The 144,179-nt window shown below is 35.0% G+C and overlaps 2 protein-coding genes across 2 annotated transcripts; both read right to left on the bottom strand.

The window, feature by feature from the left end:
- Positions 1 to 21,716: 21,716 nt before the first annotated feature.
- LOC149415703 (uncharacterized) lies at positions 21,717 to 61,472 on the bottom strand. The gene is made up of 4 exons (XM_089642422.1): positions 61,421 to 61,472; positions 45,930 to 46,046; positions 27,734 to 27,896; positions 21,717 to 21,804 (listed from the first exon to the last, which is right to left on the bottom strand). Exons 1-4 carry the CDS (start codon positions 61,470 to 61,472, stop codon positions 21,717 to 21,719), a joined length of 420 nt encoding a protein of 139 aa, XP_089498548.1.
- An 8,170-nt stretch (positions 61,473 to 69,642) lies between these two features.
- On the bottom strand, positions 69,643 to 137,078 carry LOC149415702 (uncharacterized). The gene is made up of 5 exons (XM_089642421.1): positions 136,943 to 137,078; positions 103,221 to 103,392; positions 83,187 to 83,389; positions 82,551 to 82,691; positions 69,643 to 69,758 (listed from the first exon to the last, which is right to left on the bottom strand). The coding sequence occupies exons 1-5, from the start codon at positions 137,010 to 137,012 to the stop codon at positions 69,643 to 69,645; spliced, it is 702 nt and encodes a 233-aa protein (XP_089498547.1). The 5' UTR covers positions 137,013 to 137,078.
- Positions 137,079 to 144,179: the final 7,101 nt, after the last annotated feature.

The following is a 144,179-nucleotide window of genomic DNA, read 5'->3' as shown; positions in this document are numbered from 1 at the left end:
GGGTTCGGACATTAAAATTATTTTTTTCAGGGTCTATGAAACCCAAAGGGTTGAAATTTTGGAATCGTGCCCTTAAGCAAAATCAGTAAAAAAATAAGCAAAAAGCAGCATTTCTGATAAAATCGTCATTCCTATGGGCATTATTGCAAGACTTGGGTTAGAATTTTAAAAGGAATTTTTTAGGGTTTATGGTACCAAATTGCTTGAAATTTTGGAATCGTGCTCTTAAGCGAAACAACGTCCCAACCTTATTTTCCTATCCGAAACTAAGATAGCCAGGCCGCCAGACTCCTCCTATCTGGACTGCCCGGGCTTTACCCTTGCAAGCAAGTTCCGACTCAAAGGAGGAGTCTGCCTCTATAGTCGAGCAGAAATCAAACTCCAGATTCGACGTCATGTGGGTGCGCGTCAATCTTGCCAGTATGGCAAGATTCTACGCATGTCTATACCGCTCACCGAAGCACAGCGAATCAGATACTTCCGAACTCTTCAAACATTTGAGCGATACTATTGATGATCTCTTGCCCCGCTACCCTTCGGCCGAGTTGATTGTTCTGGGGGACTTCAATGTTCATAACGAACCATAGTTGAAGTTCTCAGGCCCAACGGACTCGGCTGGCCGACAGGCGGAATCTTTTTCCATTTGCTACGGATTAGAGCAACTGGTTCAGGAGCCTACAAGAGTTTCTGATGTCCAGACTCACCGCTCCAATCTGTTAGACCTATTCTTAACTACTGTGCCACACGGTTATAAGATTGACGTCACAGCGCCTTTGGGATCATCCGACCACTGCCTAGTGACGACATCAATCCCCGTTAACCTCAGACCAACCAATGAGAGGCTGAGGAAAAAAGTGTGGCAAAAGTTTAGCACCATAGGTCAGCAGATTGGTTCGGTATGCGGGACCATTTCAACGCTTTTCCGTGGTCAGCTGTTTGTTTTCGGACTTCGGACCCTTCAAGATGTGCCCAGGAGATTGTTGAAGTCATCAAATCGGCGATGGATGGCTTCATACAATCGACTACTAAAGAAACTGGTGTAGGCTCAAAGCCGTGGTTCAGTCGACAATGCTCCGAAGCAGTTCGACGAAAAAACGCGGCTTACCGAGCCTTCAACACATCTCGAGCCCCCGAAAGCAGATCAGCATACAACAAATCGGCAAAGGAATGCAAGAGAATCATTAATAGGTCATAATTCGAACACGACCTGCAGATCAGCAAAAAGCTGGCTGCCTGCCCACATGGCAGCAGAGCATTCTGGTCGCTTGCGGCTCAATAGGTCGGAATTTTTGCAAACCCAGTTTGCCACCTCTTACCAGACCTGACGGCTCACTAGCAAACACCGCCACCGAAAAGGCTAACCTATTAGGGAATATGTTTGCGGAAAACTCGACCCTTGACGACGGAGGTGCTGTTCCGCCGTCGGTTCCTCACTGCGGCTTCTATATGAAAAAGCTGAGGATCCGGCATCGGGATGTACTCCACGTTATACGGGGGCTCGATGTTAACAAAGCTTGTGGACCTGATGGAATACCTGCCCTGGTATTGCAGAGGTGTGCTGCGGAAATAGTTCCAGTTTTGACAAAGCTCTTCAAAATGTCCCTGAAGTTTGGCACTGTGCCCTTTTTTTGGAAAAAAGAGGTCATTCACCCTATTTCCAAGAAAGGTGACCGCTCCAACTCGGCCAACAACCCACCCATAGCGATCACATCAGTTCTGTCCAAAGTTATGGAACGTGTGATCAACGACAAACTGCTCACATACCTCGAGAAGAACAAAATTATCAACGACCTTCAATACGGATTCTGGCGGAACCGCTCTCGCGTCTCGCGTGACGCATGTTTGGGGGCGGTGTCTGGAACGTAACGGTGAGACCCAAACGGTCGCACTAGACATATCCAAGGCCTTTGAACGGGTCTGGCACCGAGGACTTGTCAACAAATTGCCTTCTTACGGACTTCCCGCATCCCTGTGTACGTGGATTGCTGACTTTTTAAGGGATAGGTCGATTCAGGCGGTTGCTGACGGTTTCACCTCTTCCTCACACTCTATAAATGCTGGCGTCCCACAGGGATCGGTTCTGTCTCCGACTTTGTTTTTGTTGCACATCAATGACCTTTTGACATGTGCACCGATTCATTGTTACGCGGATGACAGTTCAGTTCATCATAGCTTTTTGTTTGACAAGCCCCCAAAGGGCACACAAACTCCAACGGCTCGGAGGGCTTTGAAGCAGAGAATGGACGGTTATCTCGAGAGTATTTCCTTCTGGGGTAAAAATAATCTCGTCGAATTTAATGTTTCAAAGACCCAATCCTGTCTGATATAAAAGGGATCCAAATGATAATCTTGTCTACTTCAACGGAAGCAATCTTCCGAACAGGCCTTCCATTGATATGCTAGGTGTAAATTTAAAAAAGACAATTTTAAAAAAAAAATTGTAGAAATTAACAAAGAAATCACGATCTACACCTATACAAAAACCTACAGTCCGCCTCGGAACAGGAATACCTAGTGAGGAGGACTGCGAATAATATACTTAACTTTGTAATTATAATTGTCGTTAATAAAAAATAAAAAATTAAAAGAAATTTAAGTGACCAGCTCAGGTACGGGGGGTCCATCGAAGCTAGAGTAAAGTTGGCCTCTCAGAAGCTGGGCGTACTGTACATGGCCCGCAGATACTTTAATAGTACACAACTGCTGACCCTGTACAAATCGCAAGTGCGCCCTACTGTCGGATTTGACCAGAGTCCGGAGCCCCAAAATACCTGAAAAAAACCCGTGACTCTGTGCAGAAACCGTTTGATAGATTCCCCAATCTTAACAAACGGACCGCAATTTTTAGAGCACAGGCGTCAGGCAGGTATGCTGTCCTTGTTCTATCGGTATTACAATGGAAGATGCTCTGAGGAACTAGCGTCAATGATCCCTTCGGCACCGGTGCGTAGTTGGGGTACACGCCAAACGCGCGCCCAACATTTGTACACGGTTGACATTTGTCACATGAGAACGGGTCGCTTCTACGATTCGTTCTTAAGTTCAACAGCTCGGCTGTGGATCGAGCTGCCGGCCTCTGTGTTTCCTCCCTCCTACAACATGGGACTCTTCAAGACCCATGTTAACTCCTTCCTCTCCACAAAAAGACCCTCAACATAGCATCCCCAAAGATGACTTAGGCCCTGAAAATTATTTTCTTCAGGGCCTCCTGTGTGGAGTTAATATAAAAAAAAGCAAAATCAATCAAAAAATTAGCAAAAATTAGAATTTCTGAAAAAATCATCATTCTTATTGGCACTTTTGAGATACTTGGGTTCGGACATTAAAATGATTTTTTTCAGGGTTTTTGGTACCAAATGGGCTGAAAGTTTGGAATCGTGATAAGAATCATGGTCCAGAGCGAAATTGGATGAAACGATTAATTTTGTCGTATTATTTGAATTTCCATTTATAATTTAAATATATTTTATTTTTATATAAGTTTAATAGATTTATTGAACTACAAGCGGTACAAAGCACTACAGGAGTTCAATAAATCTATCTCTGTAAAAATAGATAGATAACATACATAATTCTATTTGAATAATACAAAATACAGACATTTTTATATCTTAATACAGACATCACGGGCCGAAACTATAACAATCTGTTAAATCTCTAGTTTAAACTGTAGTTGTAAGTGATATTATAACAGAAATGGGTAAGTACCCACTCGGTTGATAAACATGTAGTTTTAAGTCACTATTTAAACGTTTGAGTTGTAAATCACTAGATATTAATGGTTATTATAAGCCACTAGCAATCAAACTTAGTAATAAGTTATAATTCTATGTGACAGGAATAGATTAAATGCATACATTAAGTTGTTAAGCGCCCTTGAGGTGATTTTCTCACGAAAACGGCGCTATACAAATAATCAAATGATTCGTATTATTATAAAGCAGAAATTTAATACAGAATAATAAATAATATTAATTATTATTTTTTTGGTAAACTAATGTTTAAGACAAGATTTTTTATGCATAGCACAAAGACAAAAAACTGTGCATAAAAAATCTTGTCTTAAACATTAGTTTACCAAAAAAATAATAAATGAAGAGTAGTCACCGAACCTCGGTAGTGTACTAGTTGCAGTCGTGTTTACTTCCAGTGCTCTGTGTTTGACGGCTTACTGACGGCGGCGCGGCGTACAGATAAGATTTATTTATTGTTACCTTTTCGTATTCATTATTTTTGTTTCTATTATTGGTTTGCGACGAAGTTGCGTGTATTATTTCTATCATTTATTATTTCTTAAATAGTATTTATTGTTTAATTTTTTTTATTAATTTGTTGAAATCGAGGAGGATGAAAATTGACCTCCTGACCCCGAGTCCATTTCTAATATTGCAGACGTCTACGATTCTGATGATTCCCAAGCTTCTGTAACCATTCCTTCCCGAAAACGACGACCTCCGCTTTGCCTTAATGTACCTCCTAAAATTAAATCTCTTTCACAAACAAACGAATCCCCAATCTCTCATGGAAGTTATAATGATTCCATTCCTACAGAAGCAAAAGCCATTGAGCTTATGTATTCTATTTCATCTTCAGCTCCATTTATGGTTAATGTCCAAAGGACTGAACAGGGGAAAATAATTCATCCCCTGGATTTTGGTAAATTTATTTTTAGCTCAAAACTCAATAACCTCGGTATTATAAATGGATCAATAAAACCGGAAGGTCGATACAAACTATCCATAGAATTTAAATCCGCCACATTAGCTGATGATTTTGTTAAAAAAATAGGTTCTCTTTCAAATAATAAATTTAAATCTTTCATACCTACTTTCAATTTAACCAGAATGGGCAGAGTAAGAGGTATCCCAACCGATCTATCAGAAACAGAAATAGTAGACGCTCTTAATGACTTATAACCCAATCCGTTGTTATCACTTTTGAAGGTCAAACATTACCATCTCGTGTATTTATTTATTAAAACGCTCTTCCCGTTGAAGTATACAGATTCCCGACGATCCAATATTTCAACTGTTGCCGTTTTGGCCATTCAAAACCTATTTGTCGTTCCCCTCCTCGTTGCTTCCATTGCGGAGAGGATCATCCCTTTGAACAGTGTCAAAATACAACGAATAACCCTATTTGTATTAATTGTAAGGGCAACCATACTGCTGTTAGTGTGGCCTGTCCAGAGTTATCTAGACAGAGAAATATCAAACAGTCAATGGCTGCAGACAACATTTCCTACTTTCAGGCTTCTAAATTATTCTCTCCTACGAAAAAATCTTTTGCAGAGATAACGTCTAACGCTTCTATCTTTCATTTTTCTTCCCCTAAATCCCCTCTATCATCTTCCCACAAAGAAACAATTTTCAAACCGATAAAATCTAATCCAAAATTTATTCCTTCTTTCGATAAAAAACTACATGATCTTTTACCTAACCCGAATGGGAATAATAAATCCCAGGCTCCCAATGGGACTGCCTTAAAAAACTGTTCCACTTCCGATATCTTACCTAAAGTCATGATTGAAAATTCTTCTTTTATTCAAACTTTAATTACCCTATTAATTACGATCCTTTCAAATAACAATAAAGTACCGTTCAACGCTGCCGATTATATGAAATCTTTACTCTCTAGCCTTCCCGATGTATCCGCAACTGAGCAAAATACTTCAATGGAATAGTAGAAGTCTATTCGCCAACAAAATTAATCTTGTACAGTTACTTGATGAACATAATATTTCAGTTGCTGCCATCTCCGAAACGTGGTTAAAACCCTCATACCAATTTAAGTTTCTTGGATATCATTGTCTAAGACATGATAGACTGGATGGCAAAGGTGGCACTGCTCTTATTATACATAATTCTATCCCTTTTAAACAAATTATTTTCAACACTCTCCCCAATAATTTTCAGATAGTAGCAGCTGTTGTATCTGATATTACATTACTATCAATATATATCCCTCCCTCTACAATTTTTGTTGAAAACGAATGGTCAACATTTATATCCCAGATTCGTCCCCCGTATATGATACTTGGGGACTTCAATGCTCATTCTCCTTCTTGGGGCAGTGAGTTAACAAACCTTTCTGGCCATAATCTATTAGAATTTATGGATACCTTTAATTTATGTATTCTAAATGATGGATCTCCAACTCGTTTCACTGCCCCTATGTTGATCGGAAAAGTGCAGTCGATTTATCTCTTTGCTCATCTTCGGTGATTCCCATATGTTCTTGGAACATTCTTAAAGATCCACTTTCCAGTGACCATTTTCCTATAATAATTACCTTCCACCATCTATCTTCCACGCATTCCTTTTCGATAAACAATAGTTTTAAATTTAAAACGAAAGACGCGAATTGGAGAAATTTTTCTTCAGAATTAGACTCCATTGTTCAAGCATATAAGTCTTCCCTTGTCAACACTAATTTACAATGTGAATTATTTCCTAACATGATAATAAAAGCTGCAGAAAAAAAACTTAAAAAACGTAATGTAAACATTAAGATAAAACATTCCACCCCATGGTGGGATGAAGAATGCACTAGTGTCGTTAAATCCAAAAGAGAAGCAATTTTCATTTTCCGTAAATGTATGTCTTTCGAAAATTACCTTTCTGTGAAACGCGCCCAGGCCGAAGCGAAACGCGTTTTGAAAAACAAAAAGCGGTCTGGATGGCGAAAATTCTGTGAACGCTTGTCTCCTGAATCTCCCCAGTCATCCGTATGGTCCAACTTAAAAAAATTCAGTTCGTCATATACTCCCCAGCGTTCCAAACATATTCCAGAAGAAATTATTATAGGTTTTGCTGATAAGATAGCTCCTCCGTCAGTTGCCAGATGTGAGGAAATGCCTTCCTTTATTTCTTATCCATCTCACTCTAGCTGGCTGGACTCTTCTTTCTCAGTAAGTGAATTAAATCGAGTAATCAATTCCCTTCCAGACTTTTCTGCTGGCTCTGATGGAATCTTATATAGTTTCATTAAAGCATTCTCAGATATGTTGGTTGAATATTTTTTATCCCTAATTAATTACATGTTCGAAACAGGATTTATACCGGAAGTCTGGAAAGTTCAAAAAATCCTTCCGATTTTAAAACCAGGCAAAAATCCATCTGAAATCTCATCCTATCGTCCTATTGCTCTTTCGTCATGTTTAATGAAAGTAGCAGAACACTTGATAAAGAACAGATTGGAATGGTTTGTTGAAAATAACAGAATTATCTCTCCTAATCAATATGGCTTCCGGAAAAAGAAATCAACCATAGATAATTTAAGTGTGTTATTTATTTATTTATTTATTTATTTATTTACGGACAAATAGTCCATTAACAACATATTAATTACACGAATAAGTTTTATAAACAGAGATGACAGTGAAAGGAGAGCATATATAAATGAGGAGCGAAGACAATAACAATGACAATAATAATATAAAAGTAAGAATGGGAGATAATAATAAGTCAAAGCATGAAGATGGTTCAAAGGGCATTAGAAATTAGACATTGCGTATTGACTGTCGAAACTCATTTAGGCATATACCACAAAATTCAATGCTTTGACTTGACAGTGAGTTGACAAGTCTCGACATTCTGGACAAAGGAGAATGGTATCCATAATTGGTAGAATGTTGATTGACGAACAGCAATTCATTATTTCGGAGTCTACGGGAAGGGATGTTGAATTGGATAAGTTGCAACAAAGCAGGTGAGTCTGTAATACCATTGATAATCTTGAATATGCAAATCAGATCAGTGTCCCTTCTACGTTTCTCCAAAGAAGAAATGTTTAAAGTTTGTTCAACTTCATCATATGAATACTCTCCTCTTTCAAGACCCAACCTCCAAGCGATTCCTCGTAGGAAGCGATGTTGTACGGATTCTATGTGACAGATGTGGACAGCATAGAAAGGAGACCAAATAACACTAGCGTATTCAAGGTGAGGGCGAACTAACGAGCAGTAAAGAGTTTTAAGGGTACTTATATGTTTAAAGTCAGAAGTTATTCTATGAACGAAGCCAAGTAGTTTAAGTGATTTGTTAACAATGTTGTTAATGTGCTCACGGAAAGAAAGTTTGCAGTCTAGAGTATATCTATATATCTATAACAGACATCCGTATATCTCAGTCCCTTAATTCTTGCACTCTGGCCACATTTCTTGATCTTTCGTCAGCTTACGACGATGTATTAATTGACATTTTGAAAGAAAAATTAATTAAAATAAAAATTCCCTTAAAACTAGTTCAATTTATTTTAATTTACTAACAGACAGATCAATTATTATCCACTTTTCCTCAAAAACGATAAATCGCAAACTATGGAAGGGGTTACCTCAGGGGTCCGTAATCAGTCCATTATTATTTAATATATATATATAAGTGATTTAGACAATGTAATTCCTTCATCTATCAAGCGACTTTATTTTGCTGATGATTTCCTTATACATTTATCACACAAAAATCTATCGCGCGCTGCGAAGGAATTGAATTTGGCTTTACATAATATTAAAGTTTGGTTGTTGACTAATGGGATGAATTTAGCTACGTCTAAAACCAAAGTAGTGGCTTTAACGCGCAAAAGAAAAATACTCCCCTTTTCTGTCTGCTTTGATAATGTCCCTCTTCAAATCGTTAAGCAAATTAAATTTCTTGGACTACTTTTGGATCATAAACTTTCCTGGCTCCCGCATATTCAGAACATTTCGGCTAAGTGTGAAAAGGGGCTAAATATTATGCGAGCTGTTTCCAGAGTGTGGTGGGGATCTCATCCTACTACTCTTAAATTAATGTATGGTGCTCTAGTGCGAAGCCATTTGGATTATGGAACATTTCTTTTCGATCCTCTTCCTAAATATTTGGACAAAAAACTTGAAAGAATTCAGTCGAAAGCGCTCAGAATAATTATTGGAGCGATGAAATCTTCTCCAATTAATTCTCTCCAGGTAGAATGTGTTGATCCCCCCTTAATTTTGAGGAGACAATTCCTGGCTGATAAATATATAATAATAATTTCCTTGTGATTTGAATGACAGTCAATTAAAACACAATTGAGTTTCTCTGTAATGAAAGAAGAGGTTTATTTTGTTAATCTCACAAGAGTTACATACAGAAAAGCATTCAGTAACAAAACATTACCTGTAATGAAAGAAACGACATTTAATGTTATTAATTTTATGTCAATTCCTTAATCACAATCACGATAAATTACAAATAAAATTTCCATCAATCTGTCATGTCACAACCCATAGATTATTTTTACTATGTCACCATAGATTACGAAATATCGAGTCGACTGTGTAGGTACTGTGGCGCACATCCAGCCAGTGACAGTCCACGACACACTTAAATAAAATTATATTTTTCTTTACATCTCCCCCCCTAGGGAAGACAATAAACCCCAACCTATTAAGTATCCTCTTTTTGGTTCATTAATGCAGGAACTGGAGTTAACTTTGAGATGTGGAAAAAATTTGATTCTGATTTTTGTCGACCAGTGTTTATCTTGTAAATTGAGTTTGATAATTTTTCTATAATTTTGTAGGGTCCGATTCTCAATTCGTCTAGCTTCTTCCTATTAAGTTTGTTTCCATTCTCCACAAAAACAATATCACCAACGTTGAAGTTGAAGTGTCTCCTGCTTTTTTCGTAAATTATCTTGTTGTAATTATGTGACTTCATAGTATTTTCCAGAGCTTTTTTCCTGTCTTGCATCAAATTGATGTCGGTCTTCTTAAGTTTTAACTCATTTGGCAAAATCTTAACATCTGTGCCGTTAAGTAGATACTGTGGCGCATATCCTGTGACAGTGTGCTCCGTTTCATTATAGATTTTTACACAATTATGTGCTATAGTTGTCCAAGCTACTTTTGAGTCATTTTCGTTAATTTTGCATCTAATTTTATTGACCAGTGTTTGGTTCAATCTTTCATTTAATCCATTTGAGAAAGGTGAGTTTACTGCAGTAAAAATTATTGGAATATTTTTTTCATCCAAAAATTTTTTGAATTCTCTAGAATTGAGAATCGGACCCTACAAAATTATAGAAAAATTATCAAACTCAATTTACAAGATAAACACTGGTCGACAAAAATCAGAATCAAATTTTTTCCACATCTCAAAGTTAACTCCAGTTCCTGCATTAATGAACCAAAAAGAGGATACTTAATAGGTTGGGGTTTATTGTCTTCCCTAGGGGGGGAGATGTAAAGAAAAATATAATTTTCTTTAAGTGTGTCGTGGACTGTCACTGGCTGGATGTGCGCCACAGTACCTACACAGTCGACTCGATATTTCGTAATCTATGGTGACATAGTAAAAATAATCTATGGGTTGTGACATGACAGATTGATGGAAATTTTATTTGTAATTTATCGTGATTGTGATTAAGGAATTGACATAAAATTAATAACATTAAATGTCGTTTTATAATGATAATTTCCTTGTGATTTGAATGACAGTCAATTAAAACACAATTGAGTTTCTCTGTAATGAAAGAAGAGGTTTATTTTGTTAATCTCACAAGAGTTACATACAGAAAAGCATTCAGTAACAAAACATTACCTGTAATGAAAGAAACGACATTTAATGTTATTAATTTTATGTCAATTCCTTAATCACAATCACGATAAATTACAAATAAAATTTCCATCAATCTGTCATGTCACAACCCATAGATTATTTTTACTATGTCACCATAGATTACGAAATATCGAGTCGACTGTGTAGGTACTGTGGCGCACATCCAGCCAGTGACAGTCCACGACACACTTAAATAAAATTATATTTTTCTTTACAAATATATTTTTAAATCTTTTTCTGTATCGCGTCACCTTTTAGAACAAATCCTTGATTATTTGTTCAATAACTTAAATAACGAAAAAAGATCTACAGATAAAAATCGACTTCCTCTCCTTCTAAAAAGTTTTCTTTCATTCAAATCTCTGTCCTCTTCCCTCCAAAATCTACAAAAAGATCCTATCCTTCCTATTTTCATTATCCCATTTGATTCTATCAATTATATCCCCAACGTTATAACTTCAGACTTCCGAACTGATATTTTAACCTCATCTAAGCAAAATGTTGAGGAAAAATTTAAAAACATTACATCTTCTAAGTTTCCAGAATTTTCACTCATTTACACAGATGGTTCTAAGTCTGATAACAAATATTGTGGAGCTGCGGTATACATTCCCGAATTCGATTTAGATTTGTCTTATAAATTGCCTAAAGAAATTTCTATATTTACTGCAGAATGCTTCGCAATTGAACAAGCTTTGAGTCAAATCCAGCTTTTCAATATTCGACGAGCCTTACTGTGCATTGACTCACTAAGCGCAGTGTTGAAAATTTCCTCAAATATCCGTAAACCAGAAGACTATATTATTTATAATATCAGAAACACCCTTAAATCTTTAAATGAATTAAATTTCGAGACAATATTGGTTTGGGTCCCTGGCCATTTGGGAATTGAGGGTAACGAGAAAGCCGATTCTCTAGCTAAACTTGGAACAATTTCTGGCTCTAATCCTTTAGATTTTAGAATTCCTATCTCTGACGTCATCCCAATTCTTAAATCCAACATGATTCGCTCCTGGGAAGAAAATTGGACTAATACGAAAACCCGAACTGGTGCTTTTTATGTTGGAATACAAAATCATATACCAAGTAAACCTTGGTTCCACGGCAAGAAAAAATCCAAAAGATTTATTTCCTGTATCTCGAGAATGAGAATTGGTCATTGCTCCGTTGCATCCCATTTGTTTAAAATCCGGGTCCTAGATAGTCCACTCTGCCAGTGCGGCATGGAAAATGAGACTCTTGATCATGTTTTCTTTAATTGTAAAAATCATTCATCTTTCAAAGGCATTTATCGTTTACTTATAAAAATCACCCACCAATCTCCCCTTAGTATTACTTATTTACTTTCTCTCAACAATTCTCGCATTTTCTCAATTCTATACAAGTTCATAGACTTGAATGACTTCAATATTTGAGATTTCCTATTCCCGTATAGATTTCCCATAAAATTATAACCATCTCCCCTAACTTTAACGGCACATAGCACTCTTTTTAGGGTGAATTGCCTAATACAAAAAAAAAATAATAATAATAAATCATATTTGACAAGTTCTAGTATCTTCACCAAAAAATGTAGACAATTTGTCTCGACGCCATCTAGTGTGAGAGTTAGCACTTACAATGCCTTTCTCATATAAAATAAAGTTGGTTGTTTTCAAGTGAAAAAATGTAACAAGCAGTATTGTTGAATGAAACACTAGTATATATTGAATTATTTCGCGGATAAGAGATAAGCCGCCATAGCTCAGTGGTCAGAGCTGTCGACCGGAAATCGAAAGGACACGGGTTCAAGTCCCGTTGGCGTCATGTATCTTTTATCAGGAGATTTTTCAATGTGGATGAGTTCATCCCCCCATCATCACTGTGTTTGTGGCAACATGAACCAAACAGCCGAACACATCATAGTCCGTCATTATCTCACAATCATCACGACGGATGCACGAGAGGAAATATTGGCAGGTCTAAAAGTGGTCTAAGACCAGCATAGAACGCAGATCTCATTTTGAAGAGGAGAACTTTGAGTGCCTGAAGAAGTTTACGAGTCGCTGATAGATTAAAATCATCTGGAGTTTCAGATGCCAGGTGTGATTAGTCTTGACGTCCACGGCTACTCTTCTCACATCTCTACTTTTAACTGCGCTAAGATTACTTTGTCTTTACAATCTTATTTCTATGTTACTGTAATCACAATAATTTTTTCTCTCCCTTTTTACATTTTGTCCAGCAACTTTTCTTGCACAAATTTCTGCTGAGCATTTTTATTATGTTACTCATTTATCAACAGTTTCCTGTAAACGATCCGGAATCGATGGTCGCGATGGAACCATCATTCAATGCGTCACAATTATGACCTGCGAATTTTTATTTAAAAAAAATAAATATATAAATATTTCTTCTTTATTTTGATATTGTATTTCTTTTTATCTCATTCTGCATCCCTACTGGGTGACGAAAACGGAACTGTACCTGATCTTGTATTGTCTGTTTCTCTTCATATGTGGGTGGGATAAATCCCGTCCCCATATATACACTTGATTGTGTCTTTTGGTATTGGTGTACTGGTTGTATATAACCAAGAGACAAAAACATTGGAATCGCATTAACATGCCACCCCAATGACATGCCCGGCCCTGAGAAATGGCCGAGGGAACTTGATGACCTTCCACCCTGCTTCTCAAGACCCAACGCTGACTTAGTCCCTCGGGTCTTCAAGTACTGCCCCTGCCCTAATCACTCTTTAAGGCACAGTCGAGACTCGTTTGCGGTAAGGCCAATCGCCATGCGCATTCTCATTGGAACTGTCTGGTGGACGCACTCTTCGGTCCTTCTTTTCTTTTGCCTTATTCACGTATTGTGTTCACTTATTTTTTAAATACTTACACATTGCGTGTACACAATCACGTCTCTAATATTTTGGTAGAAGACCTCTGCATCAAGATGGAGCTTGTCCTTTGTGTATTTTTTAATCTAATTTTGTCTTACTAACTGTATGTATATATTAAGTACTTGAATACTTCTTCCTAATACCGTATACAGGGACATGGACAAGAAGGTATAAATTCAATTTCAGATATCATACAGATTTTTAACCAAATGTAGCTTATCTTCTACTACCACCACAATAAGCTGAAAATGTTGCTTGTATTGTAATGGAGGACTTAGCCAGTGGAGGAATTGAACACTCTACGCCTGGGCGGGACCCAAACATAATGCCAATTCAGCCACTGACTGGTGGCTAGTTAATAATAAAATATATTTAAAGATAGTCCTGTCAACCTCCGCTGAAACTGTTTTCTCTTCCTTTTACCTACCCTTCCTATGATAATTTGGTGTTATCGTTTCTTTGTGTATCTCTTTCTATTATTTACTTATATATTTTTTTTTTTATAGTGAATACCTCACAAGAGTCCCAACTGCTCCCGTCTGGAGCCAGTGAGACTATGGCATCCCCGATTGGGGGATGTTGTGAGGCTGAAGGTAAGTGGGGAAGGGAAAGAGGAAGGTGGGGAAGTACCTAGCTATTCAGATCTAGTCACTAAACACGGCTAAAGCCATTTGGAGCAACGTTTCAATTCTGAATGGTGGTCTTACACCAGGGCGATACTGGTAGTATCTTCCACTCTGGAACGTGCCGCAAATATACTATATATTATTTTTATTAATTAATTGTGAAATAACACAAATTAATCAAATAAAATTTATTTGAGCACGCCGGGTTCGAACCCGCGACCTTCGGAATGGTAGTCCAATGCGTTACCACTGGACTATGCCGGCCGTCATAGTCCATTATACATGTATGTATGTATGTAATTATGATTATTTAATAATACATATGCCCTGATGAAGCTTGAGAAGAGTGAAACAACCTTTGGCTGTCATTTATTAATTCAATATCACAAAGTGTGTTTTATTTTTTTGGTTTTTGTAAATTCCAACCAAGCATGTGTACAGTTTTTAACAATAAGCGAAAGGAAACATTTGTAAATAAAACCATTTTTGAATGCAGTATATTTGATACAGTGTTTATTTGGCAATCTGTTTACAGAGGGATTACATTAATTTAATTGTTGGGAGCACAACAATATTTTAATTACAATGCCTTTATTTAACTTTAATCCAACTTTAACTCTCGAATATAAATGATCAACATCTTCATAAATTTGATAAATTACACCATAATAATTTCTTTGAATACTAACTTACGTACGTCACGTACATCACAATAATCAAATAATACCTACAGACATTGATTTTTATATTATGGACTATAATATTAATGTGGTATACAGAAAAAGGTTTTACAGTAAATAGTTACAATTGCCAGAAGCACATTTTATATTAACCAGTAAGCAAAGACCTATTTAAAACAAAAAGGGGAGATACTTTGTTAGTATTTCTTTATTAAATTACATATTAATTATTTTAATTATGTATTCAATTCGAATCAAGAAAACGCAACCAAAATGGTTTTTTATGTATTATCGAAGGATACATGTGGATAAATAAAGCTTCCAGTGGAATAGGTCGGAGAGATTGTTTGTTGAAGTTGAAGGGATTGCGAATTGAAAATAGGTAATTGTTGGATAATATACAGGAGATGAGCGCTATTATCTTTAGAAGAGAAGAGTTAAGAAAATCAATGGAACAAGAATGTTTGTATATACGCTACAGTAAAGTTAACTTAATAATTTTTTAAATAAATTTTACAAGTTTCAAATATATTAAATGACAAAATTTTACCATCCAGCCACAATGATAATATATAGAAAAATGTGCAATACAAAATACTGTTTAAAACATAACACAATTTACAGAAAAGTAAGTAATTTATTTTCATAAGAAAATTTGTGTAAAAATTAAAAATTTAAAAATTTAAAAAAATTTACATTTAAAACATTATTAATAAATATAAAATGTGTTGCAGCAATCCTTTATGTAAATAATTGAATACACTTTTTTTAATTGGCAATAAATTATTGTTGTTTTATTAGATAGTTTTAATACTTCGGCTAGAGTAAAAGATAAAAAGTGGAGCAAAAATAAGGTTAATTTTTAAAATGAAATTCGTAATTTGAAAACAACATATATCACAGAGTATAATAATTTATCATTGTAATATCATAGAGTTTACTTCCGTGGCAACAGTATCTTTTCCGTAATTACATTTTTTTCGTAGAGGCTAGCGAAATCTAACAGAAAAATAATAATTTGTGGATCAAAGCATTCAAAGGCTTTTTCTGTTGTTATTTCTATATGTTTTCAAAAAGCTCACATAAATCGTACCTGGTAATTTCTGAGTAACTAAATCTAACAAAATCTATACGTAGCGCCCAATATTCAAAATAAGGGTTGGGGGGAAATTCACAGAAAATTCGTAATGTAAAAAAACACACCCAGTTATGAGAAGTAGACTACACGCATAGAGAATATAATACATCAAAGACTTCACGTAGCGTTCACCGGTACAGAGAAAACTAAATTACTAAAATCGTTTAATTAGTTTCATTAAATATGCAAAGTTTAGAGAAAAGTTTTTTTTCCAGTCAGTTTTCCTTTAAAATTATGTTAGTTTTAAAAACCTTTCGAAGTGCATTACGTTTTAATGACAAATAGTGGTTTAATAACAATATTGATTACTTTAAATCTAATAGGTGGTCTGAATTTATTTGTCTTGCCTTGTCTTTGAATTACAATTATTGAAAGTCATTTGAAATTTAATAAAGTTGTCCCAGAGAGAGAGGTAATCGACGATCTCGTACTTTTCCTTCTCACATGTCACGTATGAAAACGTTTTCGTTCGTCTTCTTTGACAGAAGATACTAGAACGATTGCGCCACGTACGACCTCTCTCTGGGAGTACTATATGCTTAACAATGCCTACCAATAGTTTAAACTAATGTATGAGTGGGTGTACTTGAGATGCACAAAATTTTCTAATGATATAAAATACGGACATTTCTGATGGAATATCCTCAGTTAATTGGCTATTCCACCCCACATTTGACTAAACTGTTGAGTAACGATTCGTCAAGTAACTTTGATCAAATGGTCGTAAAAACATATATTTAGTTGGCGGGTAGTGTTATTCTTCAGCGGTGGTGAAAAAGATACGAGGAGTGGTGCTAATTGGCACTTTACTCAGAGTTGGCCTGAAACTCATTTTATAATAAAAATCCCAAAAATCGACTCCAAACATGACGTTTCAAATTAACGTTTTGTCAAAATAATATCCACGAGAAACATTTTTTTGGAAATATTTTTTTGTTTGTTTATTCATTTCAAATTATAGAGAGAAGGAAGGTAAATTCAAATACTAATTTTGTTTAAATAGGCAAATTTAAAAATCATATGGTTGATTGGAGTCGACTTCAGACTTTTCGGAAGAGATGAGATGTTGAATGGAGGGGATGCAATTTTAGATAAGGCTTGATAGAAGAGAGGATATTTCAAGGAGAGGGACAACCAAGAAATAGGTGATCTAAAGTTTCTTCTTCTAGACCACAGAATTTATTATCTGGGGAATCAAGCATGTTAATTTTATAAAGGTGAGAAGGAACGGAACAATTTCGAATTAAGAAACATAATAATGAGAAAATTAAATTGCTCGATTTTATTAGTATGTTTTAATAACTCTTTTTTCGTTTGAATTTTCCGGTAGAAGAATAACAGCATTAAGTGTCTATACAAATGCAGGGGAACACTCCCCTCCATTACACAGTGAAAAGAATATTGACAAAACATAATGTTTTCTGAGGTTTCCACCCTTCGTCAGCAAAATTTTCATCATGCGTATCGAGGGAAGGAGGGTACTGTAGTCGAAACACTGAATGGAACATCAAAAGAAGTGTATTTTATACCGATTAGATATTGATTGTCGCCAAATCTATAAGGTATTTCGACTCTTAGGCCTTAGACATGCCAATTTGGGAGGCGGTTTTTAACAATTTGAGAAGAACTCTTTGAGGCCTCTCTTCTAAGAGATGTAACAACATCAAATTTGATTAAAGCTTAGATTGATTTAAAATATTGTTTCAAAAATATACATCATGTATTTAGAAATTCATGATATATTTAAATTAAATTTTCTTATGCGCTGTAGATCTAAAATTATGTATTTATAGATATGGCATATTGCCATAACACGGGCGCATTCTGAATCGAAACGAAAGCATTTCCATATTATTCACACAAAGTAAGATCGAATTGAGCTTACTTTGGGTACACAGGCACGCCCTTAACACATTTCTATCAGATTTTCCCTTCAGTGAATCGGAATAACCCCGTTTAGTGCCGAGGGGAGATTTTAGCAGCGTAAGAAAGGTTGGCTATCACCAAACGGGTAATTATCGGATGTGTCCATCGCAATAACTTTCCGTCGTTATTGTAAAGTTAACAATTTAGCCGCTAATTTTAGCCCACGGAGAAAGCGAATGAAAGATATAACATCCAGCTCTTTTAACTAACAATAATTAACAAGATAGTTTGAGAGGTGTATCGTTATGATTTCCTTTAAATATTTTACTTTTAAAACCTATTTCTTTTGTAAATCGATCTTTTAAATAAAACTTATATATTGGAATTAATACATTGTGTATTTTCTTTGTAGGAAACATAATATATATTTGATTAAAAAAAAATTTGAGATACGTTTCGACATAATAGCTTTAGTAATTTTATTTAAATAAAGAGGTTGGATAAGTACCTACAAAGAAGCGAAACATGGACTTGGTCTCCTGCAAAATTGGCTTAATAGAAACTCCCTCACGCTTAATGTCAATAAAACAAAATATCTGACATTTTCTGTAACAGCCAGATGATGACTTAACTCTCAAATTACATACATGCCAAGGAATCTATCAAGGTTTATCATGCCTCTTTTCCACTATGGCACGCACCAAAAGCATCAAATATCTTGGAATTGAAATCAATTAAAATCTCTGATAGAACTCACGAATTGACGTGATTACAAATAAACTCACCAGGTACATATTCTTGTTTAGAAATATCCGTAATATCCTCAACATAAACGACACTAAAAAGTGTACTACGCTTTGTGTCAATCACTAACAGAGTACGGCATAACTGATTGGGGTCTGCGTTGAGCACCACAGAGCGGCTCAACATAGCCCAAAAAGCAGTACTCTAAAGTATTGAATACTCCACTTCCCAACATAAATACTCAACATAAGCCAAATACTGGTTACTCCCAGTTTGAATACATCTTTTGGACAGAGAAATATTAAATTCTATGCTACGAAATTAAACAATGCTCTACCAAATCAAACAAAAACAAAAACGGAAATGAATATACTCAAAACAAAAGTAAAAACATAACTGAATGAACAAAGTGATATAACAAACAAACATCATGAAGACGATGTAAAGACAACATGAAACAAAATACAAATGTTTAAAAACTACAGCCACTACAAGCATTAACAACACCACTACGCTTCAGAACAAGAAACCGTAGTGAGGAGGACGATCAGAAAAAACAAATTATTCTTAAACTTTGCTATTGCAACTAATATTTTCTTTGTAACAATGACGTAGTGAAGAATTACAAACCCCTCGGTAATCTACATATTATATTTGTACTCATAAGTGTCTACATATTATAAAAACAATAACTTTATGTTTTATACTTAAATTCATCTAGTTAATGCTTGTGTTAATCAACCGATGGGTTATCTTGTGTTTTATGCCTTTCAATCACCTACCCACCAAAGTTGTAGGGGTAGTAATTACGCCATTGTGTACAAACTTAATTTTAAACATTTAAAATACAACAAAATGATATTTGGTAATAGGTATGCGTATAGACAATTATTTCATATTGTGTGGTAAATGACTAATTGCGCAAATATGTTTTTAGACAATTAGTAATTATTTAAATATTGAAGACAATATTAGTGATTTCTAAACGAAAATCTGAAACAGAAAAATCAGAAAAGGAAACGGTCACATCTGGGACTCGAACCCAGGACCCTTGTCTTTCCGGGACAGTGCTCTACCAACTGAGCTAATGGGACCCTATTCCCCTCGGTCACTTTTAACTGTATCATACTTCGAATAAAAACCACTAACATTGTCTTCATTTTTTCACCGCACATTTATTTAAATATTACAATTTGAGGTTTTACTCAATAAAGTTATTCCGAAAAATAAATAGTAATTATTTATTCACAATTATGTAATTAGCATGGCAAAGAGAAAGGAATTTGTTTGAAGCAATGTACTAAAATGAAAAAGTTATTTTTTTTAAAACAAGAACTAATGTATTAGGCCCAGTGTATTAATTTCATTATAGCATCATTTCTATTCATCTGTCTTTCCTTTTATATTCTCACCGTGTTTAAACCATTTCATCGGATAAAAATAAGCTTAAGTAAAAACAATAATATGGTCTTAATGAAAACGAGTACAGAATGGTTGGTTAGAATATAAAAATAAAACTAAAGCAAATCAATCTGAACTATTGAGTTGCCGTAAGTACATCAAGAAATAGGTAGATGCATAGAATAACGAATAATACTAGAAGTGCTATCTATACAAAATTGAAAACCATTTAACCCAGTAGCCCAGCGCTCTGTCTCACTTACACTCGCCTGAAATCGTACACATCTCACTCTCATTTGAATTTCATAACACAGTTTTGTGTTGGAAATTTAGTATTTGGGTCACGAAAAACAAGGCACTTCTTGTGCTATTCTTTATTCTATGGGTAGATACATGACACAGTTTTCTTTCGTAGCTTGAGGTTAAAATTATGAATTACTCCATTTAAAATATATATAATGTTCACAATGATTAAAAAAATAATTTCAGTTGACAGAAAAATGAAAATATCAATTAAACATTACCACAAAATCTGTTTCTAACTTTAAAACTGTATACAAATCAATTAATATAGTTTTGTTGCTTTATTTATTGTATTTAATTGTTTTACTAGGAGATTGCTGCATATTAAATTTTGTAAAAATAAATTCGAAAATTATGATTTTTACTAAAAAAAAATTATCACAAATTAATTAATAATATACATAATATCTTTTTTCTATCTACAAAAATACAATGCATTCTATAGAATTGAGTCTACATAATATTTACAATAAAATAAGTAGGTGGCTTCACATGTAAATAACTTAAATTAAATATCATAATAATTCGCTATATATTTTAACCAATATTCGTGGAATCATAGAATAATAATAAAAATAATAATCTTTATCGATTAGGAGGTAGGTACATAATACATATTTTAAGGAAAACAAACTTAAAGGATATCGGTGATAAGATCAAATATCTATTAAGGTTAGGTTAGTTCTACACGGAATTATTATTTAGAATTGAGGAGAGGGGATTCAAAAGAGTCACTCATGCATTGTGATACGTAATTATATCTACCATAAAGTTAGGTTATTTTAATTTAAAAATATATTTGTAAGGTTATTATTTTAGACTAACCCCATTTTTTTAGCGATAACGAAACGGCATTAATCAATCCTTAACTTTCAGCTTGCCTTGTTTTAATTCAACTGGGAGCAGACCGGGATGTAACTCAGCGGATTTGCAAAAAAACAATTCTTAGGTCGTATATGCTTACGTTTCAGGATACGTAGTGTTTATTATGTCAGTAATTAAGATACTAGAGACTAACGTTACGTTTCTTGTTTAAATTCAGACATGATAAGGGCGCGTCTGCTTAAACCTGAGTTAAAGTTCAAGAAAAACAGTGTTCATTACTTCAGTAATTAAGAAATTAGGCTCGTTTGCTTAAGTTCTATTCGTGTTACTCTCCTTTGACTTCATAGCTTGTCTTCTTAACCTTGAGGGAAGCCTTACTTAAATTTAAGGAAGAGTAGCATTTGTGATACTAGACCTTTTTCACACGCGTCCTTACGCGTCTGCTTAAGTTTAAAGAAGAAAATACAATAATACAATATTTCAGTAAAAAGGATAGGTACTAGGCTCGTGTTATGCTTCCATTCGTAGTCGACTAGTCCGCTTAAGTGATGATAACATGACAGATAGTGTACTTAAGTTGACGACATGTAGTGGCGTCCGCTTAAGTGTGGGGTAGGAAAGGTTAGATGTAGCTGTTAGAGTTAGGTGGGTGTGGTGTCCGTCCACCGCCTACCGCCCCAGCCCTGTCCACAGCAGCGCGGGGTCGTGGCTGTTAGCGCCGCGCAACTCCAGCGGGCCAGGATCCTCTACGAACGATCTGCAATGGGAACTCGCTGTCAAGGGAAATTACAATTAAGTTAGCCAGGTGCACAGTGCGAAGCGTGGGTATAGGACTCTACTCTGTGCGATATAATAATGGGAGCTTACAACATTTACTTAAACCAAAAATTAAATGAATTCGAAATTTCCTCTGTAATCATAAGATTCGTAAGTATACTTTCATTTTACTTTACCGGTTTTGTTTTCTTTAAGTGCTAAATTATGATATGAACTAAACTTGTCAATTTGACAAGTTTACGTAAAACAGGATCCATCCCTAGTTGGCTAGTCAAAGTTTCCGCATGTTTAATTGTATGATTTTTATGTGAAATAAATTTGATTATTATTATAAAGTAATGATGAACATTTATTTATTTATTGTTTATTTGTGAAATACGGTGATTCCAGCAACATTTACAATTAATATAATAATGAAATTAATATATTGATTATATTTGTTATATCTCATTTTAAAAAATCCATATACTAATCTTGAATTCATTGACGTTTGACTGAAAAATTAATGTCTCTTTGAAGCAAGTTGGTTTAAATGCGTAGTCACTCTCCCCAGGGGCCATATATATACATGTGCATTAATAGGTTGGTACTGCCTTTTGAAAAATATAAAGGCACATAATATTGTATGTAAAATTTAAAAATTTCAAATTAACAATAACACAATTTGTCCAAAGAAATGTCATTTTCTTAATGACTGTTCTTTTATACACTTTCTTCAGGGTAGTAGCTACCATAATATAGAAATGCTTATTTGAAGTTAACAATCTAGTTAAAGTATGTACAGCTTGCTTGAATATTTGAAGTTAACCATCTAGTTAAAGTATGTACAGCTTGCTTGAATATTTGAAGTTAACCATCTAGTTAAAGTATGTACAGCTTGCTTGAATAATGAAATGAATGTGGCAGATTTTCGAAACCGGAAACAGAACGTAAAAAAGCATTTGCTTAATATGAAATGCCTATAGGTCGAGTCGAGTCGAACAGAAATGCGCTCGAGTATTACTGTTTACACATTATGACAAATGTTTGTTTTGTATAAATAATGCGGGCTCAGGAAGTTGAACAAACGTATTCCCAATATGCTCAAAGGCATATATCTTATATTTTAAACTGTTGACCGAAAGCATGGCGTAAGTTGCTGGTCTCTGAACCCGAAGTGGAGTCCCGAGAGAGATGGCAGTGCATGTCCAAACTAGCAGAGGTCAACCTAGATTTCCTAGTAGACCACTCCCAAAAGGGGTTACAATTCTAGTAAGCCGATTAGAGTGTTATTTTGAGGTAAAAAACGTTAACTTTACAAAGGAGGCCATATCATCTCTGGGAACGCTGTGCGGAGTTGCTGTTTTTTCAGATTTTTACTATTTTCTATACGAAACTGTTTTGGATTGCGTTTTAACAGCCTAAAAGTTATTTTAAGTGATGATAAAACCCCCCTAAATAGTAATTAAACTGGGCAGGTTTTTCGGCATCAATTCCACAAAATTGTAATAAAGAATTGTTGACGCTGGATACTAGTCACGACAAGCCACTAGGGTTTTTGTGTCTGATAAGATAATTACTATCATTGTGGATCGTTCGTCTGTCTGTCTGTTACATGAATAATCCTGTTAAAACTTAGATTTTGTGTTTCCTTGTTCGTGAAAACTTTAGACAACTAAATCGGTGGAAAAATATCATATTATTTGAAAATGATCAGTGAATCGAATCTCCAATCCAGGCCGCTCGCAATCGCCGTCTAAAGTACATACATTGGTCGAAATTCTTATTCTTGAGTCTCGTCGACGGTACATACGCCAAACGTCAAAAGTCATTCCAGTCGAACAATGAGTGAGTTGAAGCACTCGTTGTTCGAGTAGATGAATTCATCGAGAATCGATGACCTGATTTGCAAAACTCTCAAACAATCACGCTCTGCTTTACGCAGATGCAAAATGCACGTTTTGTTTTCTTTTGCGATCACAAAACTTAATTTTCCACCATAAGATGTATAAACAATAAAACGATATCCTATGAAAACATGTTTTATGGGCTTGATACTTTATCCTTATCTAAGCTTTTAAAAATGCTCGATTGTTTCAAAGGCCAAGATGTGTTCTACTCGCAATATTTCAATAAAACTTCACATAACCCTTTATACCTCATTAAACTATCAGTTGGATTTGATAGACATAGGATTTTTTAAATATTTTTACATCGCCTCAAAAGAATTACCATTTTTTTTAAATGTTCTTGCTATGACTTAAAAAAAATGGTAATTCTTTTGAGGCGATGTAAAAATATTAAAAAAATCCTATGTCTATCAAATCCAACTGATAGTTTAATGAGGTATAAAGGGTTATGTGAAGTTTTTTTTTCTATTTTTGTACTGGAACTAGTTATTAAGGCTTTTTGTATGCCAATGTGTTTTTTGATCGCTGAAATTTCTAAGATAATTATTTTAGAGGTTTTATTGAAATACTGCGAGTAGAACACATCTTGGCCTTTGAAACAATCGAGCATTTTTAAAAGCTTAGATAAGGATAAAGTATCAAACCCAATAAAATGTTGACGAATGAGGAAAAAATAAAAGAGAGATATATAAAGTATTTCGAGGAAGTCTTTGAAAGCGAAGTGAGTGACAGTGATTCTAGCGGCGAATCAGATATGAATGATGATGGACTGAATGTTACCGAAATTAGCATGGATGAGATAGAAATATCAATTAAGTGTATGAAGAATGGTAAGGCTGTCGGTTTTGACAATATTGCTGCTGAATATTTTAAAGGAGGTAGCCGTATAATTTTCACATGATTGTGCAATCTTTTTAACCAATGTTTAAAGGAAGGTTACACTCCTTTAGATTGGAGAAGGGCAGTGATCATGCCATTATACAAAGGTAAAGGGTCACGTATGGAATATGGGAATCATAGGGCTATTAGCCTGCTAAGTTCAGTTGGCAAGCTGTATGGTAGAATTTTGATTGAAAGGGTAAGAAAGGAAACAAAGGATAAAATATGGGATGTGCAAGATGCCTTTATGAGTGGAAGGGGGTGCATGGACCAGATCTTCTCATTGCGTATGCTCACCGAGAAGTTTCTGGCAAAAAACCAGAAACTTTTCTGTGCCTTTGTAGATCTACAAAAAGCATACGACCGAATCGACAGGAAAAAGCTATGGAAGGTGTTGTCCAAGTATGGAGTGAATACGAATCTGACTCAGGCAATTGCGTCTCTATATGAGGGAAGCGTTGCACGTGTTAGGGTGAACGGTGGTTTTACGGGGTGGTTTGATATCACAAAAGGTGTTAAACAAGGCTGCGTAATGTCACCGTGGTTATTCAATCTATACATGGATAATTGTATGCAAGAATTGAAAGAGGTGGGATTGGGCGCGAATTTGAGTAATCTGAAAGTATGTTGCCTGTTGTATGCTGATGATGCGGTGTTGATTGCTAATAGTATGGATGATCTGCAGTCTCTCGTGTCTAGGATGAACGAAGTATGCGTAAAGAATGAGTTAATGATGAATGTTAGTAAGTCTAAAGTAATGGTGTTTGAAAGAGAAAGTACGAAAACAGTGTGCAATATAGCTGTGAATGGGGGATACTTGGAGCAGGTGGATGAATTTGTGTATTTAGGAAGCATGTTTACGAGAGATGGGAAGGCTGACAGAGATATTGAAAGAAGAGTAAATGCAGGTTACTCCATTAATGGAGGACTGAACGCAGTTGGCGCTAGCAAAAAATTATCCAAAGAAGCGAAGTTAGCAGTCCACAATGGAGTGCTGGTACCTACCCTGATATATCGAAGTGAGGCATGGAACTGGCAAAGAAGTAGATTGAATGCTGTTGAAATGAGATCCCTGAGGCGTATGTGTGGTAAAACCATGTATGATCGTGTGAGGAATGTGGATATCCGCAAAGAGTGCAAGGCTGATGTAAGCGTAATGAGTAAGATCAAGAAAGGGACGCTTAGATGGTTTGGGCATGTAGAGCAAATGAGTGAAGAAAGAAGTGTTAGGAGAATATACGATGCAAATGTGAATGGTAGCAGAAGTCGGGGACGCCCGAGGAAGACATGGCACGACCAAGTGAATCAGATACTTGAGTCGGGCCATGTCAAGAGTCAGAACAATAGAAGAGTATGTATGAGACGATGTATGAATGTGAATGAGGCAAGGAATGTGTGCCAAGACCGAGTTGTTTGGCGGTCCGTCCTCTCCGCCTACTCCTGCGGGGAAACGGCGTGATGGTTAGTTAGTTGGTTAAAAACATTTCAAAATATAGCAGGGATATTCTATGATCAGCGTGTCATTAAAACGTTTATACTGCCACAAAATATGTACAAAGCTTATGAAATGAATAGTAATTTAAAATACAGGATATAAATATGACTCTTTCAGGGGAAATTTTACGATGAAGCGAAGTTGCCAACTAATTCTATGAAGGTGAATATTTCGTTACTAGAAAATGTGTCACGACTTTTCATTGCGCCTTTAATAGATTTATAGCGGCGGAATGACGACATTTTCTAGTTTAACGTAATTATAACTAATCAATTATTTTCCGTGAGCCTATGAACAAGTAGAATTCTATTATGTTCAATATTCTGAAATATTTTTCAGTATGTTCCTTTAACGGGAAGTTTTTGTATGAATACCTGATGGATTAAAATATTGAAAACAATATTTTATAAATTTTCGTAATTCGGTTGTAGAACTATGTATGTTTGTACCTACACTGTCAAAATATACTTAAGTTTTACTCTGCGCAGAAATTAAAACCGGAACCTCAGAACGAAGTGGCGTGCACCGCTCTATCTATGGCTATGTGTAGTTTTTCAACATTCTTCTCACATCTTCCGCTGATTGTGTCGACCAAATGTGTAAAATGTGCACTCTATTATCATCTTTTTAAATTCACTTTGTTATCAGCTGATAATAGTGTAAGGTGTAGGTAATAGTAAAAGTGAATGGGGGCAGTAAGGAAGCTGCGGTGATCACGCGGCTGTCAGCTGCCATATTTCTCTCTTGCCGTAGGGGTAGCTTTGTGTGACGCTACAACATATTTCTCTCTTGCCGTAGGGATAGCTTTGTGTGACGCTACAACATATTTCTCTCTTGAGGTAGGGATAGCTTTGTGTGACGCTACAACATATTTCTCTCTTGAGGTAGGGATAGCTTTGTGTGACGCTACAACATATTTCTCTCTTGAGGTAGGGATAGCTTTGTGTGACGCTACAACATATTTTTCTCTTGCCGTAGGGATAGCTTTGTGTGACGCTACAACATATTTAAAATATCTATAGGCCATGCCCACAAAAAAACTAGCGTAGTCTGACAACGGCATAAAACTTTTCTCCGACTTGTAGCAAAATGTGAAACGCAATACTCGTAGAAAAGTTTCTTTATTTTGGTATTTTATTGTTGTCTCTGGTACTAAAATTAGTTAACACGAAAGGGCGTGCGCCTAGTGTGGTAGTCGAAAGGTATAATACGGGTATGTGCCTAGTGTGGTAGTAAAAAGGTATAATACGGGCATGTGCTTATTGTGGTAGTCGAAATGCATGTGAAAAAAATTGTACAAAAACGTATATGATTAAAGAAAAAATAAAAACATATAATATAAATACACGATATCCATGAACAGCAATATTCCACTTACAAGCCGACTTACATAAAACCGAGTCGAAGAAACGAACCGTTCTCATCTCCATTTGAATACCTATAGAACAGTCTCAGCGTGTCTACATTGTGTCTATGCATTACTGATGGCAATTAGTCGGATCGCCCTACTTTCCACAGAATCGACTACGTTTATCAAGTATTTTGGGGCTCGAGCCAGCGACTCACGACGGCCCTCTGCCGGTTCGACTGGATATATACGTGTGTAGGGGGATGGGAGGGCATTTGAAGCAATGGGTGTACATTACGTTTTGTGGTAGCGCTGGGGGTATGGAATAGGAGGGCCGCTGGGGCCAGGGGGGCCCGCCAGGGGGGGCCACACTGACCTTATGCGGTGTGAGGGGCCGTGTGAGCGCAGCGCGTGCAGGTAGGCGGCGGTCGCTGCCGGCCGCGGACCGCCGCGCGATACGCCTGCAAACAAACAAACAAACATTATCATAACAATTAATTAAACATTGCTGATAGCTCCAACCTCTCTTTCTTTCTTGTATTAGAATAAGACACACAACTGGCCTTGAGCAATAGCTGCATAGCTTTAGATACACGATTTTATCTAATTCGTTTCTATTTATTTAGAAATTTCGACATTTTTATAAAACCTGCAAATATGGGATGGATGGTTAAATAAAGGTAGATCCACGGGCCTTAAACCAAAGTAAGCAGTTTATATGTTTCCATATTAATTGTAGGAGAAACGATTTTTTTTATGAGTGCAACTGTATTCAAAACCGATTGCCCGGAAATCTCTGTCACAGGAATTCATTTTGTAAATTCCTTATCGCTCGGAATGGAGAGCAAAAATACAGGTTACAAGGGACCTCCCAGCAGTATAATTATACAATGTAGCTACCGTGTGACAGTGCCCTTTTTTTTTTTTTTTTTTTTTTTTTTATTCTACCCACTTGCCATAATATCATATCTTACCATAGCATCGATAGTTATATTTTTATACAAATCAGAGGATGAATAGACGCTTTAGGCGGATTCTAAGAGTTTTAATAAAAGATAATTCGTGTAAATAAGGATAATAAACCTGAAATCCTATTAGTAAGATAGATTCCTGCATTACTCTAATCAATTAACTACAAGGCAGCAAGGTTAATAATTATTATCTGATTCCACAGAATCAAAACAAGGGACCCATGGGAGTACAGCCAGTTCAGTGTAGCACAAAGACCAGCTTTAAATTAGTTCTAGAGCTGTTCGGTCATCTGTACCGTCTTGAAATGCATATTGAAATATTCCCAGTGGGTTATTACTTATGGGTAGTACAACTTTAACATAGAATATAATTGACCGGTCGATGGCCGAGTTGACATCGCGCTTGGGTCCCACCCAGGCGTAGCGTGTTCAATTCCTCGGCTGGCTAAGTCCTCCATCACAACACAAGCAACATTTTCCGCTTTCTGTGGTGGTAGTAGGAGATTTTCAAATATTGTCAGGTTATTCGTAACCCGAGAATGTTTGTCTTTCTTTTAAAAAAAAAAATTTTTTTAAACACGAGAAAAAAATAGATAAATAAAAACACAAGAAACAAAATTAAGAAATACAGTGATCAGGTTTGAAATTTTTTTTAATACGGTCCTAAAAACTCACCATTAATAATGTCGATATCAGTAAGTATTGGTTTTCCACAGTGTGAAACCACTGTGTCGGGGAACTTAATTTTTAAAGAAAACATATTTCCATTGTAATTTGTTGTCTTTGATCTTCTAAGCTCCTCCCCTTTCCACCTCTCTTCCCCTCCCCCGCCATTTCTTTCATTTCTACCCACGACTGTTTTTCTATACTTGATAATATAGTTTTAGTACATTTAATGTCCTGATGAAGAGAACATCGTTCTCGGAACATCTTGATTTTTTTTAAATAAAGATTATCGTGGTAAAAACGCGTTATAAAAAGTGTTTTTAATTATTTCATTAAAATATAAATGGCTCCCTGAACTTTAAATCTCATCTAAAATATTGGCTTTGTAAGCATGAATAAGCTTAATCGTCTCGGGTTGCAATTTGCAATCAAAAAGAAATATCTCCCCGAACTGTTAAGAACAAAGCACCATCCATTGACTTAATGTATTTATATAAATACATTTAATAAAACCAATGACACGTATTTTGTTCTGATGAAAAGAACGCGTTTACGTTGTTTTATGAACGTTGTGACAGTTTGGGGGATTTGGGAGAGGAAAGGGGATGTTGTAATACTGTGAAAAGGTTCCCGGGAAAGCTTTTTCATCAACTCAAATCAAACGGAAGCTTGCGATAAGCTTTTGATTATGGAAATGTAGAGGTTAACCCACTTTACAGGAATAACAAAAATGTTGTAATGCATTCTAAATGCCGCTCTCTCAATCGTTTTAGTAGAGTTTGCAGTATTCAACTGAACATCCGTATGAAAGCTCAAAGCGGTAGATGACTGATAGGAAAAAATGTCAGTTCGCTTAGGAAGTGCTTTTTTAAAGTGGATTTGCCGCATCGCTTTGAATCGTCGTAACTTTTCTTGGAATTTACCTACTAAGCAATAGCACCTACTATTAAATTTTAGTTGAAGTTTTACTGAATAATTATAAGCAATAATTAGTCGCCTGAAATATCAATACAAATTGAAAATATCTCCCTATGAATATATGCCGCTAACGGGAATTGAACCCGTGCCTTCTGATGTCCGGTCAGATGCCCTGAAACCAAATGATTCAATATGTACTAATTATAGCTTATAATTATTTATTTTCCTCTATGCTATGCATAAAACCTTGTCTTATAAACATTAGTTTATCATTAAAAAAAATAATGAAGTTTTACTGCTTGCTTGATGTTCATTTTTGAAGAAAATCACATTCGAATGCCTGCTGCAGATAAATTAGCAAGATCGATCACTAAATAGCGCTTTGGAAGGTTCTGATGAAAATGAATTCCCACGAAAGTACACAACGAGTTTGAAAAAAATGCCCTACAGTGGATATGTACCGCACACGCTCAGGACGGCAAATACAGAAATCTCATAACGTATTGTCATTAACAAGTACAGCGTTGGGCTCAGTTCAACAGTCAGTTTAGTACAGCCAATTTAGCTCCTTTAAAACTAGATTTGGCTCTCAATCGTGGTCATCAGCTACACACAAAGTGATTGGACTTCAATGGCGCGTTACGTCCTTTTTTACTGTAGATAAGTATGAGGTGCCGCTAAGTATTAGGTGCCGCGGCGACTCGCCCTCCCCTTTGGTCCACAAAATCAGGTAGGTCATTTCTTTACACAAATCCCACAAAACAATGCCCTTTATTCAGGATTTTACATAAATGCGAGTGGGTCGAATTCTAGAACCTTTTGCTTTGTAGACGGATTAGATTATGAAAATAGTGGCGTAACATCTGCCTTGGCAGCTTAAGGGCTAATGGTAGATAGAAGCAAGCTGCGACTTTTTTCGACAGATTGGCTATTATATCCTGATTTATTTTTGGCTTATAATGCTTTTCGCGCTTTTTCCTTATTTTAAGGACAGCGTCCTTCATCAGGACAGATGTTGGCTAAATACCGTTTTTGGCTACATACATTTTTTTCTATATAAGTAATAAGTATTGTTTCTTGTGCGTTTTATAATCGCTCCTGATACGCTGAGCCAGCTATTCGACACCTTTTCTATTAGTGAAATAATTAATCTGAGATTTTAGTCAACATTTTTCCGTTAAAAGTGGAAATTTGCATACCGCTAATTGCGAATGTTTTAGATCAAGTTTGTATTTTCAATCACCATTCTCATCTTTATGGATGCTTCCATTAGAAAAAATGAAACCCTAGAAATGGATTAATTGTTTGAGTATTATAAACAGAAATAAATAAACACTTTTTATCCAGCTGTTTTGTAAAATGTAAAAAGAGGCCTATGGATTTTTTTTGTTTAATTATAATATTGTTAAACTATGTAATAACATAATACAAAATCATCACAAAATAGTGACATACATATATTTTATAAGTACTTCTCTGAAGAGAAGTAGTTCTTAATTTTGGTGTAGGAGTTAAACATAATATTATAGAGCGTTCAGTAATAAGTATAGATGTAGTACCATTAAAAAACACGGTTTAAAAATAATTAATTTTTTGTAGTTGATGATGTTACGAGTGTTTAGTTTTCCTTGAATAATACATCTCCTTGAATTTAATTTTTGTTTTCGGTAATGAATGAATGCGAATCTTGGAAGCGGACATTAACTCGAGCTGAAACAACATTACAGCAGTCAAATAAGATACAATGGTTCAGTTGTTCACTATTAATAGTAAATTGTTTTCCTATTTTTTATTCGAAAGGTCAATCAAGATATTTACGATGTTTGTCACGTTTTTACGTAGGAAACTAAATAATTAGGTCGAAGTTAGCCCTTAAGTGCACAAGGTAGCAAAGAGTCGGCATTTTTTTTAAACCAACATATTTTCGCATATAAATAAGTTTTTGGTCTAATGCACAAAGGCACCTGTAGGAGGATATATCTGGTTCCAAAAAAATCCGTTCAGCCACTCGGTGGTCACTTTCAACAGTTGTGTTTACACTATTATTTTTTTTAATGATAAACTTATGTTTATAAGACAATGTTTTATGAATAGCATAAAGAATTACAAATAATTAAAAGCAATAATTAGTCGCCCGAAATATTAATATAAATTGAAAATATCTCCCGAGTAAAAATAAACGGGAAGATACTCAGGAGATATTTCAATTTATATTAATATTTCGGGCGAATAATTATCGCTTATAATTATTATGTGTCTACATTAGTCTATACTTTCGGCGAAGTGACGGTGTAGAATTTTGTTCGACATTTAAACATTGTTTTGAATGGGAAATAAAATTGTGACTGAACTGAAAAAAATACAAGTATGTTAGGGTGTCCCAGGACATAAGGAAGAATTTTTTTTCATGAATTTAAATACGTAAACCCTCTTATTTTATTCCATTTGATCCCAATAACTCATATAATAAATATTATTTTGATTAAACACCGGCAACTCGTGCCGACTTGATGCCAAACATATGGTACAAAAATTTGTACAGAGGGATTTTAAACTTTCATTTTTGTCGGAAAAATGAAATTTAAAAATGCAAAAATGTTCAATTATGTAGTATTTTATATTTTAAAATGGTTTATTGATTAAATTTTCTCTTCAAAGTTTGTTTTTTGAAGTCAGGATAAATCTCCCGGTGTTCCTGAACGCATCGTAACAAAAATTGTTTTTGTTCCTCTTCGACCGTGATTAAGCCATGAAAATCTTGCACTGACTTAACAGCTCTTTCAACTGTATCATTCACTACCCTCAGCGACAACACCTTCTTTCTGGATTCTTGATACGAAGCATTATTTGACCACATCGTAGAGCATACGTTAAGAAAACTGGCATCTATTTTCAGACGGTCAAACAAAGACTTGCTTTTGACTGAAATTAAGTCGTAAATATTTTTTTCTGAAACAAAATTGAATAAATTATGATATGAGCAAAAACTTCAATAAAAAACATAAACGTAACTGCTTATTAAACTTACCATACAATTTACCATCAATATCTTCCTTAATACCATAAATGCTTACTGAAGTTCTGTAAAGCTGCCATTGAGTTTTTTTCATAAATTTTTTGGTAAGCCTCCATCGATTTAAAAAATTACAAGTTCTGGTAAGGTGCTTTAACTGCTATAATACATTGTAGCCATGGCATACATTGATGTTACTATCAACAGGCAAACGTCTAAAAGTGCCGCCTTATCCATACCAGTAATTTTAAATTGCGCACAAAATAATGATATTTTCAACGAATAAAGCGCTCTTGCCATCCATCGAGCACATGGAGGCCGAAAGGCGTGCTTTCTCCTCTTTATCTGTCAGTTTTTTGTCAACCCCCCCCCCCCTAATTAGCCAGGTAAGTAGGTAAAAATGTGGTTGGTATACTCGCCTTTTTCCAATAGATAACACACTCGCGAATAGTGAGATTAGCACTTTGATTGACAGTTAAATTCACTTCCCGGATATTGTAGAACAAAACTTCAAAAACTTGTCCATTAGATGGCAGTTTAGAACCCGATATTTGGTCTTTTACGACTTTTATTAAAAATTTACTCTTTTTAGAAGTATTAACGACATCTCGCCTGAATGAGTTATATTCGTTTACTATCAAAAAAGTAAGTTACTACAAGCTCATCAATACGTTTGCTTGTGGGCGTCTGTACAGGTACAAAAACTTTCGATGCAAGTCGGCACGGGTTGCAGTAGTCCTAAGTAAACGAAATTATATTTATAAGTGTTTTGTCACTATTGAAACAAAATTAGAGGGTATGTGTTGAAAAATAACCACTTTAATTTTTTTGGGACACCCTAATGTATGTACATAGTAATTGAACCATGAAAATTTATCAATAAAGTAGAAATAAAATCCATTTTCTAATTTTTTTATTTCCTCGAGAATATACAATGCCGTCTATTGGCTTTTTTATGTTCACACCCAAAATCACCCCGTAAAACGTTGTCTATTCCATTCCTGTTTTTATTCCATGTATATTTTTTTCATATAAAAAGGAAATGTGTGCATTTAAGGGTTTCATAAACAAATATTTTGTGTGTCGATCCAAAACTCGTATTACGTAATTTTTAATTTCTAATCAATTGCAAGAACGGGCCTAGTACAAAATACTAATCGATTTATAAACGAAGAAGTGGCCATGTAAAATTTTACGATTTTTTGATTTTTTGACACAGTTGCTGGTTCGTTTTCCACTGGAAAATTGACCAATAATATTTGGATGATTTGTATAGCACCGTTTTTATGAAAAATCACCTCGAGTCGACTTTAATTCCAAAATTATCCACAAAACTGATAATTACTTATTGGCCGATTCAATCTGTGAAGTTCTGTTACACGAAAAAGTGACCAAGTACTTGGACACGTTTCCTTTCAGATTTGTTTTTCTATGCAATAGTACGAGTGACTTAGTTTTATTTGATAGTTGTGCTGTAAGCGTGCTGCTAATTTTGATAACAAAAAACTTTTTAAATCGCGATGCGATTACACACGGGTTATTATTGTACAATTAAAGGATCTTTCCTGTTGCCAGAGTATTTCTAGCAACCCATGAAAAGAAAAAGATTCAAGCAGCGACCTCAAGAATTTCAGGCGTGTAATGAATCTATTCCCATTTTTAGTACAGTAACCCCCAACATAAATGTAGGGTAAATGGTCGTTTTTCAGTTGTGTAAAAAATATATATTTTTAAATTATGAAGAATAGAAATCCCGAGCCAAGTTCTTTCTCGGGTAGGAATAATGACGATATTTTTTTTTAAACAAAAACAACGTTGAAACTATTTTGTAATTTTTAAGTATATTTTATTTGTGTTTGCTTTTTGCTTAACGTAGTTCAAAATAATAAATAAAATTTTAGTTTTATGGAACTAAGTTAAACTCTTTCAACTTTCGTAACAACGAAAGCAGGCCTACTCGGTAATATTTAATTCAAAAAGAAAAATTTGAATTACTTTAAATCTTCAATATTAGCACAAAACATTGCTTTTGCCTTGTCAACATTAACAAAAAATATTACTATGGCCTTGTCAATATTAACACAAAATATTGCTATTGCCTAGTCAATATTAACACAAAACCTTGCTATTGCCTTATCAATATTAACATAAAACATTGCTACTACCTTTTTAATTTTAACACAAAACCATGCCATTGCCTTGTCAATATTAACACAAAACATTGCTATTACCTTATCAATATTAACACAAAACTTGCAATTGCCTTGCACTACATGTATATGAAGCAAAATACACTTATAAAAATCTTTCAAGCCTTTTGAAATTATGGGTTTGTATTTATGCAAAAACTTCAGTCTTAATTTTTCAACGAATGGGGATTTTGACTTGGCCACTTTTCCATGTGTTCTCGATTTGACAATGCCATGACCTAAAACTCTTTACTCTCCCATCATTATGAAGATTTTATCAGACGAGTGATAAAAATCTTACTGTTTATTCGAGTCTGTCTTTGGGTATTGTGTTCTCGTTTGTCAGTAATAACAATATAAGTACTTGAAGTAAGATTATCTATTATAACTTGAATTTTGTCTAGTTTTGGAAACATTAAGTTGGCTTTATCATTTATAGTCTGTAATAATGTTTTCTCGCAATAATCAGATCAATACTGTTTTTTTCGCCTAAAAAATATATTAATATTATATCAAAGGTTTCGTCGCCGTTTTTGAGCTAATTTTGACTTTTGAGCACCTGAGCCAATTTCTTCTCTCCGCCAAATTCCTACATATTATATACTAATTAAGTTTTACCAACAGTGAATAAGCTACATTTGACAACCTGAGTTCCAGATCAACTAATGCAATGAATTAGTTTCCAGTTTTGACCAGTAAGGGTTTGTATCCAATCTCGTTGGGAGCTCAATCGGAGATTAAAAAGGGAATTCTCATCACTTCACTCATCTGTTATTCTATAATTAATTTTAATTTATAAATCCTATGTTGGTTTTTTCCATAATTGTATATATTTTTGCCTGCACCGGATATTAGCGACCTGGCAACAATATGCATTTTTTCGACAGAATATAAAAAGTTTTATAGTATTTAAGTAGTCCAATATTAAGTTTGTTCCCAATAAAGCATTAAAAATGTCCGAGTTCTCCTTATCATCACATGTCAGTTGATGCTTTGTTTCTCCATGTACATTATTATAATCCATTAGTCTACATAATTATCGTTCGGTTTTCCCATGTCCTTTATACTTGTGTAAATGTATTGTATGATTTCTCTATGTTTATTATATTTATATCATGTTGTCTCCCTCAAAATTTTTTTTTTATAAATAAGCTCACACTTTGTACTTCTTGTCTACTAATAATTTGTACCCTGAAGATGCTTGAGTAAAGCGAAACCGGTCGGTTCAAAAAAATTATTAAAAACTCGTGGTTTTAAAACACTGGGCAAAGTCCTAGAGCAAGTCATCGTGAATAGGTACCTACCTCACCACGAGCAAAATAAGACCCTTCCTGACGAACAATTCGGTTTTCGGAAAAAAACACTCTACGATCCACCAAACACGAGTCACAGAATACATTATCAGGTTATTTGTTAAAAAACGTTACACCGTAATGGCGATATTGGAACTCGAAAAACCTTTTAATAAACGGTATGGATGGAAGGACTCATCTACAAAATGTTAAAAACCAACACGCCAATTTGCATCATCAGAATTGCGCAATCGTACTTAGAAATACGAATCTTCACAGTCAAAGTAGGACAACATCTACAAGGAAAAAACTACCTAAAGGAGTCCCGCAGGGAAGTTTACTCGGACCACACTTTTTCAACCTGGATATCCACGACATAACTCCACTAAATGAGAAATGAAACAAGGCAATATATGTGGACGACGCAGCAGTATATGCTAGCTAAAGAGCGCCCGACCAACAAGGCCTCGAAAACAATTAGATTGGAAAGTTAAGTATCTGGGACTCACGACTAAATTGGAAAACTCACATCGATATAGCGAAAGCAAAGACTCCGAAAGCAATAGGATCGATAAGTCCAATATTCAATAGAAAGAGCTCGCTAGCAAAGATAAAGAAAATACATCTGTATCTCAGCCTAATTCGCCCGGCGATAACGTACGCTTCACGGGTATGGAGTAACACACCTCACACGATATATAACAAACATCAAGTAACACAAAACAAACGATACACAAACCTCAAAAAGCTACACCAACGAGAAGATATACCCACACTACAGGAGCACGCATACCAACTCACATCACGATTTTACAACACTAATCCGGATAATCCGTTAATTAAAGCGCTGGGTAATTACAACTCGCTAACGGATCTCGCTTTCAACTATAAACATAGGATGCCCAAACACCTCATCATGAAGTTACATGAGAATGATGACAGCGACAGCGAAGAAGAAGAAGAAGATTATTAACAATGTATCCTTTTAATGTTATACACTGTTTTTGTCCCGAATGCTTCTCTCCCTGCAGGTAGACACACAGATATGTAGGTCCAGCAGGACCACCGAAGCGAAAAGAGCTCAAAGATGAACAAAATGAAATATTTACATTCAGTAAATCTTAATGGCAAAATAGAGTAAACAGTTCAGAACTTATTGTTTTTCTTTTCCCTGTCATTTGTATGAGTTTTTTTATCTAGTTAAGAATTTTTCCTCACAAAACACATTACTGAACGTAAAATCAGTCAATTAAATACAACCATCAGATGGTAATAGTAATAAGACCAAATGATCCGCAGTACTAGTTAGTTAGAAACATGAAAGGGTATTGTAAGAATCTGCTTAGGTTGGCCAGTGGCGGGAAGTGAAGTTTTGCCAGTGGCGTGGAGTTGGCATATTTTATAAAAGTTATGAAATTTATAAAAGAAATGAAACATGTCTAACAACGTCCGTTACAATAATAACGATATTTGTATATGAAAATAATAAAAATCACCTGAAGGACACTGTACAAATATATTTCCACAACAATCTTTCCTATTACTAACCATAGTTTTGCAAAAGTATTATTATGGTTAACAAATTGCTTGCACCGGTTCGTCGATCACTAATACAAAACTATATGTAGAGTGCATTTGATCAACGAACGTGATGCTGCTAATGGAATATAATGCATATATTACAATTTATTTACATGTCTGTCTTCGCCTTTATATATTTATTTATTCTGCTGCTGGAATCGACCCACATAGTCACGCACATCATTACACTATGCCATGCTCGTATTATCTAGCCATGACTCGATACATCAGTTGATTTTAGTCTCTTCTTGGTTGGAATTTCGAGCTTAGCGCGGCTTGGAACATAATTCATATATCGGTCACCAATATTACGAGTATCGTCTACGATTTTAATAGAGGAGCGTAATTTTTTTTCTTTGTCAAACTTAACTACTGTCCACAGCAGTGGTATTTCTAAACTGCATTCTGTTACCGCGAGATCGCTTTTTTAAAAATATCAACGACAGCAGTTTAGTTTTAGGCGGGTATAATTTACGAGCTGTTTTTTATAAACTTCCCCAATTCAATCCGCATAGTTCTAATGCTCTATTCTTATATGCATCGATACTAATTTTAAACACGTAGTATTTGTTTTGCTGGAATCAGCGCGCTCATCACGAAGTATCTGCTTCACTGAACAACATTGTTTATCGTCAACCTTTGAAACGATCCCATTTGAAGGAAAATTTAAAGGTGTTCAAATCTCTCATAAATCTGAGATAAAGTTTCTCACTGTAGAGAGCTTTGCACTCTGAAGACTTATATATCATGCCATTCGGATTTTCTACGTGCAGTTTGAGTGCACGTAATGCGAAGTTGGTCATCATGGGGTTAGCCGGGGCTTAAACCGCATCCACCGAGTTTTAGAGCTGCTGTGGAAGAAACCAGATCCTGTCTGGCTTTGAAATATCAGATTAAGGCTTTGCAGCTTTTGCAGACAACTGGATTTGGTTGCAAAGGATAATGAGTGCGGGTTGTGGCCCCTCAAAGGGAATAATGACTTATCTAGTTCTCTGGAGGCTATTTGCATTCTAACCACAGTAATGTTAATACGTCAGGAAACACAAACAATTTTCTTAAAAATTTTGAAACAATAAATGTGATGATAACTGCACTAGCGCAGACCTCACTATCAATTTTGAAAAAGACACCCAAATTCAAAACAAATCCGACTTCATTGAACAAGATTTTACAATCCATGACAAATAACCATAGTTTTTTTGATGATTCAGTTGCGCAGTGTGGATTCGATAAGAGATCTCTATTTCTCTATATAATATCTTAAAAGCAAACGAGACATCAAAGTAGAAACGCAGTAATATTCCGTATATGTTTATGTTTGGAGGCATAATTTATTATTATAGGTACAGAAATGAGCAAATAAAAAAAAAACTCAAATGAATATATACTATTACAAACCAATTTTTAAAATTTAATTCGTTAGTAAACCATAACATCTTGATGAATTAATTAGATAAATTATGTAATGTTATTAATATGGATAAATCGAAAACACGCGATCTCATGAAACTGGTAACACATATTTTTATGGAGATTGGAATGGCTTTAATGTAAAATGTACTTGAATATGAAAAAATATCGAAAATACGCAATTATTTTTATTTTTTTTATTTTTCGGAATAACTTTATTGAGTAAAACCTCAAATTGTAATATTTAAATATTGAAGACAATATTAGTGATTTCTAAACGAAAATCTGAAACAGAAAAATCAGGAAAGGAAACGGTCACATCTGGGACTCGAACCCAGAACCCTTGTCTTTCCGGGACAGTGCTCTACCGACTGAGCTAACGGGACCCTATTCCCCTCGGCCACTTTTAACTGTATCATACTTCGAATAAGAACTACTAACATTGTCTTCATTTTTTCACCGCACATTTTTATTGGCAACTATCTTTATGTATGATCGCAAGATTCAACCCGAACTAAATGCAATCCAGACAGCGTCTTTTTTTTTAGATAAACCTATCTTATTTTTTATTTTTAATGTGCGACATCTGTTGACTTTTCTGCAAGTCTAGAATGAATATTTATTTTTCGGAATAACTTTATTGAGTAAAACCTCAAATTGTAATATTTAAATATTGAAGACAATATTAGTGATTTCTAAACGAAAATCTGAAACAGAAAAATCAGGAAAGCAAACGGTCACATCTGGGACTCGAACCCAGGACCCTTGTCTTTCCGGGACAGTGCTCTACCGACTGAGCTAATGGGACCCTATTCCCCTCGGTCACTTTTAACTGTATCATACTTCGAATAAGAACTACTAACAGTCCCAGATGTGACCGTTTCCTTTCCTGATTTTTCTGTTTCAGATTTTCGTTTAGAAATCACTAATATTGTCTTCAATATTTAAATATTACAATTTGAGGTTTTACTCAATAAAGTTATTCCGAAAAATAAATATTCATTCTAGACTTGCAGAAAAGTCAACAGATGTCGCACATTAAAAATAAAAAATAAGATAGGTTTATCTAAAAAAAAAAGACGCTGTCTGGATTGCATTTAGTTCGGGTTGAATCTTGCGATCATACATAAAGATAGTTGCCAATAAAAATGTGCGGTGAAAAAATGAAGACAATGTTAGTAGTTCTTATTCGAAGTATGATACAGTTAAAAGTGACCGAGGGGAATAGGGTCCCATTAGCTCAGTCGGTAGAGCACTGTCCCGGAAAGACAAGGGTCCTGGGTTCGAGTCCCAGATGTGACCGTTTCCTTTCCTGATTTTTCTGTTTCAGATTTTCGTTTAGAAATCACTAATATTGTCTTCAATATTTAAATATATATTTTTTTTTCATTTTATTGATTCTGATTTTCCATGAGGTGGTGAATCATTTTAATTTACTGACTGTAAAGTTAATATTGTTAATACAAATAGAACGGCGTCATATGCGCCTCACAATTTTTACCTCATATGAGTGTTTTTAAATTTTACCTGGCTCTAAGTCTATAAAGACTCTATAGTCAATAAGGCTTGTATTTACTTTAATTGTTTCCTAAAAAACAAGCATCAGCAACAGTAGCCAAACGCGGCCACATATTACATACGGTTCCATGATAACTCAACACAGTGACAATTCAACATACTTTTAAAAAGTGATGGTCATTAGAAACGATGAACAAAAAAATTAAACCTAACCTAACCTAACCTACTTAACCCAGTTAATAAAGTTTTTGTTTCATCGCTTTTCATGACTTTACATAACTTTTTAAAGATGTGATGAATTATCATTGTGATGATTTATCCGATCGCCGTGCCAGATATGAACTAAGTCCATCGGGATGTGTTTAGGTAGTCTTTGTATATATATATATATCTAAATGTAAGGTCGCTATTTGAATTATACTGTCCGATTTCTTGAATGATTTGATTTTTACTACGTCCGAGTGATTTTTAAAAACGTTCAGTCAGTCTGTGTGTGTGTACTCGTATAACACTCGTATAACGACCGGTCAGTTGTTGAGTGGGCATAGCGCTTGGGTCTCACCCGAGCGTCGCGTGTTCGATTCCTCGGCTGGCTAAGTCCTCCATCACAACACAAGCAACATTTTCGGCTTTCTGTGGTGGTAGTAGGAGATTTTCAAACATTGTTGGGTTATTCGTAACCTGGGAATGTTTGTCTTTCTTTTAAAAAAAAAAAAAAAAAAACATCGGTATCTGTTTTCGGTAGGGTAGTTTTTCCACGAAAGGGATTCCAATCTCCACACATATTTGTGTGGAGATTGGAATGGCTTTTAAGGATGCCGATTCATACTAAAATTATTAGGGATAGGGAGATGTGACTATATTTTTATTTGTATAAGGTATAAAGTAAAAAGGAGCATTTTGAATAATTTGAAGACCTGAGAGAGACTGAGAAATTTTCCGGATGGCAGAAAGTGGTTTAGTTCGAGCTCTGATTGTAGTTGAGTCATTGAACAATGAGACTCTGGGGATAACCTGATGACAGTTAGAATTTTAAACATTTAAGAACAAATTTGCTAGCAAGTAGTTGCCGCCTTAAATACAGAGAGAGTGATCAGAATCTTAAGGGAATTGAATGGTGAAAATTGCCTACCTCCAGTTAATATTCGCAAAGATTGAAATTGAATTTTATCTAATTTACTGTGCATTTTTTGATGCTGTACTAAAAAGTGGGCAGAAAAAGTCAAGATGACTTTGAGTAAGTGTAGTGTGAAGCAACCCAATGCAAGTAGGGTGAGCACTCCTCTGAACGCCAGTTAATGATGTGATGATATTTAATTTTTTTCGCATTTACTAACTATATTATGAATAAGTTTCCACCATTTAAGTTTCCTATTTAATGTTACTCACAAAAATTTAACTGCCGAGGCATTGGGGATCGAAGAGTTTTTAAATAAAATATGAAAGGGCGGATTTTTATGAAGGTTTGAGAAGGTAACTCACTGTTCTGGACTGAAAGTTCAAGACCATTTAAAGTAAGTCATGTGCAAAGATCATCCATGGCTTCATTAAGATATTTGTCAACGGGTGGGATGTTTTTGGATGATAAAAAGAAAGTCCGGAAAACACTCTTATGCGGGCTGTTGCAAAGTGGCAGGTCGCGCCCCTACACCACAGGTAGAGAATTACCCTCAAGCCACCGTAGTCGTAGTACAACTGCTAAATATGTTATATTTTATTTTATCAATATCATTCAATGTATTTTTTATATGACAGACAGGGTATTGCACTCACCGCTCTGTTAAGCTGAAATAATCTTAATTTTTATTTTTCCGACTTTATGTCCGGGTTAAATCTTCCCCACAGGAAAAACTAAACCCTTCCACACACTTTTCCATAAATGATCATCTAGTCGATCCACAGTATGCAAGTGCATTATATAAGCATAATAAATACAAATATATAAAAAAAAAACAACACGTCAAATCACCAGAGATCAAATGGAAAAATAATTCACCGTCTCCAGTTATTTTCATATCAGAGGGTTTCGGCTCGGTAGAACTTCAAATTGGACCTATAAATCCTACTTATTCCTCAGTATAAATATTTAAAAGATCTTTCGTAATCACACATGGATTTAAAATGAATAAAATAAACAATCAAACATCATTATTATTACTTTTTGTTTTAAATACTTCCGATTTTATGTCCGGGTTAAATCTTCCCCATAGGAAAAACTAAACCCTTCCACACACTTTTCCACAAATGATCATCTAGTCAATCAACATTATGCAAGTGCATTATATAAGCAAAATAAATACAAAACAATACAAGAACAACACATCAACTCACCAGAGATCAAATGGGAAAATAATTTACCGACTCCAGATATTTTCATAACAGAGGGTTCGGCTCGGTAGAACTTCTAACAGGGCCTATAAATCCTACTGATCCCTCAACATAAATATTTAAAAAATCTTTCGTTATCCTACATGTATTCAAAATGACCGACTTTTGCATCTTTATATATAAATTTTTTGATAGATCTAATACGCCTAGATTTTTAATGAGAGAGCTAGGTATAATGCCAGTAGCCTAAATAACGAATGGTAATATTTTTATAGTCTGAGAATGCCAAATTCTTTTTATTTCATTTCCTAAATCTGTGTATTTTCTTATTTTTTCATTAATAGATTTTTTAATATTACAGGAATTTGGAATAGCGACATCAATGATATAAGTTTTTTTTTTTTAAATTTTGTCGTGTTAAACTATATCGGGTCTATTATGACTAATCGTTCGGTCTGCTAGTATAGTTTTATCATAATATATTTTATAAATTTCGTTTTCTAAAAATGAATTTTGTTCGTATTCTTAATATGGTACTATATTATGGCAGTCAATCAAGTTATGTTTAATTACCAAACTTTGGTGAATTATTTTTAAAACTTGATTGTGCCTAAATGTATACTCGGGCAGTGCTAATATAGAACATCCCAATATAATATGTTCTATAGTTTCTGGAAAAGCCAAACATTTTCTACACAAATCGTCAATTTGATTTGTATCTTTGATTATATGCTTCCTATAATTTTTAGTATTAATGACTCTATCCTGAATGGCAAGCATAAATCCTTCTATTTCTGCGCTCAACTCTCTCCAATACTCAACCATTTGTTTGACGAAAATTTGTCAACATACGTTTGGTTGAGATAATTGAAGTGACCAGGAATCTAATAATTCCTGGTTGGGATTTATAAAAATGTTGGCATTCTCATCGTATGAATTTAAAGGTGTAATATTTCTATCTGCCTTGTAAATTATTTTGTGCATTTCTGAGCTATGAGCTTTCCTATGGAAAAAAGTTCTTGGCATTTCTACCTGATTATGTTTCAAAGAAGTTATTTTGACTATACCTCTACCTCCTAAATTTCTAGGTAAATTAACTCGTTCTATAGCTGAATTTGGATGATGGCAATTAAACTTTGATAGCGTAGTTCTAATTAATCTTTCTAAGTTATCTAAATCTGTATTAGACCATTTAATTATACCAAATGAGTACGTTAATAGAGGTATTGCCCAAGTATTTATTGCTTTAACTAAATTTTTAGCAGATAGATTGCATTTAAAAAAATTTCCTGATCCTAGTTTGAAATTTAATTCTAATATCATTTTTAATACTAGTATGGTCTAATCTATTTGATTGTGGGTATCCTAAATACTTATAAACCTCATCCCTTTTCATACTAGTAATTTGGAAATTTCTAAATATACTCTCGTCCCCATCTACAATTTTGCCTTTCTCTATATGGATCGTTCTACATTTATCTAAACCAAAAGTCATTTTGATATTATCTGAAAAGTTTTTAACTACCTCGATCATTTTCTCTAAATTTTGTTCAGAATTCGAAAATAATTTTATATCATCCATAAATAATAAATGCGAAATCGTACTATTCTCCCTTGTATTACCCTTAACTTTTATTCCAAACATGCTTTTAATTAACATTTTAGATAGAGGATTCAATGCTAAGCAAAACCAAAGAACAGTGGTGTCCTAAGGTTTGTCTAGGTCGCGGTGGATTCGTTTTCCCACCTACTGCGTGGCGGGACAAATCGGAAGATACTGGTTGATGGAGACCTTTCGACCTCTCCAGCCGGACTCTCTCTCGGCACTGCAGCACAAATAATGCACCGCAGTCGCAGGGATAGATTTATACTCACATTGACACAAAGATTCCTACCCACTCCTCATACATTTCTCCTTCTTAGATCTTCCTCTCTTTCTTTCCATTTAAAGACCCTCCACACAGCATCCCCCAAAGATAACATATGCACTATTCTGGGACTACGAGTGACAGGCCGTGTGGAGTGTGAGTATCGTGCATTAACTTAATACATTATATTATAAAGTGTTCAGTTAATAATACATTCTATAAATCAAAGCCATTCTTCTCTATCAAAGTTTACGAAGAACTTTCTAACAAAACAATAGTTCTAAAGTATGACTTATTTCTTATTGACTTTTATATGTGTAATATTGAATGAAGTCAAAAACGTTCATTGCTGACATTGATGCTCTATGTACCATAGATTTAGCTAGTTTGTACCATTCTGATGATGCCCGCCTTAAGGTAAAACCAGCCCCTTCATTAGTAAAAAGGTGTTTTAAACCATAAAAAGACAAAAAAAAAATTCCACCAGGATATAAAGGTTCCAACATTAGAAATCACTTAAAAATATTTGATAATACGAAAGAAAAGTCAAATGGAATTTTAACTTTATACTAGAGATATTTCCTACGTCATTTTATTTAACACAGTCGAGTTACAACGATACATCGGCGTTAGCGTACGGTCGGCAACATCAAAACACCAACATTCCTGGGTCAAAACTACCCTAATATGAAATAGTTTGAAGAAATTAGAGTTTCAGTATATATAAGGCAATGACTTACCAAAAAAATGATTTTTAAGATGATTGACAGTTGGGGGGGTATCCTCGGGGTCATCGGCCATCATCTCTAGTTGCTGCTGCAGGCCCTTGAAATACTGCTCCACATTGCTGAGGACACCTGCAAACAATACATTCTTCATAACATCTCTTGATTATTGTATTAGTATTATTCATTAATTTAAAAGTATTATTTATTAATAAAATACACCTGTACTAACATAAGTAAATTTTTCTGTCGAATCGCATAATTTATTTTCCGATTGATTTGAGCCAAATCCTGTCACGCTGACCTAAGTTCTTTGGGCCTGTTTAATTGTTAAAAATAATTGATTTGAGCAAATTCCCGTCTCACTGACCTAAGTTCTTTGGACCTGTTCAATGGTTAAAACTTTTAAAATAGGTAATTTTTATTTTTGGTTATTTTTATACATTTTCCACATACGTAGGTACATCCACACAGCAGAATACTACTACGGAAATTATTGTGTATTTCATATTTGTTGATGCTGTGTGGAGGGAACTTTTGTGGAGAGGAAAAATAATACCCATGTTGTAGGAGAGAGGAAACCAAAAGGTGAACAAATCGTACCACAGATGAGCTGTTGAACTCAGATAATAGTAGTTGTAAGAGAGAGGAAACCCATAGGTCGACAAATCGACCCAAATATGAGCTGTTGGACTCAGATAATAGTAGTTGTAGGAGAGAGGAAACCCATAGGTCGACAAATCCTACCACAGATGAGCTGTTGAACTCAGATAATAGTAGTTGTAGGAGAGAGGAAACCCCAAGGTCGACAAATCCTACCACAGATGAGCTGTTGAACTCAGATAATAGTAGTTGTAAGAGAGAGGAAACCCATAGGTCGACAAATCGACCCACATATGAGCTGTTGGACTCAGATAATAGTAGTTGTAGGAGAGAGGAAACCCCAAGGTGGACAAATCCTACCACAGATGAGCTGTTGAACTCAGATAATAGTAGTTGTAAGAGAGAGGAAACCCATAGGTCGACAAATCGACCCACATATGAGCTGTTGGACTCAGATAATAGTAGTTGTAGGAGAGAGGAAACCCCAAGGTCGACAAATCCTACCACAGATGAGCTGTTGAACTCAGATAATAGTAGTTGTAAGAGAGAGGAAACCCATAGGTCGACAAATCGACCCACATATGAGCTGTTGGACTCAGATAATAGTAGTTGTAGGAGAGAGGAAACCCATAGGTCGACAAATCGACCCACATATGAGCTGTTGGACTCAGATAATAGTAGTTGTAGGAGAGAGGAAACCCATAGGTCGACAAATCGACCCACATATGAGCTGTTGGACTCAGATAATAGTAGTTGTAGGAGAGAGGAAACCCCAAGGTCGACAAATCCTACCACAGATGAGCTGTTGAACTCAGATAATAGTAGTTGTAAGAGAGAGGAAACCCATAGGTCGACAAATCGACCCACATATGAGCTGTTGGACTCAGATAATAGTAGTTGTAGGAGAGAGGAAACCCCAAGGTGGACAAATCCTACCACAGATGAGCTGTTGAACTCAGATAATAGTAGTTGTAAGAGAGAGGAAACCCATAGGTCGACAAATCGACCCACATATGAGCTGTTGGACTCAGATAATAGTAGTTGTAGGAGAGAGGAAACCCCAAGGTCGACAAATCCTACCACAGATGAGCTGTTGAACTCAGATAATAGTAGTTGTAAGAGAGAGGAAACCCATAGGTCGACAAATCGACCCACATATGAGCTGTTGGACTCAGATAATAGTAGTTGTAGGAGAGAGGAAACCCCAAGGTCGACAAATCCTACCACAGATGAGCTGTTGAACTCAGATAATAGTAGTTGTAAGAGAGATGAAACCCATAGGTCGACAAATCGACCCACATATGAGCTGTTGGACTCAGATAATAGTAGTTGTAGGAGAGAGGAAACCCCAAGGTCGACAAATCCTACCACAGATGAGCTGTTGAACTCAGATAATAGTAGTTGTAAGAGAGAGGAAACCCATAGGTCGACAAATCGACCCACATATGAGCTGTTGGACTCAGATAATAGTAGTTGTAGGAGAGAGGAAACCCCAAGGTCGACAAATCCTACCACAGATGAGCTGTTGAACTCAGATAATAGTAGTTGTAAGAGAGAGGAAACCCATAGGTCGACAAATCGACCCACATATGAGCTGTTGGACTCAGATAATAGTAGTTGTAGGAGAGAGGAAACCCCAAGGTCGACAAATCCTACCACAGATGAGCTGTTGAACTCAGATAATAGTAGTTGTAAGAGAGAGGAAACCCATAGGTCGACAAATCGACCCACATATGAGCTGTTGGACTCAGATAATAGTAGTTATAGGAGAGAGGAAACCCCAAGGTCGACAAATCCTACCACAGATGAGCTGTTGAACTCAGATAATAGTAGTTGTAGGAGAGAGGAAACCCCAAGGTCGACAAATCCTACCACAGATGAGCTGTTGAACTTAAGTACGAGTTGTAGAATCGATCCTTTCTCATTTATCGATCGTGTATAAACGCCAGTATCTCACAGCATCTTCCATTGAAATACTGGTAGAACAAGAATGCTTGTGCTCTAAAGATAGCAATCCCTTTATTTAGATAGTTTGTACTAAAAAAAAGGTATTTACGTGATTAAAACCGCCCAAGAGTCCCAACTGCTCCCAACCGTCTAGAACCAGTGAGACTATGGCAATCTCAATTGAGTTATGTTAAAGGTAGGTGAACTGAAGGTAGTGGGGAGAGAAAGGAGACGGGGGAAAGATAGGTGGGAAGTACCCGGCTATTCAGATTGTTCACCAAACACGTCTAAATTTAGCGACTTTTGTCTCGTGTATGGGTTCCGCCGCCCCGAGAACCGCTTACTTGTTGACAAACACCTCTGCCGTATACCACGCCAAGTGTTCGCTGTGTTGGGTAACTTAGCAGGGGTGGCCGGGTTAATCGGGTCGGTGTGTCCGGCTTTTGGCGGCGGATGCGACTTTCACTCTTGGACACACTGATACCTACTACCCACCGCGTATACCTGTTTTGTTCCCAGAACTTCTTCTCCTTCTTTCCTTTTCTTAAAAGGGCCATCCACACAGCATTCCCGAATATTAAATAGGCCCCAGGAGTAATTATTGCCTCCTGGATGGGGTTAGTGTAAAAATAAAACGATTTCAAGTAACGTTTCGATACTGAATAGTGATATACCTATCACCATTCAGAATACTGAGACTCCGGAGCACGCCGCAAATATACCAACTTTTTTAATCTAATAATGAAACGAAGATATCACTAACAATTGAACAAAGATATCACTTATAATTAAATGAACATATCGCTAAGAATTATACAAAGCTATCAATAATAATTAAACAAAGACATTATCACTTATAATCAATTAGAAAATATCACTAACCATTAAAATTTCGTTTACGAAGCCCACGTACTCAGGTTCTCTATAAAATGCTAACAGAAACTAGAATAAATTATTATTAAACGGTTGCTTACACATCCAATAAAAGCACTTGCATTTATACCATTCTGACTTAGACGATAGAAATGAGACGTAAATTGATAAAATCTCATTGCACAGCCACCCACTGCAGAAAAATCTTATTAGTTCCTTACACAAGACGGCGTGCATCTAACTTTACGCCTGTTGGAAGTACTGTTATTTATTTTTGTCGGAGAATTTTAATAATTTGCCAACTAAAACAGTTTTACCTCAAAAGTGACCATGTTTCAAGAAAAATATATTTATCTTTCCACGTTGTGGATATTATTTTATTTAAAAACATCTTTGGATTTAAGTGCAACAGTTCTTATTGACGAATAAATGACCAACATGCTATTATCACCAGACTTTCTCCGCGGCAAATATTTAATTAATTACTTCATTCTCTGGAACTGAAATTTACCGCGGAAATTTAAAGGTAAACTATTTCAGCTCTTGTCAATAATGAGTCGTGAAACTTTGAAAAATCATTTCACCGTGAAATAAGGAGAGACTAGATATTGCGTGCTCTATAACTGAAATGTGAATTAAAGAATCATAAATAGAAAAGAACTGAAATTCGATTGAAATTATAAACATATTTAGTGAAACTAAATTGAATAAACCAGTTAAAGTTAAAGTTTATTTTGAGGTCAAAGGGTTTACAATGAAATAGGGGTGCACGAACTCTCACCAGCAACTTTATACCTTAATTTGGTCAGAGTTGAAAGGAACAAGGTCATCTGAATGCAAACGTTAAAACCGTTTATGAGAAGTTCAAATTTGTTACAGCTTCTAATAAAACATAAAATGAGTTCAATATTATTAGTTATTAGTTCAAAAGAAAGTGTTGAATAAAATATCTATTGCTTTACACTGAATTCTGTCTAAGAGAATATCGAGGATAAAAAGCGTGTACCGATACTATTTTTCATGGCATGTTCTCGGAAAATAATTCTTTTATTTAACACGTTGACAAACTGTTAAAAGTAGCCTATCGGGATTTTCTTCTCATTTATTAAAATTAAAAGCTTCGAAAAATTGTTTAGTTTTGATAGGTACACGTCAATTGTGATGATTATGGCTTAATTTCAGTATTGCATTTGAGTTTGAAATATTTCTATTTACATACTCGTAAATCCCCTACAGACTGAAACACTACTGGACCAATTACGCTGAAAATCTCAATATTAGTTTTAGGAATGTATAAATTGGTTTGAATGGCAGAGGAAGTCGGGGACACCTCAGGAAGACTGAACGCATTATCTTTGCAATGGAATGAGATACGATGCCGAATTAAAGACGATGTAATGTAATTTTTCATAGGGGCAATATGATATATTGCAGTGAGTGGTAGAAATAGTCGGGGACGCCGGATGAAGACTTAGAAGATGAAAACTATTATCTCCAGCCGGAAAGAGATACACGTCCGAATCAGAGATGATATTATGTAGTTTTTTAACATTAAAATTATGGTATACAGTATTGAATAGTGGAAAAAGTCAGGGACGCTTGGTGAAGACTTAACGCGTTATCTCTGCACTGGAATGATATATGGAGTTGAATTAAAGAAGATATTATGTAGTTTTTTAACAGTAAGATTATGGTATACAGAATTGAATAGTTGGAAAAGTCAGGGACGCTCGGTGAAGACTTAACGCGTTATCTCTGCACTGGAATGATATATGGAGTTGAATTAAAGAAGATATTATGTAGTTTTTTAACATTAAGATTATGGTATACAGAATTGAATAGTTGGAAAAGTCAGGGACGCTCGGTGAAGACTTAACGCGTTATCTCTGCACTGGAATGATATATGGAGTTGAATTAAAAAAGATATTATGTAGTTTTATTAACAATAACAATGTTGATTTCACGATATTATACGAAGTGAATGGTAAAAATAGTCGGGGAGGCCCGAAGAAAACATGAATCAAATAATAATTTGTGATAAAATTAAACGTTCGTGATGAACAAAGAAAGATACGTAAGAAGAATGTATGACGTATATGTGAATGGTAGAGAAAGTCAAGGACGGTCGAGGAAGACAAACAAGGCGCGTCCAATTGAAACAAATACTTTACAAATGAAAACAAAGTGTATACAATGATATTATTTCTATCTTAAAAATGCACCCAGTTTTCGGGTAGATTAGAATTCAGAAACTCAAAACTTTACTCCAAAACATTCATAACCCGAACAACGCTGGGTACATGTCTGCTTTACTGAATATTTATCGAATGCTCCAAAATTACGTTTGCCAATATAAATTGCGAAATTTTTTATGCTTCCGATTTTGTTGTCCGGGTTAAATCTTCCCCATAGGAAAAACTAAACCCTTCCACTCACTTTTCCACAAATGATCAGCTAGTCAATCAACACTATGCAAGTGCATTATATAAGTAAAATAAATACAAAACAATACAAGAACAACAACACGTCAACTCACCAGAGATCAAATGGGAAAAAAAAATTCACCGACTCCAGATATTTTCATATCAGAGGGTTCGGCTCGGTAGTACTTCTAACAGGGCCTATAAATCCTACTGATCCCTCAACATAAATATTTAAAAAATCTTTCGTTATCCTACATGTATTCAAAATGACCGACTTTTGCATCTTTATATATAAATTTTTTGATAGATCTAATACGCCTAAATTTTTAATGAGAGAGCTAGGTATAATGCCAGTAGCCGAAATAACGAATGGTAATATTTTTATAGTCTGAGAATGCCAAATTCTTTTTATTTCGTTTCCTAAATCTGTGTATTTTCTAATTTTTTCATTAACAGATTTTTGAATGTTACAGGAATTTGGAATAGCGACATCAATGATATAAGTTATTTTTTTAATTTTGTCATGTAAAACTATATCGGGTCTATTATGACTAATTGTTCGGTCTGTTAGTATAGTTTTATCATAATATATTTTATAAAATTCGTTTTCTAAAAATGAATTTGGTTCGTATTCATAGTATGGCACTATATTACGGCAGTCAATCAAGTTATGTTTAATTACCAAATTTTGGTGAATTATTTTTAAAACTTGATTGTGCCTAAATGTATACTCGGACGGTGCTAATATAGAACATCCAGATATAATATGTTCTATAGTTTCCGGAAAAGCCAAACATTTTCTACACAAATCATCAATTTGATTTGAATCTTTGATTATATGCTTTCTATAATTTTTAGTATTAATGACTCTATCCTGAATGGCAAGCATAAATCCTTCTATTTCTGCGCTCAACTCTCCAATACTCAACCATTTGTTTGACGAAAATTTGTCAACATATGTTTGGTTGAGATAATTGAAGTGTTTTGCGTGTAAAATTTTATTTGACCAGGAATCTAATAATTCCTGGTTGGGATTTATAAAAATGTTGGCATTCTCATCGTATAAATTTAAAGGTGTAATATTTCTATCTGCCTTGCAAATTATTTTGTGCATTTCTGAGCTATGAGCTTTCCTATGGAAAAAAAGTTCTGAGCATTTCTACCTGATTATGTTTTAAAGAAGTTATTTTGACTATACCTCTACCTCCTAAATTTCTAGGTAAATTAACTCGTTCTATAGCTGAATTTGGATGATGGCAATTAAACTTTGTTAGCGTAGTTCTAATTAATCTTTCTAAGTTATCTAAATCTGTATTAGACCATTTAATTATGCCAAATGAGTACGTTAATAGAGGTATTGCTCAAGTATTTATTGCTTTTACTAAATTTTTAGCAGATAGATTGCATTTTAAAATTTTCCTGATCCTAGTTTGAAATTTAATCCTAATATCATTTTTAATACTAGTATGGTCTAATCTATTTGATTGTGGGTATCCTAAATATTTATAAACCTCATCCCTTTTCATACTAGTAATTTGAAAATTTCTAAATATACTCTCGTCCCCATCTACAATTTTGCCTTTCTCTATATTCACATTAATATTTTTGAATAATTTCCATTGGTACCATTATTATTTGGCACATAAGAAACCAAAGTATTTTTTTAAAAAAGTACACTATATCAGAATCATTTTGGCCAAAAACTCGATGGGAAAAACCTGCCGTCTTTGCCTGCCTTCCTGTCCTGCCTTCTTTATTGTATACTGTGAAAATCAACGCATGCGTTTTTATACTTTAAACTGCATTTTACATGCATTAGGTTGGATCATGGGCTTTTGAGTGACTGACATATGTTTCCCAAAAATGCATGTTTAAAAAGGTTAAGCTTAATGCAAAAAAATATTTATACAACTTACGCTTAATTCATGATTATTTATACAAATACGCTAAATTCGCCATTTATATTGACCAATTGTTGTGTTAATTGACATAAACAAAAAAATTTGGGAAATAATAAATAATCACCTTGAATGCTAAGTAATAACTTAATCAATAAAATAAAATTAATAGCCATAACCTCTGCTAATATACTAAATAGCGCCTTTGAGGTTATATTTCATGAAAAGGTACTAGAAAAAACATCCAGTTAATATTACTAAAAACGTTTGGAAAAAATCATTGATTTACAAGGTTTCCTTGAAAAATTCAAGGATCACGCAATAACCACGATTTTTTTTTCTATGACGTTGGCTACTGATACATTATGAATGGTTTATGCTTTGAGGCATTACTTGGAATTAAAACCAGACACGTGACAGAACATTAGAGCAGATTTCATTATGAACACAATATTGTCGCTTTCATTAGAAAATATTCTTTACGCAACACTCTTTTGAACCAATTGCCCGAAGAATCGCCCACAAAAACGCACAAACATTTATAAATTTTTGGATGAATTTATGATTTAAAGGAGTTATTTGCAAAAAAATCCTTTTACGCGTCGCCAAGTTTTAATTGCTTGAAAATATATTATACCACGTGGGCGTTGTAGTAATCCCAGAGAGAAGTCGTATGTGACGTCATCGTTATATTATCTTCTGTATTTTTCGTTTTCATACAAGACATCTGAGAAGGAAGATGACGATCGTCGATGACGTAGGTACGTATGACGTCTCTCTGGGACTGCTGTACTGAATATCTTCAAGAAATAACATCAAAGCTTCTAGTAAAAACTGGTAGAATGTGAGCATTGGATACAATGCTCGGAAAATGGTCGATCGGCTAGTAGTTAAATAGACAAAAGCGTCGGTTTTCCACCCATAGTCGTGCGTTCAGTTCCTCTGTTAACTAAGTCTTCCGTCCATTGCACAGGGATTATTTTCCATTGTAATATAATATATATGATATATAACGATGGCAGAAGGAGTTTTTCAAATGTTGTCAGGTTGTTCGTACCCTGGAAGGTTTTATTTTTTTAGAAAAAATTTAGATATTTATTATTATTAAACATACTAATAACAGTGAGTATGAAAAAGGGAGCGGTATAATGCAGCATAATGATATTCTCGTCACTTGGTCTGGGAGACTAGATACGGTAGGGCTAATCAGGATATTGCAGCACTATTGTCTCCCAGAATAGATGAATGTGTGTTGCATTATGAATAAAGTGTGAGAGTGGTGTGGATCATATTCAACGGATCATTGTTTTGACAAGAGTGTTTCTTGTTATTTGCTATGTCCCTCTTAATTCTGATAGCGACGAAGAGAAAGATGACTTTTGGACTGGTGTGAACGATAATTAGACTAAAAAATATGAATGAAAGGATTATAATGGCAGGCGATTTGAATGGGTGGGTAGGAATTAGACGTGACGGATTTGAGTCGGCCTTTGGTACGTTTGGCGATAAAAGAACGAATGCCTTAAAGTATGTTTAGAGTGGAACCTGTTTGTGTCGAATTCTTTCTTCGATCATAAAGGTATCCACTAATATATGTGGGAAAGAGGAAATGAGAGGTAAATTATTGATTTTGTAATAATTGGCTCTAGGTTGAGAGCCGTTACCGAGGACACAAGAGTTTTCAGAAGGGCTGGGGTTGAAACTGACCACTTCCTGCTAGTGTCGAGAGTAAACCTCTTTCGCGGTTGGCGCTGTAAAGTGAAAACGGTATTAACTCCAACAAGAGTCAAAATAGAAAACCTGTATGCATGTTAATTGTAAAGAGATGAGATTAAATGAGAAAAAAATGGACGGTCTAAGTATAGACAATACATGGAACCACATGAACCTGTTCTGTTCATGGTGGATTAATGCAAAACGAACTCTAATTAGAATTCTTGCCTGAACAGACTATACAATAATTACAATAGCGTATTATCCAAGGTGGATATTTTCATTTGCGAACTTACCAAATAGAAGAGGTCTATAAAAGAATATTTCTCTGATGGTTTGTGAATAATGTTGTGTCTCTATATTGTTTTTTATTACTATTATGATTTGATTTATATCTACTCTCCATGGATATAAATGTATTGATAAATATTTTGTTTTGTAAATTTTTTGTTTTATATAATCATTTGTTTTGCATTAATTTTTGATTTCATATTCCTTTCTTACAAATTTAATTTACGTATTCCTTACTATGCTGTCCCAGTAGAGGTAAAGTCACAAGGAGGAAATCCATAATTGGTTTTATTTTGGCTGTATAATACTTATGTACAAACTGAAATAAATGGATATAAATGTATTGATAAATATTTTGTTTTGTAAATTTTTTGTTTTATATAATCATTTGTTTTGCATTAATTTTTGATTTCACATTCCTTTCTTACAAATTTAATTTACGTATTCCTTACTATGCTGTCCCAGTAGAGGTAAAGTCACAAGGAGGAAATCCATAATTGGTTTTATTTTGGCTGTATAATACTTATGTACAAACTGAAATAAATGTAAACTGTCAATTTCCGGAAAATGAAAAAATAAAAATTAAATAAAAGTGAGTCTTTGTGAATCTGCTGGAGAGGTGTGTAGAATGATTACGCAAGGCAGAGAAAAAGGTGATACATCTGGAACGATGAGATTAAAGCACTTGTCTTAGAGAAGAAGATAGTACGGTTGTGTCTGATAGCTGTTGGCAGTTCTTCCAGCGAAGAGAGGGATTGAACGAAAAAAGTGTATAAGGGATGCATGAAAAGAGAAAGAGAGTTCCAACTCACTTTCACTACAGGAAAAAAACGAAAGAAACCCCCGGAAGAGGAAGAGGAAATCAAAATGACAGACCACTTCCAAGAAAATATTAAACTGTTTTGGAAGGAAATAAAAAGGTCCTTGAGTAGTCCAGAAAACGGGAGCATGAAAGTGATAAAATTGAAAGTTGAAAAAAGTTGACTAATGAGGAAGAAATAAAAGGGATGAAGTATTTTGAGGAAGGCTTTGAAAGCAACCCGAATGACAGTGATTCCAGCGGCGAATCAGATATGAATGATGATGGGGCGAATCAAAGATATTAGAATATGAAGAGATGTGCTGTGAGGTATACCTGACCGTCGGCGTATCCCGGTCTATTGAGCGTGATTTTAATACGCCAAAAATTCGTCAATTTAGTTGAATTATTTTTGTCACGAAGAATTGTTCGTCCTCGTTTTATTCAAAATGGCGTCTTGTTCAGTAAAAAAATGCGACACCATATTTTCAATTTCAATTTCACCAGTAAGTACTCAATATTTAAACGAATCAAATCAACATTCAAACGAAGTTTCAAAGTTGTTATCGTTGTCATTCACGTGAGCCCCCACACTCTGCCGTAAAATCTATCATGGACCGTACAGCAAAGCTAGTGATGGAACGCAATTTCGTTTAAATACTGACTCTCGATATTTTATCTGACAATTTTTTTAAAAATATATTATTTTTGTTTCTAATTATTGGTGTGGACACTGATGGTAGTAGAAAAAGGCAATGTTTTTCTTTTCAAATACAAAATATTTTTTGATCATGGGAACCTATGATTGTTTTTACCTATGAACTTTGATTGTAAAAATGGAGTTTAAATGCTTTTTTTACCATCTCTCCCGATGTAAATAGTTATTTCTTCTAGAAATTAAGTTGAAACAATGTATTGTTCAAATAATTTGCGAAAATAAAGAAGTAATCTGAGCAAGGAAACTGTACCCCATTCAGCCCCACAACTACTTCCCAATGAGGATGCCATAGTCTCACTGTCTCACAGACGGTTGGGAGTATTTAGGACTCTTGCTTAGTATTCCATGAAAAAAACGTGATTATTTATTTATGTTAGGTTACTTATAATTTATCTTAAATATTATCAGATGGAAATCGAAAAAAAGGAAAAATTAAAGAAAAGTGGATTGATGCAAGGGGGTGAAAGGGAAACTGGTTTCCCATTTGCCATAGCATCATTTGCTAGTCTCACTTTAGCCAAAATGATTTTAATCCAACAACAAAAAATCTGATATTTTTTGTATGGGCTGTTCCTACATTCAAACTACCATATATGATTCGGTGCGTTTTCTATTTATTTTATATAAAGCATATTTCTAGAATTTTAAGTCGGATAAGAAGAATTAATATCTTTTTGTTATTTACAGCTCTCAAGTTAACCCACAACCTCTACTTCACTCACTACTACTACTGCGAAAACACCAGCAACAAAAAATAACTTGCAGTTAAAAGATTAAAAAAAATAAAATTTTAATTGGATCTCAAAAATTGCATATAAAACGTCTTCAAGCAATCAAACGGCAATATCAAATAAAAATTAAATTGATGACAGATGTCCTGAATGCATTAAAATAAAGAAATCGCCTCCTTCAACCTCACAACATACCCCAATCGGGTATGCCATAGTCTCACTAGCCCTAGATGGTTGGAAGCAGATAAGACTCTTGTGCGTAGCTCAAATACAAAATAAATTAATTATAAATCTCATTTTATGGATTTTTACAACAAACAAAAACACTCATTACATGTGTTATTATGATTTACATTATTGGACAAAACTAAAAAAATTGTAAATACGGAAGAAATTTAGTTATCTATTTGTAGGTATGAAATAATGGACATGGATTGTTATGCCAAACGCGTTCAGAGTCCAGAGCACACTTATTCACACTATTATTATCTGTTCTAAGAATAATAATTTTTTATGAAATGAAAGTTAAACATGAAAATTTTGATTGAAATAACGATTTTTATATTGATTTGTGTGTTACAATCCATATCCATTTATATTTATTTATGTTTGCATTTATTGCTAATCGCGAAAGCCGTTGGAACGTGTAGGCACGGGAATCTGGTTTAGTATTAGTGCTAAATGCGAAAATGATACTTTTCATGTGTTAGTTCGGAAAGGGCGGACACTTTAGCGCAAGCCAAGGCGCGCAGTAGTATTGGTTAAGAAAAACGGCGACATTAGGTCCCATAGTAAGAATGTTCGACTGGATATCTCCTAATATTCTAACATCTTTGGGGTGAATGTTACCGGAATCAGCATGGATGAGATAGCCGTATAATTCTCACATAGGTGTGCAATCTTTTTAACAATTTTTAAAGGAGGATTACACGCTTTTAGATTGGAGAAGGGCCGTGATCACGCTGTTACACAAAGGTAAATGGTCACGTACGGAATGTGGGAATCAAAGAGCTATTATTCTGCTAAGCTCAAGGCAAGCTGTATGATATAATTATGAAAGAAAGGAAACAGAGGAAAAAATATGGTATGTGCAAGGTGCTTTACTCATAAGTGGAAGGGGGCGCATGGACCAGATATTTTCGTTGCGTATGCTCATTTAGAAGTTTCTGAAAAAAAATTGTAACTTTGCCTTTGTACATCTACAAAAAGCATACGACCGAGTCGACAGGAAAAAGCTATGGATGGTGTTGTCCAAGTACGGGGTGAATACGGATCTCACACCGGCAATTGCGTCTCTCTAAGGGGGAAATGTTTCATGTGTAGGGTGAACGGTGGTTTTACGGGGTAGTTAGTAGTATCACTTAAACTAGGCGAAGCCTAACAAAGTGCCGCCCGCAGGGCCTAGCAGAAAAATCACGCGGAATTATTATGTTACTGATTCTGCTATGTACTTCTTCACTAATACTTCTATTTTCACTTACCTCCTGGGAATACTTCGATTATTATCACATGTTTGTTTTCATAAATACTTTTATATTATTTATGTTATACTTTTTCTGGAAATGGATCAAAATCGTATAGTAGTGAAATATTCTCTGCTTAGCATTTCATTGATAATGTGTCAATTACCTCCTTATATCTACAACGATACAGATATAACTTGCAACATGAATTTGATTGTCGATCTCAACAAATTAAATAATTACAGTTGGAAGTCTTATAGTTAAAAAATTATTCACCAGAATAACAGAAGTATGTCAAACATTGATGATTTTCTGTTATTTCTAGATCAATTCAATCATAATAGAATTAAAATTAAAAAACTGTTTCACTTTGTTCCACTTATTTATTATTACCAGGACCGGTTTCATCCTACTACGGACATTTTCAGACTGGTCTGAAAATGACCAGTCTGAAAATGTCCGTAGTAGGATGAAACCGGTCCTGGTAATAATAAATAAGTGGAACAAAGTGAAAAAGTTTTTTAATTTTAATTCTATTACAATGGAATTCCACCACGAATTAACAGTGCAAAAACTAGACTCATTAAATTCAATCATACTTTTGATTTTTTAATTTTATCAGAGTGTTGGATCAACAAAAACAGCTTCACAAATTCTAAAATAATAATATATCTTTATTTTTGCGGGACAGGGAAAAATATCACAGTCGCAGTCTTGATCATAAAAAAATACTTATAAACTTATAAAGCAGGAAAAAATATATCGAAGCGCAAATGTAGAAATAAACTCACTAAAACAATGATTGGATGACAATTACCTATTAACTTACTACATAACATTTACACTAACGGACAAACAACCTTTCAACAATAAATTCGAAAATTCACAACCCATGTAAAAATAATTCTGACAGTTGCAAATCACCAAAATGCTCAATACTGACAAAAGGAATTTCATTAAATATTTAAGCACACTACACTAATGCTACAGAAGCTTTACTATGCGCTAATCCAATCAATTCTCCAATACGAATAATAGGCTGGGGAAGAGCATACAAAACTAACTTAGACTCACTGGAAGTAGTCCAAAGAAGACTCATTAAAATAATTCTAAAATCTGTCAGATTATTCGACTCGTGAATTATTCCAAGAATTTAATTTTTTTAAAACGAAATCTGTCAAAAAATGCATTACTTCAAATTCCCAAAGATAAACTAATAATAAAGGCATTGAGCACCAGACCGAGAACCACGGGACAAAATAATGATCCCTAAACTTAATACAACAACGACACAACACCATTACACATACTCAGTCATTAAATGTTTTAACGAACTCCCTAAAGAAATACATGCAGAAAAAAATTATGAAAAGTTTAAGAATACACTTTAAATACACTTTACCTCAGACTAATTTAATTGTTTGGTTTATTATTGTATAAAAAATCAGTGTTAAAAATATTTCTTTAAATACACACGGAATTTTTGAAATTTTCTGTAAAATATATACATTTTATTTTTGTAATATTTAGCGTATAGTTATCTGTTATTATGTCACACATGTTCATAATTTTAAGGTTTATATGTGCGGTAGTATAAAATGAATTAATTTTAAAACTTAAATCGACACTCTAATCACCTTAATCACGAGTTAATCTCGATTAAATAGGTAGTCATTCGATTTTAACAGCTTAACATATGTTTGTAATGTTTTTTTAGGTTAGGAAAAGAGATGAAACTTTTTAGTACTTTTTTTATATTTAAGCAAGGTTTTCCAGGAAACAGTTTCAATATTTAAGAAACAGTTATAATTTTTAAGAAGCAGTTATATTTTTCAAGAAACAATTATAATTTTACAGTTACAAAGATTTTTGAGAAATAGTTATGATTATTGAGAATGAGTTTATTAATAAATTTTTAAGAGACGGTTGTATTTTTTTATGAAAAGTGTTTAAAATTGAAAATTTCCGAATACCATAAAATATATTTTTATAAAGAAACACGGCGTTCAGCACTACTATAGAGAATGGAAAGATAATGTGAGCTTACCAAGTATTTTGTAGTCTAGTTCGCCCGGCTTGGGATCTTTGGCGCCAGACATCTTTCCTATAAAAAAGGAAGCCGCATGCAAAGCCAGTCAGTCATTTATCACAAGGCAAATCCGCAACTCAAAAATACAAAACTACGTTGTTTGTACTAAATTATTTGCTTTAAATTATTAAGTTGTTTATAATGAGAATACGTATGTTCAAATGTTGGGCGAAGCATACGCTGTACTTTAACTATTAAATGTCGGTTACATCATTTAAACACATTTCTTTAACGAATGATTCCTGACTTTATCGATTCGGTGCGCAACACTGCCATGCGAATGCTAGGTTTTATAATCTGCAACGCAAAATCTTTTTCTAATACGGCAGTCATAAAAATGCTTTATTTTACTTTGGTTCGTAGCATTCTCGAGAGTGGCTCGGTAATTTGGGGACCCGAAGATGCCATACACTCAAATGATATGGAAAAGGTGCAAAAAAAGTTTATACGATATCTTTGCAAGCGAAAGTTTGGGTACTACTCCGTGTTATATCACTATGACTTCTCGCTGGAATGCTAGGACTAGATCGTCTAGACCTAGACTATAGTCGTTAGGAGAAAAGATGCAATGCTGGTAGTATCACGTAAGTTACTCAGCGAGCACATCTAATGTTCTAGAGCGTATTACGGAGAGAGAGACAAGTTCCAGTAAAACCTCAATGAATTCACGATGATCCATCGCAACTGGTTTAATAAATGTATATAATAGATTAATGTATTTATATGATTAATTATAAATGTTGTGATTTGTTGGAATCACTGTTTTTCACAAGTAAACAATAAATAAATGAAATAAATTTGCTCCCGAAGAATATGAAAAATTTAATATTGTATTCGGACCGAAACAAAAATATAGTAACTTTTTATGTGAGATAGGTTGATATAATGTTCACCACTTATCCAGAGGTTTAGAGAACGCTTAAGTAATGTTTGAGGCGCGTAAGTAAAAAATTAAGTAAGGTAACAAGTAATACATATTTGTAATAAGCCTTTACTTTGTGACTCGTCATAATTTACAATAAAAGATATAAATTTGTTTTAGACCACTTTAATTTTAATTGTACTCTACCGGTTTCCGAAGCACCCTTCCTTCGTCAGTAGAATATTAAAACTGAGTTAAAACTGATTAACACTGAGTTTTAATATTCTCCTGACGAAGGAAGGGTGCTTCCGAAACCGGTAGAGTACAATTAAAATTAAAATGGTCTAAAACAAATTTATATCTTTTATTATAACGAGTAATATTTTAGTGAACGCCAGCTAATATATGTTTTCGACGCGCTCGAGTACAAAGTTAAATAAAGATCACATTTTTAGTGAAATCTAGCTAATATATGTTTTTGACGCGCTTGAGTAAAAAGTTATATAAAGATCACAGTTCATATTTTAGTGAACGCCATCTAATAGACGCTCGTGAGTAAATAGTTAAGTAAGGATCACAATTCACATTTGAGTGAACGCTAGCTAATATACAAACAGCTTTTTAACTGAAAGTCGTACTCGCCAAAAACATATATTTCCAACACAAAAATGTAACACCACTTTTGCTCAACATCATTACACATATCTAGGGAAAAAATACTTCAACAGCCTACCCGAAAATATCACAACAATAGAAAACGATAAAGACCTACTAAAAGCAATTAAAGAGATGTTCAATTGATTATTTTTTAATTGATTATTTTCAATGTAAAAATACGTTAAACGCACGTAAGTAAACAGTTCGACGCATAAGGCGAAGCTTAATGCTAAATCACATTATGAATACCAAAAAATATGCGTTTCGATAAATTGAAGGTTTTCCTGTCTTTTCGCTTGAGTAGAATACAAATAAATGAAAAAATTACTCAGTAAAAAATATAAATGTAAACTCCTAAAAAAATTTTTTTTTCAATAGAAATGTATGAACCCGTAAAGGAAACAACTTTAAAAAATACAATATTATAGCTAAGATTATCTGTGACAGTATCACTTGATTAACTTTTTTGCTTTCTTATAAAATTATTTACAAAATAAATAAAAACCAGTTTCGTGCTTGAAATCGAACTTTTCTAGACTCTGTTGGTCAAACGATTGTAATGCCTATTACGTACAATATAAGGTATACCTCTTAAGTAAGGATCACAATTCACATTTTAGTCTGATGCGAAATGATGTTGATTCTAGTGATGTTGAAGAGTGCCTAGGCACCTCTCCTTCCTCTAGAGGAAGTGTTTATCTTTCGTGCATAGTCATAGTCGTGTCGGCTTTCCCGCGAGTGTGGTCATATTGTTTTAGTTACCGTTTATTGTTATTTTTACTTCACCTACAATAAAGTTTTTTTTCCGTACTCAATTAAAGGTTTACTATTATTTAATTAGATTTGAAATTTAAACAACTTTTGCACTTCGTTCGACTTATTTATTTTCACCAGGGCCGGTTTCATCCTACTACGGCATATTATCATCATTTAATGTTCTTTACAAGCTATTTTTTTCTCTAAAGCATTTTTCTCTTTATAGTTTTAAACCGAAGAACATTGGTAGCGCCTCAAATCCTTTTGAATTACAATGCATTTTATTTTTGTTTTGTTTTTTTTTTATGAAATACACGGTGTCCGGAAACTCGTAATACAAGCGGGAAACTGGAGAATCTACACCACATGGGGAACTCAAATAAACATTAAGTTTTTTGATTTGAGCATTTTCACCAAAAATGAAAAAAAAAAAAAAAAATTTCGGCTATTTCAGGGTTGAAATTTTTTCGTCATTCGATCTGAGACGCCGACGCAACGGATAGGAATTATTATTAGCATAGATAGGTACTCACAATATGTAGCGATGTTCCGATCTCCAATTCAAAACACAAACACGTCAAATTATTTTTAATGTTCACCGTTAACTTCCAAGCACAGTTGGGTCCGTCTGATGATTGATTATTGCACTATTTGAATCATCTCGGAGTTATTTTTTACCTCGTCGAAGGCATCGATGATAAGTCTCAAAATCAAAACTTTAAAAACATACAACTGTTTTCAAACACGTCGAACGCATCGATGATAAATCTTAAAGTATCACTATCAAAACAATAATAACGCGTATTAAAACACACAAATTTCGACCACAATTCGCTTTTATGTTTAAATTAACGAGAAAACTTCTTAAAGCAAAATGCAATGTAAACAATTTATAAACAATCACATAAATACGCCCACCTGCGGCGACCCATAAACCAAAACTGACCTACTTACGATTTAACAGAAATGGGACATCTGCTTATCGTGCGACTCTTTCCTTCATATGTTAGTTGAACCTAGCATACTAGAGAAAGCTATATTTTACGAATATGTCAGAGATAGGTATGAATATTAGAACAATAGATGTTTTAACCCTGCAGAGCAGAAATATTTTATGATTACACCGGATTAAAAGAAGGGTGATTTCAAAATAATGCTTTAAATCCGGGTTTCTTTATTTGTTTTACTTTTAAATAGTTTTAATTAGTTAGGTACTTTGATCTTCAGTAATAATTAATAAGAATTTGATCAAAAAAAAATCAACTTCTGACTCGATTTACTCGAAAACGAAAGCTCAAATCAAAAAAAATATAAAAATCGACTCCAAATGTGATGTAGATTCACCAATTTCCCGCTTGCACTACGAGTTTCCGGACACCGTGTATTAATGAGTAGAAAGACTGCTATCCGTATAATTGCGTTGATCGCACGATATGAAATTTCTTTTGATATTTTTGACCAATCTCAGACACAATTATGATGATGTTTCGTAAGAACTAGATACGCTATAAAATCTAAGACAAATATTATATTTAATATTTGAGTAGTCTTTTAACTGATTCATATGTTATTCAAAATCAAAATAAATTTCAAATGAATTTTAATTAAAAAGGATTTATATTACCGAAGTATTTTGGTACCTACCACACCTTGGAATTATTATTTATTTAATTAGCAGTATAATCATTAAAAGGCATTGTGAAAATTTGCATTGCGTGGGAATTTCCTAATTCACGTTTATAGGATTGCCAAAAAATTATATTTAAAAGAAAAAGTTCACCTGAAAAAAAAAATATTTTGTAGTTTCAGAACTAGTAAGTATGTAAATTACTAATTACTTATCAGTTTCACTGTTAGAATATCAATTTCATAATTTATTACATTTTACTGGAATCAAATCTTAATTGGAAATTCTTTACGTGATATAATAGTGTGCAATGGAGCGTTTCCTTTCGTACGGCCTATTTATTATCTCCAGTTCTCCAATAATATAATAATTACTTTTATAAATTTTCTCTTGAGTTAACTTTCCCATGAAAGTTGGATAATTTATAACCAATACGACATTATGAAATTTAAAAAAAAAAACGTAGTTAGAAGCAAATAACGTTTAGGTTTATTTATTGTTCAACTTTTGTGTATTTTTTTTCTGGCGTCAGTAAAATTAAATATAAAAATACTTCTAAGTTACTGTGAGCAAAGAATGACACGAATATGGAGTAAAATACTTATCAGTTACCTATTGTGAGCAAAGAATGACACGCAAGTGGAGTAAAACACTTCTCAGTTACTGTGAGCAAAAAATGACACGCAAGCGGGGTAAAACACTTCTCAGTTACTGTGAGCAAAGAATGACACGCAAGTGGAGTAAAACACTTCTCAGTTACTGTGAGAAAAGAATGACACGCAAGTGGAGTAAAAGTTATGAGTGTTGTTAGTGTTATTACGATTTGGCATTTTTGAGGTAAACTTAAAAATATAACCTATTTATTAACCAAGTAATTAGGTCTAAATGTCATTTGCATTTTTATACTGGAAATAAATAAAAACGGGATTTAAAAATAGCTAAAATACGAGTATGTGCTTTGAATGTACAAAATGATCTTTCGTTTAACTTTTGAGGTTACTTATGCAATGAAATTGTTCTGTCTATGAGATGTTCTATTGGACTTTTGGGTACTTACCAAGCCACACGTTTTCTTTCTTTATTCTATTGCGAAATATAGTGACCCACTTAATAGAGATTTTTCATTGTCTCATTAAAAACAATTAATGGCAGAAAATTACGTAAACAGGTAATCATCGCAAGATCATTGGCAACCCGTATTGTAAACAATGTAAATATTCTTTGAGATTAAAAAAATTACAGTGTGTGGCAAGCCTACGCACGACGGAAGTGAAACTTTTAGTATTCTTCTCTCTCTCTTTTCATTTCATTCTCTTGTTTACACACGCTTCGGTTGTAGGCACGACATCCCTACATCATATTTCACTGTTAGTATAATCTCACCAATATGTTAAGCAATCCTATCATGCTATTACAACAACAATACTATTTTGTGAGATATTTATCCACTCTTCTTGGTTATGTTTACCTTACGTTAATGTCATCACTGTGTGAATCAGACTCTCTTCTTCTTTGGTGATTTTCAGGGGATATTTTCTCTTGTGCCACGAATGTTTTTCTCACTTTTATCTCGTCACTACTCATTTTTGACACTAAAACTCTGTTCCAAATCGAATAAACCACAATCAATTACGTATTTTACTCGTATTACACTCACCGCGCAGTACACGAAGCAAGCAGCTGATGCCTGGCGTGGCGTCGTTGGCTAGAGAGAGAGGAAAAGAGAGAAGAGAGAGAGAGAACGTTCGTCAGTGGCTCCCTCACCTCAGTAAGCGACTACGGTGAGAGAGCGACAGTGAACGGTGAGCGGTGAAGCGGGAGGGGTCCCGTACCCCCAACACCAAATGATCACGGTTTTTCGTGACGGTCATGAGTCGGTTTTACTCCGGTCCTCGCATGACGTAAAGGAAAATGCATGACGCGCGTAAAGAAGTTTCACTTAAAAAACCCTTTTATTTTATTTTGTCTTTCTAGGGTGTTTAAAGTAACATCAGTCAATTAAATGAAACGTATAAAATAAAATAAAAATTAGAACCCAATATTGGTACTCAATATGGTATTATTTAAAAAACGTTTTCGCGTCAAAAAAAACTTCTAAATCGCTCGTAGATTTGTTCGAGCGATAAAAAAAAATGCACAACCGTTTGTCAATTTTGTAGACAAACATATTAGAAATGCAGCCTCTCTTATGGACTAATCAATATCAAAGTAATAAAGTCCCACGCTATTGTGCCTGATGATAAGAAGTGATCACACTAAAGATAAAGACGTTCAGATACAAGGCACGCATATGTAAACACACGAGAATAAGAATGTACCACCATCTAATCAAGCTCTCACCGGGATGCTGTACTCTATCACATGTTACAATGTTTCTAAGAGAAGTCTCGCACGATATCGATATATACTTAGATAACCAGCATTGGAGACAAACATTATAAAATTAATCTGAACTAAATTGTTCTCTAGGGGATTAGGCTTTTGCCAAATATCTGCACATTTCTACGATTTGAACGTATTTAAAAAAAAAGATAAATGGAAATTTGTGATAATAATCTTAAAAAATTACGAATTATTAATTTATTTAATGATTGTGAAATTCCCGGTTTAAAATAAAGGTGTAAATCATTTTGTTCTTTGATCGATATTAACTGTTGTGTTCAAGGAAATGATAGAATGTTTTCTTTTTATTTTTACTTTATATATTTTGTGTTAGATATTATAAGTGAAATACTACTGTATTCTTTATAAATGAATATATATGAATGCAAAATATGGTAAAGAAAAGTAAATATTCTGATTAAGCAACTGCTTAGTAAAATCGCACCAACCAACGCAACAGAGCGTGTTAGTGACTTCTTGTATTATCACCGTGCTTAAAGGTAATAGGCATCAAAATCGGCAAACGGAGTCTGGAAACGCTCGATTTTAGCGTAATATTGGTTTTAATTTATATCGTCAATAATTTTATAAGAAAGAAAAAAAGGTAATCTATGGAAACTCTCACAGACAATCTTAGCCATGAAGAGTTTTCTTCAATGCGCTCGTAAATTTCTAATGAAAAAGTAGTTTTTTTGATAGCTTACCTTATATTTGTTTACAAAGTAATTAACAGGTTTATTTATAATAATAAAAAAGTCGTGGTTAATAAACAAAGTGTTTTATTTGATTTAATAGGTTTATTTTAATTCTACTCATATGAAACAATATAATCAGCTTTAATTCTACTCATATGAAACAATATAATCAGCTTTAATTCTACTCATATAAAACAATAGAATAAGCTTCAATTTATCCAAAGCATATTTTGTTGATATTCATAATGAAAAACGATTTGTAGTAAAGATTATTCGATTATAGTGATCTTACGTTAAACTTCGCCTTACGTTATCGCTCAGTGTATTTAGTTATAACTGATGCCCAAGAACGACACTCAGTCAAAAAAAGATAAAAATAATTATTTTCTTATTGCGAAAGAATCCGATATTATTGAGTATATATTGACCGAATATATTCACCTTACATAAACGGATTGACAGTTGTTGCTGATAATACTGAGAAAATCACAATAGGGTTATACGCTTCATTAGCAAATCCCGCAATAACGTAAAATTACTCCTATTTCATATAATAATAATAATATTTAGCTAATTTATACAGCGCCCTTTTAGGTGAAAAAATCACCTTAAGGGCGCTGTACAAATATATTTATTGAATAATAAATACGGCTGGCTTTCGACTAGGATTCATAATAACTAGTGACTAACATCTGACTTATGACAAAATAGTTAATATATATTATATCCACGCCAGTGAATCAGTCAATTTTTTCTTCAAAAACACATTGTACTATCTAGTCTAACTGGCTCCAAACGGTTGGGAGCAGTTGGGACTCTTGTGCGGTATTCACGTAAAAAAATATGGTAGCTCAAGAAAGGAATTACACTCTGAACAATATTTGTATTTAAAATAAAAATAAAATAAAAGTATTGCAGAATGACTTTATGATAAGATTTTAACGCACTGCACTGTTGCGAGTTATACTTTTTTAGTAGAACAAACAAAATAGATTAAATAAAGAATTAATTAATTTTATTGTGTTGGGAATTTAGACTGAAACAAATGATATTTACGTTTCTGGTAAATTAAGGTAAGCGAGTAGAGACTTGCAGTAAAAGTTAAAATGTATGAAGTAAGTGTGAATTATTCTGTGGCACGCACGCATTGTTCAACCGTTTCTAGCGTTATTTGCTATCCGCCATTTCTAGCCCCTAATTGTTAATGATTGACTGCCGTATGCCCGTAGCCCGGCCCTGATCCAAACGGCGCGGCGCCTGGCGCTGTTAATTTTTTGGCGCCCCCATAAACGCTTAAAATTCCTAAAACTTTTCCACCTAAAAAAACAATAAAGTTACCAAAAAGACAATAACTATAGATTAGCTCCGCGCAGGAGGCCCTAAGGAAAATAATATTCCTGTTCACACAGGTCAGCTTTGTGGATATAACATGTTAGGATGTAACATGTAGGTACTCTACTCGTCTTTTCACGAATCATAATTAAATTTATTTTTTTTTATTTATTTATTATTTAACATTATAAATGATTACAATATGCAGACTTATAAATATTTTTTTCGTTATTATTCTATTTCTCCATAAGTTGAGCTCCAGGAGCTCGTGTTTATGGGAGGAGTCTTTACATTTAGTTCTAATGATTTTTTAAACAATAATCAAAAACTTTTGAAATAAATACAAACATAATATTAACATGGGTACACAAATTAGAAAATTGTTTTTTTAAAGATAATTAAAATAATACATCTTTTTACAGATTAAGTAAGCGTGAGGAAATTAAGGGTACAATATATCAAGAAAAATTTAGAAAAATAGTTTTTTTTTTAAAGACAATCAAATTAATATATATTTTTTACAGATTGAGTAAGTGTAAGAAAATTAGGGGTACAATATATCATTATCCAATTTGAGGGACTTAATTAACTTTTTGAATTGTTCATAATTCACAGTTTCGGTTACACTAATTTTATTTTTGGACAATAATATATTGTACCATCTCACACCTAAATATGAATAGTGGTGCTGAGCCGTGGTCGTTCTAAGCATAGGAATGGCTACTAAGCCATTAGTTTTGAATCTATTGCTTATGCTATCTGAGGGGTGCATTTTATAAATAAAATATTCTTTATAAATTTGATATAAGGCGATTCTCTTATACAATTCTGTTATAGATGGTACATTGAATTCCTGAAATATCTCTAAAGTAGGGGAGTCATATGGTTTTCTAAGGATGATTTTTATAATTATTCTTTGAATTGTAATTATTGGCTGTAAAGAAGCCTTAAAAGCCCCTCCCCACCCAATAATCCCGTACTGCAATAAGGACTGAATTAATGCATAATAGACAATTTTGATAGTTTTCTTATTTAAAATATTTCGTATATTATAGAAAATATAGATAAGTTTTCTTATTCTTTCAACAGTGAGATTAATATGGTCTTTCCATTTAACATTTTTATCTATTAAGATACCAAGATATTTTATATTGGATTTATGATTTAGTTTCGCGCAGTCCGTATTACATGTACCGTCATTTACACAATTTTTAGAATGAATATAATACTTCGATACCTTATAGTTAAGTGTGTACTATACTCGTATTTACATGAATCATAATGAAATACGTTGGATAACTATATAGTAGGTAGGTACTCTACTCGTATATACAGGAAGCATAATAAAATACGTTGGGTACCTATATTGTTAGGTATTCTACTAGTATCTAGACGAATCATAATGAAATACGTTCGACACCTTTATAGCTAGGTAGGTACTCTACTCGTATTTACACGAATTAATTACGTTCGATACCCATATAGTTGGTTAGGTACTCTGTTCGTATCTAAACGAATGATAATGAAATATTTTGATTCCTTATGCTTAGGTATGTATTCGACTCGTATTTACACGAATCATTATGAAATGCGTTGGATAACTATATAGTTAGGTACTCTACTCGTATCTACACAAAACGTTCGATACCTACAGTTAGGTAGGTATTCTACTCGAATTATTCAAAATGCCATAATCACTGAAAAACACCTGATTTTGGCTGGTTTACAGGAAAATAAATATGTACATACTAATTGATCCACAATTGTATACCTTAGATCGATTGCGAGGTTTTGTTAAATTTTCGAACAAATATTTTGTTTTGTAAATAAACAATCAAGGTAAACAAAAAAGTCAAGGAGCGTAACAATGCCACGAGTAGCTAAATGTTTCTAACGCATTGTCTATAGTCTAACTATCAATTTATTTATAAACAAAAGTAAACAAAAATGAACTTTACATTCGTTTGAATTACGTTTCAAATTCGTATGCATTCATATTCTACGAAACAAACATTGTCCAAATCACTGGCCTGGAAGAACACGATAGCAATACAAATTCGTATAGCCCTAATATATAATATAATAACACATCTGCCCTGATGATGGACACTGCAATGCTGTCCAAAACGTTGGCTAGAGAAGGAGTTAGCGTAACACAGCATAACATCCCAAAAACAAATAACAAAAATCGTATGGCCCTGCCTCATTCTTTCATTACATTATTTTTGCGCCCAGTAGCCTATACCTTTCTCATTTTACGTTGTGTATTGGCGTATTCTGTATCCTTTTCTCACCCGTATAAATAGTTTTTTCAAACAAAGTATATTTGTTTTACGAAACAATTTTCAGAGCCGTCAGTAGTTAGTAGTAACGTCAGCGGGTTTAGGTAAGGGTAGGGGAAGGGAGGGCAAGATGGAAGGCTTAACGTTCAGATGTAAAAAAAAATATAACAACATAATATCAATAATTTATTTTAATAAGTCTTCAGAGAGATCTTACATGCTTATAAAATTGAGTTATTAAAAATAATAAAAATTGAGTATAAAATCTGTTACGACCCATAAAACAAAAACAGAAAATATTCCATCTTGCCCTAACCCTGAGGGCAGGATGGAAAGCTTATAAGGGCAAGATGGAATGAATAGGATATCCTTACATTTTACAGTTGACACATAAAAGACAACCGTTTTCTATGTCTGAACACAGTTCATGTGCCCAACCACAAAATACTGTGGACACTGTACCCAGTCCTCTGTGGGCGGTTCCACATATGCTTCTCCACATAATACACACAACACATCGTCTTGTGTTGACTGCTCCGGATGTTGTAGTATGTTCTCATCTTTTTCTGTCATTTTCCCCTTTCTTTTACCCTTTCCTTTGCCCTTTCCTTTGTTTTCCTTGCCATTGATGACCGGATTAAGGACTCATTTTGGTTTCGCTTTCAGTTCCTTATTTTTTTAATAGTTTCTTGGAATGAAGAACTAGTTAGGATTTCTGATTTTTTACATCTCAATTTTCGCTTCTTTATTGTAGGAGTAACTTTTGGTGATGGAAGTATTTTAATTGGAAAAATTTAGTACGAGGTGGATGGTTGTTCCAAACTCTTATCAATAACACCGAAACTTGTTTTAAATATACTGTCTTCTCACATCGTATTCTGTGTATTATCAAAATTAAGTTGCACTTCTTCATCCTGTTTTTTTTCATAACCACCATGGACAGTAGATGTTTCATTGGTAATATTATCTACAATATTGACGTTTATTGACGAATAATCATTTGTGTCGGCATTTTAGTCTCCCTCATCAGTCACAATGAAATTTTGTTCGCCTTCAATTACTGGAGCGTTTTCATAAAAAGTGGCCGATGCAAAGTCTAAATCTGTAAACAAATGTCTATATATGGGAAGATGCCAGCCTTTATGAACCCACTAGTGGCATTTTGCACAGTAGCACTTTTGTTCATAGGCGATGCATATCTACCTAGCTATATCAAACTGATTTAATCTTCTTCCAGGATGATTCTTTTGAAAAGTGTCAGGGCTTGCTCAAAAGCCACTTCCAAGAGACGTCCAATGGTTGCAGCTTGTGGCTTGGTGGGGGGGAATACTGAGCATGAATATATATTTTTCTCGAGCTAAATTTAAATCTTCTAGATTTTGATGAGTAACATGATTATCTGGAATTAATTAAACAAGTCTATCTGCTGTTGGTCTTGTTTTCTCAATAAATATTTGTAGCTGTAAGCTGCGCGTATTGTAGTAGTTTCGTCCATCACTATCTGCATTGTTTCTTCAGTTCAAGATCCTATGTTTCTCTTTGTAATATACTTGAACACCATCTATAAAGAGAATCATTCTCAATTAGTTGAAAAAAATTAAAACAGAAATCAAAATAATTGCACGCGGGCAAAATGGAAACTATTCCATCTTGCCCTAAAATGCAATTTTCCATCTTGCCCACAAGCTAACTTCCAATAATAATATCAATTTCTTAGAAAATCCATTAATTTTTTTCCTCTTTAAATATCGATTCATAAATCTATTCCTTATAGTTAGTGTTTATAAAAACAAAATGGCAGTATTACTTACTTTCTATGCGTAATCACACTTTTAAAGTCCACTGATTTTGTAAGAATTCGTCGCTAAAATACAAAACACGCGTGGAAGTTGCTTGGTAGCGCGAGCCGAACCGAGTCACCGGACATAAATACAACATGGCCGTTTATATCTGTGTGCGTAGAGACACGGGCACTTTGTCGCGTGGTTGGCGATAGGTAGATAGTTTCCATCTTGCCCGCTCCTTCCATCTTGCCCTCCCTTCCCCTACTCAGATCATAGAACAGTGATCTGTAGTCGAGATCTAACTGATTCGTAATTTCCGGAAACTCTTCCCTATTTTCGGTTAATTTTAAAATGACATGACATGTAAATCTGTAAGTTTGATGTATTTCTAACAAAGCTATATTGTAGTAGAGGGATAAATTAAATCCCCCAAGATTGACAAATTACAAATAGTGCGTCGCTCGGGTGGGTATTTAAATCTGTTTTTCTTTTTTTTTAGAGTTCGTTTTCATGGTTAAATTATTCCCCAATTCCCCAGTTTTAATTTTTTTAAATCCGCCAAAACGATCGGAATTCGAGCGGTAAGAGGTGAGGGTGTACGAGACGTCATCTGTGCTCTGAGCGGTACCTGTCGATAGAGCATTTTGTATGGAATTTTTTTTTTATTCTTCAATAATAAATTTCTGAACATTTTTTTTATCAATGTTTACTGTCTAACTAAATCAAGGGTATTTAAAAAAATAACGTCAAGATTTCTTTTTTTTTGTCCCTCCAAATCCGAGGTCTACACGGTACTGCTGCCCTTGGTCCTTGCCGACCTAGCTGACAGCTTTTCAACTGTCGTCGTTAGACGGCTTGCTGTCAGTTGTGTTATTGTGTTTTCTACAGAACCTACAAAAATGTGTCGATATAATACGCATTACTATTCTACCGTGCAGATATGTAAGAATACCGGCATTACTGCACCCGATAAGAAATTTATCGCAGTTCCCAAGAATGCGTATTCTTCGTACACAATAATAAGAAGAGATTCTGTTCTGTTTTGTAACTCCGCAAGATATTGATCACTTTGATATAAGTACGACAGTTTAATTTAAGTTATCTGTTAAATATTTGCTGGAAATATTACATAATGTAACAATATTATTGTATTATACTGTGCTATTTTTAAAATATAATATCAACATGTAATCGATATCGATTGGTAGGTTGTCGGACTGCGCTTTAATATATCCGATTACGGATATGCTATGTAGTTTTTTTAAATAGATTTTGTATATTATGGACGAAAAGTATACATTCACCTAATTTGATTTAAAATTATCGTTAAAACTAAAAAGAAAACCGTTCGTAAACAGGCAGCAAGCAAAACCACACAATACTGTTCAGCCTATAGAACCTTTCCCACTTGATGGCAAAGTATGCATGTAACAGAAAGAGATGCACCAAAGAAAGAGATCCGGTATTAAATCGCATAAACCGACATACCGGCGCACATATGACGTCAGAGTTCTTTCGACCAATCATGAAGCGTTATTGTATTATGGCCGTTTAACCATTTTTTAAGAACGATTCATTAATTTTAAGAATAAAATTATATAAACATATATATAATTATTTGTTGATCTACAAGACCATTTATTTATTGGACAATTGGTATAGCGCCACTTTTGTGAGATATCACCTCAGGGGCGCTTTTCAGTTGATGCAGGTATTACAAAAAATATAAATATTATAAAAATAAAGTGAAGTTAAGTTAAGTAAGATGAAGTAAAAATATTTTGCACTCAACTTCCCAAGTGCGCCCGCGTAGGAACCAACGGCCCTGGCCATATGTAGGTAATAATAAATAAATTTAATGTTCAAATATGAGAATTGTGTATTTTTTAATTCAAGAATTACGTACGAATTGTATAATTTACACAACAGAAATTATATTGGTTATTTAAATACGATTTGTTTCTACAGTAGAAAAAATTTGTGAAATTATATCTTACTATTTTTTCTCATCCGTCGATCAATATTGTATACATAAATATGATTATTAGTTTGTAGTATATTTCATTCGCATTTTATCAATAATTTTTCTCCCAAATTTAAAAGCTTAAGTCTGGGTGATCAATATAAAGGTCAAATAATAATGCATCAGTTGACTAATATTTGTGTTACTAATATGTTTAACATATGTTTACAGGTCGACAAGTTTAGCGATGGTGCTGCTAGAATTCGTTAATATAGGAACAATATTACAATAAAGTTTTTAAAAGGTTTATGTACTCAATAAACGAACATTTTAGTTCCGAAGTAATTTGCTTACCTTTCATTATAACATAAACATGAAAACAAGATCGATTTAAAATGGTGCTAATTGTTATTTCTGATCAACTGTTTATAGGGTTTGTTTAAAACATACCCTAAGTTAGCTAAATATAACAAGTATTCATACATTTTTTTAACAAATATCAATATATTCTTCAAATTACTTAATTATTTTGCTATCCTGCTTGGCAATTACCCGAATCACGAGGAGTCCACCTAAATATTTAGAAAAATGAATAATTGGCCTTAATTGTTACCCGCCAACAGCTACATCATGTTTGGTAATAACAGATGGGTAAACACGTACATTACCAAACATGATGATTTCACATTGATTGCACGCGACAAAGTTTATTGAAATACCATGGAATTAAAAAAGGCTCATGTACATCATTTTAATTGATTAAAGCAAGGGCGGGTTTTTCCAGATAATCTGAACAATTCATCAAGTTTTAAAGTTAGAATTCAGGTTCTGTGAAAGTTCCATTCAAGTTCTGTTATTATTTAATCATGGGCCGGTTGTTTCACTGAACTTGCATAACACTTTCACACAACTTGAATCAACTCAACATCTTTCAACAAGGAGAAAAATAGAATGGCTGATTTATTCAAATCATGTTTAAAACGTGATCGCAATCCATTTCCCAATAAAATATTAGTCTATTCAGAATATAGTCAGTAATATATTCAAGTATCCGTTTTCTAATAAATAAAAGGAAGAATTGCAACAGTGTTAGAATTTTTATGAACACGTATTCCGACATCCTAATAACATAATCGTGTTTTACCGACAGTTTATTAGTAATAAAGGCCTGCATTCCGATGTTTAACTTGAATACGAATAATTTTGCCTGATATTGAATAAATTAGCAATATTTTGTATAAGTAAGTTGTCTCCATGTAACTTTGAAATTTGATGAATTGTTTAAATTCTGTAAAGTAACCCACCCTTAGTGACCAAATAAACTAAAGTTTTACAACCTAACCGATTTTTGCAACGCGAATAGCGCTTTTGCAACTACTCTGCCCAAACTGCCCACTACAATTACTTTTGCAACTCCTCTGCCCAAACTGCCCACTACAATTACTTTTGCAACTACTCTGCCCAAACTGCCCACTACAATTACTTTTGCAACTACTCTGCCCAAACTGCCCACTACAATTACTTTTGCAACTACTCTGCCCAAACTGCCCACTACAATTACTTTTGCAACTACTCTGCCCAAACTGCCCACTACAATTACTTTTGCAACTACTCTGCCCAAACTGCCCACTACAATTACTTTTGCAACTACTCTGCCCAAACTGCCCACTACAATTACTTTTGCAACTACTCTGCCCAAACTGCCCACTACAATTACTTTTGCAACTACTCTGCCCAAACTGCCCACTACAATTACTTTTGCAACTACTCTGCCCAAACTGCCCACTAAAATTACTTTTGCAACTACTCTGCCCAAACTGCCCACTACAATTACTTTTGCAACTACTCTGCCCAAACTGCCCACTACAATTACTGCTCAACACAATTACTCCCATCAGAATTTTTGAAAACCTCATTTTTTGACTGAGTTATAAGTAACTATTAACCCTTAAGATAGATCATTGTAGAAATGAATTACATATTTGTACACCGCCCTCGAGGTTATTTTTTGACTGAGGTATAAGTAATTTTTAACCCTTAAGATAGATCATTGTAGTAATGAATTACATATTTGTACACCGCCCTCGAGGTTATTTTTTGACTGAGGTATAAGTAATTTGTAACCCTTAAGATAGATCATTGTAGAAATGAATTACATATTTGTACACCGCCCTCGAGGTTATTTCGCACAAAAACGGTGCTATACAAATCATCCCAATACTATTATTAACTTTATAGAACGGTGAAATTGAAGTACTAAAAAGTGTTATTAGCAAAAGTGAATAGAAAATACACATCGTAATCTCACAGAAAAAACAAACCCTGATATTAAAATAGCAAAAACGTCAAGTAATGTTATTTCTTAATCCCAATAAGTCATTTGCTATTATAAACTGCTCCACTTAACTATTGGTTTATTTAGTCTTTGTAGCAGCAAGTCTACTATTCTATTATAAATACTACTTCTAAAAAGTTCACCTTCCATGGCTGGCCTTAATCTATGGCTGGCCTTAATCCATGGCTGGCCTTAATCCATGGCTTATGTCAATTGTACGTACCATGGTAGTTGTAAGTTATAGTGTAACATTCACCATTATGCGAACTATACTCTCATTATCGTAAGTTTCGTTGCATGGTAGTCGTAAGTTATATTATAACTTAATTACCGTGATACGAACGATACTCTCATTATCGTAAGGTTCGTACCACCGTAGTCATAAGTTATATTATAACTTATTTACCACCATATGAATAACTGCACTGCATCTAAATGCAGTATCTTATAATGCAATTAGATTACTATGTATCTATGATAATTTAGAAATAAAAAATATTTTTCAGCTACAAACAAGAAGGGTATAATAGCATACCTCTTCAATAAATACTTATGTAAAAAAATTCACCACATCACTCATCATGCTTGAATTGTCGCACAGAAGGTTTTTCACTGACTTTGTATGTCTATTTAAAATTCTTAATTATGTATATGGTAGTCCCAGTTTACTTGCATTGATAAGCTGTTGGGTTCCACTATGTAATAATACAAGTAATATTGTTAGTGAGTAATGCAAAACACTGCATAATTTTAACTATTCCTCTGTAAGAGCCCCTGAAATGGGCGTTATAATTTAATAATTCGCTTCTATTTATTTGTGCTAACCATTTACTTATTATTTATTTATTTATTTATTTATATATAATTTGTACATTTATTTATGACAATTACAGGTAATAAAGCCTAAGACGTTATAATTGTACCATTTATGCAGTGTATATGCAATGCCAAAAATCTCGCAAATGGGCTATAGGACACAAAAAAAAAATCTAATTTTTTATCTACCGCATTCAAAAAGTACGTAGCTCTCCCTACAGGTGAGTTCATTAATAAATTAGTGCGGCTTGCTCTACTATATAGAAGATTGTGATGACGTCCTCGAGAGTGAGACTCTGGTACAAAAAAATTTAATTGGGCCAGTATCTCATTATTAGATAAGTGACCGTTTATTAGTTGGAAAAAATATTTAAGCAAAGCAATACCTCTACGTGTCTCTAGGGAGTGGTAATTGGTCATGCCTAATATATAAATCGATGGGTAAAGCCAAGGGTAACGTCCATAGAGCCGCGAGAATAAAAACCTTAAAAAAATTTTATGGACTCTTTCAATGCGTAAAGTGTATGTTAATTCATGTGGAGCCCAGATGATCGAGTTTGATTCAAGTACACTTAGGACTAGTGTGTTATATAATAACGTCAGTGTTTTTGTGTTACGAAACGGATATGAGTTTCTAATTACGAAGCCGAGAAGCCTGTATGCTCTGCTTATTAAATCATCGATGTGTTGGTGAAAAGTTAGTTTGCTGTCGTAAATAACTCCTAGGTCTTTGATTTGGTTTAGATGTTGGAGAATAATTTCATTGATTGTATATTCAAATACATGCGGTTTCTTTGATCTTGTATACGAGACGATATTGCACTTGGGTGTACTGAAGTTCAAGCCATTTATTTTGGCCCAGTTTGAGACGCAGTCAATATCACATTGAAGGAGAATACAGTCAAGATGATTTTTTATTGAGCGATATAGTTTCAAGTCATCTGCAAATAGTAAATACAGCGAATGTGTGATGACTGAACCAATATCGTAAATAAAAATCAGAAACAGAAGTGGTCCAAGGATGGACCCCTGAGGAACTCCAGAAAAAACTATGAATTCCAAAGAACTGGAACCATTATAATAAACAAACTGTCTACGATTTCGAAAATATGAAGCAAAAAAACAGAGTAGTCTTTTGGAAAAACCAAATGAAGCTAGCTTATTTAGAAGAATGTCGATGTCAACCTTGTCGAATGCTTTTTCCAGGTCGAAATAAGCAACATCCACCTGTCCCCGATTGTCGAGAGTTTGTGATAAGAAATCTGAGAGGCATAAGAGGTTTGATGTTACTGACATCTGGGGTCTAAAACCATATTGACGGTCATCAAGAATTGGATTAACGTGATTAAGTATATATTTATGTAGGATTTTCTCGAATATTTTCATGATGGAACATAGAACGGCAACTGGTCGATAATTCCGGATATCGCGTTTGTCTCCCTTCTTGTAGATAGGGGTTATTTTAGTTAATCTCCAGATGTCTGGGAGAATCCCGTTTTTTAGGCATACATTGAAGAGATGACATAATGGTGGTATTAAAAGGTCGGAACAACCCTTTAGTATAAATGTTGGAATATTGTCAGGACCGATGGAGTGAGGTTTCTTTAAATTTGAGAGTGCCTCCTTAACATCTTTTTCTGAAATACTGACCAGGTCGAATGAGGGCCCAATCTGTACAGTGTGAAGGGTAGAGTCAATATTGAGAGTTGGTTGGACATTTTTGTAAACAGATGAAAAAAAGGTTGCAAAACTATTAGCGATTTTATCATCAGTAGTCAATTCCTCTCCGTCAAGAATCATAGACTTAAATGAGTTGTTGGATTTTTTTAGATCCTTAATGTACTTCCAAAACTGTTTGGGATCGATAGATAATTGTTCTTCCATTGAAGTTAAATGATTTTTAAAAGCTTCACTGATTTCATGTTTTACGATGGAGCGATAGGCTGAAAAATTAGCATAGTCCAAGTTGTGACGTGTTTTTTTCCATTGCTTATGAAAAATATGTTTAATTTTAATATTTGAAATGATACTATTTGTGTACCACTTAGGATATACTCTGTGTGTCGTAGTGCGAGGTGTGGAAATGGGTATACACTTGTCGAATATATTGTAAATTGAATTGTAAAAATTTGTACATAATGCATTTATGTCTGTTGAACTTTGGCAGACCGGTTGCCATGAGCATTTAGAAAGCAATTCATATAATAAGTGGAAATTTCCTTTGTTGAATCTCCATGCGTTTATGGTTCTAGCTCCGTGATAGGAGGGAACTTCTATTGGACTTGGGTTTAGACATGAACTTGAAACACCTGAGTGAGCCTCACTAATACTTATAGACAAAGCAGGGTGGTGCTTATCCTCGTTTGTAATAGGGTCATGACATTTCTCAACACACTTTACAAGATCCTTGGCATTACATAAAACTATATCCAGAGTGTTATTATAATCATTACATATCAAGTTATATTCTTGCAAACCGTAGAAACATTTAAAATAATTAAACATGTTCACAGTATTGGAGTTACAGGAAGGGAGGTTCAAATCACCTAATATTAAGATATTTTTGTCACTGAGAAGATTATAATTACTTTCTATTTTTTCAAACATGTTGTAGTATAACGAAGTTGAAGAACGAGGTGGCACATATATCACACATACGAAAACAGTTGAAGATTTCAAGGATAGCTTCACCCACAGGGATTCAGTGTCGGGGAGGTCCATTGAAGAAATCCTCTCAGCATGGGTTACAGAATCAGCACGAACAGCCAGGACGACACCCCCCGCTCGTGTGAGGCGGTCACGACGAAAGACAACATAATTCTCTGGAAATAGCTCTGAATTATGCACACTTGGTTTCAGCCACGATTCAGTGATTGCTATTAAATCTAAGCTATCTCGAGCAAATAGGTTGTTTTTAAATACTGCCAATTTCGTATTTAACCCTCGAACGTTTTGATAATATATAGAGAGGTTAGAATTATTTCTCACTCTTAGAGTGTTTCGTTTTATCATTGGTTGCAACATTTCTCCGAAAAAACCACTCATTGAATGCAACATGATTTGGCCATATGTTCGGGTCCATATAAAACGAAAGCTTCGATTCCGGGACTCCGATCCGGAAAGAGGCGTAGTCAGCTTTGGCTGTCAATTTGACAACATCGTAAACAATTTCTTTGTTTATATTGAGAAGGAATTTTACAATATCCTCAACCGTAGTGTTGACATCGAATTGCCAGGCATGAATATACTTGCGCCTTTCAACGGCTATGAGGCCTTTATGCTCAGTCGCGGTACCATGAAGTACTGGTCGTCTTTTTTTCCTATGCGTGACTCGGCGCCAATTGGTGTTAGCCGAAGTGGAGGTATAAGCTTCCGTTTCAGATTCGGATTCAGCTGTATCGGTTTCTGCAGTCTTTGATGTTACAGTATCGGTAGGTTGGGCAACGGGAGTTGACATCTTTTTCGGTTTAGATGGGCCGGACAGCGGCCTCTTCCCCTTGTCGATGGTCCCAGAAACTTGAGTTGAAACTTGAGTTGATTCGCCTTCCTTTGCTCTAGCTGTAGCACGGGTAGACATTCGGCCTTTGTTTACGGTACCTTTCTGCTCTGTGCGGGCGGCCGGGTGAGCGGACGGCGGTGGGGGCGGGGGCGGGGGGGCAGTGACATCGGCCCAGCGGCGGGCGGTAAGCGATGTATCTACCTCGCCTCGCGATGTAGGTACACTTTTATCACTACCGACTAGTAGTATTGACTTTATTTCTTTAACATCAGCTGTTAGGCTGTCAACTTTGGTGCTCAACACTTTTATTATATTAGTGAGCACATGAAGCTCATTCATAAATAAACTTGGATCGCTCATTTTTTTAGCAAAGTAATAGTATTCGGAATGAATATTCAAAAACAAACGGCGCGCGGCGTAATACGTGCGTTCCGCCGGCAAGGTAATTCTCCAACTGAATGTAAAAGCCATGTAATAATACATAAATAAATAATACAAATAAATCTGATGACTATGAAATATAATACGAGACTTTTTAACGATAACTGCGTATCTTTGATATACGATTATGTCACCCAAATCTAAATGCCACTTCTGTGAACTTTTTGACCACCTTATTATGAAATAAAAACAAAAATATCAATCCAAGGACATATAACAAATGTACAGCATCTATTGTAATAAATAAGCATAGAATGATTTGAAAGTGAAAGTTGAATGTTGTAGGAACTTACCAACGCCAAGGTAGGGCGCGTGCACAGCCTGCGACCTACGACTGACGAAGGAGCCCTCCTGCGGGGGCCCGGGCGGCGGGGGCGCGATGAACACGTGGTTGCCCAGCGACTGAGGGCTCGACACGGACACCAGGGGGCCCAGGCCGCCGCGCCCCATGCGGGCTGCGAGCGCCGCGCGGAGCCCGGAGCGCTTTGATTCCAATCTGGGGAAGAATTGCATTTTTATTTATTTACTTCCTCGTACACTCGACATATTCATACTACACTTTATTTCGGATTTGAAGATTTTAAACCAAAAAGTCCCTATTAATAACATAAAACGAATGACAATTATGAAATTCATTAAATATGGATTTATAATTTTAGGTGGAAAGCAAACAAAGTTATGTTGGTGGTTAGGTTAGGTTAGATTGAAATGTGTCGTGAAAATTATGTTACAGGTGTTTTTTAATAAATTTGATTCAACACGTGTTTTATGCTTTAACCACGCATCTGTAAATTTTGTAGTTACTTAATTTACTGGTAATTTATTGGAAACAATATTCTAGAACTGCGTTGGCACTGCAGTGCCAAATGTGTTATTTTTTGAAAATTAAGTAATGTTTGAAGAAGACTTAGAGGTTTGTCTAATGTTTAATACTTCACTTATAAGTAGTTCTGGATCTACAACAGATGCGGATGGAATGAGTTATAAATATAGGCCGTGCTGGATCTACAACAGGAGCAGATGGGATGAGATATTAATATAGGCAGTGCTGGATCTGCTACAGGTGCAGATGGAATGAGTTATCAATATAAAGTGTATGAATACTGAAATATATTTATTGAAAATGAATTATAAAATATATTAATTTTACTAAGTTTAATCAACTGTGATTTTTTTGTTAAATATATTCAATAATATTATTTTTGCATTATGGAAACAATCAGTACATTGGTTACAGTGATGAAAAACTTTACAGATACTAAATATTTCAAGGATAGTACATACGATATATTTACTTGTGTTGAATTATATGTGTTGGAGTTGGGCGTTTCGGTTTCTTTTTAAAAAACTGAAAGCGTTCCGGTTTCCCAAAATAAACGGTTACTAGAAACCGTTTTAAAAATAACGTTATACTTTACAACAAAAAAAAAAAAACTGCATAAATGGCTTTAATAGTGTCCATTCCATATCCAACGTCATCCACCGCCTTGCACCATAGTGGTAGGGATGAATTCATACGTCTTGCACTTCTGGAAATACTGATTTCTACCCACCCCTCTCCATAGGACCTCCTGTGTGGAGGACTATTGGACACATTGACCCCAGATAAATACACCCCTCATATCTTTTTTTCTTTCCAGAACTTCCTTTCCCTAAAGAGACCCCCCCACAGCATCACCAGCAGATGGCTGAAGCCCTTAGGTGTGTTTTATCCACCGGGCCGTGTGGAGAAAACGTTTAAAAGAATGTGAATGCCATACCCCCATTTGCTCCAGGAACTTCTGTGCGGTATTCATATCTATAAAAAAATACTTTTAGAAATGAATCGACAGTGATATCATTCCCACTTACTAATCATTCTAAAAGAAATTACTGTTCTTGTGTTCTTATTCTCAAGGTGGCGCTGAACAAACGAAAAGCTTTTTTGTTTGCAGTGTGGTAATTTTTTATTACCTAATTGATTGAACCCTTTTCGGAGAGATAATGATTATTGATGAAATTTAATTATCATTATTTTACTTGAGTCTTGAGACGAGTCATAAAACAAATCTACCAGCTTTATTTTAAACATTCTGTTCTGAATTATCAGCGTAGACACGTAGTAAATTTTTGGTTCACAAATTTAATTCACTACGGTAAAGGCTTCACCCTTTTTTCTATTTTCCATTTTTTTTCTTTTATGTAGTCCTGGTGGGCCTAATATTTGTAGATATTATACTAATTTTCTAAACCAAAGCCTCTATATTCTTTCAGTCAGGATTTTCAGTTTTTCAGTCAGATTTTCAATAAGTCAAATTAGTTGATATTTTACAATATTGAGTGAACCAGATCTATCTTGTAATCGCGTATTGCTTGAAAAACTTAAACTTACGTTACTTTGACATTCAATTTATAAAAAAAACAAGTTCTGCCGAGTGATAATTTTAATTTAATTTAGTTTAATTTAATTAACATTTCTACTACGCATTACCGCTATTAATAATATTTTTGAATATATAAATTTAAAAAACTTAAAAGTGAAATGGAGTTCTACAAATTAAACTTCATAGCAATAATAAAAAAAATTAAAAAGAACTATTAATGTTAAATTCGAAAATTCATATCTAAAAGTAATAAATTAATGAATTTTACAGCCGCTGCACAATTCGCAAATAACTGAACGTCTTCAGTAGGCACTTTATTCTATATTACTTAATATTATTGTCGTACTGGCTAAAATGTATTTACAATTAGTGTACCGTTTAAAGTTTCTACACCGGGCCAAAAATGTTATAAGTTCGACCCTTTTGGTATGGTGTGCTTATTTGAGAAATAGTCCTGCTTCGTATTCAAGTAAAGGAATTACAGCAGAGTCTAGAATTTCAGAACGGAAATATGTGGCAGAGATTCCGCGTGACATTATTTCAGAATGCCGTTTTCGATGTTGCGCAGTAGGTACAATGGAATATTTATCTATGTCATCGCTGTGAACGCTGTCTTAATAAAGGTAATTTTATCGTTTAGCGCTTCTAGTTTTTAATTTTATGCAAATAAATTAATTCTGCGCTCTATATTGTCACAGCGAGATTAAATAACATTTTGTAAATTATAGTTTTCATTTAAATTACCATTTTTTGTCAGTTAGTTAATGTTTAAAAAAATGACAGTTACTAGTTAACAGTAAATTTATTTTTTTATTAAAATTTTATTGCCTTTTTTATATTCTAACTGGACCGATACTACCATCCATCTCTGAACAAGTTATCATTTACCTCGTGATGAAAGTACTGTTTATTGTATATTGAAAATTAGCATATTAATGATTTTGATATACTATATTAAGTCAAAAATAATGGGTGTATTTTATAACGCATCATTTATTGTACCTACTGCCAAATAGAACGAAATTGGAACGAAAAGATCAAAGAATTGGTAATAATGGATTGCTTACAGATAATTAGTAATTATGGTTTTAAAAGTGTGTTTAAATAGCAACTATTCACACAAACTATAACTATAAATATAAAGGATAATAGAAAATCACAAATATATATCCTACAAATATCCTTTGCGGTTCGGTTGTACGTAGGTATATTTTTCCCCGTGGTTTACAGCGTGGGACGTGCGAATATGTAGCGTGTGGGGAACATTTACCCCGTCCGATTAAATCATTTGATGACGCAATATGTTTCGTTTTCCTTTATCCGTTGAAAATCAGAAAACTTGTGCTCCTTAATACGTTTCGCTTTATCAGGCTTTGATATCATCCATTTGCTTTAAGGATGGGGTCCTTATTTTAATCAACTTTGTAAACAGCTACTTCTACCCACGTCTTCAGGTACCTTTTGCTAATGTCTCTTTGTGAAAACTTTTTTAAAGCTTCGTTGAAGTAATTTGTCGAATTATTATTTTGCTATGTATTATAAATATATCTTGCAAAGGTTAACACATTCGTGTTTATATGATGATGCAGTAATTTTCAGTTATTTAATACTGGTGTACAAATAGACTCAAAGTAATAATTAATTAAATTATTTAACGTAATTTTGATGTAATTACAATGTATATGGAACGACAGGAAATTATTAGCACCAAAAAGTTATTTTTAGGTACACCATTTTATCTTAGCAGACATATAATATAAACAGATATATTATAAACAGATATATAATATAAACAGATTAATAATCTGATAGTATTAATACTCTTGCGTCTGGACGATGTAGGCCCTCTGATTGGTCAAATTTAAATTGTCTGTTTCGGTTAAATTCCGCTAACTTGAAAATTAAGACACGATTTCATACTAAAATAGGATCACCAGATTTCTTCAAAAGCATCGTTTCTGCTCATATAATTTTTGGATAATATCGAAGAAAATATGTTTTAGAAAGTTGACAATCCATTGGATTCATTACATTACAGTAAAAATTATCCACAATTACGTATTAAAATTTGAAGTTTATCATTATTCACGCGAAAGACAGATTGTTCAGTGTTGCCAGCGTATATGGATTTCCAATCAATGTAAAAAACTTTTATAGCCAGTTAGTGTCAAGCAATGTACAATGTCAGTGTGATTATTTAATGTGAGATATATTATAATTATAAATCATAAATATAATTATAAATAATAAATATAATATATAATTATAAATCCACCATTATAAAGCCGGCTGCAAAAATAACCAGTTCCACTCGATACTTAAATACGTAATTAATTATTTTTTGATATTACAACACCGACCCCATGCGCTATCATGTTTAATATCTAAGTAATTACAGAATTATTGACGTGCTTACCTAGAAATTTGTTTTAAAAAGTTCCTGTAAGTCACTAAAAAGAAATATTTTGTTTTCAGATTATTATTTCAATTTAATAACTATGGCTAAAAGGAATGTGGACAATATTTTACCAGAATTGGCCGAATTTCGGAATGTTCGAATGAGAGAGGGACGTTTACCAAGCGATCGAAGTGCCCGAAGACGAATAGAATATATGACTGATAATCAAATTGAACACAATAATTCCAGAAGGCGGTTTTCCACAGCAAATAGATGTAATGTATTCTTGAAGTGTGCTTTAATCAATAATCCAAATTATGTGCTTCCAGAACAGAATTATTTCGGCGTCATGTCAAAAGAATGTACAATCGAGCATTGCAAGGCGCTTCATTTTGAAGTTGAAAAAGGTAAACTGTTACATTCTTGCTGTCATAATGGAAAAATAATACCACAAATTTTAGCTTATCCTCCAGCACTTATTGACAGGAGATTGTAGTCAATCTAAAAACTTTAGGAATTTTATTCGTCAATATAACAGTGCTAATGGATTTGCCTCATTTGGAGCGCAAATAGCTAATATCCCAGGTAATGGTCCATATTGTTTAAAAATTTCTGGTGAGGTTTATCATCTTACTTCCAGAAGTATACATGTTGAAGGTGAAATACCTTCCTATGCTCAGCTTTATGTATGACCGGTCGGTGGCCGAGTTGACATCGCGCTTGGGTCCCACTCGGGCGTAGTGTGTTCAATTCCTCGGCTGGCTAAGTCCTCCATCACAACACAAGCAACATTTTCGGCTTACTGTGGTGGTAGTACGAGATTGATGTCAGGTTATTCGTAACCCGGGAATGTTTGTCTTTCTTTTTAAAAAAAAAAATAAAAAATTATCCTGATGAGGCTGCTAACAGCCTGTATGAGTGTATGTATGAGTCAGTGTATATGAGTATAAGTACAGTGTATGAGTACAGTGCGTATGAGTCATCCATCTAATGCCAATTGCTATCAAAATATAATGCAAATAATTGATAGCGAAATACGCCAAATAAGCCCTTATGCTCATCAGTATAAGAAACTAAAAGAAGCTGTCGAGGAAGAAGAATTACGCATTGTGGGTGACGGTGGGCAGGTGAGAGATATACGTCTATTATTTACACGTTCATCAGCTGATGACCAACGGAGGTACAATGCTCCAACCAGTTCACACGATATCGCCATGGTATACGTAGCAGACAGAGACGGCAATTTACCATCGGGTATAGATATCGCTGTTTATCCTAAAAATGTTGAAGGACTTCAAAGGTTGGCAACTTTATCAAAGCATTTAGATCCTATGGTTTTCCCACTACTATTTCCATCAGGTGAATGTGGTTGGACCCCAGGCTTTCAGCATCATGCTGATTTCTGTACTGCTCAACGTCATACTGTAACTGCCATGCAGTTTTATGCAAGTAAATTAGCAGTGCGAAGAAACATATTTAATCCAATCCATTATGCGGGTAAACTTTTTCAACGGTATTTAATTCATGCTTACATTATTTATGAATCTGGTCGCCTAGATTACATTAGGAAAAACCAACGACAACTCAGAGTGGAATGCTACCAAGGTTTGCAAGACAATGTAAGAAATTTAGCCACTGAGGAGTACGTGCAGGTAATATAGTCATTCTTCCATCTTCATTTACTGGTGGACCACTCCATATGAATAAACTTTATCAAGATTCAATGGCAATGGTACGTTAATTTGGTCGTCCTGATCTATTCATAACGTTTTCATGCAATCCCAAATGGCCAGAAATACAAACCGAATTGGAACATTATCAATCGGTCCCTGACAGGCCTGATATAGTAGCCAAGGTTTTCCATCTAAAAATCAAGGAATTTATTCATGATATGACTGAGAAACATGGTATGGAAAGGTAATTTGTTGGGTTTATACAATTGAACAGCAAAAAAGAGGACTCCCTCATCTACATGGCGTGTTTACACTTTGCAGCCAAGATAAGTTGTATACAGCTTCTGATATTGATAATGCTTCTGATATTGTATCTGCAGAACTACCCCATCCGAAGAATTCGGCTTTGTACCGTATTATTTTAAAAAATAACATTCATGGACCATGTGGCGTACTTAATCCAAGGTCAGTCTGCATGGTAGACGGTAAGTGCTCTAAAAAATTCCCCAAATCATTTAAAGATTCTACTGATAATAATTCCGCAGGCTACCCAGAGTACAAGAGACGTGATAATTTTTCTGAAAATCACGTTGTTCGGGATAAACGTATCGACAATCGATTTGTTGTTCCATATAATGAATACCTTAGCTAAAAATATGATGCTCATATTAATGTTGAAATTTGTTCCTCTGTGGCCAGTATTAAATATATTCATAAATATATATCTAAAGGTTTTGATTGTGCTAGAATCGAAATAAGATAAGAAGCTGGAAATTTGGAGAGTGCGGTTATTCAATTTGATGAAATTAAGCAATATATCAACTGTCGATATGTAAGTGCCCCTGAAGCTCTCTGGAAAATTATGGAAAATCCTATACGTGATCAATCTCACTCAATTTTACTTCTGGCTTTACATTTACCCGACAGCCAATCTGTGTATTTTGTAGAGGGGCGGGAGGAACAGGCTCTCAGGGAAGCATCTACAAGGAACACCTCTTTAACAGCGTGGTTCCAATTGAATCTTCAAGATATTGAGGGACGCTCTATTCTGTATCAAGATGTACCAAATAATTATGTCTTTTCAGCTGGTAAAAAGTGGACGAGGCGACAGCGGGGAGGTGGCAAAATCATTGGACGAATACCTTCAATTTCTCCTAGAAATATAGAACTGTATCATTTACGGCTGATTCTTATAAAGATGGCTGGAGCTACATCCTTTGAATCTTTGCGAACTGTTGATGGTAATTTACTAGCTACTTTTCGTGATGCGGCGCGTGAACTGAAGCTCATTGATGACATAGGAGAATGGACGCAGTGCATGACGGAGGCTTCATTGTATTTGATGCCTAAAACTCTTCGACATCTATTTGTTTTACTTTTAATACAATGTTTCCCTTCGGACCCGTTGCAGCTGTGGAATGATTTCAACAAATGTATGTCTGAAGATTTTTTTCACCATTGTGTTGCTGAAGAAACAGCTATTAATCTTTGTCTTTTAAACATGCAGGATATGCTTATGAAGGAGAATTCATCTTGCAGAATGCAGGGCTTACCTGAACCTGATGAAAGTTGCAGTTTTGGACAAGTGACTGATTTTAATGTAATTTCTGAAAACACTTTAGGTGAATTGATGGCTGCCAAACTCAATGACGAACAACTTCAAGTATATAATTCTATTTTTGAAAGTTTTTTTCAGATGAAAATGATGACAATAAATGTTTCTTCATTGATGGCCCAGGAGGAACAGGGAAAACATACCTTTACGAAATTTTAATTCACTCTAAGAGGAAAAGGTAAAAAAGTTTTATCAGTCGCTTGGACAGGCATTGCAGCTATCTTGCTTCCAGGTGGGGTAACGTGTCATACTGCTTTTAATTTACCCCTCAGTTTACAGGACAATACAACATGTAAGGTCACATCAAAGAACCGGAAAATTATAACAGAAAGAGATATTATAATACGGGATGAAGCACCGATGGCCCCAGGTGTAGCTGTAAAGTAATTGAGCGTACTATACGTGATATCATGGGAAGTGATTCTGTCTTTGGTAACAAAGTTATTGTTTTGGGCGGAGACTCGTCAGATCCTTCCAGTGTGTCGACGTGCTTCACGAGGACAATTAATTGCCGCTTGCATAAAAAGCAGCATACTTTGTTACCATTTCAAAACTTTTCAATTAAAAACAAATTTCAGAGCTTTAGAAAGTGAAAACATATTTTCTAAATGGCTTTTGGACTTGGGAGATGGAAAACTTCCTCCCGCAGAAGGAACATTAGTCATCTGTGCTTATTCCCAATGTAAATATTTGCCAAGATATTATTCAATGTATATATGGTGAGACACATGCAACTGCTGATGCCTTATTGATGAGTCAACGTACCATTTTGTGCCCCAAAAATAGTCATGTTTGTGCAATCAATGAGGACTTACTTCAACGATTAGAAGGACAAATGAAGACTTTTCATTCTGTTGATACCATCATTAATGAAGAAGGAAATTTAGATTATAACGAGCAGGCTAACTTTCCTGTTGAATATTTAAATTTTATAAACCCAAATGGCTTTCCACCACACATATTAAATCTTAAAATAGGTTCCATCATTATGTTACTTAGAATTTTATCTGTTGGTGGTGGCCTTTGCAATGGAACAAGAATGGTTATTAAAAATTTCACCTGTAACCTAATTCAAGCCGAAATCATTACGGGGAACAGAAAAGGTACAGTACATTTCATTCCTAGAATTTACTTAAACACTTTGTCAGATGTTACAATACAATTCAATATGTGCAGGAAACAGTTTCCAGTCAAATTAGCTTATGCAATGACCATCAATAAATCTCAAGGACAAACTTTTAAACGGGGTGGACTGTTACTTCCTGAACCAGTATTTTCTCATGGACAGTTGTACGTTGCCTGTTCCAGAGTACGAACGCAGTCATCGTTATTTATACAGATTATTGACGGTTCCAGACAAGGGCAAATTCCGACTGATTGGTATACGGACAATATTGTTTATAAAGAGATTCTTTCCTAATGAAAGTATATAATATTATGTTGTAAATTATAAAAAATAAAAGTATAATAAATTGTAGGTACTTGCTTACAATAGTTTGGTTTTTCGGGTCAATTTATCCCACATATAAGGTTTTTCCGCCTAAGAATTTTTTCTTTGAAAAATTTTTAAGAGAGTTTGTTGTATGAGTATTTACTTTTACAATCTTTTGGTAAGAGCGTAATACTATTTCACCCAAATGTGTAGATTTTTAGGAATTATCCCGATAAAATAATCCTTAATATATTTAAAAAAAATTATTTACTTTGACAATCTTTTGGTAAGAGTTTATTATTTCAGCAAAGTTATATGTAATATTGTAATATGTTGATATTTTTTATTTCCGAATTACATATATATATATTTTTTTTTCAATTTAACTTCGATTTAAAAATGAAATCATTTCGGTGGTATGGGAGAGGAAACATTTTTCTTATCGAAGGAAGCAAACACTTTGTGGCTTGACATTATTACACAAATGAAAAAATATCTTTGTTTTAAACCACTTTATTACATTTATAGACGTCGACCGGTTTCGGTTGAACTCAACCTTCATCAGGACAGTACAAATATAAACTAAAATATAATACAGAGGAAGATAATTAAGTAAACAATAAAGAAAGAGAAAGTATATAAATGTGAGGGAGAGAGCATCAGGGCAGTAAAAGTATTTTAAAGATGTTTCCTTTCTCCCTGGGTAATCCCCACCCCTCCCCGACCCCACTACCTACTCCGCTGCCCTGATGCTCTCTCCCTCACATTTATATACTTTCTCTTTCTTTATTGTTTACTTAATTATCTTCCTCTGTATTATATTTTAGTTTATATTTGTACTGTCCTGATGAAGGTTGAGTTCAACCGAAACCGGTCGACGTCTATAAATGTAATAAAGTGGTTTAAAACAAAGATATTTTTTCATTTGTGTAAACATTTTTCTAATTGACGAGATTTATGTTGGGGTGAAGGGTGTTCCTCTCGTTGTCCGCGCTCGGGCTACTACATAATGTCTTACTATTTTATATCTACCAATTGATCTAATATCTACTTATTAAATGTAACTGTTGTTAGTAAACTGGGCGAAGCCCAATAAAGTGCCGCCCGCAGGGCCTAGCATCAAAAACCCGCGGAGCGGGTTTTCATCTGCTAGTCTACTATTATTGAAGTAACATCCAGCGTACCTCAAGGAGCACATCGAGCGCGCGCCGCTTCTTTTTAACTTGTTTATAAACGACATTATTGTCTTTTATATAGTATTGTCGCATTCATTCTGGAATTAACAGTTTGTTGGTAAATTTTTATGATTTCGTAAACAATGTGTATTATTACCAATGAAGCTAGTGGTTACTTTAATGTATTTTGAAACCACCGCGACCGGTTACATGAGGTCTTGTGCCTTGTGAAATGTGTAAATGTACCTTTGGGTATTCATTTACCATAAAGAACATTCAACAGCTGTTAACTGTTAAGTAACTACAGCATTTTCGGGCTCCTACTTATATGGGCAATTTACTAAGCACAAGTTTTTATTGGATGATAAAATTATATGAGTTCATATTGTGTGGTTAAAATTAACCGGGTGGTGTTCCGATTAGTTGAAGGCATCGAGCGAAGAAATACTATCCTTGATTAGATGAACAGTATACATATGGTATACGTGTGGTACCAACATTCCAGAGTTGTACGGAGTTAGTATTCGTGTCCTGATGAACGAAAACGTTGCTGAAATGGTATTAGCCAGATTGGGACCACGTCTGAATTGCAGGTATTTCTCATCTCTTTTCCCTACCTACGAGTATATCCGCTGATCTCACTTGCAATACCCCCAATAGTGTATTACCATAAACTATATATATCTACCGTTAAAAAAAATGAAGATTTAAAGTTTTTTTTTCGATTTTGATTATCTTACTAAAAGTGTATAATTTTAATATTTTTATAAATAATTATTGATTTTAAAAATGATCTAAAATCACGAATTCCTAAACGGTTCAAACTTGCTACAACCTCAGCATGACCGTTGCCCGGCGTGACGTCAACAACGCCATATTCACGAACAAAATCGGCGCGTTTTAAATCGTGTAACATCAATGCCAATGGATGGGTGATGAAAAGATTATTGTAATAAATTAATGATGGATCTAAAGATTGTGACATTAATTGGTAATTACCAAATACAATAATCTAGTCATCTCAACCACGCGCACTGACAACAATGTATGTAGGCAGCGATTGAGAACTGAGAAGGAAGTTAAATAATAGAAGTTTATAATTATTGTACTGGACGGGAGTCCGCACAAGACTGTAGATTTAGGCGCCGGGTCCAAACCGTGTCTTCAACCGATGAGAATGCTCCTTTACGGCCGATGATGATGATTGTAGTTGATATTGTGATGAAATCTGCCTCCCGCACCCAGGCTTGGTGAATGGTGGGCACTGGGTGTGCTTTCGTCTCTGCTCGCTTCTGGTGTTGGCGGTTTTCCAAAGGAGGGCCGGCTGGTCTCGAAGAGGTAACACCAGAAGATCTTGGAGCAGAAGACTCGGCGAGGTGAGGCAGATGTTGGGCAGGAGTCACTTGTAGATAATAAAACGCTTGGTTTTGGTGGTAAAGATGAACTGATTTATTTTTAATTATGTGGCTGCTTATATTTAATTAGCCTGACTCGCGCCCGACATTGGGCTAGGAGCCCAAAAGTGGTGGGGGGTTGTACCCGCGCCAACAATGCGTTTATAGCCTTCGACAAAATGTTGCATATTCATTTTGTCGATAGCAATGGTGACAGTAGTCGCTTAAATTTGCGAGTTAGAAAAGATTTTGAACGCTTACATGAATGACAATTACATAGTTTAAAAGCATAGTAGTTATGAGAATGTGTATCTTGACAACTAGATTTTTTGTTTGCCAAGATACGACAAAAAATAAGAAATGTTTGTAAAATAAATGTGTAAAAATGATCTCAAGCGATCAAATTTGTAAAACATGTTAAGTTAGTATTTTTCCGAGGTCCCCCGTAACATAGCGCTCAGAAAGAGATAAGATTCACTATGCTACGAGGTTCCTGGATTTTTGTACACGCAAAAAAGGTAAAAAATATTGTTCAAAAATGGGTTTACATATGGGTGAAAAACAGCTTTTTTAATATCTCCTCAGCGGTAGTATATCGAAAATAGTGTTTATTTGACTACCGCCGAGGGGATGAACAAGTAAAATATACATATTTGCAATGTTTAAAAATTGATTTTTCTATGTAAAATTTACATAGAAAAAATGCTGGACATTGATCCACGCGGCAGGTAAGCCGGCGATGTGGTATCGAAGCCATTCGGAGTCAAAGTTTTCAAGCCGCTTGGGCCGAAAACTGGACAAAATGACCAGTGGCGGGGAGTGGTGATTTTGCCAGTGGCGTGGAGTAGGGACATTTTATAAAAGTAAACAATTTTTATGAAATTAAATAATATGGTCAACTACGTCCGTTACACTCCCCCCGTTTAGCTATGCTGAACTAAAAAATAGGACGTTTGTTGGTACGTTGCAGCCCGCGGCGGCCAGTCCCTCTGGGATGGTGCTGGGCTGGTGGTACTGTTGATGTTGCATCGGTAGGCGGGGCCGGCAGGATTACAGCGAGCTTCACATCGGGGTGGACGTAAAATCCGGTGCTCGTCTGGATCCGGGCGGTCCTCACTCGGCCGTCTGCAGCAGGGGTGAATGGAGGAACATGGTGGGCTAGCCTTGATGGCGGCAAGGGCCCCATCAGAGGGGGGGCTGGCTTGCTCCTGCGCATCTTGCAGGTGGGGCAGTTGTGGGCGATCTTGCGAATATTTGTTCGCAGTCGCAGCACATGGTAGCTGCCTCGCACCTCAGCCATTGTTCTCTCCTTATTCGGATGATCGGCTTCCTGGTGATGACGTCTCACCAGAAGTCGTGCATATGCATGATCACCATCCAAAATTATTGGTGTCCGCACTGCTTGGGGCACGTTACTGAGGGCTCGTATTCTTGAGTTCATCCTCAGTAGGCCGTCAGGTCCAAGGAAGGGGCTCAAGGCTTTGAGCCTACTGTCACTTGGTAGTGGATCTCCTTTCTGGAGCGCATTTATGTCATGATAAAATGTCTCTTCTTGACATTTTCTTGCCCATCGGGCCTCTGCTTCCTTGATTTCATCGGTTCTTAAATGATTATCAGGTTGTTCGTGGCTTTTTCCACGACACCTTTTAATAGAACGATGTATCCGGCAGGTAGTTTGAATAAGATGATTAAATGAGGAGAATTTCTTGATGTCGGGCAGTGTTTCTGCCACAGTTGAAGAAAGGCCAACGTTTTGGCGCCTTACTTCAATGTGCCTGGGAGACCCTTTCGCGGGGCCGACTGATTCTCTCGTACCATTTGCAGGCACAGATCCAGCTGGTACTCCTCGTACGGCCGCCTGTATCAGAGGTGCTCGCGGTACGGGGCCAGATGGTCCATGGGGCGTGGTAGAATGCCACCGGGCATGGTGCCTGGGTGGTCTTCTCTGCAAAGATGCTGGCACAGATCCAGCTGGTACTCCTCGTACGGCCGCCTGTATCAGAGGTGCTCGCGGTACGGGTCCAGATGGTCCATGGGGCATGGTAGAATGCCACCGGGCATGGTGCCTGGGTGGTCTTCTCTGCAAAGGTGCTGGCACAGATCCAGCTGGTACTCCTCGTACGGCCGCCTGTATCAGAGGTGCTCGCGGTACGGGTCCAGATGGTCCATGGGGCATGGTAGAATGCCACCGGGCATGGTGCCTGGGTGGTCTTCTCTGCAAAGATGCTGGCACAGATCCAGCTGGTACTCCTCGTACGGCCGCCTGTATCAGAGGTGCTCGCGGTACGGGTCCAGATGGTCCATGGGGCATGGTAGAATGCCACCGGGCATGGTGCCTGGGTGGTCTTCTCTGCAAAGGTGCTGGCACAGATCCAGCTGGTACTCCTCGTACGGCCGCCTGTATCAGAGGTGCTCGCGGTACGGGTCCAGATGGTCCATGGTGCACTGTATAATGCCTCCCGGCAGTGCGCCTGGGTGACAGTGTGGCTCGTATGGCCAATGTGGTAGCTTCATTCACATGTCCAGAGGTCCCTCCGCCATGGGTGGTCCACCCCAACGCCGTTCGTGATAATATTCGCGTAGAATCACGAACGTCGCGCACTTCCCTCGAGACAATTAAGTTAGCATTGTCTTGCCCGATGAGAAGTGTGGGGGTGATGTAGCGACCGTGGTACCTCTGGACAGGAAGGCTGAGCTGCTGGATGGTATTTGCTTTGATCACGTACTCATCAGAGATTCCGGCGCCGCGTAGAGTGATTGGCACGCGGCGGGACGTCAAGTCTGTTGAGCACATGTTTTTTGCTCCGTGTAGTCGTAGCTCACGGGTAGGTCCGGTTGTGCCGAGTTTTTGTGCTGTGGTGGCGTCAATAAGGGTGACTGTTGAGCCCTCGTCCAGAAGCGCAAAGGTTTTAATCTGCCGCTTCGGGCCCGACAATATGACTCCCACCACTTTTAACACGGCACTTTCGGTGTGGCGTCACATATTGTGAACATCTGCCACAGTAATGTCATTATCACGATTGTTATTATAGTTGTGAAGAAGTCGGTGGTGGGGGGATCTGCACTCCCCCACGCCGCACCATTCACTAACTTTGCACTGTTTTGTATAATGTTTGCCATTGAGGCACAATCGGCACAAACCGGCGTCGTTCACTGTTTCAAAACGATATTTTAAGTCTTTCGCGGCGAAAGTGCGACATTCGCTAAGTTGGTGGCCATTTTCACCACACTCGACACACCCGGCGCGGTTGTCGAACTCGCGAACTTCATTGTAACTGTTTTGCACTTTTTCCCCGCTTCGATTATTTTCTCGATTATTACCAGACAAAATTTGGGGCATTCGATTATTACCAGACAAATTTTGAGGCTTTCGATTATTTTGCGCGAACTGTTGTTTTTCACTAGAATTGTTGTTGTAAACATTGTTTTCCCGCGATAAAAACCGTTCTGACGCGGCAGACGTGTTTAAACTGTTGTCACAAGTGTCACTTTTGTTCGAATTGTTTTTTCGCGAAAACTTTTCTGACGCGGCAGACATATTGATGAAACTTTCACAGGTATCACGTTTTTTAGCACCGTTTTTTCGCCAAAACTGTTCTGACGCGGCAGACGTGTTCTCTAAACGGTTTTCGTCACATGTTTCATGATTTTGAGCACTGTTTTTTCGCGAAAACTGTTCCGTTATTGAGAACGAATGTTCACGGCGTGGGCGGGACCTCGCGGGGTCAACCAAACCGGACTTTGGGATGGCGTTCGCGACGGTTTTCAGGAAGGCGGCAAACTGGCAGATGGTAGCGGAGGCCTCGTAATGCCGCACTTCCATCAGCCACGCCAACCGCAAGGTGGGCGGCATCTTCCCCGCGATGTCACTGAGCAGCGCTGGATTCGTCAGATAGCCATCATTGTTGAGGGAGCGGAGTGATGCCACCAGGTTTTGAACTGTGCCAGAGAAGTCTGCGATGTCCTCCAGAGAGGCCTCAATTGTGAGGTGGGGCAGCTTCTTCACTTTGTCCAGCATCAGGGCAGCGAGTGAGGTAGTCCCTCCAAATCTCTGCTCCAGGACTGCCAGGATCTCCGGAACCTGGGCAGGGTCCATCAGAAGGGGGCCGACGGCTTCTCGGGCTTTCCCTTTGAGGGCCCGCTGTAGGCGGATCAAGTTTTCACTGGAGGTCATCCGACATGTGGAGGTAGACTGGTTAAACTGTGCCCTCCAGGTGGGCCACTCCAGTGGATCTCCAGAGAATGGAGGCAGGTCCTTGGCCATAGATTGTCTGGCAATAAGGGCCGCCATTCGTGGATCGTCCTCGATTGTGGGACGGGGGCTGTCCTGAGCCCTTGAAGCTCTGATGGCTTCTGTCAGGGCGGAGGCCAGCTGAGCCATGGGACTGCCATCATGCTGAACCCAGGCTCTGGTATGTTGGGCCGTCTCATCCGCCGTAGGTTGGGGCGGGAATCTCGGCATGGAGCTGGTACTGGCTGTGGGCGGGCCATCTGGCCGTGCCGGCACGCCATACTCCTGTTCGCGCAGTGGTACGGGCGGCACATGTCCAGATGGTCCAGATGGTCCAGGTGGTCCAGGCTGTGTCCATGGCACGTTCCACTGCTCCAGCAGTCCGGCAGGTGATCCTGGCGTCGGCGCTGGGTACCCCGGGTGGGGCAGAGGTACGGGCAGCACAGGGCCATGAGGTCCAGGCTGCACCAGTACTGGGCATCCCTGAATGGTCCAGGGTGCTGGTTGCGCAGGGCCTGCTGGCTCTTGCTGCGCTCGTGATGCGTACCTCTGGTCCACCAGAGGTACAGGTCCGGCTGGCACTTCAGGTACGGCTTGCCTCTGTTCTATCAGAGGGGCGGGCGGTACGGGGCCAGAGGGTCCAGGCTGCATCATGTTTGGGCATCCCTGAATGGTCCAGGGTGCTGGTTGCGCAGGGCCTGCTGGCTCTTGCTGCGCATGTGATGCGTACCTCTGGTCCACCAGAGGTACAGGTCCAGCTGGCACTTCACGTACGGCTTGCCTCTGTTCTATCAGAGGGGCGGGCGGTACGGGGCCAGAGGGTCCAGGCTGCATCATGTTTGGCCACACTGCATTGGGCCAGGGTGGCGAGGGCGGGGGACCGGCTGGCCTTGGCTGCGCCGCTGCTGAGTACCTCTGGTCCACCAGAGGCACCGGGCTCGGTTGGCCGGGCTGCACCCATCCAGGGCTGTACCCTTGGAAGCGCCAGGGTCCTCCTTGAGCAGGGTACCCTTCCAGGAGTACGGGTCCAGATCGGGCAGGCGCTGCTGCTGCTGGTTCCTCGTACCTCTGGTCCACCAGAGGCACCGGGCTCGATTGGCCGGGCTGCGTCCATGATGGTGGTGACCTCTCCAGGAGCTTCGAAGGTCCAGGAGGGGCAGGGGCTGCTGCTGTTGGAGCTGATTGAAGAGCTGCTTTAAGTCTCTCAATGTGCTCGGTTTGACTGCGAAGCTGTTGTCGCAATGACTCCATCGCATCCTCTTGAGATGTGGAGGGCGGTGAGTCATGATGTGCAGGTGGTGCCATGTCAGGAGTAGTGCTGGACGTGGGCATGGGGGTTACGTCAGGCGTGACGTGAACCGCAGCCGTGGCCTGAGACCCAGCGTCCAGGGCATCTGCAGATGGTGTTGAGGATCCATCGTCTTGGATCCGGCTCGACCGTAAAGTTGGAGACATCCTGGTTGAAGGCGTGTGAGGATCCGGCTCGAAGGACCACTTGTACTGGACGGGAGTCCGCACAAGACTGTAGATTTAGGCGCCGGGTCCAAACCGTGTCTTCAACCGATGAGAATGCTCCTTTACGGCCGATGATGATGATTGTAGTTGATATTGTGATGAAATCTGCCTCCCGCACCCAGGCTTGGTGAATGGTGGGCACTGGGTGTGCTTTCGTCTCTGCTCGCTTCTGGTGTTGGCGGTTTTCCAAAGGAGGGCCGGCTGGTCTCGAAGAGGTAACACCAGAAGATCTTGGAGCAGAAGACTCGGCGAGGTGAGGCAGATGTTGGGCAGGAGTCACTTGTAGATAATAAAACGCTTGGTTTTGGTGGTAAAGATGAACTGATTTATTTTTAATTATGTGGCTGCTTATATTTAATTAGCCTGACTCGCGCCCGACATTGGGCTAGGAGCCCAAAAGTGGTGGGGGGTTGTACCCGCGCCAACAATGCGTTTATAGCCTTCGACAAAATGTTGCATATTCATTTTGTCGATAGCAATGGTGACAGTAGTCGCTTAAATTTGCGAGTTAGAAAAGATTTTGAACGCTTACATGAATGACAATTACATAGTTTAAAAGCATAGTAGTTATGAGAATGTGTATCTTGACAACTAGATTTTTTGTTTGCCAAGATACGACAAAAAATAAGAAATGTTTGTAAAATAAATGTGTAAAAATGATCTCAAGCGATCAAATTTGTAAAACATGTTAAGTTAGTATTTTTCCGAGGTCCCCCGTAACATAGCGCTCAGAAAGAGATAAGATTCACTATGCTACGAGGTTCCTGGATTTTTGTACACGCAAAAAAGGTAAAAAATATTGTTCAAAAATGGGTTTACATATGGGTGAAAAACAGCTTTTTTAATATCTCCTCAGCGGTAGTATATCGAAAATAGTGTTTATTTGACTACCGCCGAGGGGATGAACAAGTAAAATATACATATTTGCAATGTTTAAAAATTGATTTTTCTATGTAAAATTTACATAGAAAAAATGCTGGACATTGATCCACGCGGCAGGTAAGCCGGCGATGTGGTATCGAAGCCATTCGGAGTCAAAGTTTTCAAGCCGCTTGGGCCGAAAACTGGACAAAATGACCAGTGGCGGGGAGTGGTGATTTTGCCAGTGGCGTGGAGTAGGGACATTTTATAAAAGTAAACAATTTTTATGAAATTAAATAATATGGTCAACTACGTCCGTTACAATTATCAACAGAAGCTAATTTATTAAAATATTAATCATTAAATATTTGATCAATAAAAATAGACATGAGACTCTAAAAACATCTTATCTCCGGGCGTGTCAAGAATGCACGTAATAAAATGACATCTTGATAAAAATATGACCAAAGAGCAGGTAAAATTATTAATTTAAAACTTTAAAAATCTTGTAAAGAATGTCTGAGTGGGCGCCAGCATAGTATAAATTAACTATGCATGAAGTTAAATCAGTAATCCATATTTGAATGTAAAGTTACATATTTAAAATAAAAGTTAAAATAGAAAAAGACCTTTCGTGACTTGCAATTTAGTTAGCCATTTGGTCAAAGTAGGTCTTGCTTGAATAATAAATTGGATACAGCCGAATTTCCGAACGTAATTTAAAATCGAATTTACTTACAGACGAAATGCCAAAAACGGTCGAGTTAATACATGACTTCACTACGCTCAATAAAAAATTTGGATAACCATATTATACTTTATTAAAAATACTAACTATACTATACTAATACTAATAACTTATAAACTTAAACATACCACAAGAACAACAAGACAAAATGCTCTATTCCAGCGCAGTGTTCAAAAGCGCAACTACATAATTCTCCGATACAGAGTACTCCGATACACTATGGAAAATCAATACTTTGGTGATGTTGATATGTTTTATGTTGACTTGGTGAATTTTGTGGATCATTTTGAAAACCTATTACAACTCTATTCTTTGAACCTTCGATTGTCTCTTTGTTAAACTTTCTGATCACAGCATCTTAATAAAAAAAATTCTTGTATTTTTATTTTATAAATGTATGCACTTTTTGTTTATTGAAATCTTTTTTTATTATTTCTTCTATTTGTTTTAAATTATGCATCATGTGAATCCTTTACAACGCATACCTATGTAAAAGCCCTACGGGCGTATGAATAATAATAAAAAATTAAAATAAATAAATAAATATATGTACGTTGAGGATAAGCTGCAATTCAGGTGTGAATACGTTATGACCTAGTTAACATTAGTTTCTAACCAGGCAGCACCTGTTGCCTGGTTAGAAACTAATCATGTGCAGAATTACATTTGATTACTATTACTATATACTTATTGTTATATTTCTTTTATTCGGTACGAACATCAAATTGTGAAGATTTTTAATTATTCTAATATTTTATTAGGTACCTATAAGTAATACCTACACTTACGTAGAACGGATAAAAAGTAGAAAATAATGTTTGTATATTATATACCTCTCTGATGTTATACTCGTACGAGTGTTTTGAGAAAACATATGTAAGAAAAAAATAAATCTAAAAATAAATCACTAAAAATAGTTTACCTGATTCCGTCGTCTCCAAAGATTCTCATCAGATCTGAGTTTGGTTGGCGTGTGTCGGAGTCCATTTCAAGGGCAGGATCATCCCTGTAGACGGAGTTAGGGGATCTCTCGTCAGCGTCGGCTCCCAGAGACAGTTCGTACTTTAGGAGATCTTGAAGAGATGGGTCGAAATCTGTAACAAAACAACATTTAGTAAAAACAATAATTACTTTTTTGTTACACCCTACAAGATCGACCCTATCTGCATATCGCCACCCGGTTGGGCAGCATTGTGAGGCGGGTTAGGGTAGGGGGTGTAAGAAGGATTTTTTAATGGATATAAAAAAAATACTCTAATCTCACCTCAATTTGTCTCCTTCCCTTCTCATATTTTGCAAATACATACAACTTTCCATAATATAAGATGTGGTAAAAATAGTCCCACATCAAAGCGATAAATATATAATTATTTCAATTCTAAAGAATTTAAAGTCAGAACATTCAAGATTTATAGTAGACAGTGAATATAATGTAAAAACATGTCAAAGATTATAAATAGATAAGTGAGGATACAGTAAATTTTTAACTCGATCCTTAAGTTTGTTAGACGAGCAACCTATCCGCAGGACTGACGACTGGTGACCAACCCTAATGAATGTAAATGTTTTTAAAATAATTTTATTTAAGTATCGTGCAAAAGCTATTGGTAAAACTTATTGAGAGTCACATTCCCGTATCTACTGCTAATATAAAGCTATTGCCAAGACTTATTGAGAGTCACATTCCCGTATCTACTGCTAATATAAAGCTATTGCCAAGACTTATTGAGAGTCACATTCCCGTATCTACTGCTAATATAAAGCTATTGCCAAGACTTATTGAGAGTCACATTCCCGTATCTACTGCTAATATAAAGCTATTGCCAAGACTTATTGAGAGTCACATTCCCGTATCTACTGCTAATATAAAGCTATTGCCAAGACTTATTGAGAGTCACATTCTCGTATCTACTGCTAATATAAAGGGACTATGAAATCTCCAATTGGGTTATATTTTGAGGCTGAAGGGAATGGGGGAGATGAAGGTTGCAAAGTACCTGATTATTCAGATATGCCAACTAACGCGGCTAATGCTGGATCTTTCATTAGGACGGTGCTGAGCGTATCTTCCACTTTACAATATACTACGTCTGATGTATTATTTTATAAGCATAAAGTGTGAAATAAACCAAATTAAAAAATAAATTGACAAGACTGGAATACGTATTAGTAAATGCCCGATCTCTCGTGACAAAACGTCAGCTTTTTATCTCTCTCTTAATCAGCATTGTTTTAAAGTTCACAGGTTGTTCAACATTGTTTTTAACGGAAAAGTTAATAAATAATATGCACGTTGATTACGATTGAATTCCTATTTCAATATAAATCGTAGGTTTTAGTTTTGTTAATCACTTATTTTGTCGATTGACTGCAAGTACTTACCTACAAACGAGCAATGTCTGTTTGTTCATATCTTATGCTACGTATACATTTGCAAACCGATCCTTCGGTTCAATAAGAGAAAGATCGAACGCTACCGATGTATCCCGAATGTTTAACGCGTCGGGTATTTAGGAATGTGGAATTTGAACCCTGACCACTAATTCCATTCCTGATCAAAGTGATCATCCGTGGAGGTCAGGCATATTACGTCTCGTCTGCCATTTCCTTGGCGACATTTTCAAAAGAAAGTTGCCAGACTTCAAGTTTTTGAGGGTGCCTAAATTGCTTCCAGGCTTTAAATAGAACCTTTGCAGAGACATCAATCTTTCATACTTGGATTGGCATAAAATTATCCGCGTATTAAGTTTGAAGTATGTGTCTTTAATCTCAAAAGAAAGTATCTAACAAGATTTTCCATTTATGGCGCGGGTAGACCGGCTGACCGGGGAATGTGTTTTAATAAGGGACAATGAAATTTTATCGCACAATTTATATTCAATATACTGACACTGACACAGTTCATTGACTCAGCGGTTAGACACAGTATGAAAATAAGTTATTACTTACTAGTCGTAAGTTCGTATAAGTATTCCCAGATGGTTTCATAATTTTACCATGCTTGGCTACGAATCCGCGGGTTCAAATCTGAATATACAGATTTCTTTTTTCCCCTCAACTGGTGTACCTTCAGCCTTACAACACAACCCAATTGAGGATGTCATAGTCTCACTGGCTTCAGACAGTTGGGAGATGTAAGAACTCTTCTGCGGTACTGAGTATATGAGTTAGGCGCATTTAGGAGGCGGGTGGTAAATTAGACTTAACTGAGGGAAATTATTTTCCTCTGGGCCTCCTGTGTATGAATGTATGTGTGGGATGAACGTAATTTGAACAGTAGAAGAATTTGATATACACTGACTTTTGTAATAAGAATTTTAGAAATTCTGAAAAGCAAGATTTTTACTGCGGGCCTTTAAAACGTGCATTTTGCATGTTTTCACATTTATAGCACAAAATTTGGACTCTCACTCAGAACATCGTAACAAAATTAACACTTCTATATAGAACGGCTATAGGTACTATGTGTCTCCTGGCAAGATGGTAATAATAAAAAAAAGTAGAGGGAACGCTGTACCTAAGAACTGTCAAGCATCTATCTATCTACCTATCTAACCTAATATAAAATATTACGTGCATTCGTTTTTCATTGCGATCATAAAAAGGTTGGCACAGACGCAGACGGCGAATTGAAAGCCGAGTAGGTACTTGTGGGTACCGCGTGTGGGTCGCGCTGCTCAGTACTCAGTACTTCACTACCTCTGCCACATTACCTCCGGGACAGAAGCAATCTCGCGCTGCTTACGATATGTTTGAACAATTCGGAGGAAACGTGGGGTCGGGAATAAATGTTTGTCTTTGAAGAACAATTCTTATATTCTCGCGTTAAAAATATCAACACGGAGGAATTGTTTTGAAGTGAACTCGATTCACCCACGACTTTTTAATATGGTTTTTATCTGAACTAATTTTATCACACATAACAGCTGTAATTTATAGAATATATAGCCCTCTGAGATTTAAATTTACTCCTTCGGTCAGCATAAAATATATGAGTGAAACATTTTCTTTATGATTTCAAGGTATTTTGTTGTTTTTCTAATTTTTTCTTCTAAAATTAGATTGCTGTTATATGCACGTGCAAGGAAATCATATGTCTGTATCTAAGTCCAGCGTAGTTCCACATTGTATCAAGCATTAAAGATCTTAGCGTATTTGATCCCTGACATTAGAACACCTAAACGTTCGATGGTATTACTTATTCATTTATCCGAGGCTCTTGGAATGGTATGACATAAGCGTACCTGAAAACTTCACCGAAGTCGTCACCCCGACTTGTGATATTATGTACTTTGCACCTTAGTTCGTATTTTTATCACCCACCTAGCACTGCTGTTTCCACGACTCTTTGATGGTGATCTTCACACTTTTTGGGATACGGTTAATTTTGCTTAATGCGGCCTCGAAATTGAAATCCTCTTCTTGGTCTTTTTTTTACCTAGTTTCCAGCTAGGTTTAAAAATGTAACACACGCATTTCAAATAGAGGTGCAGTTTACAATCAATATTGCCCTTTAATATTGTCATTTTGACTATTAGAACACGATGTGAAGAATAAACACGCAGTTATTGGGTGTGCCATTTACTTTTAACCTGTGTTCCTGAAGCCGTTAAAGTTGTATAATTTTATGAAAGCATATCCCCTCTAGCCGCTTTAGTACTGATGCCGGTGTGTACAGCAATATTAAATGTTAAACGCCACAACACTCATTCGAAAGCAATATGAACGGGCACTTTTCATTTAATGACATGAAAGATACAATAATTCTACGAAAGCGCTTGTAATTTGTGACGGCGTGACATTTAAAAAGATAACCGTTATATTTACGACATCGATCTGCTTTTCATTTTCAGAATCAACGTAATTAATCATGAAAAAGGAAAATGTACACAATGTGTGTTTAGTAACTATTATACAAATATTAAATGGGTTATTTATCACGTTATCTTCGTGTATGACGAATTATTGTGACTTTTTCGCGTGAGGTAAGTTGCTAATTTAAAAAAAAATCATGTTGGGACATCTTGACCACTTCATTCTGCCCCATTTTGCTAATTTATTGACCTCCCTCATGTCTTTAAATATTCTGTAGTGTCCGCGTTATTGTTGTTCACGTCAAGTCTATGAAACCGATTGTTTCCATGGGACAAAATAATAGAATTTCCATTCAATTATGTAATCTGTAAACCAGATCTGATTCTGACAAGTGAAACCATTGAAGCTTGTCATTTTATTGATTGATATTCACCTAACACGATGAAGTAATTAATTAGTCATAAAAGAGATTGACAATTGGAACCATTGTTAATTGGAAATGAACGAGTTCGCCTAACAAGATATAAAAGTTAATTAATGTATTTTTCATAATACCTTAATTGTGTCTGAGAGATCTGATGCCTTGATTGCTTTTCTAATTCGTATATTTATACTTTTCTAATTTACACTACATTCCTGACCATTTTATGTTTTGTAATAACATAATGACTTCTGCATGTGTATGTAAATACAAATCTAAAAAATTAAAGGTTTTTATTTTTATTGATGTTATCCTCTGGGGGATATTATTAAAAAGTTCATCAAAAAATACATGTAATTTTTTTCAATAAAAGGACAGTGTATTTAGAATTCTGTGAAAATTTTTGACGTAATGATAAAAAAAATTGTGTGGTATAGCTTTTTTGCAACATGTTTTCATGTTCGAAATTTAAATATTGAACTTTTTAAGTATGAAAGTATATTTGAAATACAAAAAGTTTAAAGTTAATTATATCTAGTTTCTAAAATGGTGTGTATATATACACAAGATCTTCAAAATGAAGAAAAATATAAAACATTATAAATTTCTTGGAAATATTCCAAAATTCAAAGTTATATTTTTATTTTTTCAAGTTTACACAACAGACAAACAACGGTCTTTTTATTTTTCACGTTTACACAACAGATAAACAACGGTCTTTGTATGTTTAATACTAAAGACTAAATTAATGCTTACAACTTTAACACATTATTCCGAGAAAATCGAAGATGAAATGATTCAACCCTCAAATCTCCGATGATTAAAAATAGAATTGCAATATTTTACTTAAACCTTTTGAAAACAAATAACCACATTCATATGAACCTCGAGATTTTTAATTAGTTTTACAGTTTTCAGAAAACAGCTCTTTCATTTTAATTTGGGAGGTGGGTATGGGTACCGCAGCCCCGGGAACCATTCATTGGATTACCAACACCTCTGCCATAGTTCATCCCAAGAAGTTCACCACGTTTGGTGACTTAGCAGGGGTACCCGGGTTCATGGGATGAGGATTGTTTAGGTCTGATTGCGGATGCATCTGTTCACCTACTGCGTGGCGGGCTGGATTTGGAGAGACTGGTTGAGGTAGATCTTTTCTGTGTGTGGAGTTAATGTAAAAAATAATAATAATTGTGCGAGACTTGCTTATAGAATCTTATCTGTCTCGTGAAGGTGAAAATTTGAAATAATTTTTTTTCTAGTCCACTGAAAAAATTGAATTGATATTAGGGAGAGAAAATGAAAGCATGTTTCATTAGGTCTAGTAAATAATTTGCAAAGCCGCAATGAGGTAATTTTTCTCCATACCGCGATAATTTACCACGCACGATTAGAATACTTCAATCTCAAAATTCTAACCAATAATTGTCAAATAAAAGACATGTCACGATTATACATAGTATTAAAAAATATCATTTAATCAGAACTAATTTCTAAAATAAATCTTAATGCTAAAACGGAATACACTGAAAATGTGAAACATTGATTAGAAACATTCAACGGCAATTTAATTATTCAAACCTCTCTCGTATATTGTGTCGTTTGTCGTGTGTTTAACGAAAATGGTATGATCGATAAAAATGATATGTTCTCCAACTCACCTCCAAATTCAATCAATTTTACACGGTATGTTTAAATTAAAGATTTTATTTTTATTAGCACCATATCCCATGTCATGCTATCTGTTTTGCTAAGAGGTAATCGTAGCAGATTGTGGTGCCGACTCTGGCAGTATTTGTTCGGTACAAACAGTTTAGTAATAGCATTCCAGGAGGCATAGACAATCTATCAAATTATGCAAGATTTTGAACGCTGTTACTGCAGTTATTTTGCTTCCATCAACATTTATTACTTGTCTTCACTCTGTTAAATGTTCCTAATAGTCAATAATTTTTTTTTAACCTATTTTGCAGAAATTTATTTAAACCACCATTAGATTAAATGGGAATATATTTGTTAAACTTACCTATAATGGATTCCCACAGTTTGAATGAATTTCAATGAAAAGTATCAATAAGACGTAAGTATTTAATTACCCACAACAAAAACCACGCGACAAACACAGAATGCAATTTTGTAATGGCAATATTTATTGGCAATTCCAGCTCCGAGTTTAATTAAGGATTCCACACTTTGATTTATGGAATCTCCGCTGCCTTTGTGAAACTATTCATGGCGGTTTAGTAAAAATATGTTGCAACAATATGGCGACAAATTCCTCGAGGAAATCCTGGTGACATTGAATGATAATGAAACTTGAAACAGCATTCAAACAAGTATGTCCATCTGTAGGACTTTTCACTTTACTTCAGAATGGAAAGTTGTCGTCCGAAATAAATGTCTTTGTCTTTTTTTCTCTTTTATTGAAGACACCAGTCAGACTTTCGTATAAATAAAAGATATTTATTTATTATTACTATAAGTTCGATGTAGAAAAATGATAGGTAATATATTAGGCCAAATAATGTATAAATCGATATTGGATATATGCACAATATGTAGTAATATGATAAGCACAATGTAGGTACGTCGAGGATAAGCTGCAATGTAAAATGTAAGTTTCTTATTCTATGCGGGCAAATATGAGAAACGAGTCCGAACAATTGTTTAAAAGCCCAAACAGATCTTCCGGCGGGGTTGATCTTTGCAGTTGTTCCGTTAATTAATTAAGTTTTTTCTCTTAAAGACCAATTACATTTATTAAACCAACAACCTCCTTTAAGTTATAATGTTGAAAGAGAAGTTGGCTTTATTGTTCTGGTACTCTATATTGTATGCCAGTTTATGAAAAAAAGTATTTTTTTTTATTTAAGATTTAGTCGCCGCCGATATGGAAATATTCGCACTTTAAAATGTCCCCCGTCCAGAAAATTGTACGGGCCAAATAACTAATGTTTTAAATAATAAATGTTTTACACGATTTTCATGTGTCGCAAGGCATCGTCTATCCGTTGTATTGCTAAAGGTTATATTTTACATAAATTATTAAATTTATAGAAATTTATTCGATACACTTATTATCCGAAATGACTAAAGTGACTGATGACATATCAACAAGTTTATAACTGTCTTTGAACATTTAAAAAGTCGTGATCGGATAACTTTCGAACTTGCGCACTTTTGCAATGTTTTTAAAAAACTAAAACACTTCCACCGCGTATTGTAATGGATTTATTCACAATACGAAAGAATGACTTTTTAAATGAAGAAAATTGAAACTCTTTGCGTATGCATTAGAAACATTTCACCGAAATTCTTTAAAATGAAAACAATGGCGAATTTCTGTTCTCTTTGTCACGAGATGATAATATCATTTACTGGACTTATTTTAGAGACAGATTTAAGTTTAAATTAGAGTACCTTTGATTGCTAATTGATTAATTAAAATATAAGTTTTGTGGTTGCAACGATTTTAATAACTGTTGAAAAAGAATATTCATGATGATTTTCATAACTGTAATACGCAGAGGTAAGTAGAGATATGTACCCACTCCTTGCTTTATTCACATTCATACATTGTATCATAAGTACCTTCTGTTATTCTGGGTCTTGACATGACCTGAATCAAGTATTTGGTTCACTTGATCGTGCCATCCCCAACTTCTTGTATGATTCACACCGGCGTCATGTGTTTTGCTTACGGTAATTTGTTCATGCATTCCTTCATGCACACGGTAATACATGGTTTTACCACACATACCACTTATCTACATTTACCACATGACCACCAAATGACCGCACGTACCACATTACCACACTTACCACTTTACCACACGTACCACATTACCACACATACCACTTATCTAAATTTACCACATGACCATCAAATGACCGCACGTACCACATTACCACACTTACTACTTTACCACACGTACCACATTACCACACATACCACTTATTTACATTTACCACATGACCATCAAATGACCGCACGTACCACATTACAACACTTACTACTTTACCACACGTACCACATTACCACACATTCCACTTTACCTCACATACCTCTTTACCACAAATAAGAGCGCCCCTGTCTGCACGGCGTAAATACAGGAGAACTATTTAGCCAGCTTATTGGAGAGCGTTGTGAGGCGGGTAAAGGTAGGGGCTGTAGGATTGGATTTATTAATGCGGGTCTTAAATTGGTCCGGATTATATTAAAGAGATATAGGAGACATAGATCTCCCCAAGTTGTTCGCAACGTTTGGTGATTTAGCAGGGATGCCCGGGTTCATCGGGTGACGTGTGTTAAGGATGCTCCTGCCCATAAGCTGCGTGGCATACCAGATCGGGAGAGGCTGGTTTGGGGCGACCCTTTGACCTCTCCTACTGGTCTCTCGACCCATCGGAAGTGGTGTTTATTAACTTTTAACTAAAATTGTCTAATTTTAAGCCACTTGAAAGTACAAAACCAGTCATTGATTAATGTTATCATCCGTATGTTGTAGGCGTGACAATGAATGATATCAACAAGTTATATGTTTTTTGAGAAGATGTGTAAAATACCAATGGAGGGTTTTATGCTCCAACGCGTGGTTTATGCTCCAATAAAAAGAAACCATAGGCAAAAACCGAATGTGAACAATTTGAAAATTTACGACTTTTCACACAATTTGAAACATCGGTGTAAAAATAAAAATAAAACTTACTACGAAATACCAATGATATGTCGACTAGATTGGATATTGTGTTTGAAAGATGACCATTTTATTTATTGTTGAGGAACATTTACAGACTATTAAAATGAAGAAAAAAAATCATTAGATATGCGCTGCAAAATACGTCAACAGTCCTCTTAAAAATGTTCACTTCACGCACAGTTTATGTGTCATTATACACTATGTAATAACAAAAAATATAAACAGCAAAACGTAAGCAAAGTCAAAAAAAGAGATATCAAAAACAAAACACATAGATCAATATATGATCCAAAAAACAAAACCAACAAAAATAAAAAAGAAAACAAATAGAGTAAATAAAAAAATAAAAAACAAACAAACATTCACAATTTATTGCTAATTTGATTTTTAAAACAAGCGAGACTATTTGCATATATATCTATGTAGTTACACTCAATAGAATTGTACAGATGACACATTCGAGACAATGGATTGAAGTATGCAATATTGTTCTTAAATAATTCTAGATGGAATATATTCTGACTCCTTAGATTACGTCTATTAGGAACTTTAATAAGAATATTGCTCACACAATGAGTTGTTTCAAGCTTGTCATGAATAATTTTGTGTAGACATATTAAGTCAGCAAATTGTCTTCTTTTATCTAGGGTCGTAATGTTAAAGTATTGGAGTCGTTCCTCACAAGACTGCAGTACGGCACTTACTCCAAGTTTAAATGACAACAATCTTAGAATTTTTTTTTGTACAGATAAAATAGTTTTTGAATATTTCAAGTAGTGTGGGTAAAAACTATATTTAACCAGAACATTGCCAGTGAGATAAAACCCTTTAAATACATCAACCATATACTAACATTGTATTATTTGTCAATTGTTTTATCTCTAATCTCTAAATAGCATAAAATAATGTCGCATTCCGCGTCTGTCTGTTTGTGCTGTCAGTCCTTACTACGCCCTTTCGTACAGTGTCCATCGTCAGAGCAGACGTGTGATGATGGATACTGTATTGCTGTCCGAAACGTTGGCTTAAGAAGGAGGTAACCACTATAATAAATCACTATAATACTTTTGGCCGTGAAAATCTGAAATCATATATGCTCAGATTCCTTAGTTAAATAGCCAGGGACTTATTTACAAACATTTCCCAATGTCTGAAGACTTTTGAACCAATTCAAACCAAAGAGCTTGCCTTAAGAAACTATCGATGTATAATATATATTCTACTCTCTGCGACGATAGTAAATATAAAATATTTGTTCAAAATTTATTAGAAAATGTATTCGCTTGTTCACCAATTAAACCAAACTGCATAAAATATAATAGACAATAAATAGTAATATATGTACGTTAAAAAAATATAAGGCATATTGTGAACACTTAACTGGTAGACGTGGGTCAAAATATGATCGGCTGTAATCCAACAGTCGTTCGATATTTACAGTATATTCGCACGTAATGCCACTACTGTTATGTTTGGAGTTAAAATTAAGTGTAACTTTTTTCCTTCAAAAAAAGTAAAATAAAACTATCGTCTAATCATCTGCACAAACTCTGAAATTTTATATAAAGTTCACTTCAGCATACTTGCAGCGCAAAAATTGTTTGAAACTTTATATTTTTTAAGTATGGGCTCAAATTCAAAGAATATTTTCTTATATAAATATATAATTTTATCACTTAGGACGGGTTGTTTCTGAGAATTTGAACAATTCATAAAATTTAAACGTTCATTTTCGGGTTCTGTGAAAGTTCTATTCAAGTCCTGTTATTATATCATTATAGGCTAGTTGCTTGACAGGCCTAAAACAGGATCCATTCCTAGTTGGCTAGTCAAAGTTTCCGCATGTGTTTTATTGTATAATTTTTTGTGAAATAAATTATTATTATTATTAATAGAATTTGAAAAATCTTACACAGAACATGAAATTTAACTCAGAAATTTGATGAATTTTTCAAATTTAAATTAAATTTAAACTAAAATTTTAATAATATATTATAATAAAACAAATAAAAAACTTTATTCCACTTAATTTTATTTTGACCGTAACCGGTTTCAGCTCGTCAAAGCCATCTTCAGACTGGTACACAAAATTCTTAGTCTACGGTTTATATACACAACATATGGGGGAGGGGGGAGAGATTGATTGATTAATTTGTAACAAATAAAATTGATTAAAACCCTATAAACTACCCCTCTCCCCCCTCCCCCATATGTTGTGTATATAAACCGTAGACTAAGAATTTTGTGTACCAGTCTGAAGATGGCTTTGACGAGCTGAAACCGGTTACGGTCAAAATAAAATTAAGTGGAATAAAGTTTTTTTATTTGTTTTATTTTAATATATTATAATGGAATTCCACCACGAATTATCGGTCTCAAAAATAGAAATATTAAAATTTAAATAATAACGATTTTTTAGCATTCTGACATTCTGCACAAAACTTCATTAAAAACATTACAAACTCGCAAAATTTTCACGTCCAACTGACACCAAATATGACTGACACAGAGCAACATATATATAGATATCCAATATTTGGATATTGCACATTGTGGTGAAGATATTAGCACGTTTGAAAATGATGAAAATATATTATAATGTGTTGACTATTTTCCCACAGCCTTCCAAAAGATTATGCCTCCGACAAGAAGTGGAATGTAGACCAGCACGACTAGTGACTAGACTGACTAGTGCGCTATGGAGCAACCAGCCCTCGAGCCAATGACAAGCGCCGGCGCTGGCGAGAACCTTAGCACATTTCGTACCTATTGCCCATTGCCCTAATAGAAAGATACTACTACAATACTAACTAAGGATATTCTCTCAATAGCTTGCAACAGACTCGACACGAACTAGTGGTCTTCTAGTGTGCTTTATATCTCAGCCATAAGCAATGCACGTTATTTCGCCCACCTTACGTTTTTACGGCGTTCGTGAAATTGGGAAAGCCATGATATGTGCTATTATCCACACTTTGCGTAACGCAATAACCAGCTTTATTCTCCAAACTAAATATGAAAGGACACAGCACTTAGACGATTGGCCATACGGAACGTGTAACTCTTGTACCAATGGAAGGGAAATGTCACACCTCTAGTTGTTGATACAGCACAGGAACTTGGATTAAATAATAAGGTTTTTATTAACAAATGTATGGATGGCTACCTAACTTTATAGTAACAAAATGTGTGTCGCTTGAGAAATAAAAATTCTCGAATGGTGAGTTCTGGCATTTTGAATTAACACATATTTTTCTTTCGGAAAATTTTAGGTCAACACAAATTTTATCAATCATAAACTATGGAGCTTTGAAATGTAATTCTGATTGTCAGTAAATAAATTATTGAATGCTTTAGAAATGAGACCTCTGAGGCGTATGCGTGGTAAAACCACGTATGATCGTGTGAGAAATGTGGAGATTTTCAAACAATGCAAGGATGATTTAAGCACCATGAGTTAGATTAAAAAAAGACCGCTTAGATCGTTTGGGAACGTAGAGCGAATGAACAAAGAAGGGAGTGTGAGGCGAATGTAATATGGTAGAGGAAGACATGTCAGAATAACAGAAGGGGTGGGGATGTGTATGAGACGATGTAACATTGTGAATGAAGCAAGGAGTGTGTGCCAACAGCGAGTTTCATCCACTCTGCCTGCCCTACAAGAAGCGGCCTAGTGGTTAATTAGTTAGTCAGTCAATAAGATAGACAATAAGCCGCGTGCTGTATGCTTCATACATTTCAACTGTTCGATAAGAATAACAAAACGTATTAGAACTCGGGCAAAGTCTAGTAAAAGTCTGTAAACTGAGTGTAATGGGTTTCAGAAGCTCAGTGGTCAGATTCGTTCCTCCCGGATAGAGGAAAGGTTTTGAGTTCGAGTCATAATGTTGTTTGAAAGATAAATATATTATACTTATAACGTTTATTTATTTCATGCTATTATTTTAACCTCTCTAAGTATTTATCAACAAAGGATAATTTGTTCCATGCAATATATTTGAATATTTCAAGAAAATTAAAATGCTGAACCCTTTTGTTGTGCAATTTTTCTATAAAAGCTCTGTATTTTCAAATACACTTTTCACCATCCAGATTGCGTATTGGGTAGAAAAGATTAAAAAAGGTGGACAGCAAATTTAAATATTGACTCGCCGTTGGCTTTGATTATAAATACGCTTGAAACCTTCACGTGCACGTTCCTATTACTAAATATTCATCGAAGAATGCACTTTGATTTTAACTACATTGGATCACGAATAAAGGCTTCCTATTGATAGAACCTTTGTAACCTTCATTCGATTAAAATTACACTGAAAACTGAATATACCGCTCAGAGTGGCATTTGATCTCAGTAATCAGAAAATACTCCAAAGAAAATTCACGAAAATGGTTAAAAATTAAGATAATATATTGGGTGTGACAAGTCAACTCTTTGATTTCCTCCACATGATGCCCGCACAACGCGCTGAGCCGCTTGTAGGTACCTACTACCAAGTAAGTTAAAAAATACTTAACAGGACGTGTTGTGTGTCGGCTACACATCTGAAATTTGTCAAGCGCACGCCTTACAATCAGTAAAAACCTCTCTCGAAAAGGAAGTTATGCTCGATTTAAAGTAGATGTTCAATCTGGGAGGCGGGTATGGGTACTGCCGCCCCATATTGGTACCCCAAGTTGTTCGTTACGATTAGTGACTTAGCAGGGGTGCCCCAGAGACCCTTTGACCTCTCTAGCTGGTCTCTCTCAACTCATCGTCTAGCACCGCAGTGGGAGGGATGGATTCATCCGTCACTCCTGGACACACTGACACCTAAATTCCTACCCTACCCACCCCTTATGCCTTTTTCCTTCCCAGAATTTCTCCTTTCTTTCCTTACCCCCAACACAGCATCCCCAAAGATGTATTGGTTCTGAAGAAAATAATTTTCCTGCTCCTGTGTGGGGATAATGTTAAAAAAGATGTTTTAAAACATAGTTCAATTTCTATGTGTGAATAATTCGTGAATACAAGTAGCCCAAGCATGAATGTGAACACAAGTAGCCCAAACATGGATGTGAATACAAGTAGCCCAAGCATGGATGTGAACACAAGTAGCCCAAACATGGATGTGAACACAAGTAGCCCAAGCATGGATGTGAACACAAGTAGCCCAAACATGGATGTGAACACAAGTAGCCCAAGCATGGATGTGAACACAAGTAGCCCAAACATGGATGTGAACACAAGTAGCCCAAGCATGTATGTGAACACAAGTGGCCCAAGCATGTATGTGAACACAAGTAGCTCAAACACAGACACATCACAACAACTCTCTATAAAAAAAGTAGCATTTAAATCTCGACACAAATGTACATTGCAATAGAGACATAAATATCAAGAGTGCTTGGACGAATGTGGTGAATGGTGTATTTCATTAAACACCATTTCCGTTGCTACTGAGGCAAGGGAACGCATTTATTTTGTGTGTGCGTTTTCGCAAATGCCTGAAATGTTCAACCCACTGGCGCCTAAAGGACCACAAAAGACGATAAACTTAGATAAGGTCTCTTCATTTTAATGAGTGTTTTATTAGTGTTTTATTCAAGTCCTAACAAATCGGTGCCCCCTGGTGTACCGGTCTCACTGGGACAGGAGAACTCCCGGCTGAGTAGTACAATCGTATCGTATCAAACATTGATGGGAACGCACGTACATTTTATTTTGCCCTTTTGCTTGTTGGAAGCGGATCAGCGCGTTATGCAGGCTTCTCGTGGACGGAACAATTAACTAACTGTCATAAATGTCATATTTAACTTAAAAATAATACGATATAATAATTTACCCAATACATGTGAAAAACTGACGGAATTTGTTCTTAGTAGGCGGTTGTCAAAGTGACCGTTAGGGTACAGTAAAGTTGCCGCACCTTCCCTGTGATAAACTGGTAATGTAAGTAGGTACCTATGTAACTAATGTCATTTTTTTCACTCTTCCAGTGGTCGTCAAACTAGCAAAATATGAGAGGAGTTAGTTTTTTGTAATAGTGTCCTAATTCTATATTGTTTACAGCGCATACGTATGCTTTCAAAATAGTTACTTCGTGTTGTACTTTGATAACATGAATACTAGTGCGCATTCTTATTGTTCTTAAACATATGAAAGTGACGCTCAATTACGTGTACTAGAAATAAAAATAAAATCATATATCCTTACAACTTCAACAATAATCCTTTAAAATCTATATCTGCATTAATGTAATGCATTAAACTAATAGACGAGGCTGTCGCAATATGATCCATGATATTTCACAGTCGGTAAAACCCGAATGTCCAAATAGTCAATATTATTATTTATTAATTAAAGCCCTTTTTCAAGGCTTTTACATATGAATATTAAGAAATATACATTATTTATTGTACACAACTGAATTGCTTCATAACAACATTTTATATTTGTTTAAAGATAAATTGAATATGTCCACTAACTTGGTATATTTTTTCCCTTCATTTGTATTCTGGGTAAAGAGGAATACATAAGGTAGTTAGTCCCAGAATTTCGTAACTGAATAAATCCTGACTTCTAGTATTACGTTGTGGAATCCGGAAGCTTATCAATTCTAGCAATACCGGATATGTAATACCGGACTATCAACTAAATCATTTAGAATTTTATAAAGAAATACCAAGTCAGTGACAATTCTTCTGTCTGACAATTTCGACATATTCATATAATTTAACAGTGTACATATTCGACATATTCATATAATTTAGCAGTCCAACATACACGTATACATACACGTAATTGCTTACCCATTTTAAAGTTTATAAAACGTAAGAATTTGTTTTGTATTCTTTCAATAACTTGTAGGAATATGTACCTATATTATAATGTGGTTTCCAGACAGGAGAATTGTACTCAAGTTGGCTTCTTACAAAGGCAAAATGTTACAATTTAATACACTTTAGATTGTTAAAATTTCTGGTTAGCCTAGTTATAAATCCCAACATTTTCAAGCCCTTATTAGAGATTTCTGTTATCTGGTTAACAAATGAAAGATTTGAAAGTGATGCAAAATCTTTGATTTGTGTTAATGTCTCAAGAGCATTGTTGTCAATGTTGTAATCAAAAATCAGTGGATTTTTTTATTAATCTAACTATTTGACATTTTGAGATATTTAGGTATAGGCTATTTTCAGTACACTAAATTAATAATTTGTTGATATTGTTTTGAAAAGTGTTGCAATGGAAAATAAATTATATCAAATATTGTGACATAATTTAACAAAACTACGGCTACAGTTGGTTTGCGAGCAAACGGTTGACGACCACTGTCTTAGGGGTTTACATTAACCCTTTCTCATTCTGTATGTGGGAGAACTTTTAAAATTTACGAAATTTTATACAAATAACTCGTACCTTATAATGTACACGCCACCAAATGGTGATGGGTTTTACGTATAAATAAGGTCAATGCGCCCTTAATAACCAAGATAAATTATTGATGAAAGCATTTATAAAAGCTTTCTTTGCTTGAAAACCACTCGAGAGCTTAAGCCGCCTAGGCCCTAGTGCCAATGCAATTGGACATATCCATAATATTAGACAATGTTAGAATTAATTTTATGAAAACTTTACAGGAACCATTATGAAAAAAAAATAATGAAACAAGCTAATTGTGGCATTTTTAGAGCAATCTGTGGCTTGCTTCTAAAAAGGCTAATGTAATTTTATTTGATGTATCAAGGCTTAGGTATATAGAATTTGCTCATTTTTAGAGCAATCTGTGGCTTGTTTCTAAAAGGCCCAATGTAATTTTAATTAAAATATCAAGACCTATATAGAATTTTCAAATTTTTAGAGCAATCTATGGCTTGCTTCTAAAAGGGCTAATGTAATTTTATTTGACATAATATCAACGCCTGTATAGAATTTGCTCTTTTTAGCAAGTTTTAATTTTAAGAGGCGATTTTCTGGTATAACATTGGCCCCCGAAAATGGAAAAATCGTTTCTCAAAACTTAATTCGGAACATAAGCCAATTTTGAAACGAAATCGCTAAAATATATTTTAGATACCTATCGAAAGTCTGACTTTGGTCCCTTTAGAGGATAGCCTTAGAAATATTAGCTTTAGGACGAAACAATTGTGTATGAACCAAACCCACGCGAGATACAATGCTTTTTATAAGTATAATACTTTAATTAATTTTCTAAACCTTGCAAAAACTGCAACGGTCCAGTTTAATGAAAGGTTTATTCAAAACTCTGTAAGTGGTGCCCACGGACACTGGAAAAACCTTAAAAAAAGGTTCAAAGGTCTGAAAACCTTTTCATTTCATTATTGCACATGGCGTTGATACCATCGCGTCTTTTCCTAGCATGTAATGTATCAACGTGAAAATCATATATGTTTTAAGTACTCTGTAAGTCCTTTAATATCGATAGAATTATATCGATAAGATATAAGCAACGCATTTGGGTTGACAACTAGAAATAATGATAAAAATAGAATTTCAAACTCAATTGAAATTTTTCCGTATACAGATTATGGGCTTACCAACTTTCAGAAACAACTCCTAATATGTTTCCACTTTGTGCCACAATACAGTTTGTCCTACGTCACATCCCATGATGTTTAAACGTACGCACAAACACGCGTGTACAAATAGAGGAGTGTATTGAGAATACATCGAGAAGAAGTATATTTAGGAATGTTCGCTTGATCAGTGACTAAATTTGCTTAAGTTAAGACTCTTTATAACAGAAAGTAGGAGGAAGAGAACCTATGAACTGGATACTTTTATTCTCAACGCTCTAAACGTATTAATACTCTGCATCATTTACATTTCCTGCAAGGCCGACTACATTGCTCTGTTTTCTTATCAGATTTGTGATTTAGAACCTTTGAAAAAAGTTAAATGATAGACAGGAAACAATTGAGATATGGCACGATAGGTATTATTTAAGATTTCCGAGCCGGTTCTCGTTTTGCTTTACAGTCACTGAGGTACCCACACCTACTGAACGTTAGTTCAAACTATCGGGGACATATCACGACGCTAACATAGAAACATTAATACCTAACCTAACCATACCAACATATTTCGGAGAATATTTAGGATTTCGGTGAAGTATTAAATTCCATTTTTCACCCTCGCTTCGCTTGAATGGTTTCGAAAGGGTTTGCATTTAAAATAAATTCAATGATTACGAGAAATCCACCGACACTACGTGTTCGTCGATTCCCGTAGCTCTCTAGCAAAAGAAAGTCCACCATATTTCCATTTACATTATTTTTATGAAATTAAAAAATTACTTCGTTTATTTACCTCCTTTTTTAAGACGCGTGTATTCTTCTGTCAGTAGAAAGTTAATAATATAATTGTCTATCATACACATAGGTGTGAATATTTAAACCGTTCTTCGGATACAATTTCTTATCCGATGGCTACATTTGCTGTGATAGGGGGAATTTTTAAAAATTCAATAACCAATTCGAGTTCAATTGATAATTTTTCCGCAAAATTGTACTGAACTCTATTACATCTAATTGCCTTTCTTTACAAAATATTGATCGGCAAAATAACCAAAAAATGCTCTCTCGGTATAAATACAAATAGTTTTGTTTACATTTTTTAAAGGTTATTGCAAGCGTAAAAACAATTTTTATCATATTGACAGATACAATTTTAAATAATTTACGTAAGACTTTTAGGACTTCCGCAACATAGTGGTCGACGAATTTGACGTGGATAAAATAATTCTTGTGAGAATTTTCCACTGAATGCGTGGGGTGTAGGTACATTAGGTTGAGAAAGGAAAGTTATGATTAATAGTTTATACTTAAAATACTTTATCTCTATAAATCAAACATCGAGAAAAATGAAATTGAAAGTTTGCAAACATTCGAAAATTAGATTTTGAGAAATACAAAAAGTTTTTAGTTCCGCATCTGATTTATTTATTTATTAACGGACATCGTCCAAATTACAAAATAATAACACGAATAAAGTAAAATGAAAAATATCGGAGTAGACAAAGGTACATGAAAGCAAAGACATATGGTTAATATAATATTAGAAAATAAAGTGACAAGTCGAATCAAGTCAAGAATACGCCGTGGGTCAGGACCATAGGACACTTAATATTTCGTCACTTGTTTAGTGACTGGCAAAAATCATTTAGACTTATCCCAAAAAAGTTAAGGTTTTGACTTGAGTTGACCAGTCTACACATTCTGGACAATGGTGAATAATCTCCATAATTTGTCGAATGATGGTTGAGGAAGAGCAGTTCATTATTTCTGAGTCTTTGCGAGGGGATATTGAAGGGAATGAGTTGCAGTAGCGTAGGTGAATCAATAATACCATTTATAATTTTGAAGAAGCAAATGAGGTCATTTCTTTCCCGACGGACTTCCAAAGGAGAGAGGTTTAGAGTTCGTTCAATTTCATCATATGAGTATTTGCCCTTTTCTAAACCTAGCCTCCTAGCAATCCCTCTTAAGAACCGATGTTGAACAGATTCAATGCGTCGAATGTGGACAGCATAAAAAGGAGACCAAATAACACAAGCATATTCAAGATGGGGGCGAACCAAGGAGCAGTAAAGAGTTCTAAGGGTATTTACGTTTTTGAAGTCCGAAGTGATTCTAGTGATGAAACCAAGTAGTTTGAGCGATTTATTAACGATTGCAGTTATGTGATCTGAAAGAACATACTTGGAGGGAGATCATTATCATTAGTACTTTTTTGTTTAACAAATTTCCAGAATTGTTTAAGGTTAAGATTTAATTGTGTCTCAGTGAGTTCGATGTAGGATTTGTAGCACCTAACAGATTCGATTTTGGATAGTTCTCTTAGCTGAGAAAATTTATGGTAATGCGCCAAGTTGTTCGTACATTTGAATAATTTGTGTATTTTCTTTTTCTCGATTATCAACTTCTTTAGTTTCATGCTGAACCAAATGGGAAGCTTAGGCTGGGAATAAGTTCCCTTAGGTACAAATAAGTCTATGGCATGAGTTATACATTCGTTGAATTTAAATGTAGCATCGTTAATATTGATGTTCGATTCAAGAAATGTCCAGTCAGTTTGGGCGAGATATCTGTTCATGCTAGTATAGTCACCTTTGTTAAATTTGTAGTGGTATGTAACCGTTGATTTTAAGGTAACATTTTTGAAAGGATTAGTGAAGTTGATATCGAGTGGTGGGTGATATTTATCTATTGGTAGTAATGAGTCAGAAGCTTCACTAACACAAACGCTAGGCGTGTTAGTAAAGATCAGGTCAAGACAGTAACCTTGACAGTTATGGATTGAGTTTAGTTGGAACATGTTCAAGTAGGCAAATAGATTCATTATTATAGAAGCTTGAAGGGAAATGTTACTAGGAGTTTTGACACCATGATTGTCATTGAGCCATATTACCTTTCTTTAGATTATAATCACCGCAAATAAATAATGAATCGGCATTTATAGAAATACGTTCTACTGCTTCAGTATGTGACTTGTAAATATCTGTTGAAGAGGATGGGGGAATGTAGATACAACCAATGATAAGTTTCTTGGAGCCAAGCAGAACACAAACAAATAGTTCTTCAGATACATCATTACGAGAATCGAGAATGTGGCAAGAGTATTTTTTTTAACACATATCATAACCCCACCACCTCTAGACTTGTTTGAAGAGGAGGAGCGGTCACAGCGAAAAATATTATAATTATGCAGTCCAAGTTCGGTTGAAGGAATATTGTCTGATAACCATGTTTCATCTGATTTTCATCTGATGTAAATATAATATTATTTTGGCTTTTGACTTTCGTTTAGCATAAAGATAAAGTATATTGTTAAAAAGATATAATAATGTGAGTGTTCATAAAATGTTGCCTGGCGGTATACTTTAATTTATTTATCTTTTTGGAATTGTAGCTTTAGATAATGCAAATTTGTTAGGTTATCTTTAGTACATTTCAGTATTTAACTCAATTGCAATCAAAAATAGGAGATGCAATATTTTAGCTTTGAAATTTTTTTTTACATTAGCACACAGAAGGTCCCGAAGACAGTAATCCTTCTAAGGGCCTTTTTCATCTTTGGGTATGCTGTGCGGAGGGTCTTTTTAGTGATGGGAGGAGGGTAAGTTCTGGGGAGGAAAACGGCAAGAGGGATAGGTAGGAATCTGGGGGCAGTGTGTCCAGGAGTGACGGACTAACGTATCCCTTTTACCGCACATATTCTGCAGTCCTGCTAGAGAGGTCAAAAGGTCTCCCTCAACAAGTCTCTTGCGATCTGGCCTGCCACGCAGTTGGTGGGCAGACACTCCCAACAAGACCCGGACAAACGTAGCGGTTCACTTGGGGTGACCTATGGCATGGGTGTTGGTTATCCAATGAATGGTTCCCGGGGCGGCGGTACTCTAACCTACCTAATAAGTAAGGCCATAAATCTTGACTTCTATGTTGACCAACTGTTTTGTGGCTTTTCAAATCCGGTCAGTCAACAATAAACATGCCTAAATTCTATTTACAATCATCTACCTTTTCAAATCCAGTCAGTAAACAATAAGGACGGGTTGTTTCGGAGAATTTGAACAATTCATCAAATTTCAACGTTCATTTTCGGGTTCTGTGAAAGTCCTTTTCGAGTTCTGTTATTATATCATTGTAGGCTAGTTGCTTGACAAAACTGAAATAAAAACAGAACTTGAAAAAATCTTTCACAGAACTTGAAAATGAACGTTGAAGTTTGATGAATTGTTCAAATTCTCCGAAACAACCCGTCCTAAATATTCCTAAATTAAATTTACAATCATCTTCCTTTTCAAATTCGGTCAGTCAACAATATACATGCATAAATTCAATTTACAATCCTTTTCAAATCCGGTCAGTCAACAATAAACATGCCTAAATACTATTTACAATCATCTACGTTTTCAAATCCAGTCAGTAAACAATAAATATGCCTAAATTAAATTTACAATCATCTTCCTTTTCAAATTCGGTCAGTCAACAATAAACAAACCTAAATTTAATTTACAATCATCTCTCTTTTGAAATCCAGTCAGTAAACAATAAACATGTCTAAATTCAATTTACAAACGTATTCCTTTTCAAATAAGGTCAGAAAACAATAATCATGCCTAAATTCAATTTACAATCATCTCCCTTTTCTACATATCATTCAAGTTTCTTTTGATCCTATACATATGTGTAAATGGGGATGGTCCGTAAGAATTTTGTGCCAATTTGATCTAAACGGTTACCTGAATTTTTACAGAAAAGTTCTTAAAGACTTTGTAAAGGGTCATTTCCATCTTAATCGCGGACGATCAGAACGCATATTAGTTCTTGCGGTTGACGGTCTTCCGCTACGAGGTTCATCTTCAATATAACCAATAGGGGCTTCTGAGAATTCCTTTAACCACCTCGAAACTTAGGCCTTTAACAAAATACTGTCTCCATAGGCACGTTGAAGTTTTTAAAGTCAGAGAAAATACTTAATGGCGCACCGTTGCTAGAAATTATCGTCACACATTTGCTGTTCACGGAAACAATCGCTACGGACCACCGAGAGATTCTGACCTTAACATGTTCAAACATCAGATGTTGGCCTGCCTCCCTCTAAATGAGAAGCCAACATTAGGGCTGATGTGGACACTGTAACGTTGTCCGAAACGTTGGCTAAAGAAGAAGTGCAACACGGCATAACATCCCAACAAAATAACAAAAATACTTTTGGCCGTGAAAATCTTAAATCATATGTAGCCAACAGTGTTTCCATGTTCAACACTAATTAGTTTATCTATACAGAAGTTAAAATAACCTGTAAAATATGTATTCATTTATTATCGCCCTATTGGCCTTTACAATAAGATTGTAAATTAAATTAAAAACAACAGTAACTTAAACTTAACAAACTTTTTAACTTAACATAAGTTAAAAATAACCACAATATAACATAAATAATATTTTTTTTAAATAGAGAAATACAATTTACTTGGTAAGTTAATAACACGATGACTAGAGAACGCTTGAAATAATTTAAACATATATTATGAATACCTAAGCATATTATGATATGTCATTATTGACATTTACTAACAAGTGATGAATTAATTTGGTTCTAAATACATTCATATTCTATAAATTCATTGCAAAGTCTGTGAATCCTTTCCATGACAGAATTCAACACCAAGTTATTGTTGTGAAAGAATATGTTCCATCTAGTATGCTTCTGAGGTACATGTAACAAATTAATAGCATCAAGGCAGTCCAGTCTAGAATTAACAATTTTAAACAATAAAAGAAGATCAGATATTTTTCTCCTAATTGGGATAAATTGAGATAAATTCGATAATTACTTTGTAAATTCAGATAATGGTATTATGTTAACAAACGGATTGCAATCTTTAGATCACAAAATTGAAGTTTTGAGAAATTACTACTATTAACAGCACATTACCAATGAGAAAACGAATAATCACAAAAATGTACATTTGTTACGTATAATTTTTTTTTTATAAAATTAGCGACCGGTTTCGACACGTCCGTGTCATTAACTAGCTATGTTAAAACTAAATTTTTAAGTGCAGAAATATGGGGTTTTATTTAGTTTGGTTCTTTGGGGGGAGGGATTTGAGGGAGGGGGAGGGGGTTGAGAGGGAAACGGAGGGAGGAGTCAACATAACGGGGAACATTGTCAATAGGGGTGATTTGCAAGGTGCTATTATTTTATTTACTATATTAATGCTTGAATTAATTTTTTTGTTGATTTCTAATGTTTCTAATGCGCACAAATTAAAATATTTATTAATGTTAGAATGTTTAAACTTAGTTTTATCCTACGCCTTTCTGGCGAAACGATCAGCGCATGCACGCCGCACGCCGCTGGGCGTTAAATATGATACGTGGAACATGTAAAATAGATTGTTAAATTTTGACTAATTTCGTGGCAAATTTCCTTGCCTTTGTTTCAAAAGAAATAAATTTTAAACGAGGTCTGTTTATGTTTTGAAATGTTCAGTAAATTATTTAGGCAAATTATTTCACGTAACACATAACAAAAGCTGTGGAATATTAATTAGGAGTTGGAAGATAATCAACGAAGATTATAAAGGACAATAAAACACCAGCGAAGATTTCATTGAATGTTTATATTTTTAGTAGTTTTCCTTTTTGTAGCCATAGAAATTTAGCCTATTTATATAATGGAGCAAATAACTCCAACTTTTACTCATGCAATCACAACATATAAAAGTTAAGAAAGGTTAGTACATTTTTACACACTCTTTAATTTTTTTGCGTGTTCTAAATTATACTAAAACTACCTACACTTTATTTTATTAATGGTTGATTACAATTCATGAGCATGTAATTTTTGATTAACATGCTAAACTTTCTTTTCGTCTTTCAACACTTTCTTGCTATTTATTATTTTTTGTCATTATTAATTATTAGAACTATTCTCACCCCAGACAAAGTGAGAAAATATTATACAAGGACAAATGTAATTTTAAATTTAATATACCTACCTTATTACTGGTACAAAATAAATGTATGTCTAAATAAATAAATAAAGATCGGAATTTCATTCTGTGCGCTACAGCTCGGCTGAAGATGAATTAGTTGACTTTGTATTTTTCCCCATCGACCATATCAACGGTTTCTTAAAGATCCAGGTTAACTGCTTACTTCATTTGAAGATACCTCCGCCCGCATTCACAGAGATTAAACCGCCCTGTCATAATCTCACCACAGAGTAATGTAGAATTTAAGGCCATATCCTTTCCCAAAATACCTGTTTAACTGAGCGAAGAGAAGTCCTCTTATAACTCGACCGTTTTGGATTTAATCTGTCTGTTAATTTGCTTGTACGTTCCTTTTCCGGTTTCGAAATTCTGCTACATCCACTTTATTATTCAAGCAAGGGATATATTACATTGTATAAATTGCTAACTTTGACTGAGCTTAGCAATATTATGGTACTTTTGCTTTTTTTCATGGTGGTTTAAATAATTTTGTGACGATTCAAATGAAACGCCTCAAGTGCTTTATTTGAACCGTTACAAACGATAAAGGTAAATGTGTACCGGTGCTTAATTTTTACGTTTTTATCTTGTGCATGCCTAAAGGTCCCATACATTATGGTACCTACCGGGTTGAAGAAAGTTTGAAAGAAAATTGTCACTCGGGTATTAATGTTTTTTGGACTAATTGTATAATTCCTTATTTTAAATAAAAAAATGTTACAATAAACTTTATAATAAATTATTAGGAAAAAAAATGGTTACCATTAAGTACGAGTACTTAACAATTTAATGATTTCAGAGGATTGTTGGTTGTGATTATTAAGAGAGAATTGTACGCTTTTGTCGGCGAGGTCTACCGCTCACAGAAGTACTAGTATAATTGAACCGTAATATTACAAACGCCAATGTTCATTGAAAATGGGTGATCTATCTAGGTTTTTATTAATTATTAATAATTGAGAAAAATTATCCCCGATGTTATTAAAACACGTTTGGTAGATTTCAATTGAATCCAACGCAATCATCATGGAGTTAATAGGTTTAATTTATTCCAGTTGCCAAGCCAAAATAATTAATTTCGAGGGCCTAAGCTCTAGATCCTACGATCACAAGGGCCTAACTAAAAAAACTGGTGTTTTGAGTTTAACTTGTTTACGGAAATGCTATAATTATATTTATTAGTTACACAAAACTCTATCTCGTACATACAGCCGTTTAAGAGATACAGTTTGGCATACAGTTATTAGTTACACAAAACTCTTATTACAAAGCATTATGACGAGTTCGCTCACGAGACAACTGAAAAATAAACTCGCTTTTACAAACGTTAAAAACTTTTACATTTATTGTGTAGTTATGATGTCTGAGACTTGAATTAATCAAGGAAGAGTAATTTAAAGGGAATATAAAGACGGCGCTGCTCTTGTCTTTGTTCCTTCGTGGAAAATATTATCATAGCGACAGGTTAGTAGCCGAGTGGACTAATATATTAGATGTCCACCCGGACGTCGCGTCGCGGGTGCACAAGCAACATTCTACTCTACAGGTTAGTAGCCGAGTGGACTAATATATTAAGTGTACACCAGGACGTCGCGTCGCGGGTGCACAAGCAACATTCTACAGGTTAGTAGCCAAGTGGACTAATATATTAGGTGTCCACCCGGACGTCGCGTCGCGGGTGCACAAGCAACATTCTACAGGTTAGTAGCCAAGTGGACTAATATATTAGATGTCCACCCGGACGTCGCGTCGCGGGTGCACAAGCGACATTCTACAGGTTAGTAGCCAAGTGGACTAATATATTAGGTGTCCACCCGGACGTCGCGTCGCGGGTGCACAAGCAACATTCTACAGGTTAGTAGCCAAGTGGACTAATATATTAGGTGTCCACCCGGACGTCGCGTCGCGGGTGCACAAGCAACATTCTACAGGTTAGTAGCCAAGTTGACTAATATATTAGGTGTATTCCATTGTTAACGATAGCATACTCTGATTTTTTTTTTTTTATAGTGAATACTTCACAAGAGTCCCAACTGCTCCCGTCTGGAGCCAGTGAGACTATGGCATCCCCAATTGGGGGATGTTGTGAGGCTGAAGGTAAGTGGGGAAGGGAAAGAGGAAGGTGGGGAAGTACCTGGCTATTCAGATCTAGTCACTAAACACGGCTAAAGCCATTTGGAGCAACGTTTCAATTCTGAATGGTGGTCTTACACCAGGGCGATACTGGTAGTATCTTCCACTCTGGAACGTGCCGCAAATATACTATATATTAATTTAATTAATTAATTGTGAAATAACACAAATTAATCAAATAAAATTTATTTGCGCACGCCGGGTTCGAACCCGCGACCTTCGGAATGGCAGTCCAATGCGTTACCACTGGACTATGCCGGCCGTCAAATATATATTTTTTTTAATTTTTTTTTATTTTTATTAATTATACCCGCTAAACTGCTCAAGCAGTTTGTCAGCAGGTCAGTTTAACATAATATATTATCAAAGCATACAAAAAGCGAGAAATCACAATATTAAAATATATACAGAAGAATTTAAATAAGAACTTAAATAATCACAAAAACAGAGCCATATATAAAAAAGAAACAATAAAAAGAAACTTATAACTTACTACAATACAAAATAATAAAATACAAAGACAGTCAGTTGTAACACAGGCAAATTACTCATATTCATATATATATATATATATACAAATATATGCATAAGATTATAAACAATATCAGTATAAAAAAGCTTGATCTATTAACCTAATTAAATTTAAAAAAAAAATAATATTAAGAAAGACTAACATTCCCGGGTTACGACTATGATGGAACTATGTTGGTGGATGCGTGCCACTAATTGTCTTCGAAATTGTCTTCTAATTGTCTTGATTTCGAAAGATAAAAGAAGGTCGTTTACATACGAATAAAACTATGACATGAAGATAACTGTGAAATCAATTTAATTATTTATTATTTTAATCACGATTATTGTTCTGCGATTTCAATTGTTAAGACTGTCCGATTAGTATAACTCTGCAACCCGCCACCGATTTACAAACCTTGCTCAACCGTTTTACAGAAACCTTTAAAAGTTCGCAAAAGTTAGAGAAAGAAAATCCAGATATTTTTTTAAAATTGAAACTATTAACAAATCTTGGAAACAAACAAAACAATGATGCAGCATAAAAGGCGATTCATTTCTTTGTGTTATTTGGTGGCCTCGGGTGGAGGGGTAAATTGTGTTTTTCAATGCCCACCAGTGTATTGTGATAAATAATGAAGGCCTTCAATAAATAACTTCCGAAGAAATGTAATTAACATTTAACTGGCTGGAACTGCACCGGAGTGGAATATGCTTCTGGTTGGTTCTGTGAAACTGTATAATGTTGTACGCTGATGAAGGAACCGTTGGTTCTGTGAAACTGTATAATGTTGTACCCTGATGAAGGAACCGTTGGTTCTGTGAAACTGTATAATGTTGTACGCTGATGAAGGAACCGTTGGTTCTGTGAAACTGTATAATGTTGTACGCTGATGAAGGAACCGTTGGTTCTGTGAAACTGTATAATGTTGTACGCTGATGAAGGAACCGTTGGTTCTGTGAAACTGTATAATGTTGTACGCTGATGAAGGAACCGTTGGTTCTGTGAAACTGTATAATGTTGTACGCTGATGAAGGAACCGTTGGTTCTGTGAAACTGTATAATGTTGTACGCTGATGAAGGAACCGTTGGTTCTGTGAAACTGTATAATGTTGTACGCTGATGAAGGAACCGTTGGTTCTGTGAAACTGTATAATGTTGTACGCTGATGAAGGAACCGTTGGTTCTGTGAAACTGTATAATGTTGTACCCTGATGAAGGAACCGTTGGTTCTGTGAAACTGTATAATGTTGTACGCTGATGAAGGAACCGTTGGTTCTGGGAAACTGTATAATGTTGTACGCTGATGAAGGAACCGTTGGTTCTGTGAAACTGTATAATGTTGTACCCTGATGAAGGAACCGTTGGTTCTGTGAAACTGTATAATGTTGTACGCTGATGAAGGAACCGTTGGTTCTGGGAAACTGTATAATGTTGTACGCTGATGAAGGAACCGTTGGTTCTGTGAAACTGTATAATGTTGTACCCTGATGAAGGAACCGTTGGTTCTGTGAAACTGTATAATGTTGTACGCTGATGAAAGAACCGTTGGTTCTGGGAAACTGTATAATGTTGTACCCTGATTAAGGAACTTTGGTTCTGTGAAACTGTATAATGTTGGATAATAAGTTATTTATTTTAATGTAATTTTACAATTTTCGTTGTACGTAGGGAAGTATCTCCGTTAGGATTTAACATTTTGTGATTAAACTCCGTCGAAAAGATATTTTTACCCTAGCATTTTACTATCAATATTATAGATGTTTCATTATACCATAGTTAATATTTTTTCCTGGCGCACACTCCTTCCCTTACTCACATTCATATTCTTCCATTAATCCGTGTAAGCGTATATTTCTCAGTCTAATTAATAATGCTTGCATCGGCGGATCTTTCATAGACCACTATGGTGTATGTCAGTAAATTATACAGGGCCTTATCACACGTCCACCCAAGGTAAGGATATATTGATAGCTACTTTGATAATATCGGTAACTCATAATTTATATACGTAAAGCCTATTCGGTGGGTTCCTTCAACTTCTCAGTGAAAAGTTTGCGTATAATTCTGCGTTGGGGAAGTGTGCATGAAATTAAAAGCTTTTTTGAGGTTCTAATATATGGAGATTTGTGTTTCTTTAGAGATAATGTGAATACAGTGCGTTGTATGGTTGGGACGTTTATGTATATTTAGCACGAGAGATAGCTACCCAAGTCGGGTAGGTGATTTTTATAAATTTAAATGAATCATGAAACGTTAAATTAACGGTACAATCGGTCGATTAATCAACTTTAAACGGCTTTTCCTTGTGTCTAGGGTTAGTCAAATTATTTTTAATTTACTTGGAATTCTATAGAATCATTCAAGATTTCCGACGAGCGCTAAAGTAGGTATGTATGTATCTAGCTATAATATAATATTTCAACGGAAAATTATAATAACTGTCTTTTTCAAAACTGGATTTATACCCGTGATTTTACACCAGTCTGTGCTAATGGATAATGTTGATCGAGCAGTGTTTTGTGTGCAATATCTTTTAAACATTAAATATTTTTTGGTATATTTGCTTGTTTTGTAGAACTCCACTTTAATTTGTAATTTATAACTATATGGCAGAACAACAAAGTTGTTTGGGTAAATAATAATTTCCGCACAAAACACATCAAGCGTTTTTAGTAAATTTACTAAAATGTTGGTCTGCAACAATAGAGAATAATAGATAGAAAATATCAATTTGATTAATCTTCTTTTTATTCCATAAAGCAACAAGTAAAACATCACTTGTCGTGGGATATAAATTACTTATAGCTTTTTATTTATTGTCTTTGTATTGCATGATATTACAACATTGCTAAATTAGTTGACTTATAATTATTATAAATTCTCTTTGCAGGGCACGCACACTTACATCATTCACGTTCATAAATACCATTATACAATTCTATGTTCCATAACAACATGACCGGACTCTAGTAGTTTAAGTATAGTATTAAGTAAATAAACACCTTTTTTTTAAATTTATGGATAAACGAAAGAATTCAATGGCACGCTTGGTGTGATTTTTCACAGAAACGGCGCTATACAAATCATCCAAATATTTTATAATTATTATTTATCTTAAATTAATTTAAACAAACCAAAATTACGGGTGGTTTATAATAGTTTCCTCGTTTTAGAGTTTCAATGGAAATCCTCATAAAAAAATGATTATTTTCGTATATAATAATAGATCTTTTTAAGCACGCGGATTATGTTTGGTATATTCAGTCTATTTTACCCGTTATTAACACTTTCATAAAAAAAGTGTTTTAAAAATTAAATAAATAAATTCCGGATGAAATGCATCGCCCGCAGGCTTGATCGGGAGAGACTTGTTGAGGGAGACCTTTTAACCTCTCCAGCCGGACTCTCTTGACTCATCGCCTGCATCGCGTGGCACTCCAGGGAGAGGGATGGGGGTATATACGTATTTATGATACGTCCATCACTCGTGGACACACTGACCTTCATATTCCAACCCAACCCTCATACTTTTTTCCTTCCCAGGACTTCTTTCCTTGAAAAAAACCTTCACGCAGCATCCCCAAAGATGACAGGGTGGAGTTTATAAAATAGTCATGTTTTGGTGCATTAAAGTGAGCATAATTCTGATTTTTCTGGATTTTACTGATAAACAACCTCGCCCTACATTTAAATGCGCATAGTTCTGGTTTTTCCAGTCTTTTACAATAAACAACCAAACCCTCTTATTAATTTTTTTTAACCTGATCCCTTTATAAAATTTATAAATTCGTTTATTAGTAAGGCCCTGTTATTGGTAGTTAGAGATTTCCACACCAATTTTTAAACTAAAATATCTTTCCTTTTAAAAACATTAAAAAAATTTCAAAACTTAATCATTTATTGTGAAAAGGCGTTGTCAGATATCATTATGAATCGCCATTCAAGATTCTTTATCAAATCAGATATATGCCCTGCAATAGTTTATTGTGAAAATGTATTATCTGATATCTTTATGAATCGCCATTCAAGATTATTTATCAAATCAGATATATGCTTTGCAATAGTTTATTGTGAAAAGGCGTTATCTGATATCTTTATGAATCGCCATTCAAGATTCTTTATCAAATCAGATATATGCCCTGCAATAGTTTATTGTGAAAATGTATTATCTGATATCTTTATGAATCGCCATTCAAGATTATTTATCAAATCAGATATATGCTTTGCAATAGTTTATTGTGAAAAGGCGTTATCTGATATCTTTATGAATCGCCATTCAAGATTCTTTATCAAATCAGATATATGCCTTGCAATATTTTTTTGTAAAAAGGCGTTATCTGATATCTTTATGAATCGCCATTCAAGATTCTTTATCAAATCAGATATATGCCTTGCAATAGTTTATTGTGAAAAGGCGTTATCTGATATCTTTATGAATCGCCATTCAAGATTCTTTATCAAATCAGATATATGCCTTGCAATAGTTTATTGTGAAAAGGCGTTATCTGATATCTTTATGAATTGCTATTCAAGATTATTATAGCGTAGACGTAGTGATAATCTTTCAATGTTCAAAATAAATACTAACTTAGTTGAATGGGAAATACAGAATGTTCTGAACAATGATTGCAAAGACAACTAAACAAACAATGTTCAGAATTATTACAGAGACAACTAACCAAATAACGTTAAGAATTATTGCAGAGACAAATAAGCAAATAATGTTAAGAATTATTGCAGAGACAACTTAGCAAATAATGTTTAGAATTATTGCAGAGACAAATAAGCAAATAATGTTAAGAATTATTGCAGAGACAACTTAGCAAATAATGTTAAGAATTGTTGCAGAGACAACTAAGCAAATAATTTTAAGTCTGGGTTTAAATATTTCGATTGCCTCCTGTATTCATTTGTCGATCATATTTTTATTTATTTGAAAATAAACTGTGGTTAAATCTTCCAACCCAAAATATACATTGGATTTGACTGAGAAATTACTTCATTATGAATATATTTAATGAAAAGTAGTTTGAACCTTGTGTCATGTTACACACGTTGAATGTCTCTAGAAACAAAGCAAAGGGACACGTACTCGTTAATAAAGAATAGTGTCATGTCACAGAATTCTCTGAATTTTATGAAAACTCATTGTTGCGAGGCCCATCAAATTAAACAATACCATGACAACAGCCGATGGCCAGAGCTGATGGTTGGAAGGTAGATATTAAACACCATTAGCCATTTTGTTTATTACGGCGAAACTCGAGAGTACCCAATTCATAAGTCATTTTTTTTATTGTTTTTTAAATTTAATTATTCAATGTACGTTTTATTACAAGTGCAGTGTATTATTGTACAATAACTATAATAAGTGCACACTACAAAGAAGCTAGGTTCTTGTGTTTGGTGAGGGAAGTTTAGCACAAATAATCAAATCATTTTTTTTAATAACTTAGTGAGTAAAACCTCAAATTGTAATATTTAATTATTGAAGACAAAATTAGCGACCGTCTCCTTTTCTGATTTTTAAGTTTCTGATTTTCGTTTAGGAATTGCTAATATTGTCTTCAGTAATTAAATAATCAAATCATTTACTTAAATAATTAAATAATGAAAAAATAAAACAGGATATAAATAGAAGAAAGAAAGAGAAGAATAATGAAAACATAATAATAACAATGAAGAACTATTATTTTCAATTTAAGCTGGAATTCATGAATATTTTATGTTTAAAGAAATGTTTTTAAGCAAGTTATTCCGAGATAGGTAGTACTTCAAATATGCTAAGCGTTCAATTTTATGATGTTGCTTGTTTTTCTGTTATCTTGCTGATGCATCATAAGTTGTAAGTTATCTAACCATTTTCTTTAATGATTTAACTAATTTCTTAAATTTCTATTTTAAAATCACTAGCCAAACTAAATACACATCTGTTAATGAAACAGTCAGTTGAAAAGAGGTGAATAGCTGTCAGTAGGTACCCGATATTGGAGTCGAACTCCAACCGTTCCAGCGTCCAATCCACCAGCTATCAAGAGTATCAACCATTTCTGACTTATACGAGTATTGCGGAGATAATCTGCAGATATATAAGCTATAGGTGCATTTTTGTTTATTATTCATAGTTTGTTATATCCAGAGAGAATGAGTATTAAAATGCTTTTGACGAACATATCAATTTATTATGATTACGTTGTTGTATAATTTTTAATTAATGATATATTATTAGAACTAAATGAATTTAGAAAATGCAAAAATATATTTCATACAAAAATACAAATAAGCTTTCTTATATGAAAAACTATATTCTACTTGAATAATAGTTTAATGACAATTGTAGAGTACAATTTTGGAATATATTATATAATTGGCTTATAAATTATGCATTTCGTCTTTGGAAATAAACCAAGTTTGAGAAATTTTTCGAATTTATCAAGGAATCTTTCAGCCAAAGAATGTGAAAATATTGTTGAATATTGAAGTAGATGCATCATAATAGTGATAAGTTACGTTTTAATAATGATTTTTTAAGTTAAAAAAGTTTGTTTGAAATACCTGAAAAGATCAGTGGACTTGTCGACACCAAGATCGGCACCAGCAGGGCCAGAAACGCGTTCCTCCACATCTCACTCGCCGGTCCAAAGATCCTCACTGGAATTAATTCAACACCCGCGTTAGTCTACCTTCATCCTTCCAGATCAGAAAATGGGCTACTACTAAGGAACGCAGCCATGGAGGGCGGCCTATATACGTACCGGCCCGCCCCCGCCCAACCAACCACCCCTCCCACTACCTCCCACCCCCTCAGCACGGTCACCCGCCCACGGCCATGTACCCCTGGTACTCGATGTAATTCCGCTTACTCTCCGGAGGGCGCAGGATGTAGTTTTTAAAAAATGTAATTGCAGCCAGAATATTAAAGTAATAAATAATTTCTTACTATGTGCACGGTGTTCGTTTGAACGGAGTAATTATTTGTGCAATTTTGACGTTAGCATGAACAATAATACATAACAGTAACAATAAGCGTTCAGATTTATAATAATAACAGTCAGCTTACTTGGCGCACCTTTGTGGCTGTTCATTTCAAGTGCTCTTTGCACTAAATAACTTTACCCGATAAAGTTGAGTGCAAAATCAGACTTCAATTTGCTGTCGTAAACTCTGCATACTGTTACCATATTAGTAGACTTTTACTTCAATTTGTTAAAAATATCGTAAACTCTGCATACTGTTACCATATTAGTAGACTTTTACTTCAATTTGTTAAAAATATCGTAAACTCTGCATATTGTTACCATATTAGTAGACTTTTACTTCAATTTGTTAAAAATATCGTAAACTCTGCATACTGTTACCATATTAGTAGACTTTTACTTCAATTTGTTAAAAATATCGTAAACTCTGCATACTGTTACCATATTAGTAGACTTTTACTTCAATTTGTTAAAAATATCGTAAACTCTGCATACTGTTACCATATTAGTAGACTTTTACTTCAATTTGTTAAAAATATCGTAAACTCTGCATACTGTTACCATATTAGTAGACTTTTACTTCAATTTGTTAAAAATATCGTAAACTCTGCATACTGTTACCATATTAGTAGACTTTTACTTCCTTTTGCGAAACAAAGAAGTCGACAATTGGCCGGAGTCAGTTTGGATAAATATCATATTTGGTAAAAATAAATAATATGTACGCGGGAGAACTGGGGGAAAAGATAGATTGGGAAAAACTTGGCTGTCCAGACCTCGCTATTCATTAAACTTAAAGCCCTTTCAATAAAATCTCAATTCTGAATGGTAGTCTCTCGCAGGGCAATATAACAAACCAATTATAAACATTCTAGCGACGTAATTCAGTGATTTTATCATAAATAAACAAAACTATTTCTGGTACTTTCAACGTAAAATCTTAAAAACTATTCCACAATTCAGTACATTATAATTTTTTTCACGTGTCTTAATGATTGAATAGTTTTTTTTAGTTGTTGTTGTTTTTTTAATTAAATCAAGTAATCAGACTTCAGCAATCAAACTTCAAAATACCCCCACAGATTGTGAAATCTATTGTCACAATTATTTTATCAGTAAATTGGTTTACCCGTTAAAAAATCATTTTAAATTGGGAGGGGGTAAAATAGAATCATATTAATAAGTCGTCTAAGCGTGGCTAAAACCACAGTTTGAAAATGGCCTTGAAAGCCGAAACTGCTGTAACTATAACAAAAACCAAAAAATACTTGCAGAACTTAATAATTGTACTATTACATTTGATTTTAATTAAATTTAATAAAAAATAGAGTTCTACGAGTTAAGCACAAAACCAATAAACAAGTAATTTATATTTAAAACTAGCTGAATTAAACTCTGCCTAGAGATTAAACTAGTCTTTACCTGTGTATAATATTAAACAAAATAATAATCACCCCCTTAATATAATACGACATATTCTTATAAACATTCTCTATTAAAAATTTATAATAATAATAATTGTTAAACTTGTATAGCGCCATTTTTGTTAGAAATCAACTCAAGGTGCTGTCATTGTAGCACACTAATAATTATTATACTGTGTTAGTTGCCAACGATAGATTAAAGAAACAAATTACAATACTACAAAATAGAACTATGAGAATTATCAAAAATAAATGAGGAATAAAGGCATTTGTTAAATGAGTTAAATATCTTTCATTAGACTATATATATTATCTGTCATTTAAACCAATTATTTACTTTAAATAATTAGTGACCATACATCAATTGAATTTCTCAGAAATATTTAAAACCTTCAGCACAAAAACACAAGTCAGCCGAGGAAAAGAAATGAAGAAAATCTCCCCCTTTGAGAAAAATAATCAATCAGAGTTCAAAGTCGTCGATGGACGAAAATGTTTGGTGAATCAAAGGAAATAAAATTAGAACAAATTATAAACAAATTTAAACTTAAAATACGCCAATATGTGACAAAATATTTTTTAATTAATATGTATATAAGAATTGTATTGGACATTGATAACTATGTACCTATTAAAAAAAAAACAAACAAAAAAAATATATATAAGTGAGTTGGGGTAAGAGCACTGTATAAAATGAATAGATGAAGTTTAAAGTAATCCCATACGTCACAGCATTATCCCATCGCATTCAAATTTTTACACAAGGAATATTAACTATTCCTTAACCAAATTGTTTTATCGCAAGAAGTTAATCTGCTGTTTTTATTAGATTTTTAAGTATTCAAAAAAAAGGTCTTGATAGATCCACTTACCCCGGAGGCGGGGTAAGTGGATCTAACCTCAATATTTTGATTTTTGGCTAAACGAATAAAAATGTTTAATTGCAAATCCAATCAAACGCACTAAACACACAATTTCGCCATTTAAAAATATTGAATGTAGTGGAAGATACATCATAAATCAAACATTATTTGGCAGATTGGGGTAAGTGCAACATTTTATGACTAGTGATGGGGCAACGAAAACAAACTTTTTTTTTATGTATTAGTATTATTTTTCACAATATTTACTAACAATGTTATTATAATAATATATATTTACTACTAATTACTGAACTTAATACATATGTTTTTATAGGAACTAATATTTTGGTTACTAGATTTTTAAAAATTACACAATATATGGAAATAATAACGCCTTTGCGGAACCTGTTGTTTCCGACATTAAAATGATAAAAAATAAAAAAATAACATTTCTTTTATTTTTTTATAGTGAATACCTCACAAGAGTCCCAACTGCTCCAGTCTGGAGCCAGTGAGACTATGGCATCCCCAATTGGGGGATGTTGTGAGGCTGAAGGTAAGTGGGGAAGGGAAAAAGGAAGATGGGGAAGTTTTACAGGTAAGAATTTATCTCATACAAAATCCCTTATTGAATATTAAAACCATTAAAGGACATTTTGAAAACGAATTCTCCTCTTCTCCCAGTTAAGGGGTTTGGCAAAACAGATATAATATCTGCGTTATAAATATCGGATACGTCATCAACTTTCGGGAATGAAAATACGTTACGATTTTCTCTGGTTAAATGTGAAACCCTTCGTACATATTTGACTGTCTTCTTATATTCATCATGTTTTATAATATTTCCTATGTAATGTTTGAGGCTCTTCTTCGCTATAAATTTAGTAAGTATCCAATCACCAACTTTTGTCTCAACGTTTAAATTTGGTTGTACATCCAGTTCTTGCAAAATGCCATTAATGTCAATAGACAGAACATCATCTAAAGGTACGTTATTTGTATTGTCTTCCACGTCTTCCATTAATAGATTTTGGAAATAGTCGCATTCATCTTCAGAACTAGACTTCCAATCAGATTCGCTGACAGATGTTTCGGACGCCAGGCTAGGTTAAACTTCTTGCTTGAACTAATTTTCTTCTTCGAATCATTTAGTTTATTTTTTAAACGCTCTACGACATTATCGTATGTTATGACCTCCGCACCAGGTGCCACTTTCGTCTTTTTTTGTATAGATCTCAGCATAAGCTCTTAAAATGATTGTTTGACCTTTACAGAACACAGAAAATCTGAATTAGCTGTTTTAATTATTCGGTCTTCTGAAATTGTAATCTTCTTCAACGGGTTAAGGGAGTGATTTTTGGTAGTATAAGTAGAAGACTCGGAATACTGAATTGGGTCATTTACAACATGTGATACAAATTGTTCTATAAAAGGTTTGACTTCTTTAGATGTGGAAGGTATGGCATAAAATTTTTCAATATTTTCTATTGATGAAAGTGGATTTTCAGGTAATGTTTTTGTTGGTTGCGCATTCCAATTGTGACTTGGTTTATCTATTTTTATGTTTTCCTCATCAATACACATTTCAAAATTAGTATTAGTTATTATTTCTATGTCTGATACTATATTTCGTTTTTTTAAAGTAGTATGCACATCACTAGTAACATTTGCGTCCATACAAAAATATCAGGGGGAAGTGGATCTACAGTTTAGTAGCACTTACCCCAGCATGATAATTTATGGGGGAAGTGAATCTAGTCTCACAAATCACAATTCTTTAAGATATTCATAATGCAAATATATACACATCAAACCTCAATTCAATTATAGAGTACTCACCAATTTGTAACTTCCTAGCACAAGTTTTTGTCAAGTTATAGATAAATGAAGGCAGCGCTCACAACTCGCACGCAGACTAAAACCAACTGCCAAAATTTGAAGCTCTCTAACAACTCTCTGTCTTTATGAAGCAGCTCCATCTATATGTCAGTATGAGGATTTAGCTAATTATATTACATTCTCATAGATAGCAGCGCTAGAATATTGTATTCAAAGAAGGTAGAAGGCCTGGATGAACTTCCCCCAAAAATTTACTTACCCCAACTCACTTAGGTATATATTTTTTTTGCGTGTTTTACACCCGCTTAGTGGGTTCCCGTTACTTGCATTATTTGTTTCATATTTAGGTACTGTACCTATGTAAAAAAAGTACAAATGTTAAAAAGGTATTTTACAACATAATGGCAAAAGGGAATATATCTTACATGTAACGAGTAATCTATTGTATGAATTGTTTATTTTTATTTAAAATCGATTTTTTGCAAACAAATCAGTTTTGATAGACGAATAGAAAAAATACGTTATTATGCTCTCGTATTAAATAAAACTTGGTCTGAAAGTACGTCAGCAAAATGAACAACCGACTGAACGGGAAAACGTTGTTTATTCAAAATTCTAAAAGTATTATGTGTTCGCACTTTAACCGCGACAAAGTAGCTACGTAATATTCCAATCTCTTTGTAATAGAGTTTATTGAAAACAAACTTCAGAAAACATTTATGGAAATTTTCAATGGTTTCTTTTTGTATCTTTTTAGTTATAGTTCTCCATTCTTAACCAGGAAAACTTATCTGATATTGAAAACTAATAAATCTTTTAATTTCAGACTTTGTTTTTGTTACCTAGATATTAAAAAATACTTGAGAGGCCTATTATATGTGATCAAAGGTATTTGAACAAGACTAATGCCGTTTAGTGGTGGGGTCTGGCAGCCGTACAGCTCTACCGATTCTGACAATCGGCACCGATCCGAAGCCGGTAGTTCTCAATGACCCAACGCATTGGCGATTTCTGTTTCTCTTTTTCAACTACCTGATATGGGTAAGCCAGTGATCATCTGGTCCTTCTACATATCTAACATAGTTCTACTTAATTTTTATTGTACGTTGCCATGCTTTACGGAATCAGATGTAGACAGTTATTTTCATCTTATATTTGAGCAACAGTGATTTTAAAATTCAAGAAAATGGGGGTTGCTCATACACAAAATGCAAAATCTAGGAATATAACTGTAGATTTGTATTCAAAACAAGTTCAGGCCGCCCACCCGCATTCCCCACTCTTTCCGCACTCTTATTTATTATATATATTATATTAGTTCTATACATGAGGCCCTATTGGATTGTATACAAAACAAGGTCAGCCACCCGCCCACATGTCCCACTCTTGCCGCACTCTTATTTATTATATATTTTATATTTGTTCTATACAGGTGACGCTAATGTCGGTTTAAAAATACTACACGAACTCGCACGGTTAAAATATAAAGAAACTAGTCAAATCAGACCAACACTAGAAAAAAATATCTATGTATTGTTTTTTTTTATGTATTGTTTCATAGTGCTTTCACACAAACGAAGTATTGAATTCCGTAAGTCTAAACTTAAGCTTTAGGGTGCACAGTTTACACCCGCGCTGTGCAAACGGGTTCCCTACAGAGCATCGGACCAACCCATGAAGATCAACCAGAGGATCTTTCAGATAAGATGATGATAAATTGGAAAAGTCACTGAAAATAAGACTTTTTTACGATTTTATTTACTTTTTAATTTTTCAGTGAAAACAATAATAATGTTATTTTCTCGAACAAAAAAGGCCACAAACCTCATCATAGATAAGGGTCATTATTGAATGAAGTCATTTATGTTATAAATTATTAAATGAACAGTGCCGGAAATGAATCATTAACTGAGAGGACCAGTCCTAGCGTGGCATACCCACGCATCACACATCACGCACGCCTGTATTTCGAGTGTTACGTTAGTAATTATTAACTAAGGGGGCTAGTCCGTACTAATGCATACGGTATCACGCACATCTACATTTCGAGTGTTACGTTAATAATCATATGCCGAATTTACATATTTTTACTTCTCGTAGTAAGTAACTAGCGACCTTAGTTAAGTTATGTTAAACACAAAAGTATTTAAAAAAATAGTATTAATGGAAGTAATCACAATTGCAAGTTGTTGATTTTAACATTTCTACAATGCGTTAAAGCACTTTCGTGTAACTTTTAAAAGAAAAGTCGTATTTGAGCCCCTCGAAAACAAGAGTTTGACGTAATCGGCATTATCGGTATCCAGCACGACTGGGGGATTGTGCAATTCTGGTCAGTCATATTTCATGAGATATTGTGCAATTCTGGTCAGTCATATTTCATGAGATATTGTGCAATTCTGGTCAGTCATATTTCATGAGATATTGTGCAATTCTGGTCAGTCATATTTCATGAGATATTGTGCAATTCTGGTCAGTCATATTTCATGAGATATAGTGTAATCCTGGTTAGCCATTCTGTTCTATATGTATTTTTCACAAATTATTACATGTATCTATAAGATAAAAGACAAAATAATAATAGCATTTCGGCCTTGTATTTTTTCGCCAAGGAAATTTTTTTTACCTTACATAAAAACCTTACGTTGTATGTTTTGTTGCATCATATTCTTCAGTTTCAGCATCACCA

Source organism: Hesperophylax consimilis, chromosome 18 (genome assembly GCF_061612785.1).
Source record: "Hesperophylax consimilis isolate HC1 chromosome 18, BYU_Hcon_1.0, whole genome shotgun sequence".
Taxonomy (NCBI): domain Eukaryota; kingdom Metazoa; phylum Arthropoda; class Insecta; order Trichoptera; family Limnephilidae; genus Hesperophylax; species Hesperophylax consimilis.
This window is presented reverse-complemented; position numbering and strand designations above follow the sequence as displayed.

Bases quoted from the DNA above. Each gene is read 5' to 3' on its own strand.
- LOC149415703 (XM_089642422.1), bottom strand. From the start codon at position 61,472: ATGTCTGGCGCCAAAGATCCCAAGCCGGGCGAACTAGACTACAAAATA. The intron at 27,897-45,929 runs GTAAGTCATTGC...GTTTGTTTGCAG, and splicing joins TCTTAAAAATCATTTTTTTG to GCGTATCGCGCGGCGGTCCG. The intron at 21,805-27,733 runs GTAATGTACACC...TTCCCATTGCAG, and splicing joins CCCCAGCGCTACCACAAAAC to ATCGTTCGTAGAGGATCCTG.
- LOC149415702 (XM_089642421.1), bottom strand. From the start codon at position 137,012: ATGTGGAGGAACGCGTTTCTGGCCCTGCTGGTGCCGATCTTGGTGTCG. The intron at 83,390-103,220 runs GTAAACTATTTT...ATTCTTCCCCAG, and splicing joins TTTGGAGACGACGGAATCAG to ATTGGAATCAAAGCGCTCCG. The intron at 82,692-83,186 runs GTAAGTTCCTAC...CAATACTACTAG, and splicing joins CGCGCCCTACCTTGGCGTTG to TCGGTAGTGATAAAAGTGTA.